General features: G+C 47.2%; 4 protein-coding genes, 1 long non-coding RNA gene and 2 other non-coding genes across 22 annotated transcripts in view; 4 read left to right on the top strand and 3 right to left on the bottom strand.

The window, feature by feature from the left end:
• Positions 1–610, top strand: part of PRR29 (proline rich 29) — a 2,529-nt gene extending 1,919 nt beyond the window's left edge. For 3 of the 5 annotated variants that reach the window (XM_073883290.1, XM_025890149.2, XM_073883288.1), the window contains 2 exons: positions 142–218; positions 402–610. In XM_073883290.1, the coding sequence (XP_073739391.1) occupies positions 142–218; positions 402–411 (87 nt within the window). In that variant the 3' untranslated portion in view covers positions 412–610. Of the gene's footprint in view, positions 1–141; positions 219–358 lie in introns of all 5 variants that reach the window. The other 2 variants (XM_073883289.1, XM_073883287.1) reach the window with 1 other exon arrangement.
• A 668-nt stretch (positions 611–1,278) lies between these two features.
• ICAM2 (intercellular adhesion molecule 2) lies at positions 1,279–16,539 on the bottom strand. 5 transcript variants are annotated; one of them, XM_073883286.1, is made up of 6 exons: positions 15,897–16,051; positions 6,042–6,146; positions 3,992–4,255; positions 2,301–2,621; positions 1,687–1,726; positions 1,624–1,642 (listed from the first exon to the last, which is right to left on the bottom strand). In XM_073883286.1, the coding sequence occupies exons 2-6, from the start codon at positions 6,112–6,114 to the stop codon at positions 1,639–1,641; spliced, it is 702 nt and encodes a 233-aa protein (XP_073739387.1). In that variant the 5' UTR covers positions 6,115–6,146; positions 15,897–16,051; the 3' UTR covers positions 1,624–1,638. The 5 variants fall into 5 exon arrangements, with proteins under 5 accessions (XP_025746024.1, XP_025746023.1, XP_073739386.1 ...); XM_025890239.2 differs by lacking the exons at positions 1,624–1,642; positions 1,687–1,726; positions 15,897–16,051 and adding exons at positions 1,279–1,615; positions 16,414–16,539; XM_025890238.2 differs by lacking the exons at positions 1,624–1,642; positions 1,687–1,726 and adding an exon at positions 1,279–1,615 and having other exon boundaries at positions 15,897–16,050.
• A 10,965-nt stretch (positions 16,540–27,504) lies between these two features.
• Positions 27,505–106,524, bottom strand: ERN1 (endoplasmic reticulum to nucleus signaling 1). 4 transcript variants are annotated; one of them, XM_025890136.2, is made up of 22 exons: positions 106,314–106,524; positions 80,140–80,260; positions 60,969–61,002; positions 59,893–59,965; positions 55,602–55,674; positions 52,985–53,107; positions 51,711–51,812; positions 50,610–50,871; positions 49,256–49,334; positions 48,281–48,446; positions 44,636–44,754; positions 41,939–42,130; positions 40,234–40,498; positions 39,384–39,474; positions 38,915–39,104; positions 38,020–38,119; positions 37,533–37,732; positions 36,931–37,078; positions 35,571–35,698; positions 33,141–33,264; positions 32,643–32,710; positions 27,505–32,101 (listed from the first exon to the last, which is right to left on the bottom strand). In XM_025890136.2, exons 1-22 carry the CDS (start codon positions 106,368–106,370, stop codon positions 31,889–31,891), a joined length of 2,928 nt encoding a protein of 975 aa, XP_025745921.1. In that variant the 5' UTR covers positions 106,371–106,524; the 3' UTR covers positions 27,505–31,888. The 4 variants fall into 4 exon arrangements, with proteins under 4 accessions (XP_025745921.1, XP_025745922.1, XP_073739385.1 ...); XM_025890137.2 differs by lacking the exons at positions 27,505–32,101; positions 32,643–32,710 and adding an exon at positions 33,563–33,651; XM_073883283.1 differs by lacking the exons at positions 27,505–32,101; positions 32,643–32,710; positions 33,141–33,264 and adding exons at positions 33,281–33,317; positions 33,563–33,651.
• A 12,967-nt stretch (positions 106,525–119,491) lies between these two features.
• On the top strand, positions 119,492–129,182 carry LOC141370921 (uncharacterized). Its single transcript, XR_012375417.1, has 3 exons — positions 119,492–120,154; positions 126,524–126,600; positions 128,987–129,182. It is a non-coding gene; the product is annotated as an uncharacterized lncRNA (long non-coding RNA).
• On the top strand, positions 119,590–119,659 carry LOC112837747 (small nucleolar RNA SNORD104). Its single transcript, XR_003211812.1, has one exon. It is a non-coding gene; the product is annotated as a small nucleolar RNA SNORD104 (small nucleolar RNA).
• On the top strand, positions 119,856–119,989 carry LOC112837748 (small nucleolar RNA SNORA76). Its single transcript, XR_003211813.1, has one exon. It is a non-coding gene; the product is annotated as a small nucleolar RNA SNORA76 (small nucleolar RNA).
• Positions 121,110–141,325, bottom strand: part of TEX2 (testis expressed 2) — a 102,282-nt gene continuing 82,066 nt past the window's right edge. For 2 of the 5 annotated variants that reach the window (XM_025890139.2, XM_025890140.2), the window contains exons 8-12: positions 134,306–134,438; positions 128,458–128,583; positions 126,669–126,878; positions 124,578–124,698; positions 121,110–122,796 (exon numbers count right to left, since the gene is read on the bottom strand). In XM_025890139.2, coding sequence (XP_025745924.2) covers positions 122,674–122,796; positions 124,578–124,698; positions 126,669–126,878; positions 128,458–128,583; positions 134,306–134,438 — 713 coding nt within the window. In that variant the 3' untranslated portion in view covers positions 121,110–122,673. Of the gene's footprint in view, positions 122,797–124,577; positions 124,699–126,668; positions 126,879–128,457; positions 128,626–134,305; positions 134,439–141,325 lie in introns of those variants that run through there. The other 3 variants (XM_073883257.1, XM_073883258.1, XM_025890143.2) reach the window with 3 other exon arrangements.

Genomic DNA, 141,325 nt, shown 5'->3' with positions numbered 1-141,325 from the left:
ATTGCCAGAGTCCTGCTCTGGGGTTGGGCTGGAAGAGCTCACCAGGAGCTGGGGGGCGGGGGGGGTTGGAGATACTTCTGGGTGAGACCCCAGAGACCACTTCTGATTGGGGGGGTCTTTCTTTTCTTTTCTCTATGTCAGAAGAACCATAACCGTGCCCCCACCCCCACCCCCCAGTGCCACAGGCACTGTGGGTGCAGATGTACCCCCGGCTTCAGGTAGGGGCAGGGTAGGGGGGCAGTGGGGCTCAGGGATGGGTCAGGAGGCGAGGAGGGCCATGTTGGGGGTGGGGGAGTGCCTATCATCACTGCTGCAGGCAACTGGCCTGTCCGTTTCCCTTTCACTCCTTGGGGTCTAGGGATGCAGGAGGGAGCCAAGATACGGGTACTGTCTCTCCCCAGACTACTATGATGCTGAGAGCCTACTGTGAGGACAGACACCAGCCCTGGGACCCTGCCAGCTTCACCGCAGAGCTGGAAAGAGCCCTGGAGCCCCTAGGTGCCCCTCTAGTGCCTACGACTCTGCACCCATGCCTGACAGCCCTCCCCCACTCCCTCAACCACAGCCAGGCCCTCTCCTGGGTGAATCAAAACCTTCTTCACCACATGGAGACCTTGAACTGGCCTCATCTCTGCCCTGGAGCACAGACCCCTCTAAGCATCATCCAGGGCTGGGAAGCCACCGGTGGGGGGGCCTAGGGGTCTAGAGCCCTCCCTTGCTCGACCTCCTCCACTCACCCCTGTGTGGGAGGGCCAGTGCGGTGGGGTCTTGGTGGCCTAATGACAGAGCAGGAGGTGAGGGGAGGACTGCTTTTGTTGTCCAAGGCTCTCTGAAGGCCTAAAGAGATGGGAGAGAGGCCTGGCTCAGAGGGTCCTGGAGCTGAGCCAGTTCCCTTGGGCCCCACCCTTGCCCAAGGAAGCTGGCTCTTTTGGCAGAAAGAAGTCAGAGCCATGTCCTGCTTGGGAGTGGCCTGAGGTCCCCGAGCGCCAAGTAGGAACAGAACGTCTCTCTGCTCTCCTGGGCCAGGGCGTGTCTCCCCCATGTCCCTGTCCCTTGGGAGAAATTAGTCACTCAGGGCTCCATGAGGAGGGGTGTCTGGTGCCTGGGCTGGTCAGCATGGGGGCACCCCAGGGCCTGGGCTGGCTGGGGCTCTGGAAGGCCCCTGTGAAGGCGAGGGGGGAGGGAGGCTTGGGAGACCTCTGGGGAGAAGTCCAGGCCCGGTGGGTGCCTTTCCTGGCCGTGGAGTTCTATCCCAGGAGAAGACATGGAGGCACAGGGTTGAGTCCAGGTGTTTATGTGCAGACTAGAAAAGGAAATGACCCCGATGTCCTCGGCTGCTCGTTATAGTCCTGCAGCCAGGGCCGGACCACAGTCCCGAGGAGTCACGCTGAGTTCCAGGGGCTGCGGTGGCGGTGGCCGTGCCACTCATGTTGGCTGTGCTCATTCGGCCCCAACTTTGGCCCTACTTAAGCATCCTGAACCCCGTAGGCGCCCATCCGCCTCTGGCGCCAGTGCTGGCCCAAGACGAAGCACAGGAGGACAGACGTCACGAACAAGAGCAGCAGCACCGACGCGACGGAGATGATGACGACCATCTGGTTGTCTGGCCTGGGCTCTGAGGGGGGAGGGGCAGCGGTCTCAGGCTGTCTGGCCTGGGCTCTGGGCAGGGAGGGGCAGCGGTCTCAGCGGGGGAGGGGCAGCGGTCTCAGGCTGTCTGGCCTGGGCTCTGGGGAGGAGGGGGCAGCGGTCTTAGGAGCCCGCCCGTGCTCCAGGCCAGGGCCCAAGGGGGAAGGGTCCGCGTGTCACCCACCCACGCCCCGTCCACCTTGCAGCCACCTGGGCTGCAGAGATGAAGGGCTAATGGTGTAGGATCTCAGGGAAAGGCAGGCCAGGGCCCAGGCCACCGGCCCTTGGCACCAGCGTAGGTATGCTGGCCACTGTGGCCCGCACCCTGGCGCGGTCCCAGCCCAGCCCCGCCTTGGGCAGAGCTGAGTGAGCTTCCACCAAACTCACTGAAGACAGGGAACACCTTGGCCATCAAGAGTCACAGAACAGCAGAGCTCCAGGGGACCTTTGGGCCCAACCTCTGAATGTAGAGAGGGGCCATGGCCAGGGGGGGGGGTGGCGGGTGACTCGGTTAAGGTCCGGAAGAGCAAGAGGGAAGCCCCGGGATTCAGCGTGGGGTCCCTGGGTGCCTGGCCCCTGGGCTGGCAGCGGGCGTGCTGAGGGCTTTTTCTTCCCCTAAGGAACTGAAAGTGAATGCCCTCCCCCACCCCTCCCATCCGGGGGGCGCCCCTCACCATAGACCTCGAGCATCTGGGGCTCAGAGACACGGTGAACGATGCCCCCGCCGAGAGACCGCAGATCCAGGCGGGCATGGCACGAGAAGTTGTGGTGGCCGTCTTCCCTGTGAGCCGTGCTGCTGTGCGTGGCCGTGGCCTCTCGGACGCTATCGTCCCCCCTGGCAAAGGTCTTGTTGCACAGGGCCTCCTGGCCGTGGAGCAGGGTGAGAGTGAGGCTCTCAAGGGGCTTCACAGCCGGCACGTGGCACTCGACGATGAAGGATCTCCCCACAGCCACCCACGCGGGCTGCAGCTTCAGCAGCACCTGCTGTGGAGGGTCTGCAGGGAAGGAGAAGGGGGGGCGGGTCAGATGGGGGTGCAGTCCCAGCGGTCCCCCCACCCCTGGCCTGGCCCACCCCCTGGCACCGCAGCGTTCTCAGGGCCTTGGCTGGACATGGGGCGGAAGCGGGCTGGGGCCTGGCCTGCTCTAGAGCGTAGGGAGAGGACAGAGGAGGCAGGTCAGGGTGAAGGATGGATTGGCCGCGAGTTTTATCAACATGACGTTTTCTGGAATCGACAAAATGGAGGTGGCCAGGGGTCTACAAAGCGGAGGTCTAGAAATTGTACAGCCAACCAGAAACAAACAAACAAAAATGGATCTGTCTCCGTCTCCAGAAATCAAACACAAATTTCCGCATTAAACAGCTGGATAACTGTATTGAGACCAAGAAGGGGGTGCTCACTGGAACTGGGCCAAGAGTTGTGGGGCCCCCACTTAAGGGGTGGGGGCTGGAGTCAGACCTGCCTTGCTTAGTTAGACCTGCCATCCCTTATCTATTAGACAGGGCCCTCAGTGGTACCATGGATTCCCTTTCGAACTAGAATACCTTGCCCCCATCATCCCAAGGTAGTATGTTGGATTTAGAACATCTTTCTGTTCACTTGATCCACTGTGCTGGTCATGGGGAGGACCCCAGCCATACCCTTGGTGCCGAGACGTTGAGAGAATCCTGCCCTATGGGAAGGTCTCCATGACCCGTGCACAGGTGTGTATGGGTGATGGTCACACATCTGCCAGGGGCCCTCAGGAATATAAAAGCAGGGGTGCCTGGCTGGCTCAGTCGGTTAAGCACCCAGCCCTCAGTTTCAGCTCAGGTTGTGATCTCAGGCCTGTGAGAGCAAGGCTTGTGTCCGGCTCCGTGTCTGCTCATGTTCTCTTTCCCTCTCCTTTCCTTCCCTCCCCAGCTCTCTCAAATAAATAAATCTTAAAAAAAAAAAAAAAAAAAGGAATATAAAAGCACCAGTCATGCCTTAACCTTCTCTCCATGAGGTGAAGGGGCGACCGGAGAGCCTGGCGGCCCTTCTGTTGGCGCCCCGCTATTTGTGGTGGGGTGGGGGCTGCCCGGTGGCGGGCTGCTACTGAGCGGGGAGGGGACTGTGAGCATTGCCGGGAAAATGACTTGTCAGTTGGTGCAAACCTTGCCTGGACTGTCCTCTGAGCAAGCCTCGGAGGTGGCGTGGCCAGCAGGCTCACGGAGTCCAATGAAGGGTGTGAGCAGACTCTGAGCCCATGGCCGGCGTCCCCCCCAGGAGCCCAGGGAGGTGGGGGCCAAAGCGAGTGCCCAGGAGCAGTACCAGAGCTGCTCTGCAAACAGTCAGTAGACACGGGCTCGGCCCTGGGGAGGAGGGCCCCGCAGGGCGGCACTCACAGACCACGCTGATGTTGAGACTCTTTAACTTCTGATTCCCGAAGCAGGTGAAGTAGCAGTGGATGACTGTGTCCCGGGAGATGTTGGAGATCAAGTACTGCTTCCACTGAGCTCCCGACTCCAGCAGGGTCTTGGTTAGGGCCGTCTCCAGGCCACCAGTCTGTGGCTGGGCACAGCTGGTGCTACAGTTGATCAACTTGGACCCTCCGGGCTCCACCACAAGCTGCTCCGGATACATGTGCACCTCAAACCCCTCACCAGACCCTGGAAGACCAGAAAGACTGGGCAGCAAACGTGTCTGCTGCCCTGCCCAGTGGGCCTGCCCACCGCCAGCAGTCTGATCACGGGGCAGGTGCCCAAGAAGATAGGCCAGAGATGGCCCGTCCGCTACTGTCCCGTTGGTCACGCCTTATGTATCGCCCCATGTCCAAACCACGGAGGCGACCCCACAGCTCTTCCTCCAGCCCACCACCTTCAGATGAGTCTCCTCCGTGCATGTCTTCCATCTCCATGCAGAGGGATCCTATGCGACCTTCAAAGCCCAGTCCAAATGTCCCCTCCTCCATGAAGGCCTCTCAGAGACGGAGGTGGACTGGGTGCTCTGGGCCCCCGTGGCCCTGGGTTCAACCTTTTCCTCCCTCCTTTCCTTTCTTCTGCAAACACTTTTTGAATACCTGTTGTGTGCCGGGCCCTGTTGTAGGCTCTGACGACACAGCAGTGACCAAAGCAGACCAAACCCTACCCTTGCAGAGCTCCCTTGATCATGAAGGGGACAGACAATAATCAACAAGTGAAATACCCAGCCCTGTCTGACGGTGATCAGTGCCTGGGGCAGGAAACAGGAATGGGGTGGAGTTGCCATTTTAATAGGGTGGTCAGCACGGGCCTCACCAAGGCATTGACATTTGAGCACAGGCACGAAAAGAGGTGGGTGTGAGCCCTGCAGATATCTGGCTAGCGGGGGTGTTCCCAGCCTTCAGACCCTGGGTCAAGGGCATGCTTGGTGTGCTTGAGGAACAGCAAGATCAGGGCAGCTAGAGCTCAGTGAGGAGGAAGGCAGGGGGAGAGGAGTTCAGGAAGATAATGGGACCACCTGGCAAATGATTGATATCCCTGCCAACTCTCCCTTAGATGTTTTAGAGCTTCTAGAAGGCAGGGCTGAGATTTTATAGGTTTCCCTCAGTGCTTAGCACAATGCCCTGTGTGTGACAGACATCCACAAGTATGTGATGCCTCAAGATTGAGTCCTCAGAGCCCAGCTCCCACTCGGAAGGTCCTTGATCTCAAACAGCGGATCCAATCCCGCGCTTCCCCCACACCCGCAAGTCCCCACTCAGCGCTCAGTGAGTGGCATATAATGAAGTGGCAAGAAAGGAGCCTTGCAGGTAGACAGAGCTGGATTTGAATCCTGAGTTTGCCATGTACCAGCTGGGTGACCCTGGGCGAGGTGCTTTCTCCCTCTGAGCCTCTTTCTTCACCTGTCAAACAGAGTAGTAATCCCTTTCCTGCAGGGTTGTGGTGAGCTAGCCCTTGAAAAGCACCTGGCAGGTTGTCCAAAACGGAGTGCTGAGCACATGGTAGCGTTTCCCTTCACAGTCCCCTGACTCCCTGGAGGTTTTCGCTTCCCTTTGACAGTAGTCAAAAGGCCATGTCCTCTGCTGCCCCCTGCTGTCCCTGGGCCACATCTGAAGAACAGCTGGGGCATTCCCTCACCTTCCCTGGAACCCCAGCATCCCCTCCTGCCTCAGGCCCCCACGCAGTCCACCATTCAGCCTCCACAACCTGCTACTTCTACAGGCCATGCAGCCGTGGGGCCTGTTCAACCTGCTGTCGAAAAGACCAGCTTCCCCACCCCCCACGCCCCCATCCAGGATCATGGGGGAGCCAGGCTGGTAGAGCATCCTGTGCCCAGGGTGGGCTGCCCCTGTGTTCAAAGCCTCGGTGACTTCAGGACCAGCCCCACCTCCCACGCCTGAAGCCAGGGGGACAGGCGGCCCCCCCCCCTCCAGGCTGGCACATGCCAGGTCAGGATCCCCAGGTACCAGCTTACCTGGGCAGCAGAACAGGACAAGAAGGGCGGTGGGCAGTCCCCAGCAGCCAAAAGGGGACATCTCGAGTGGCATCCACAGGCTCACTGGGAACAGCTGAGGGCCTCCTGGAGGGAGATGGTGGACCCAGGTCAGGGAGTGGTGGCCTGGAGCTGTAGCCCGGAACCCCAGTCTTCTATGAGCTGATGACCACATTTCCTCTCATTATCTGAGAGGTCTTCTGGAAGCCACGTGGAAGGCCAGCTCTCAGAGCTCCAGGCCTGCAGGAACGCAGGCAGAGGAAGCTGGGAGGTAGCTGATAAGCCGGAGTATGATCTGGCCTCCTGCCATGCCACTGTTCCAGGGGTCAGCGCAAGCGGCGGGTATGCATGTGTGATGTGCATGCACATGGGGTTCAGGGCAGTGTGTGTGCACAAAGGACCATGATGCCTACAAGCCCCAGACCTGAGAACCCCCAATCCCACAGGACACATTATCGAGTTCCCTTCTGGGGAGAGAATATCCAAAGTCAGGCCTGTCCAGGACATGCTGTCTCCTTCGCAAAGCGGGCCGGGAGCTGGGCTTCTCTAAGCAGACCCGGGCAGGCAGTGGAGGTGCTCCGGTGGACAGCCCCCCACCCTTGGCACGGCTACTGAAAGCTCAACCCCCACCCGCTTGCAACCTCATCCCGCCTGGACTCAGCTGATAGGGACAACTTGAGGGAAGAGCTCCCACGACAGTGCCCAGCAGCCCAGGCACAGAGTAATGGGGGTCAGTCTGGCTGTAGCCCAAACCCCCAGCCTCCACTTCCAGGGCGTAGCTTATGGTATCTCCCCCCAACCCTTCCAGGCAGGGAGCCCTCGTCTGGGGAGGGGGGCTCAGGGCCTGAGGCATTGCAGTGAGTTTCTAGAAAGGCTTTGTCACCTACTGAGGGAATCCCCAAAGGCAGGAGTCCCGGTGGCCAGCAGGGCCTGGGAGAGGCAGGAGAAGAGTGGGTCTCCTTGCTTTATCAAGGGGTGCCCCAGCATTTTCAAGGCTCAGGCCTAGCTCGGTTCCTGGGTTACGAGGGTGGAATAAAGTTGTCCCCTTCTCTTTGGCTACTGAGGCCAAAGGCTGTCACCACCGTGTGCTGTGGGCAAGGGCTGCTGGTCAGCCTGGGGCCAGGCACGTCCCTGGATGGCACTGCTTCGGAGTGATGTAGACGGAAGATGGAGGAAAGCACGAGCCGTAACCCCAGCCTGGGATCTGATCCGTGTGGCGCTGCAGGGAACACTCCTCCAGCCCACAGGGAGGCTGAGGTGCGGCCCCGGGGCTCCGACAGCAGACACTACTGTGCTGGAGACTCTGTGGTCTTCACTGGGTCAGAATAATAATGATGATAAGAGCGATAACAGCAAAAATCATAACAAAAATAATGCAATAGTAAACTGACCACAGCTCAGCACTGTCAGAAGCGCTCTACCTCTGTCAGGTAGGTATTCTCACTGTCCCTATCTTACCAATGGGGAAACTGAGGCACAGAGTGATTGACTTGCCAAGGTCACATCCCTAGGAGAGAGTGAAGTCTTTATGAGTGAGAGGAAGCCCACAGGGCAGGGGTAAGAGATGGATTCTTAGAAGCTACACGCCCAGGAGACCCTCGTGAGAGAAATGCAAGACAGCAGAAGGTCAAAGGAAATTGCTGGGGGTATAAGGGGCTTGCCATAAGGGGCTAGGCAGGGGTAGTGGTGGTGGTGGTGGTGGTGGTGGTGGTGGTGGTGGTGGTGTGTGTGTGTGTGTGTGTGTGTGTGGCTCATGCCCAGGGAGCTCTCCAAACATCTTCTGGAAGGGTCTGTGCCTGTGAATCCCAACTGCACACACAGCTGGGCCAGCCTGACTCCATCCCCACCAGTGTTCAAGTGAAGCTTCTGGGGCCCAAGGTCCTCCTGTAAGCCCTCAGCCCCAGTTCCCACCCACCACTTCCTCTTTGATCTCCAGGCATGGGAATGTGGCTGTGCATCTGATAGCTTACACATCAACTTGCCCTCCCTCCCCACTGGCCTGTCCAGCAGGGCAGAAGCTGATTCTAGATCTGCTTACTGTTCTACTGCGGGTATGGTAGGTACTACCCGGTGAACTTGTTGATGCTGAGTAGCTGTTCAGTAAGAGGATGGATGGAGGGATGGAGGGATGGTTGAGTAGATGAATAGAAGCAGTTTGTTTTGGTGTACAACCCAGATAAGATTGGATGGGGTCTTTCTTTTTGGGTCTGCCCGGTGTACCTTTCTCCTGCTGATGTCTCTGCTGATCCCCAGGCCTCGGAGCTTGGCTGAACACCTAACAAGGCCAACCAGGGCCCCTTACCCCACAAAGATGGGCCCTCAGAGTGAAGCCCGGGCAGTGGTTTTCCTGGGACTTTCTGAACCGGAACTGGTAGGAACAAGCCCTTCCCTTTCTGATCCTAACAGTGGGCACCCATGAGCCAGCAGCTGCCTGCACTTATGCCCCCGGCAAGTGAGGAAGCTGATAGAAAGGAACTTGACTCAGTGATGGAGGGAAGGTGACCCAGAATTGTCCCAGGTCACGTGCTGGCTACGGGGTGGCCTCTGGGTGGAGGGGCTGGTGATGACTCTGTGCTTTCCAGGGTGGAAGGTTCTGGCCCTTCAAACCTGCCCGTGGGAGTCAGGGTCCTTGTGAACCGGGAGTTACTTGGAGTAACTGCCTCACAGAACTTTTGGGGCAGAATGGGAAGGTAGTGTGGGGGGGCGGGGGTGCTGTCCTGGCATGAGGCTGCAAGGCCTTCCGGGAGAGGGAATGAGGTGGATTCAGGGGCCTGATGATCAGACCCTAGAAGGCCAGATGGATGCTTCCAAACGAAGAGGGAAGACCAACGCTTCCTGTCACCAAGAAGCTGCCTAGGGATGAGAGGAAACCGACCATCATGTAGATGAGAGAAGAAATTCGGGTGCTCCTTCTTGGAGTGCTGTTCTACCACCAAATACTCCCTGCCTTGTTCTTTAGGTCTCTGAGTTCTCCAGTGAAGGGGACAATAAAGCTGGACAATAAAGCTGTTAAGATGCTCTGCTCTGGAAGATACAAGAGGATTTGAGGGGAATGGAGATTGGTGTGTTGGTTTGGAGAGTGAACTCATGTCTTCACAGGGCTGGGGAAGGGTTTTGTCGTGACTGGGTCTTAACCCAGTGACTTCTTTCATGTTCCCAACAAAACCGTCTTTCAAGAACCAAAGTGAGAGAAAGACAGATAAACAGAGACTGAGAGAGTTTACCCCCAAGATACCTCCACTAAAGGAATTTTTAAAGATGTGCATCCAGAAGAAAAAATGATTATAGGAGAGTTTTCTATGCAAGAAGGAAGCATGAGAAAACAAAACAGCAAACAGATATGGAAGATAAATATGTAATATTTATCATATTTAATTTGAGAAGTCTTAAAAAGTTCAAAACTAAAATACTGGGCAATAATATTTAAGAGAGGATTATAGTTAAAAACTTTCTAAACTCGATTGGATTATTTGTTCTTTGGGTGTTGAGTTTGATAAGTTCTTTATAGATTTTGGATACTGGCCCTTTATCTGATATGTCATTTGCAAATATTTTCTCCCATTCTGTCGGTTGTCTTTTGGTTTTGTTGACTGTTTCTTTTGCTGTGCAAAAGCTTTTATCTTGATGAAATCCCAAAAGTTCATTTTTGCCCTTGCTTCCCTTGCCTTTGGCGATGTTTCTAGGGGAAGAATGAAGGGGGGTAAATCGGAGGGGGAGATGAACCATGAGAGACGATGGACTCTGAAAAACAAACTGAGGGTTCTAGAGGGGAGGGGTGTGGGGGGATGGGTTAGCCTGGTGATGGGTATTAAAGAGCGTACGTTCTGCGTAGAGCACTGGGTGTTATGCACAAACAATGAATCATGGAACACCACATCAAAAACTAATGATGTAATGTATAGTGATTAACATAACAAAAAATTTAAAGGGAAAAAAAACTTTCTAAACTCTGCGTTGTTCAGGAGGGAGGGTGTACTTTAAGTTATAATGAGCATGGTAAAATTTCAAGAAAAACCAGCAGAGAGAGAGTGTTTAAGTTCTAAACCACTAGAGAAGGTTAAAATGGCATGAAAACAAGCAACCTTCAATTAAAAGAATTAAAGGAGAAAAGCATGGAAGAAGAGGGACAAATGTAAATTTTTAAGAAGATGGTATTAGGAAGTCCAAATTTATAATAATCACAATAAAGCTGAAAAACTTAACTATGGTTAAAAGAAAGAGATTTTCAGATAGATTTTTTTTTTTTAAATCCTTTCCCTGAGGGGGCTGGCTCAGTCAGTGGAAGCATGCGACTCTTAATCTCAGGGTCATTAGTTCAAGCCCTATATTGGGTGTAGAGATTACTTATGAATAAAATCTTAAAAGAAAAATTAAAAAAAAAATCCTTGCCCTGTGTGAATCTATTCCTGCCTGGTGTCTGGATTTAATGCGAAGACAAAGCCTTGTACTCATAAATCAGTCACAAGAGAACAACCATGAAGAGGAATAGTGCATGGGCCTGCTACCTTTATAAATCCTCAAACTTTTAATGGGATTCAGGGTGATTCCCTTGGAAACGACAAGATCTCATGTGACTTGCATGACCTGGATCACGATTCCCCCTGGTGCCATGCTTTTCCTGCACACACAACTTGGTTCTGAGTCACTTTAGCTCCTGGACAGCTTAAAGACCGAGCACACCTGCACGTTTGTCAGATGTAGGTCAGGGGTGTTGGATGGAGAAGACAGATAACGTATGGATGGGAACCCTCCTGACAGGAAGCAGAAAGGGAGGGACTTTCCAAGTTGGAGAGAGAGGGTTTGGGAGGCAGTAACCTCTTGTGTCCTCCCCTGCTTAGATTTCTGGTGATACACCCTGTCACAAGGGAACATCCCTTTGCCTTTTCTCAGCAAAACTTGATTTCCGATTACTAAGAGAAGGGGCTGGGGGAAGGAATGGGAAACGAACATTTCATTGATGTGTATTCTCTGTTAGGGACTGAAGTGAGGTTTTAATACACTGTTTTATTTAATTTTCATACAAAAATAATGAACCACAAAAATAAGGAACCATTCTGCATTCTGATTATGCATTTGAGAAGTGGGGCTTAGGTGAATTACTCATGTACACAGGTCATGGAGCTATTAAGTGATAGAGCGAGATGAGAACTTAGGCAAGATCAGTGGTTGCCGGGGGTTGGGGCAGAGGGAAGGGTGAATAGGCAGAGAACAGAGGATTTTTAGGGCATAGAATGTACAACACCAAGAGTGAACGCTAATGTAACTGTGGACTTTGGGTGCTAAGGGTGTGCCCATGTAGCATCACTGAACGTAACAGGTGGACCACTCTGGTGGGAGGTGTTGACAACAGGGGAGGCTGTGCATGCATGGGGGCTGTTTTATGTTTTGTTATGAAGATAAAACTACTCTAAAAAAATAAAGTCTATTTCTATAAGTAGCTCAAACACACAACCTCAAAAGAGAAACTTCTGGATTAAGGTTCTTGTCAACTTGTTGAAAATGCAGGTTTTTAAACTCAATTCTTACTCAGTAGAGCGTAGTGGAAGTTGTGGACTCGGTCATTCCTAAATTCTCATCTCAGATTGGATTTTTAAAACATGAAAACACAAAACCCAGGGTGCCTGGGTGGCTCAGTCTGTTGAGCGTCTGTCTGCCTTTGGCTCAGGTCATGATCCCAGAGTCCTGGGATCGAGTCCTGCATTGGGCTCCCTGCTCAGCAGGGAGTCTACGTCTCCCTCTCCCTCTCCCCCTCCCCCTGCTCATGCTCTCTCTCTCTCTCTCAAACAAATAAATAAAATCTTAAACCCACAAGACCCAGTTCTCTGGTATTTATGAGACACACCTAAGGCATAAGAGTATGGAATGGTTGAAAGTCAAAGGATGGGAAAGAATATACCCGGCAAACACTAACCAAAAGAAAGCTGGGAAAGTTCTGTTCATATCAGAGAAAGAGAACTTCTAAGACAAAAATATTATGAGGGATAGCATGAATGCCTGGATTAAAGGGACAGATCACCAGAAAGTTATAATTCCTCTAAATTTGTAAGCATCTGCCTTGCAAGAACCACAAAGAGATAAAACCATCATTATAGCAAGGAATTATAATACATGTCTCTCAATTAGGAATAATGAAGCCACCAAACAAGAGTGTAAATGAATGGATGAGATGAAACACATAATTTAAGAAAGCTCGATCTGCACCTCTAAATTAGAAAACACAAACTCTTCAAAAAGATAGGCTTTAGGGAGCCTGGGTGGCACAGTAGGTTAAGCATCTGCCTTGGGCTCAGGTCATGATCCCAGGGTCCTAGGATCGAGTCCTGCCTGCATCGAGCTCCTCGCTCAGTGGGGAGGCTGCTTCTCCCTCTCCTCCCCACCCGTGCTCTCTCTCGCTATCTCTGTCTCTCTCAAATAAATAAATAAAATCTTAAAAAAAAAAAAAAGGCTTTACAGCCCCATATACTCGGTAATGTGAAAACGTCCTCTGACACATGGGTCAGAGAAGAAATTGTAATGGCATGTTTTAAAAATCTTCGCATTGGGCGCCTGGGTGGCTCAGTTGGTTAAGCAACTGCCTTCGGCTCAGGTCATGATCCTGGAGTCCCGGGATCGAGTCCTGAGTCGGGCTCCCTGCTCAGCGGGGAGTCTGCTTCTCCCTCTGACCCTCTTCCCTCTCGTGCTCTCTATCTCTCATTCTCTCCCTCTCAAATAAATAAATAAAATCTTTAAAAAAAATCTTCACATTGAGTGATATATTAAAATGCCTGGGATACATCAAAAATGGCACTTCAAAGGAAATGGATAGGCTTGAATGCTTATATTAGAAAAAAAGTCAGAAATAAGTATTCAATCTTAGTATGTAGCCAAGAAGTTAGAAAAAGAACAGCAAAGAAAACCTGAAAGTGACTCAAAAGGGAGTAAAGATCAGAGCAGAAATCAATGTAAACAGAACAACAAAGTAAATACAAAATGGAGTAATAAAGAGCAAAACCCAACAAAATAGAAAACAAAGATGTGGTAGACAGGATTAATAAAACCAAAAGTTCTTTGGAGAAACTAATAGTATAGGCAAATCTCTGGTGAAATCTACTTATAAACAAAAGAAGGTACAAGTCACCAGTATTAGGAATGAAAATGGGAACATAGCTACAGGATTACAATGAAGACAGTACAAATTTATAGAAACAGAAGGTCGGCGTGGTTGCCAGTGATTGGGGGAGGGGAAGTGAACTGCTTCATCGGCATAGTTTCAGTTTTGCAAGATGAAAACACTCTGGGGTTGGCTGCCAAACAATGTGAATACACTTAACACAACCAATTCTACACTGAAAAATGGTTAAGATGGTAAATTTTATGGTATGTGTATTTTACCACAATTAAAAATTTTAAAAGACTATAAATGACTTATGCCAAAAAAATGAAACAAAGCAGACCAAATCTTAGAAAAATATAACTTACCAAACTTGATTTGAGAAGAAATAAAATGTCCGAAATGGTTCTATAACTATTAAAGAAACTGAATCCATAATTTAAAATCTTCCCACAAAGAAAATACCTGGTCCAGATAGTGTTATGCAAGTTTAAGTAAAGATGGTTCTAATTTTATGAAAACTCTCCCTGAGAATGGAAAAAGCAGGAACACTAACTCTTTCTATGAGGCCAGGGTAACCTTAACCTTAACATCAAAATGAGACCAGTACAGGATGAGAAGGAAAGATTAGAGGCCAAACTCACTCATGAATATAGATGCAACAATTATACGAAAAATGCTAGCCAACCAAATCTAGCAGTGTGTAAATATATATATATCACATCCAAATTGAGCTTATCTTGGGTATGCAAAAGTTGTTTAACAATAGAAGGGGACCAGGCGCCTGGGTGGCTCAGATGGTTAAGTGTCTGCCTTCAGCTCAGGTCATGATCCCAGGGTCCTGGGATCGAGTCCCGCATGGGGCTCCCTGCTCCTTGGGAGCCTGCTTCTCCATCTGCCTCTCTCTCTCTCTCTCTCTCTCTGTCTCTCATGAATAAATAAATAAAATCTTTAAAAAAAAATAGAAGAGAACCTACAGATATCATTTATTATGTTGGTAATAGAAGACTTTGGTGCTCTATGTCACATCACTTCTGCCCTTCTCTGATATCAGCAGAAATTAATGCAGATAATTTCATGCAAGCTTAGACTTACCTTACCCTGCAGTGGCCCACCTCAACTTTATACCATGTTTCTTTTTGCTTCTTGCCTCAGGGTCTTCTTCAATGCTTTAGGAGCCACTTATCAGCCTGCTAAGTGTTTCCCAAAAGTGGGAGAGAAGTTCCCTAAGATGCAGCCCTCAATCAGTGAAGGACAGGAGCTGCGGGATGTGAGCTCCAGCCTCTTCCTTCCCCTTGGGCACCTATAGGAGGCATCTAGCAGGATTCTCCAAGGTTGCAGAGAGTCAAGCGCCCTTTGCCTGCATCCATGACCTCAGTCAAGCACCTTTAATAGGCTTTTCTTCCTTCCCCTCTCAGATCCCCCTGCTCTTTCACTGCCAGCTTTCTGGAATCACCTCTTAAATAACCTACCTGAACCCAAGTCCTTGTTCCAGGCTCTGCCTTTAGAGGAGCTCAAACTAAAAACTCATATTAACAGATTTAAGAAGAAAAACATAGGATCATCCAGAAAAAAAAAAGAGAACATTCAATATCGTTTCATGAAAAAGATCTTAGCAGATTGGAAGGAAACCCTGGAGATCAAGAGTCACATGCTCCATTGACTGAGCCCGCCAGGCACCCCTAGAAGGAAACTTCTTTATTTTTTTATTTTTCTTATGTTTAAAGATTTTTTTTTATTATTAATTCATTTGAGACACAGAGGTACAGAGAGAGAGAGAGCATGAGCAGGGGGAGAGGGAGAGGGAGAAGCAGGCTTCCCGCAGAGCCAGGAGCCCGACGCGGGGCTCGATCCCACGACCCCGGGATCATGAGCTGAGCCGAAGGCAGACGCTTAACCATCCAAGACACCCAGGCGCCCCAAGGAAACTTCTTTAAACTGGTAAAGAGAATTTACAAAAAGCCTATGCATATATTATATTTAATGAGTAAATCTTAGGAGCATTTTCTATAAAAGCAGGAACAAGATGGGGATGCCCACTATCTCTGCTATTTTTAACATTGCTCCAGAGGTCCTAGATAAACTATCAGTATTTCCATATGATACAACTGCCTGGGTAGAAAACCCAAAAGAATGACCAGACAAATGATTCAAAACAACAAGGGACTTTAGCAAGGCAACTAGCTATCAGATCAAGATCCAAAAAAATAAGTTGCTTTTATGTCTATCAGTAACATACAATAATGAAATTTTAAAAGCACACCATTTACAGTAGCAGTAAAAGAGGAATAAACTAGCAAAACCTGTGTGACCTATAGTAAGAAAGTTAGAAGAGAGATTCATCAGGAATCCCAGATGCAATCCTCAGAGGAAGGGGACCATCCCTTTCTCTCTGCATCTGCTCAGAGCACAGCGCAGATGGCTCAGGCCTTATCCACGTGGGCCCATGGGCCAGAAGGCAGCCCCTTGCTTCTAAATCTGTCACCTGATGACAGAACAGGAGAGGAAGCAGGACAAAAACAGGAAACAACCATAAAAGCAAGGTCAATAAACTCGTGAACTCAGAGATGACAGGGGGGAGCTTTACCCGGCAGGGAACAGCGGCCCAGAAGGAACTCTGGGGGTCTCTGCCCGCTTTAGCCAGGGAAACAGGCCAAGAAAGGGGAAGGAACTAGAAGTCGGGCCTTGACAGTCCGTGGGAAACCCCTTCCAGGCTGCCGAGAGGGAAGGGAGAGGCGTGACCTTACCCGTAGTCGCTGCGGATGGGAGGACCGTGCTGGGTGGGGCGGGGGGCGGGGACGCAGGGCAGCTGGGGTCCTGCGGCCGGGAGCGGCGAAGGGGACAAGGTGCTCCCACCTCTGTGGTCGTGTGGCTCTCTCTGCGTGTGTGAATTCAGACTCCTCCCTCCCTCCTCACGCCCAAGTCATGTGCTTTCCTGTGGCAGGCTCCCCACTCTAACGAACCTCACTTTCAGACCACTCCTGTTTGTATTTTTTTTAAACGGTGGCAAAATCCACACAAAAGAAAAGGTACCATGCTAACCACTTTTAGGGCACTGTGCTGTGGCCTTCGGGTACATTCGCACTGTGCTGCCACCATCACCGCCGCCCACCTCCAAAGCATTGTCATCTTCCCAAAGCGAAACTCTGTCCCATTAAACACTAACTCCTGGTTCCTGCCCCCTCCCAGCCCCTGGCAACCACTGTTCCCTCTGTACAAATCCCATTACACCAGGAACCACATAGCAATAGGAGCCTACAGTACCTGTCCTTTTGTGACTGGCTTGCTTCACTTCACCGGATGTCCTCGAGGACCATCCGGGTCAGAGTTGGTGTCAGAATCTGCTTCCTTTTTAAGGCTGAGTAACACTTGGCCGCCTGTGCAGTCGTTCTTTATCCACTCATTGGTTGATGGACACCTGCGTTCCTCCTGCCTTTTGGCTACTGTGCATCAGGCTGCTATGAGCGTGGGCACAGATACATCCTCGAGGCCCTGCTTTCAGCTCTGCAAGGTGTAGCCCCCATAAGCGGAATTACCGAGTCATAGGATAGTTCTAGGTGCAAGTTTCTGAGGAACTGCCATATGCTGTCCCCCTACTCTCTTTGGATATGCAGCGTCTACACTGCTGGGGGCCTTTGATGGACAGTTCCAGGAAGAATCCCCTATTGTCCCCCTGCAGGAGGCTAGTCACTGTCACAGAGCTGGGTTTTCCCCTAACTGACATGCCCTGCCATGAGAAACTTCTATTTGTGACTAAGAACCATTGCTTTCTCAGATCTTGCACATTTGCCACCTCGTCCAGCAATTAAAAAAAAAAAACAAAAAAAACAAAAAAACCCTACTCTAGCAGAGTGGTTTTGTACCAATAGGCAGAAAGTATCAAAGCCAGGTGCAGAGGTGGGTGCTGGGCAGCCAGCTCGGCTCACACACAGGCAGGGGATCTTGCTTCCACAAGCCAGCCCCACATACCATTTAAATTCCTGGCTTAGCAAAGTCACAAATTAGACCACGTGAGAGACCACAGGGCAGTCAAGGCCACGAACACTGAGGGTCTGCTGCTTCTGGAACAATCTCTCTTGGTATTTTTGTGCATCAGCATCTTCACAAAAGTTCTTTTTGGAATCTCTCTGTCATACTGCTGGCGGAAACAAAGCCAATGTGGGATGTTGGGTGGGAGGGCATCAAGGCCCAAAGCTTGGAGGAGCCCATGTGACTTGAAACTTTTGATGGCATCTGTCATAGACACAAATTAGGATGCATGTCCCATTTGCAATTTCCCCAGGAGTTATGCTGGACTTGGTCCTTTTTGAGGGGAACCCCTCCTTTCTCTACTTTGGAAGGTTTTCTAGGGAACTTCTGTCCTCCAACTCGACCACACTTTCCTGCCAAATGATTGGTCCAAGATTGGCATCATGGTACCCCACCTTCAGGTCTTACCTTGAGGGTTTGTCGTGGTGGTGGTGTTTAACAAGTTGGGGGAAGAGCCTTTTTTCTGCCTGGTTGCAGAAGTCGGAGGACAGATGCTACCTGAGGCTATCCCCCCAGTCAAAGGAGAAGGGGGATCTGCAGAAGGTGAAGAGGTCAAAATGCACAGAGAAGAGGTGAAAATGTTCTGATGGCGTTCCAGCCCCTGGTTCCAGCCATTCCTGAAGCCTATTCCTGAAGATTGGTTTCCATGAGCCTATCCTTTTGCCATTTTTGCTTAAGCCAGTTTCAGCTGGTTTCTGCCCTGTGCAACCAGAGTGCAGAATAAGAAACCATGAATCATGCCAGAGAAACTGATCAGTCAACCAAGAAATGTTCCAGAATAAAATTGCCCATTGCTTGGATTGGCTCTGGTACCAGTGGCTTAATTTGGTGCTGGGTTTCCACAAAAAGAGGGCGGGTGAAAAGACATCAATGTTTGAGAACATCTCCACATGCATTTTGGTTCGAGCTTTAGGAAGTAATACAGCATTTTGGTAATTGCTTTTCAAATTCTCAGTTGGTGAAAGTGAAATCGCATTGTACTGAGGAAAATACAAGCGTGTAAGCAGTTCACTATAGATTGCTGTGCCTCACATATGGTTCCTTCCTAATTCAGACTTGCTTTGTTTTGTCAGAGACAGCATCTTGCTGCGTTTGGGCATTCCCTGGGCCAGGGGAGTAAAGAGGGGGAAGGCATGGGTTGTCTGATATGTGGGGTCTGTGGCTCACGAGGCATCAGGCCCCAGAATCACTAATCAGAACCAGGACTGTAATAACTGTAATAACCTGGTCCTGGGGGGAGGGCGGGAGGCCGGCGAGACTTCCCTGATGGCTGAGTGCGACCTTGAGGACCCAAGCTTGCTTTCAGAGGGGGAGTTAATGAGAGAAAGGGTTTGGGAAGTAGGCTTGAGCCCCGGCATTTACAGGCTCTGATCAACCCATCCACTGTCCAGGGGGCATCTAGACCTGGTTGGTCCCCAGTCCTGCTTCTGACTCTCCTAAAATACAGTGGAAATGGAATTTCAGATACATTATTTTTAGTATGTCTCAAACATTGCACATTGTAACAGTTGCATCTGGTGTATGTATATACTCTGTTTTTTAAGCTCTCCAGGTAATTCCAAGGTGCACAATGCTGAGCCACCAGCACACGGGGTGGAAAAGCAGAAACGTGGGTGAAAAGTCCACAAGAAAGCAGGAGCAGAGGCATGAAGGCATGGTCCCGTTTGGTGCATTGGGAAGTGCAGGGGTCAGTTGGGGGCACAGAGCACAGAAGGTGCATGAAGAGGCAGCAAAGTGTTCTGCAAGTCCCCAAAAGTGAGCCGAGGAAGGGAAAGGCCAAGGCAGTCCCTCCAGAAGGGTGGGTGACATCTTTTGTACTGCAAACAGTATCAGACTCCACCTCGATGCCAAGCTTGACTGAAGCCTGGCTGTGAAGCCCCCAAAGCCATCTCAGATAAGGCAGCTTTTAGCAGTAGAGATGCTGAACCCACCTCAGAACTGTCTGATTATAACCCCGTGTGCCTGTGTTAAGAGCTGTGCAGACAGTTCTGATGCCTCATTTGGGTCCATCCCTGACCTGCAACCCCCCAACCCCTGTCTCTGCCCCCCACCATTTTGTAGCTTCTGGGGCAGGTCCCATTTCGTGTCTATTTCCTTCCCTTCACTGCTAGGTTTCTGGTGCCCTCTTCTCTGAGCCACCAAGAACATGCTCGGGAAATGCTTGTTGGACTTAATTAAGCTTAGGGACTTGGTTTTATGAGACAAGAGCGAGTGCCCTCAAATTTTAGCATGCATAAGCATGGAGGATCCCATGCCCAGAGTTGCTGAGTCAGCTGGTCTGGCATGAGGCCTGAGAATTTGTATTCCTAAAAGTTCCTGGGTGATGCTGATGCTGCTGGTGCCGAGACCACACTGTTTTAGCAAGAATGAGAAAATGCTCTCCATTTAAATAAAGTCAAGGGAGTTGCAACTATAGGTAGAAACAGATTCAGAGTAGAAATGCTGACCAGGTCCTTGGACGGCATTTCTTCATAGACTCAGCGGCCTACAGGCCGAAGGGTGGAGACTGTGGGGTCATTCTGGCGGAGTACATTTACAAGGACCTGTGTTTTATTCTCTGCACAGCTCCCTGCCGGCTGTGTGACATTGGGCAAGTTGCCTAACTTCTCCGAGCTTCATTTTGCCTATCTGTAACATGCAGAAAATACTGACAGCCAACATTTCTGCTGTGCTTACTCTATATGGATGTTGAGCTGAGTAGTCGGTGGGTGGTCCTTTGAGCTTACATACAGTGGTAACAAGAGGCCACACAAAGATTATTCCAGGCAATTGGGATGCCACATCTAAGCTCTAAGGTCCTCTTGCCCACCTTAGAGCCCCCTCGAAGGGCTTCTGGGTGGAATAAATTTGATGATTTGTAAAACACTGACTCAGAGCCTGGGACATGATAAGCACTGGACCATGTTTATGGTAGTTGTTACCACTGGTGCCTGGACATGCACCTATCCGTGTCCCTGTAGTTGAGCTCAAGGACACCCTAGTACCTGTCTTGACTACTGCGTGGATCCAGAGAATGTCAGACCCCAAGATCATCCCCAGAGAAGGAAGGGCCGGTCCATAGTATGTTGCATGTTAATGCTCGAGTGAGAAGAACTTGTGAATATGCATTACTTTCATGAAGGACTTGAGTTGTTTACAACACCAGGTCCTTTGGCATTCTTTTTGGATCCCAGTCGTATCTCATGGGGGGCGGCCCCGTAGACTTGGGAGGAGGAATAGGAGCCACACCCAGGACAGGGGACAACGCCAGACGCTGCTGGCCCAGCCGGAAACAAGGCTGCACACGGGCGCCACCTAGTGGTCAAAGTGACGGGGTCCTGCCGCTCGGTCTGAAAGGCACGATTAAGTTCTCCTGATGGCGTGGCAGTGGGGGATCACATTTCTTTGCAATCACAAGGAGGTTGGAAATGGGCTGGGATCCTGAGAGGCTGTTTTTAAGGAAGGTGATCTATATAGATGCAGCAAATTTACCCAGGACCACCCAACAGCCAAAGAGCTGACGGAGGACGAGCTGAGAGGGTCTCTCACAGAAGGAAGACGGCCTTTTCTCTGGAAAACATGGATGTCAGCACTTGCTGTCCTTTTCTTCCTTTCACCTTTACTGCAAGGGAGAGAATAACTGAGATGCTCGACTAGGAACCCAGATGGGGAAACGAACTGCGTCCTTAGGAAAGACACCAAAGGCAGCTCCTCGGCTTGTTGGAAAAGCAAAGGCAAAATTCAAGCGTGTAAGAGGTTAGTTTTCGGTTTTACTGTGCGACTGTTCTCTTTTGAGGCCTGAATGTTAGATTAAAAGATATTTGAATGTGGATAAAGATTATTTTTTAAAAATTAGATACTACCAGGTGTTTGTGTTTTTTCAGTGGTTCTGATTGCATATTCTTTAATGTACGTGGGACCCACTACAGGGTCCGGGCCCAGCAGCAGGGATAGGACCCCAGGGGGCTGGTGCTGGGGCTTGGATCTGGCTTCCCTGCTCCCCTCACGGCTGCATGGGCTCTCCAGCCACAACAAGGCCACCCAGCCAGTCAGGTTCTGTTGTAACAGCAGAGAACTGCCTCAGTTCCTCTGCTGGTGTAGAAGACAGCCTCAGCAGCTGATAAAGTCAAGGCCCCACAACCTCCTGGGGGCCCCATGTCCCTTCTGGCTGCTGAACAACTTTCTGTCCATTCAGATCACAACCTGAAGGCGTGTTAACCCACCCGCGTGAATGGTCCTGGGCCTTGTCAGTCTGAAGGACTGTGCTCGGCCCCCACCAGCTCCTGAGGTTTCACCCATATTCAGGCTACTGCTTCTCCTAGCTCAAACCTCCCATTTGCTCTCTGAAACCTGTTTCATGGGAGAGAAATTTGCCCACACCCCTCACTGCTTCATAGACCCTCCATTTCATCGCCCTGGCTGGAGCCTGGCCCTCCTCTGAGGATGCCTCATTTCCGCCCATTCTTCCTGAGTGGGGGCTTCCCGTACCTCTGAGCTGGGTGGGCTTTGAGCACTGGCTGGCTCCTCATGGCTTCAGCGTTTTGGAAGCAAGCCCACCCATGCCAACTCCCCGTCTCAAGGCCATTGCCCAACCTGGGATTCTTGGAGGACTTCGGCTCTGTCTTCCAGTCTACCTCTACCTCCCCTGCCCCCTGACTCTTGCTGCCACCATGGTCAACCCCCGTGTCTACCAGAAGACCCAGCTACACCTAAGCCTCAACATCTGCTCGCTTCCTCAAGCTGTAAGAGTCTTCTTCACCTTCACTCCACCACCCACTCCTGCAGCCAAATCTTACTTTGTCACCATGCGATACTGCTCCACCTCCATATCTCCAGAACCTCTCCTGACCACATTCCTGTCTCCCTCCATCAGCCTGGACCCCAGGGTCAACCACTTTCCCATCCACTCCCTCAATGTCCCTTCTTTGCACTTGCTGTGCCCACTCAGTACCCCCACCCCCAATAGGCTAGGTCTCCTCTACAGGCTGCAGCCTAGCCAAGGGCAGTTGCCTCAGCCTACACATGAATGAGATGGAGCTGAGGAGGGGCAGATCTGACCAACAGAACCAGAGAGAGGCTTCCCCTTGGAGATTCAGGGGAAGGGTGGTGGAGGCTGGGAGTGACATGTTAGAACTGGAATGAACTAAGAAGTTGGTTCACAAAACATTTGATGCCTGATGCAGGACAGATAGTAGCAGTTAATCCCCAGGCCAACAATCAGAAGACTCTTCTCCAAAGACATTTAAGACCCCAGAGCAGAGACCTCTGCCTTCTGGCATTTAAGGATTCCCCATATAATAATTTAAAAAACAAGGCTTACCAGCTGACAAGCTCTACTCACCAACACAGGGCCTCAATCAGCTTTTTGTTGCCTCATTTTTTGGTATGTATAACCCATCAAGCATCACCAACACTTAGGAAAATCTGCAACTTGGAAAAGAGAGATCAAGATAAGCAAAAACTACCCAAAAGGATACAGAGATGATACAGGGAACCGAAGAAAGCCTTAAAAAAAAAAAAAAAAAAGTCTAATTAGTATCCTTAAATACTAATTTCCCCATAAGAAAGGGACAAGGATCAAGAGCTCTTGGAAATGAAAAATGATTGCCGAAACTAAGAAAAGTGTCATGGCAAATTTGGGAAATAAAGCCAGGATATTTTCCAGAAGGAACAAAGTCAACAAATGCAATATAAGAAATAAACTGTAAGTGTCACGGAGGATCAAACCCAGAGTTCTAACATTCTACTGTTGAAAGTTCCAGAAAATAAAAACAGAGAAAATGGAGGGGATACAATGATTTAAAAGTTAGACAAGCCAATTTCTCCCGGTGGAAAGACACAAGCCTTTGGGTTGAAAGGACTCGCCAGTGTCCAGCACAAGGAGATAAGACCCACATGCAGACATGTCTTCGGGAACAAGCAATAACGAGATTCCTCCCCAAAGTTTCCATGGAACGCACTCTCCTGGGGGCCAGGGGTGGGTGCTGGGGGTCTCTGACTGAGGGCTTGACCCCATTCCTTCAGGAAGCCAGTACCTGAGGAAACCAGATGATGAGCTCTTGCTCTCACCCACCCTCCCAAGGAATGAGATGACCAGCTATTTCTCAGCCCTGGGGACTGGCTTGTGGAAACCAGGACTTTTTAGAAGTATGTACAATATCATTGGATTTAAAAACTGGTATACATTTGTTTGTAATAGGTGAGACACACCAAAGTGTTAATGGTACTTATCTTGTGAACTTCCTTTCTCTGATAAGCACTACGGCCTAGATCGATGGTTCTCACACTTTGGGTTGTGCCAGAATCACCTGGGAATCAAAGAATGCAGAGACCCAGGCTTGCTGAAGCAGGATAGGACCGGGGCCTGGGCAAGTTTCCTGTTTCCCACACCATGATGCTGATACAATCAAAGTTCGAAAGCCCCTGACCTAGCTAAAAATTCTAATACCTACAAACAATGACACTGGGTTTTGTCATCCTGGTTACAGCAAATCCTATCTAAGAGGGCTTCCTTTTCAACCAACAAGTTCTCCACTCTCTGTCTGCCCCCCACTCCCTATGACAGCCACCCAGCCGCTGAGGGTGTCAAAAGGGAAAGCAATATTTGCTCAGCGATAGCTGTGGTTGACTGTCCTATCTCTGTCTCCTTCCTCTGCAGCACAAGAGCAAGAAGGGGGGCTTCTGAGCTGCCCAGAATGGAGGTCAGACCCTCAGCTCCATGCTTCATGGGGCCTAATGTAAATTATCCACCTTCTGCCCCTTAGTCCCCATTTTGTTTCTCCCCTAAAATTGTTCTGGGGAGAGTGGGTGCCAACGAGAGGAACTCTCCTTCCCATCTTCACCTCCTCTGGTCCCCACCAACTGGATGTCCCAAGCCCTGGGAGAGACCACCGTGAGCCCAGCAGGTCGTGTGGGGCCAAGGGAAGGCAGTGTGTGTGTGTGTGTGTGTGTGTGTGTGTGTGTGTGTGTGTGTGTGTCGGGGGGAGGTGTTATTGCCCTGCCCCTCCCCCTTCCCCTGCTGGTTTCAGCCACTTCTCATCAGGGTTCACCATGAGCACAGCTAACCACCAAACCATCAGGTGACCCCAGGTAACCATAGAAGCCAAGTGGGGCATTCAGTGATGAGGGGAGGTGGGTGGACAAAAGACAGAGCAGCAGGCAGAGAATCCATCTCCTTTGCCCCCTCAGATTGTTGACAGCACAAACTTTCTAGCCGGCTAAAGTCACCAGTGACCCAGCACTGTCCTTCACCTTCCAGGGCACGTGTAGCAGTCTTTTTCTGGGATATTTTCTACCTAAACGGTTAGTCAAGATGGGCTCAGCTGGGCTGCAGTGTTTAACCCAGACGCCTCAGTGGCTTAACACAAGGGTTGGTTTGTTTCTTTATTTTACTGATGAGAAGTCTGTTCTGAATCAGGTGACTTTTCAGGGCAGCTTGCCTTCTGTGTGGTGCCTGCATGATTCAGGTGGCTTCCATTTTGTGTCATCTCCATCTGTGGCCTCCACGATGGCCGGTCCCCACGTCAGAGGAAGAGAGAGCTGGAGGTACCGATTACCTCCCCTCCCGCCTGTTGGCCAGAGTTAGTCACGTGCCTCAACCTAACTTCCGGCAAGGCTGGGAATGCTGTCTACCTAGGAATCCAGAAAGAGGAAAATAAGATTTGATGAAAACATTATCTCTGCCACTCCAAACATCCTTTAAAAAAAAAAGAAGAATTAAAGGCAATAATTCAAGATATCCTATTAGTATATGGTGGTTTTTTTTTTTTTTTTTTTTTTAAGTAGGCTCCACACCCAATGTGGGGCTTGAACTCATGACCCTGAGATTAAGAGTCACACACTCCACCGACTTAGCCAGCCAGGCGCCCTTCCTACTGGTATATAAAAAGCCTCTGAATGGTGTTGCCATCAATAGGAAATGTCTTTAATCCACCATTTCCCAAGTTTATTTGGTCATCAAGTGCTTTTTCCTAAGTGCAGTATTCCTTGGAACTGGCATTCTGAGGTGAACACTTGTCCCAAATGAGTCAACTTCGGCTTATATAACCACTTAGAGCACCTGTGTCTGGAACAGCGGACACCCCCGGCAGAACCTCAGAGAACACCAGCCCAGCCCCCTCCAATCATCAATAGCGCCTTCGAGGTGGCCCTCCCCCTCCCAGCTTCCTGTGATTCACACCCAGCCAGGCAGCCTTTTCCAGGAACTCACTGAGGCGAGGAGCAGGCCTCAGCCACAGATGCTTATTTGGAAGGGCCCTGAGTGCAACCTCTGACCCAAGGAAGAATTTCTTCCTGATCTGCTGGGGATATAGGATGAGACCTGTCCCCTCTGCTGGATTCCTCCAGAGACCCAGCTCTCCCTCCCTTGCCCAGCCTCCTCTGGCACTGTTGGGCAGCTCAGGCTCCCGCCTGGACCCTACTCCCCACTAGGCTAGCTGAAACCCTCCGGCACAAGGGGCAAAGCCAGCCCCTCGTCACATGACAGATGGCTGAGGCCCCAACAGCTCTGCTTTCAAGTGTCTGTGGCAGTTCCCAAGCCCCTCACGACCCTGCCCTCCGCCCCCAACCCCATTGTAATGTCAAAGGGCTTCCGATCATCCTTTGGGTTTGGGCTCCGCATTCCAGCTTCTTGATAACCTTCTGGAATTTTGACTGGGTCATGAATCACATTCGTGATTAGTAACCCTTTCCAGGTTTGTGTTGCCAGCAGCCAAACCCAATGAGCACACTTCTGTGGCTTCATCCAAGTTGCTGAGCAGGCCTGGCTGAACCGGGGGAGGCAAAGGTTGGGGAGGGCAGGGAAGAACACCTACTGGGCTCACCTGCCAACCCTCTCAGAGGCCAAGTTCACTCAGCTACTGTCCGCCAGCCCAGCCCCTCCTGTTTCTGGAAACTGCTCCCTCTACCCCCTGCCATCTTTTATTATGGTTTCCCAGGGGCTGCCACATCCTTACCAGCCCTGCTTCCTCTGCCCCCAGCTAAGTGGCCCAGATGCGAGATCATCTCCCGATCTTTGGCCTTGGCGAAGGGTCCAGTCAGTGTCTCGCTAAAATGAGATGTTGTATGTTTTTGATCTGAAGGGAAATGCTGGTCTGCAGGGGGAGAGGAATAAGGTCAGGCACAGTGCCTGGCCCAGTGGGAAGGGCAGACAGGTGGGGCTGTCAGTTGGCTCTTTTCATGAGCTCTTGTAGCTCAGGCATGCACCCAGCACAAATGACAGATGGGACAAATAATAGAAAGAGTACAAGTCGGTGCCTTTGCTGATGAAACGCTGTTGTGTAAATATACACATTTACCTAATGAAATGTATCCAACATTCAGAAAAAAAGCACCCTCTTTGCAGCCCAACACCGATTCAGCATGCCAAACAGCAAACCCTGCCTCAGTGGCCCAGAACTGTCGCCCTGGCCATGCCAGTGTCTCGACCACCTGCTGGCCTCCCTCTTGAGGACCTGCGCCTGTCTCTGTTCTCAGAGGCAGCTAAGGGTGCTACCAGAGGCCCCCCTCCCTGGCCTGGGCCAGTTCCAAATGTGGCCCCTGCTCCGGCCTCGCAGCCCTCTGGGGACTCCAAGAGCTATTTCTGCTGCTCCATCGAGTGGCAGGAGGCAGTGAGTGGGCATCAACAGCATCCTGCAGCTCCCTTGGGTTTGGGTGTGTCCGTGATCCAGAGCTTCAGAGGCTGTGTCCATGGTTGTCAGGCACGCCCCCAGGGCCTTGCCGAGCCAGAGGGATGGGACGTTGGCGGGCGGAGCAGAAGGAGCCAGTCCTGGGGCTTTGTGAGCTGTCCCTTCCTGTGATCCAAGAGAGAGGAACCTCCTCTGCTTTTTCACCAGATGGAAAGGAAGAAGCGCACTGGCAGGATTCTAAATTCCAGACTGGCCGCTGGCTCATTCCTTGGCATGTGGGTAGATGGAGTATGTGCCCCTGACACACTCAGGTCACTGCTTTCCCGGCACGGCTCCGGCCGAGTTACTGAAGTGGTTCTAACCCCTTCACGGGCTTCTTGGTCCCGGTTCCTCCTCACTGTACACCCCCCACCCCCAAACTCTGCTGGAGTCTCGTTCTCACCATGGGGCATTTTGGTCCCAACCTGGCCAGCTTCCTGGAATTCAGCCCAAACCGATACTTTTGCGGACTCCCTGCAGGGTTTCAAAGAACCTTTCCCTGTAGTCACCAAGGAGGACGTTGCAGCCCCCGGGACTGTGCCTCGGACACTGGTGGGCAACTGCACCCCTCTTACCCCCCAAGTCAGCTGCTCACCCTCACCATCCCTACAGCCGGGAAAACAGCCAGGAATCACCCCAGGCCTGAGAGTAGGGGTCAAGTTTTTAAGAAGATGAAGCCGACTTCCAGGTCTAAAACTACCTTTATTTGTGGTTGGCGCTGCGTAAGACGCCTTTATCAATCAGCAGAATTATAAAACTGTACAGGAGGTACAAAAATAGGCTGTTTAACTTAGATAATTACCCTCACATCAAGCTTTAAAAATACACATAAAAATTGTACAATCTGGCAGTTTATAAAATATAAAGCTAAAAAGAGGATTGTAGGTTCACAGAGAGGATTCTATCACACAATTAACACATACCCATTAAACAACTGTCCGCAGAGAAGACACAATGGCACAGAATTTTTTTTTAAAAATCACTCAAAAAATAAAATTTTTACCCTGACCAAATTTCTCACCCTTTAATGATAAAACTACTGTGAGGCGTCCATCCCATGGAAGGACACAGTATAACTTTTCTTTTTCCAGTTTTAAAATGGTCAGGGGTGTGTTGTCCAAAACAAATCAGATATGCTTTAAAAGCAAGTGCAATTATAGCTGGATATACGTCAGAGTAAAAATTAAATAAATATAAATAGGTTAAATAAATAGGTCCTGGCAAAAAGAACACTACGTAAGGTTTGCATTTGAGAATGCCGCATGGTTGACTGGTAATGCTCTCTAGGTAAGTGGGGATGCCCCCGTCACAGCTTTTGGGATACTGAAAAGGAACACTGTACCCGCCAAACACATACAGAGCACAGCGTGAGGCGAGTGGGGTGGGGACTTTGGCCGGAAGTGGAGGTTAAGGCTGCCCCAGGGGGAGGCTCATTGCAGATGCGCTCTTTGTGGTTTCCCAATGAATACAGAAAGGATTTACGCGCAGATACAAAAAACTGGAACCAGGGTTACTTGTGGGGGAAATCACTGTTTCATCAAGAAAACAAAGTACAGGATGAGGAGACACTTTGGTTTAAAAGATCATAGTCCAACCTGGGAAGGTGGCATTTTGGCTCATCTGTATGGGACACCCAGTGACTTTCTTCCAGGAAAGGCCAATGCCAGGCCACACTCAGCTGCAAGGACAACTCCAGGATGGTGAAGGAATCAGCAAGGAAGAGACACTGCGATATATGAAGAAAAAGGAGTTCAGACGCTACAAGAGCAGAGAATGTAGAGAGGCTCTGTCCAGGTGTGCTGTGCTGGCTCTTCCAGGGCTCGCAGCACAGAAGGCAGCAGAAGGCGAACCAGCCTACCTTCTGCGAGGACCTCCAGGCTGAGGACCCAATACACAGAGCGGGAGAGCGAAAGCACTCAGGAAACCCAAACCCAGCCGGAGCCCAACTTCTGAAGAGACAGCGGCCAAGAAGAGAAAGGCCTACAACCCAGAGGCCCCTCACATCTGCGAGAGGCCGATCAGCAGCCACTGCATCTTTCACCGTGGTGTGAAAGAAGTGCAATGGTCAACAAATCACATTCACACAAAACCTTGCCCAAAGTTGATTCTGAGCAAGGCCTTTTCTTCTAGAGTTGGTAGAAAGAAAATACTTTGCGGGGCCCACTAACCTGTGGATCTTCTAATCCGTGTAATGGGTCAGAGTGAGGTCTCACTGGGAAGAGCCTAGGACGGCTACGGCACGGAGGGGGAGGGTTGAGGGAGAGCCCCTCTGCACCCAGGGTTTTAGAGACTTACCACGGACACCAATGATCCCCCAAAGTGCAAGTGCTCTGATGCCTAGTGACATGGGAGCTCTCGATAAACTGCAGTTAAAAGACTCAAGAAGCAACCGGAGAAATTCCGGCAGGCGTGCCAAAGACAGATTCAACACAGGATTTAATGAGAGTGTCCCTGGGATTCCCAACATATATGACTAAATTCTGTCATGACAATGAAGATAGTATACTTCTAAAAAGTTAAACAGCCTTCCAGGAATCGTGCTAAAGATCAAATAGCTCCGCTGTGACAGGATGCACAAGGCTGCAGAGCCCTGTTCTAGCAAAGGACAGACACGTTCTCATTGTGCAGAGCACAACAGGAAACCAGGATTCTAGAGACGAGAGAGATGTGGCGGAGGATGCCCGGGCAGTTTGCACGACCGGGGTCCACATGAGACCTCTTCAAGCCACCTGAGGGGCTGAGGAGTGACCAGGTTCCTAAAAGTGACAGAGAGAAGGCTGATGGAGGACAGCTTTTCCTGGAGCCCTGATCTTTACTGTTTGTTGTCTCTCTCCCTCTACGCTCTCACAAAAGCAGAGGTTTTGCCTATCTTGTTCACCTCTGCATCCCCAGCCCCTGGGATCCAGCCTGGCTCACCCCGCAAGTACCCAGAATCCAACACATCGAATACATGAATTTGAGAAGGTGGGTGGCTAGAAATGAAGAGAAGCAGAAAAGGCATGTGAAAAACAGTTGTCCTGGAGACAAGCTGGGCCCGAACAGCGAGACGACACAAACCCTGGGCAGCCAGAAGTGACTGGCTACTCCCCCAACGACACCGTTCGGCCACAAGACAGAAGCAGCACAGAGAGCCGACAGCCTGCCCGTCACTTGTGGCACCTTCTCCACCTGATTGCCTGGTGGGGGGGGTGGGGCATCGCCACTCAGGCCTGGCCGCAAAGTGACCACAGGGCCACAGGGACAATGGCATGGATGCAGCAGAGCAGGAAGGGGGCAGGCATCTGGCCGGGTTCCTGAAAAACGGGCGGTATGGCAGAAGACTCACCACAATGCCAGTCCAGAACACTGGGGTTCCCAGGTCTAGATGAGGTAACCGGTGAGGGTGGAGGATAACGCAGATGGAGGATAATGTGAATTTAAGGAAAAAAGTGACTCCGGGCATTATGAAAGGAAGGGAACTGAATTCTACGAAGACAGAAGGAGAGCTTTTGAGGAGTGGCCCTCAGTCCAATCTACCATCAGGAAGCATTTCACAGAAGAAACAGTGAGTTCTCAGTCCGTCAGTAACATCCTCACTCCCGAGTGGAGTCTCTTCGAGCTCCCCAGCCCTGAATGAAGCACGGGGACCCACTCCCCTGGCTGGACAAAGGACACGGGGAACACCTCCACACTGTAGCCTGCTCACATTTAACTGCTAAGGCTCTCGGTAGAGGAAAAGACAGGAATTTCTGACCGAAACTAAAGTTAAAAACTACACTAATTTTAGCAAAAAAAGATATTGACATAATTTAGGGAACATTACTTTGAAGTTGTTTAATGGATGTATATAACCCTGCTATACTGTTTTACTCCTGCAGCAGAGCATGTTCTGAACGTGAACGCTCTCTCTGGAGGGGGTGGAGACTTTTGGTACCCACAAAATAAAAACTGAATTATGTATCTTGCATTTATCTTCTTCACAAGGAAGCTTCAAGTTCAGCTTACTTATGCTAACATAGCATTCTACAGTATGATCAAAATATAAAGTTATTAAAATCTGCCAAGAGAAACATTAAAGTCTGCCCATGGAGCCCGGGGTGACCCTGGCCTCTTCTCCCGACCCCCTGGGCCGTCCTGCTGGCTCCAGGGACGGAGGAGCATCATTGCCCACCTGCTGGCCGAGGACTCCCCCAGGGTGGCCGTGAGTGTCCCATTTGGCCTGCTCCCTTCTGGTCCCAAAGGCCTGTTCCTGCCTGGGTGCTGCTCTTCTTGATGGGGAACTTATCACCTCTTGCCCCCAAATGCTCCTAAACATCCCCCAAATCCACCAAAGGTCACCGATGTGCTGGGCTACCGTGGACTCAGGACAGAGCGTCCTCTTCGTTTCTAAGAGGTCTGCAGACACGGCCTCGTGTTCCAGTGTGTGGTGCTCACCTGTCCCAACGCTGCGCCTCACACTCAAGACTCTTGCTGCCCCCAAGGAACACTGGTCAGAGTGAACTGGGAAACTCTGGGCGCGTTCGTGATGAGTGAGGCATCTCCGGTCCCCAGGAACAACACGCTGTGAACGACTTCCTCCTCCATAACACCCCTCACCTCTGGAGCCCCACTTCAAGCAGAAGCTGCGCTTAGTGCTTCTTAGGCTCGCTGGCCAGGGAGAGAGATGCTCCTGGTCCTGGACACAGGCAAAACGTGGGATTCCCTCCTCTCTCTTCCTTATAGGCCCACAGGCTGACATCAAACAGGAAGTTGGAAAAAAAAAAGTGTAGGTCTGAAGCAAGTGCATCCAGGAGAAGGCGGAGGATGCTTCTGTTGCTGCCTCTGGAATGGGCCCTCCTTGGCAGAGGACCCCCGACTGCTGAACTTTCGTGGTCAACATCTTCCCAGCTCCCTACAGGTCAGAACGGGTCATGGTTCCTGCTTCCTGGGGTCGGCATCATCCCCTGCTGGCTGCACTGTGGACAGCTCAAGGCACTTGGTTTGGGGAGCCTGGTCTCCTTGCCAAGCTGGGAGGCGTCAGGCTCGGGCTTGTAGAGACCAGGCCCACAGTCACAGCTGGGGCCACCAGAACGGAGGACCACCCTGGCTCAAAGGGTGTCTGGAGTCACTGGAGGCCGGGGCTCTGGGGGCTCGTGGAAGTAGTAGGGCTGGAAGAGCCGCTCGTGGCCACACGGCTCCATGGCCCGGTAGGTGTGGGAGAGGAGGTAGGGGAAGCGGGACGTGAAGTAGCGCACGAAGTCGTCAGGGAGGGAACCCAGCGTCTCCCGCACCTCCGTGGGGAGCTCCCGGTAGTGGTGCTTCTGCAAACAGGCGGACACACAGACACAGGGGTTAGCAGCTGGAAAGCCCAGGAAGCATGGGTAAAAGATTCTCTCGCTAGTCAAGGAAGATAGAACGTCAGTTGGTTCTCTGTCAAAGAGAAAAGACTCAGATACTCAATGGTCCATCCGCCTACCTTCCCTGCTTCCCCTCATTCAGGAGGGCGCCTCAGAGCTGAGTCAGGCCCAGGGCTGGGGAGGCAGGAAGGAGCTGCCCTACCGGAGTGGCCCACTGGCCAGATCCGTGTGGAAAGGTCCCCATCAAGGGAGTTTATGCCGTGCTGTCTCAGACAGGAACAGGGCACACACAAGTCAGCAGAGACCACAGATGACACCAGACAGCCCGCTTCCCAGAGCGAAACTCCTCACCTCAACATCCCGGAAGAGAAAACCCGTCTAAGGGAACAAGTTGGCCCTGCGAGGTCAGAATTCTAGTACGAATAGAAGGACCCACAGAGAACAGAAAGGAGAAAGATGGCTGTAACCCCTGTCACCGGGACCACCGGGGGTTCACGCCCCTTACCTTGTTTCTCATGGCTCGGAGGAGGTCTCGAACGGAGCCACCTTTATAGGTTCTGAATTTCCGCAGATCTAAGGGAAAAAACAAGGAATGCAATGTAACAAACCCATTTCTAAAGAAAAAAAATTCCCAGGGCTCCTGGGGACGAGCGATCAGACTGAAACACAATAGAACTACGCCACGCTCGGGGTTAAAGGAGTGTGTCCCCCAGAGTCAGCCTGACCGAGGGCAGCGCTATGAATGCCACCTCTGGGTCGCACCCACAAGTACAAATAACCATTAAGAGCACGGCACCCATCACTAACCTGTCATTCAAAGAGACGAAAATGAAACCCACATCAGCGTAACAAACCCCAGAGGACACACCCACAAAAGCCTCAACCCTGAGAGGAGGATCTGGAGCCCAGACTGCCTGGAACTACCAGCAGAGCTTCTTAGAAACGGCTACTACTCTTGAAATGTTTCCGCCAACATGCATGGCTGGGGCGTCGGCATGGTCACCTGTTTGCAGGGGGACGGTGATGTTCTCCCTCCAGTCCATCTTCACCACAGCTCTCCCGCCTCGCTCCAGCTGCTTCACTATCGGGCCATCCAGGGACTCCTTTTCTATTCGGTCACTCACGTCCTGTGAGGGTGACAAGGGCAGCAGATGATGGTCAGGGTGTGGAGGACCGGAAGCTGGAGGAGCGACACACACACACAAGTCACAGATTGGTCTCTGCCACATGAGCCTCGGGCCTCAGGACTGACAGGAAGTGTTGTGCCTCGGTCCCTCCCAATCCGTCACCCTCTCTCCCACGAGTAGCCCCGTCTGTGGCTCACTGGGGAGAGACCCACACAGACCACCCCGTGACAGGGGGAGGGGTCACACCTCTCCACGAACCCTAATGCCGCACCCACGTCTCACCCCTGTGCACACACACCGCATCTCACACGGAGCCGTAGTGCAATCAACGTTCATCAATGAACAACAACAACAGCAGCTCAATTTTGATTTGCATCTTGGGCTTTTCTGTCAATGCAGGGAAACAGGACATGCTCAGATCCACAGCCGGTCAGCACTCCTCATACAAACAGTTAGAAAAGACGGATGAAGGCCTCTTTGAGAGGAAGAAAGTTGCTGACAAGCATGTGGGCTCCGGAGGCCCTGCCCTAGCCTCACACCCTGCCCTGTGTCTGAGGGCCACAGCCCAAGCCGAGCTCGAGGTCCAGCAGCTGAGGAAACGGAGCGAGGAGCCCCACAGGTTTTGATGCAGCACAGACTCACTGGCCATAGTCTTCTTTCTTTGATGAAGATGAAGCCAGACTGGCTGACTCTCAAATTTACAGTGCCTAGAGGAAAGCCCTGGACGCCCTGTAGACACACATTTCTGCCGCAGAGCCGGGGTGGCTAGTTGAGACAACTCGAGACATGTGTGTTCACATGAGAGAAGGCTTGGAAAAATGAAGAGTTTAAATCTTAACCCACGGTAGGCTGGAGGTCCCTTTGTGTGAGCTTTATTCTTGTTCTACATCTTGTCATCATCAAAGGAACCTGGCTACTTTCCAGAAGTCCCTTGAGGACACCTGATCTCAGAACTGTAATGTTATGACCCGTGGAACACAGTGAACAATCCTAATGTTGTCCCTGGAAAATGGCACGAAACCCTCACTTTCCCAATCCATCCAAATACTTAGTAAGCACCTGCCACATGCCAGGCAGTGCAGACACAGCAATGAACCGGAAGTCAACCACTGCTGCCCTCAAGGAGCTTCAATACTGGGGGCTAAGTCTCTAGTCAGATTCCAGGACAGGGCGATGGTCACTCCTAAACCCAAGCTTCACTCTGACCCAGCCCCGGGAAGAAAAGCATTGAGCCCGTGTGCTTGCTTTCCAGAGCTGGTGTGCTGGGTATGATGTGTTCTGACGAGCTATGCTGAACTGACACCGGGGAAGACTCTGAGAAACACGTTCCCTTTCTACAATAGCCACTGGGCGGGCAATACCACAAAGCCTTAAAACAGCCAAACCACCAACAGAGCTCATCTCTACTGATCATATTAATTTCACGTCTCAGAATCCAACGTAAGCAAAAAGAGATCTGGACAAAGATTAGGTAAAAGAGGATAGAAAGAATCCAATGTAAGTAAATGTTTAGATTTAGGAGACTCAAATGAAATTATATAATGCCTAAGATTTGCTTCACAGTAATCTGAGGTGGAGATTCGAGGAGGGAGTAGAGGTTCAGTTATTAATTGCTGGAGCGGGAGAATGGATAAAGGGGAGTTCATGATAGTATTCCCTCTACTTTTGTGTATATTTGAAAGTTCCCATAACCTAAGGTTTTTAAATTATCGCACATCCATAGGATGAAGTACCAGAGTCATTAAAAATTTAGAACTTTAACACGGAAAAAGAGTATGTTAAAACACTACATTTACAGGGGCGCCTGGGTGGCTCAGTTGGTTAAGCGACTGCCTTCGGCTCAGGTCATGATCCTGGAGTCCCGGGATCGAGTCCCACATCGGGCTCCCTGCTCAGCAGGGAGTCTGCTTCTCCCTCTGACCCTCTTCCCTCTAGTGCTTTCTATCTCTCATTCTCTCTCTCTCAAATAAATAAATAAAATCTTTTAAAAAACAAAAACAAAAAAAACTACATTTACTACTGCAAATACTACTAATGCTATTAATACTGTAATGAAATACTGTATCAAAATATTAGGTACTGAAAAAAGAAAAGGATACAAAATTGTATATACAGTTTGACCCTAATCACACTTTTAGCTATATGAAGAAAATATGTTAAAACGCCAACCATGGTTATCTCTTGGTTATGGGATTAGGAGTCATTTGTTTCATTGTCTTTTGCTCTGTTTTTTAAAATCTGGGAGAAGTTAAATGAAGGCTTTTGATTAAAAAAATACCCCAAAACCAAAAACCCAAGAGACTGACCTGAAAGAACTGCAGCTGCTTTTCCAGGCTCCAGAAGAACGGATGTTTCAGCACGTGCTTCGCGGACGGGCGTTTCTGAGGATCCATTGCGATCATCTTCTCTATTAATTCCCGGGCAATGACATCTTCTACAAAGGAGGAAAACAAGCAAGGAACTCATTATCACTGGCCCACAGTCGCCGTGAAATACCTGAACCTTAACAGCACGTGTGCCTTTTGACTCAAGATTCTACCGACTGGAGCTCACTGCAATAATGGAATTAAGAACAAACGTCAGCTGATGCGGGGGTCGGGTCTGGGAAAACGAGTAATTGGAGATACCCACTAGTGGAGGCTCTGGTAATGCTGCCTCCAGGTCCTGGGCTGTGCTCTTAAAATGATGATGCCCTGTGGAGCACCTGTGGAGCACCGATCAACAGGGAGAGGGGTTCGATGGCATGTACGATTTACCTCCATGTTTTACAAAAGGACGCACCCCTGTCTAATTAGAAGACTGGAATAAGATACACAAAGGTATTAATAGCAGGAATTCATCATGGTGTAAAGGAGTTGTGGGTCTTTATGCTAACCTTTTGTTTCTACAGGGAATAAGGAAAATTAATCCATGAGCAAAACAGTAAGTTTTAATTTTTTTTTTAAGATTTTGACTGAGAGAGTGCACACACATGCGCGCAGGGGAGGGTCAGAGGGAGATGGAGAGAGAGTCCCAAGCAGACTCCATGCTGAGTGCAGAGCCTGATGTGGGGCTCGATCTCATGATCCTGAGATCATGACCTGAACCGAAATCAAGAGTCAGACGGTTAACCGACTGAACCACCCAGGTGCCCCAGTTTTAATTTTTGAAAAAGGTGGCACTGGGTGTCATGGGTCAATCATAACACAGGAAACCCTGAAGTCAGGAAGAAAGACTTGTTGCCCCTGCACCCAGACAGCAAGACCCAGCCTGTCTGTCCCCAGCCCAGACCACACCCACTGACCACTGGCCTGCACACAAGAGTTTACAGAGCATGGACTGTTTTCCTGAATGTCGGTGCAGGAAGGGACCTCAGGTTACTTAACCCCTCACAAGTCACAAGCAGGAAAATAGAGGTCCCCAAAGGGGGCCTTGCCCAGGTCACACAGGTCATTGGGTGACCTGAAGGAACCTCAGAGCTGCCGGGCTTTAGGAGGAGGTGCTCCAAAGACAACCTACCCAACCTTCTACCAGCTTTGGAATGAGTCATCAATTCACGGAGGCCCACAGGGCAAGCAGTTGGAAAGAAGGGCCTCGGGGGGCACAGAGCCGGCACCCTTCCAGGCCAAGGGTCCACCTGGGCAGCTGGGGTGGCTCCCGACCCCTCCCACCCTGCGGCCCGCTCACCGTGCTTCTCGGGGTGCAAGCAGTCGAGGCTGTAGGCACCCAGGAGGATGTTGGCCTGCCGCTGCAGGGACTTGCCAAAAGGGTGGCTGCCTTCCGAGATCACATAGTAAAAGACACAGCCTGCAGAGAAGATGTCCACTGTGTAGGTCTGAAAAGAGAGGCAGGGTGTGAGAGGCCTTCTGGAGAATTCTCATCCTCAGCCTCAGCAGCAGTGAGGACCGGAGTGTTGCTGCCGCTTCTCCCACCTTGAAGGGGTCCCAGGAGACTCGTCTAGCATGTTGGCAGTGCCCAAAGCTGCGCCGGCCCCCGGCAAGGGCTGAGGGCATGTTGGCGTTCACAGCGGGGAACGTGGGCTCTAGAGCTGATGGGCTGGGGCTGGAAGTGACTGGAAAAGTTGGCGGGGGGGAGAGTAATTGCCCATATATGTCCCTTTCATTCGTCTGAATGGCAGACCATATGGAAAGTGCCAGCAGCATGCTGTTCACACAGAAGCTCTTTGACAAAGAAATGTCATTCTTCATGTGCCACAGCCCCCAAGTCTTAAATTCAGAGGCTGTCACTCCTGAAGAGGCAAGAGGCTGAGAGTTGTGTCCAGTGCTCACCGGGTTGTCCTTGCAGTCTTCGCTCAACATCTCTGGAGCGATCCAGCCTTCCGTGCCCGGCACTCCTGAGCGGCGGCTGAAACTGTGCCGGCCTACCGCCAGCTTCTTGCAGAGGCCGAAGTCCGAGATCATGGCCTTGGTCCTGCCATGCGCGTTGGGCATGGAGAGGAGAATGTTGTGGGGCTTCAGGTCTCTATGAACTAATAGAACGCTCCAGATCAGTCCCATATTTACCATGAGTAGTGTCAGGGAGTGCACTTTCTCTGACTCCCAGCAGGCCTGCTGCCACCTCTAAGGGTTCTGGTCTGCGACTATGAAAGGTTCCTCCTCAAATTCTTATTGTCAAAAGGCCACCTAAAAACCCCACGTGCATGCCAGCGATGAAGCATAGATTCTCAGCAGAGGGATGCACCACGCCAGCAGTTGGCCACCCTCCCCAACCTCCCCCCTCAGCTGGGATGCGGCCTGGGAAAGGGAAGCTTCTCACCAATGTTGAGGGAGTGCAGATGGGCCAGGCCTGAGGTGGTCTGCTGCAGCAAGGTGATGGGCTCCAGGCCGAGGTGGGCAAAGTCCTTCTGCTCCACGTACTGCAAGAGACACCATGGCCAGGTCATGTACAAAGCCCCTCTGCAGAGAGGGGCCCCTCTGCACAGCATGCTCTTTCTTTCTTTCAAGTGATTCAATTTTATTTAGAAAAGTCCCGCCTGCAGCTTTTTGCTTTAACATTTGGGATTAGGTCAGCTCATTTTCTTTGCTCCTATTTTAAGAAAGAAATGGGAAGTTTTACTGACAACATTCTCTGCCCAAATCCACATTTGCCAACAGACTTTCTCCTGAAGCTATAGGCTCACTTAAACAACCAGAAGTTCTGGCGGACTAGTATACAGTGATAAAGGTAAGAGAGCAAGGAATTCAAGTTCATGGCCTCATAGAGGTAAACCTGCACGTGCAGCCAGCTAACACCAAGAGAGGTTCACAGTCAGCCTGGTGACGGAGCAAAAGGAGATCACTGGAGGATCTCAAAGACCTGACTCCTCAACCAGCATCCTCCAAGCCCACACCAGCCCTGACCAGTGGTGAGAACAACTGCCGGGTTTCCTGGAGGCACAGGGAGACAGACACCAACTGCACCCAAAGATTGCCCCACCCAACTGAAGCTGAGGTGCTGAAAACGCTCTCCGTTTGGATTGTTTGTGGTTAAATGGGCGTGTGCCCCTGTCAAACGCACCAAACTGGTCACTAAAATGAGTAGGCTATGTTATAACTTCAATAAAGTAAATATAGAGAAATAAAAGAAAAAGAAATTTCAGTCCCTCGAGCCACCGCCGCCGGGAGGAGGAAGGCTGCAGTGGCCCTGGCAAGGCCGCCCCCAGGGCCCCCACCTCCTGCAGGGTGGCCGCACACAACTCGATGGCAATGTACTGGAACTGCCGGTCCCTCTCTGTGCAGAAGTAACGGATCACGTTGGGGTGCTCATCCGATTCTCGAAGTAGCTGGACTTCGCGGTCCGCGAAACTGAAACACTCAGGGAGGATCCTCTTGACAGCCACGTCACGGTTGTCAAACATGCCCCTGAGGACAAGGATCAGGGGCTGGGTTGGGGGGGCAAGCCAGACTGTGGAGACGAGAGACCCACGGACCTACCGTGCTCCTTGTCCCGTGAGCCAGCAGCCGCCTTGTGAGCCTCACAGCCCTGACCAACCATCGCTTCCTCCCCAGAGGTGAACTCCTGCGTCTTGGCACCACACCACCGCTGTGACCCCACTGCACCCCTGGAGCCTGGCCTGCCACCCGCAAGCTGACAGGTACTGGGACAGGCGGTGAAGTCACAGAGCTCCCGGGGCCACTCACCGGTACACAATCGTACCCTCAGCTCCGTGACCCAGCACGTCCTTGGGACAGAATGAAATCTTCCCAACTATCACCATGCTGGTTTCCTCATCTGGGACAAAAACAGGAAGAAGTGGTTTTAAACAAACACAATCTAAAACACCTTGAGGCCGGAATGGTGCAAGCTTCCTGAGCTCAGATTCAGAGACGGGACCTCTCAGGCTGTATGTTCCCAGCCCGCGGTAGGCAAGAACCCGCGGGGTCCACTCCCCGACTGACGCCCAGGACCTCGGCCTCCCCTGCCTCCTGCCCTCCATTCCTGCCTCTGCATTACTCTCAGGAGACGGGTTCGCCACAGATGCACCTATGATTAGCGCCTGAACCCTTCAGGGAGCAGCAGTGGATGTGCAAATGAAGAGGCCAGGAGTGGCCTCCAGCTTGAGACTGGGGCTCAGGTCTCTTGCACGAGCTCTGCATCCATCCCCTCAGAATATTGCCCAGACGGCCAGTCTGAGCCAACCCCCCAGAGGAATGTGGGTCAACAATGGCACTGTCACACAGGGCCCCTGGCTGGCATCAGGAACGCTCTCAAGCCAGACACCCAATGGACCTCTGGCCAGCAGCAACTGCCAGCCCTCATGGAGCAAGATGGAGGGAGGGCAAGGTGGTCCCCCAAAGGGCCCCTGAGGGGGAAAGGCCCTGGGATGGCATGGAAGCCCGGGGCCGCCAGAGTGACAGGGAATGAGGTGAGAACACCGTGAACCCTTAGAAATGGCACTCCATAATCCCATGCAGACTCCCCGGGAGGACCTGGTACTTTATGGTTCTCAGACTGTGTTCAAAGGAAAGAGAAGACAGCAACTTGCTTTACCCTCATCGTCCTGCTCCAGGAAGGGGCTGGTGCCAGCCTTGGAGGCCGAGCCAGTGGAGTGCAGCGAGTGGTTGGAGGCTCTAGGGGACGTGCTGGGGCTGCTGGTACCCGAGCTCTCGGAGTATAGGCCGGACGAGTCCAAGAGCTCAGCATCCTGAGCCATGTCTCCAGGTGGATGGAAGGGCAGCTGCTGTTGCAGGAGCTGGATTTTCTCTAGTTCCTTCTGGAACTGCTGGTGCTGGAGCTGCTGCTGCTGATGCATGCTCTGGGAAGAGAGAGACACGTCCAGACAAGTGCAGCCTGCTCCCCCAGGGACACAGGCAGGCCAGCAGGGAGGGCTCCCTGTGGCAGAAGAAGCAGGTACCCTTTACGGAACCCCACAGGGCAGGCCGAGACCAGTGAGAAGGCACAGGAGGCAGGATGGGTTCTTGCCAGTTAGTATTTCCCAGGAAAGCCCAGTTCCCCTGCTGGAGGGGCCCAGCAGGGGCAAGAGGGAGGACTCTGCTGTAGGTGGAGGCTAAGCCAGATGAAGGGTGGGGGGGGGGGTCCATTTAATTCTAAAATTCTGGGACTTCTATGAAAGTCTGGGAGTTGTTACAAACAAGGAACCAAACAGAGCATGGTGGATACAGGAAGACCTGGGCTTGCTGTCTACCACGGTTGTGTACTCCATAGAGGTTGGCACACAGATGGTCACCAATCCAGACAGGCAGAGGAAGCAGCTGGGGCTCACAGCCTCACAGCCTGGATGTGGCTGAAACACGTGGCCTGGCCAAGTCCCAATCCCCCCATTTCACCATGCTGCCTTCCCCACCTCCCCTACTCTCATCTATTCTGGAAAATTCGTTGTCATAATTTGAAGTAGCAGTGATCCGTGATTATCACTGCCTGTGTGTGGGAAGGTCACTGAAGGGACGGCTGTGTAGCCAATCCCCCCTGGGAGTTTTCTGGCTCTCATGTACACCCCCCCACTCTCTTTCTCTGAACTTGGGTTCAAATCCTGGAAATGCCCCCTACCAGCTGAGTAACCTTGGGAAAGTTATTTAACTTCCCCAGAGCTTAGCTTCTTCATTTGTGGGTAGGGCACAGCAATAATGACTTCATAGAACTGTGTGAGGTAAAATATAAAACTATGCAAGTGAACCCATTTGCACAAATGGAAGAGTTAGTCATTCCCATTCCTGTAGGGGACATGAGCTTCCCGGACACTAGTATTCTAAGGTGATGACACTTCAGTGCTCTGAGCAACCTGATGAAGGAATATTCTAGAATGTTTTATCCAACTGACAACCTATTCAACTATGTAATCTTAGCTGACTCATTTCCAATAGAAAGTGGAAGGAATGCCGCCTTTTTCACTCTAGCTGGTAAGTGGATTTTCATCTATCATGCCTATTCTTAAAAAGGAAAATACAGTTGACTATTTGAAATGACCTGCAAAAGCAAGGTTTACAAATCAGCTTTTACAATCAGTTAACTCTAAGACATAGGTTAAAAAAAAAACAACTGTCCTTTCCTGAGAAACTAGTGTCTTTTTAACTACAATGTTTCTGAAGATAAGCAAATACTAACTTTGATATGTGAAAGGAAACGTATCTGCTTGTCTGCCATGTGCGTTGCTGTGCATGGAGCTCACGGACACCAGATGACCAGTAAGGAAGTTCAGAAACACCCGGGAGGGCAAAGTGAAGGGGCACAGCTTTACCAAGGGGTAGGTGATGATGAAGGCCACCCAGCCGATGAGCAGGAAGGTGCTCAGGATGATGGTGGCAATGTCCTTGAGCATGGAGTCCACGGGGGCCTCGGGCTTGGCAGGTGCATGCTCGTATTTCTCTTCCACATCCTGTGAAACGGTGGTAGGCGCGTTTTCTGAAGTCTGGTCAACCAGGTTGATAACCTTGTATGGGACAGAGTGATGTAGTCACTGAACAATTTCTGGCCAGATATAAATGAACCAAATGGTCAAGAGTAGCCATGACTACTGGGAAGGATCATACTGTAGAATGTGCTGGGTTTTTTGTTTTTTTTTTAAGCTCACCAGAGATCACATGGCCAAATAATCACTGCCTTTATCAAAGTGACTATCTTGAGAGGCCAGGCTTTATTGCCGTGAGGTTATCAGTACTCAAAAACAGTTCTAAGAGCAGTACTTTTGGAAGGGCCTTCAGATCCTATATTCTTTTGAAAAGCCTCGCTAAAGGCAAAGACATCCTCCTTTGAGGATAGATTTGATATTTGGGAAAACTCTGATGTCATCGGTGACAAAGTCTGGTGAAAAGGTTGATAGTCACTTTAATAAAACCATTTCACATTAAAAAGGAAAACCCTGCGTGTGCACACATGTGGCTGAAGAACAATAAAGCAGCTTGCTTCTGTTGCTTGTAAACTTTCAGGGCAACTCCAAAAGCAAAATCATTTTTCTCACATATCCCACTATTTTTCAACGTTTCTGAAAAGCATCAGAATCTTTTGTTAAAGACAATTTTACTTGGAAGCCTAAAATTAAACCAGATAAAAGCGGACCTCCCATCTCAGCTTCCGGGAGTCTCTAGGACTCCAAGAACAGTTTCGAAAAATGCATCGATGTGTTCTCAAACATCCAGTGTCCCAGGAGTGCCGTCACCGTTTGCCCAGTGAGGCGAACACACAGCCTCCTGGCAAGCCCAGACCTTGGCGTCACCCGCCCTGCACACACCTCCCCCCTGCCCCCCGCCCCCAGACTTCTGCCTGTGCTTCTCTCCCCTCTGGCTGCCTCACTCCCATGGTGTATGGGGTGGGGGCAGCACAGCTGGTGGGGAGCAGACAGCTGAGGAATGTCTGCTGAGCATGTGACCAGGAACACTTGGTTATATTCGGTCAAGTGTTTGTTAAAAAGGTTGTCTTGTTGCCATATAAATGCACCTCAGAGTATTATAGTGGAGTTTTTAAAAGCTCTGTTCAAGTTTGGATGATTATTAAAATCTTAACTGTGGCTATCTCTGGGCATTAGATTAAGGGTCTGTCTTATTTTCTTCTCTATACTTTTATTTTCTATGTGTTTAGTGGTAGATACGAGTGACTTTAATAAGATCAACATCAGATCAAGACCTTATGGCACCAAAGTTTTCCAAAATACCTGTCTTAGGACTCAGTGTGCTTCTCTAACTGGCTACCTCCAAAGACGACAGGCAACTCGAAATGTTTCGCTCTAGAGTCTTAAACAGCTACATAATTTTCCTTCCCTTTCTCTCTGGATAAAATCTGAGCCCTACAGTGAACTTGCAGTGATCTCGGTCCCCATATCAGCCAGCCCCCCTCGTCTTTCTCAGACCTTGCCCATAGTCCAGGCCCCTCTCAGGCTCGAGTCCCCCGTTGCAGGGTTGCAGGAGTTGCCAAGTCTAAATGGCTTCTCTGGACCCCCTCCCCACCCCACTGGCCATGCTGGAATCCCCCCCTGCAGAACCACCCTCCCACCTTCTCCAACTGCTCTGTGCCACAGAAGGCGGCCACCTATGGGCACAGCAGAGTCTCCCTGCCCTCTGGTTCCTGATTGGGACACCAGCAGATGGGGCAGGGGGAGGGAAAGGAGGTCCAATTCTTTGGGGTTGCTGAGTATGTCAACTGAATCTCCATGCTTTCCACTGCCACCTCCCAACTTCAGGCTAAAGGATGCTAAAAGAACCCCTAGGGCTATCCACACCTGTGCGAATAATCCCTTTCTTAACTCCCCTCTGACCATCCTAATCTGGGTGGCCATCTGCGTCCAGCTGAGACCCTGCCTGGCACTCTGTCTCTCCAGAGCTGCAGGAGGGCAGCCCAGGTCAGAGGCTCACGGCAGCTACCACCTGGGTGGGCCTCCCTGCTGCCCAAATCTCCATTCTGTGGGTACGCTGGGTCCCTGCCAGACCAAGCCTCTACCAGACCAAGCAGCCAAGCCGGCCACTTCCAAAGGGCCACTCGTGGCTTCATGAAGCTTCAGTCTCCCGCCTCCTCTTCTCATCAACCGTTGGCTCCACTGCCAGGCGCAAGCAAAGCTCAGTAACATGGTTCCTCTGCAGCACGTGGTCCCACTTCCCACTGCCCCCCACCTGGTGGCCTCAGCTCTGGTCTTGGCCCCAGAGCTGCACACGTAGGGTTCGTCCTACCTCTAGGCCTTCAACTCTGCTGTTCTCTGTCCTCCAGTGCCCTCTACCTCTGTCCCACCAGGCCAACTCCCTCCCCTGTCCCTCTGCCTTTCCCACGGCCCTCACTAAGCACTCTGTCTTCCTACCCACCAGGCCTTCACTGGGTGATGTCTGCTATGGGTTCCCCAGCATTCCTCTCCCTTCCTGAGTCCACTGCAAGCTCCAAAGGCAAGGACAAATGCCTTCCCACAACACCTGACACGAGGAGCCAGAAACTAACTGTTCACATCCCCACTCACTTCCTCAAAGCTCTTCTTCTCTGAATCGGCAGGAATCACGTTTTCCCGATGTTTGGGCAGGTTGTTGGGGAATCTCTCCAGCATCTTGGTAGACGCAGACAGGGGGGTTTCATGGTGTCCTATGAGAGGAAACAAATTTCCATGAGACCAGTTCCCCACAGTGGGAGCCCTCCATGCTAAGCTTAGGCAACAGTCGCTCCCCACTGAGTCAGGGCCCAGAGTGCAAACACCCACATTTGTAAAGCAAGAGAAAAGGAGAGGCAGTTACCAGAAAAATCTCATCAAGACAGAAATTTTATTGCCACTACCCAGTGGCAGATATACAGTGTTCTGGATCTCACAATGAGGGGCAAAGAAGTGTCCTTGTCAGGAGAGATGATTCAGGATCTTTGGGATATGTTCAGAGCAAGACTTCTGTGGGTAATTCCTAATTTACCTTGTGGGCTGCTGAAGCATCTTGAAGCTTCATTAAAAATTCAAGCAGTTCTCCCTTGAAGGCCTACCTTATAAATATCACTATACTAAGGCTATCACATTCCCACCTTGGTATTTAAATTGCTCAGGTGGAGTTCTATTCCTGTTATCTAAATGGGAGCTTCCATCCTGGGAAGTGGTGAATTATTCACAAGGAAGAAACAGGATGCATTTGCTACGGGAGCAGGGGGTCATGGTTCTCTCAGCGCTCACTCACTGTTCTCTACGCTATTTGAAGACTACCTAGTATATGTTACACATTTATTGAGCATCTACTGTGTGCATATTACTGTAAGAGAGACAAAGTTGAATAAAATAGGCAACTGGGATTTGATAATGGCTTGAAAATCTATTTAGCTCTAACATTAAATGACTCCTATACTGCCCAGAAGAGCCAGTTAACTCTCTCTCATTGGGCTGTTGGCCCCAGGACGCACTTTCCTTTTTGTTCTCTCCCTGTGATTCGGATCTCACCCTGTGATCTTTCTACTGCTGTCCCAAACCTATCAGAGATTCTATGGTCTATATTTCCAAGACAAAAATAAACAAGAACTAGTCCACACTATGTACATTTCTTGATCTGGAAAAAATCTTTATCTTCAGGTCAGTTCTCTATAAAATCGTTCTTTTTTTTAAAAAAAAGATTTTATTTATTTATTTGAGAGAGAGAGAGAGAACAGAGGAAGAAGCAGACTCCCCACTGAGCAGGGAACCTGACACGGGGCTTGACCCTAGGACCCTGGGTTCATGACCTGAGCTGAAGGCAAACGCTTAACCGACTGAACCACCCAGGTGCCCCTCTACAAGATCGTTTTTTAAGGGAAACCTCATCTTGTTTTGAACCACCACCAGTTTCCCCTTGTCTGTGAGAACTGTGAGACATGCTTTGTTGGGAAGCATGATGTCCTCATGTGGGGTCTACCTGCTTCAGACCCTGGAATCGGCCTTGCTGATGGGGCCCGGGGATCTGAATGTGAGTTTCTCTGGGTACCTCTGAAGCTCACTAACAAGAAACCTTCCCCTCTCCCCCGCCCAGGAGAAAACGGGTTGCTCTCCCATGTGTCAACCTGTGCTACAGAGCCCTGCCTGCCCCACCCGCACCCCCAGGGCCTGCTCCCGGTGTTTCAGGTCCTGCCTCCCTGCTAGTGACCTAGCCACAGACCACTACAGACAGGATTGGCCCGGATCCTCGCTTCCTGCTGTACTTCTGCTCATAGACAGGCGTCTCCCACAGCTGGGCCTTTGGTGCTATCATGCTACACACGCTGAACCAACTGTTCCACAAGCATCATCAGGAGATCCCAACACATTTTTGTACAAACAGTACCTGGACTTCGTGATTTATTTATCATCATCATCATGTCTGGATCTACTGAATCAGGATCTCCAGGGGTCATACATGCTTGTCTGACAAAGCTCCCAGGGGAAGCCAAGAGCACCCCAGGTTAGCGCCACTGCTCTGGGAAAACCCAGAGACCACACGGCTCAAGCTAAGTGGACTCATTTTATTTTCAAGACCAACGTGGAAGTGGGGATATCCTTAATGTCTTCCCCAAAAACCAAATCAAAGGACACAGTTGGACATAAAAGGGCATGTCATTTTACCTGTGGCCCCGAGTCTCTGCAAAGATTGTCAAGTAGTTCCTTATATAAAATTGACTAAAAAATGACTAGCTCTGGAGTCCCTCCAGGGGACTTCAGAAGTGTGGGGTGATTCCCTAATTACTTCTTCATACTTTGTTGAGTTTCTCTCGTTTTCTTACTTGGACAACCTTTCCACTTTAAAAGGGTATCATTTTGCGACCTAGCCATGAAGACTTTTCCCCCATAGTTTTTATAGTCTTACATACACACTTCCTTAGTTTCCAATAATTTTTTCACTTCTTAGCCACTGGTGAGCAGTTTATGTATCCCTTAACTGGTACAGAAAACTATGTGACCTTGTAATTTTAATGGCCTCCGCTCACAGCTATTTTCCCCCCTCACATGGCCCACTCACGCAAGCTCTTGAAACTACTGTTCAAAAAAGAAAAACAAAAGGCAGAATTACTGTTGTCTCCTTTGCCCATTATTTGGTAGAAATAAGAAGCAGAGAAAAAGTGGCTACAGGGAGTCAGGAAGAACAAGACCCGGACAACCATAAAGGGACTGATCAGGACTCCAGGAGGCTCAGGCTCCTGTCTGCAACACCCAGTTACCACCCCCCCACCAGCCCGGGTGCTGCCTCGGGGCCGATCCTGAGGCCTCCTGGGCCCACACTCTTCTGAGCTGCTCCACATCCCCTCCCCTCGCGGTGCCTCCAGCGCTGCCCTCTCTCTGCCCCCTTCCACTCAGCAGCCAGCCCCCACTTGCCTCCTGGCCCCCCTCACGAGGCCGCATCCCTGCCTCTCACCACCTCTGGGGCCGGGAGGCAGCGGAACTGGGGGAGACGGGGCACACAAAGGCAAATCAAACTCGAGAAAACTCTGCCCCGCTCTAATTACATGGGACACTTGCCAGAGACATAGCTCCTCTCACGTGACCCTGCCTTCATTTGTCACACTCACTGCCTTCGAGTGTCATCTCAACTTATCTCTGTGGCTGACGGGACCCCCCAATTCCCCCTGAGGGCCATTAGCAAGGACAGCAACAACAGAAGCGAAAGGAAAAGGGGGGACCCCCCCACACACACACACACACATCAGGGACTTCTGCCATGGCTCCTTGACCCAAGTCCAGCCTCGATCTAGTCACGGCTTCCAACCCTCCTGGGTCTCCAACCCTCCCCTCCCCCCAGCCCCTGCCCCAGCCCCACCCCCAGGGAACTCTTCCATAGGAATCGCCCTGGTTTCCCCTAAGTGGAATAATAAGGGTGTCTACTGGCAGAAATGAGGAGGTGGGTTCTCAAGTGCTTAGTACCAGCGCCTGGCACGTAACAGACGGTCAGTGTGCCAGAGAACTGCGCAAGTCAGTACTTGGGTTTTGGAACATTAAACGGCTTTTGAGAATTGACTTGGTAACACAGTTACCCTGTTTCTTTTCCTTGGGGGTAAAAACGGCCCCAGGTCTGAAAAACTATCTCAGACCCGAACTGAGCCCAGTGCCAAGTTGGCCACGGTCACTAGCAAGGCCACCTTTGCCCATCAGAGGGCAGCACGCAGCGGCCGGAACGGATGCAAAACCTGCTCTTACCAATTAGAAGCCAGTAGTTCCTCAGGTAATTGAGCTTGTTCTTCCCTTTGAGCCCAGGGTCAAACTTGAGGTCTGTGCTGGGCGTGATCACACACTCCCCTTTGTCCCCAATGGTGACCCCGTCGGTCTGGGGGCCTTCCAGCAAAGGAAGAGTGCTGCCTCGGGGCTGTGAATAAAGCACAGGAGCGAGGTCTGGGGCAGCTCTTGTAGACGCGCACCCAAGGGGAGGGATTTCTAGTATGGGGCTGCTCCAGGACAGTCAGAGCAAGACACAAAGGCCCTCAGATGGCAGCAGCTCCTCCCTCAACACGTGACACTGTTGCGCTGACACCTTTATCAGGGACATCTAAGTTCTTCAGTCTGGGACGTCGGAAGAATGCATGTGGAATTCCCGGAGGCTACTGTGAGAAGCAGCGGCAAGTGAGGGGTGGAAGAAGCTCCGTCCAGGAGCCCAGTGCTGGCTCCGCACTTGGAAGAGGCTGGTAAGGTCTGAGGAGGCCTCGAGAAGTCACCAAAGGATGGAAAGGATTTGAGCAGGAAAAAGGAAGGGAGGGCATTTGATGCGTGAGGCACGGCCTGAACAAAGGTGGAGAAAGGCAAACAGGAACCTTCTGGAACTGGGGAGAAGATGGGCTGTACAACTCCCACAGAGCCCCCAGCAGTGCGGCAGAAGGGCCCTGAGGGCCCGGATGGAGATGGAGGAGGGCATGAACAGCAGCCTGGGCAGTTTAGACTTGAACAGGAAAGCAAAGTGGAATGACCAAGCTCCCTTGCCTTAGGAAGCTGCTCTTGTCATGCATCTTCCCTCAAGAAGTAGAATGTGGTATGGGCAGAAACTGTTTCTGAGGATCTAAGACCAGTGTTTGCATTCTTTACCCACAGGATGTTCAAATATAATTGAGTCATTCTTTGCCAAAATGGAAGAGGAGTGCTTGGGAGGAGGCTGCACCTGTGAGCCGCCCAGAGGAGACTTACCACAACGGCGACCCCCTCGTGAACCATGGAGGGGGAGGCATACAGGCTGGTAGAGTATTTCCCAACATACAGGGTGGGCCTAGGAGACAAGCAGAAATACGCATTCCAGCCATTTAATTTCTGTGTCCCACAAAAGGGGCCTTTCTGGAGAGAAGTATCCCAGTCCCAAATGCCACGTTAAGAATAACCAGATTAACCCCTGGCAGTCGGGCAGTGGGGACGTGAAGGCAGGGCTACTGTCCTGGGAACCTGGACTGCAGGCCCCGACTGTCACTGCCTCCAGAGGCACGTACAAGTCACCTAACTGCAAGCCTTGCTTTCCTCATCTGCCAAGGGCAGGGCTGCGCTGGACCATCCCCACGCCTGCCTGCAGAAACAACGACAGATAGTGCTCCCCCAGGAAGGACTGAATGCTCGTGGCCACTGCAGAGCCACTAAGATGGCCCTGGCCATAGCCCGCTCTGACAGCCGAGCTGCCATTCTGAATTGTGACTCTTCGGGAGTCTAGAGGTTCTACAGAAGCCCTAAGAAATAGTTAGCTGCTCTCAGGTGGATGACTACAGCAAAGGGATACACAAAAAGCTCCAAACTGGGTGAGGCTTCTGCTCCCCCGCTGGTGGGCTGTCCTTGCCTAGGGCATCGAGGGGTGAGGTGGGGGGAGGGTCCGGCTTTGTCTGTGGGGGTCAACATGAAAAGGCAGGGGCTGCACCTCCAGACCCCTTGCGGTTACCATCCATTGCCAGTTTGGGGTTGGTCGTCCACTAAACTCAAACCTCTCTCAGCAGATACCTCTCATGTGAAAGGTGCTGTACAACTTCTAGAGCACTCTCCCAGTCTCATCCACTCTCTCTGCAGCTCTGCAGAGCGGGAAATGGGGATTCGGCAAGGCCAAGGGACTGAGGTACAGGTTGCTAACAGGTGGGGATGGCGAACACAAGCCTGCTGAGGCTCAGGCACACACACGGTAATACTCTTTTCCTGGTTTTGGAAACAAATATAACTTACAGTAAAAAATTTAGAAAATTTAGAAAGTTAAAAGGTAAAGATAGCTCTTGTCCTCCCATCAGCTGAGATAGATCCAAATTGTACTGTGGTTCTGAATCAGCAGTCTCTTATCCCTGTCCATATTTCTGATTTATTTAATACTTGAGAACTCTGACGCGTCAAGGGATGTCCCGGTTCTTTTTGCATTACAAGCTTTCTGACTGAGCCAGTCCTGGCTCTTTATCCACCTCGTGGCTTCCAAGAGGCGTGCCCTGCACCGTGGCATCCTGTGTATGGTCCGCCACGCTGCAGCAGGACCGGGACGTCTGGGTCACGGCTGCCCTATTTTGCCCAGGGTCCCCTGACTCACGTCAGCTTGCTCTTGGCCTCTGTCTCCTTGGGGAACGGGTACTTCCACTTGGTGATGCGGCCCACCTCCCCAGACATGAAGGTCAGGTAGCGCAGGGTCTCCACGGCAACGTTGATGTGCATCACCTTCTTCAGACCCTCCCTCTGCCAGACATAAAAGGCCACCACGGGGGAAGCGTAGTTTTGGATCCACAGGACGTCGCCGGATTCACTGTCCACGGTCACCACCAGCCCGTCGCCGTTGGACACAAAGTGGGACATCTCTGTACAGATCAAATAAACAAAGCATGCCGTCTCACCCCATCTTGTGACCACATCCTTCTCTGTCCTGGCAAGTGGCAGTCACTCAGCTAGAGGAAACAAGGCTTCTGGAGTATTCTCAGATATCCTCCTGACAATTTCACTTGTTTCCAATGAACCCGCGCAGAATCTACAACATCAGGACAGTGAGAGCTGCCTGCTTTATAAACATAAGATAGGACCACTCTGTGGAAGGCAATTTACTTGGTGAGATTCTTTAGCATTCTATGCAATTAGTGCGAGTCAACAGTGAGGAAGAAAGAGCCAGTGGAGAGGCCTAGGATTTGGATATTTTGTAGCAATCATTTTGAACCAATTGATGGAGTGGAAAGTCAAAGCTGACCACTGACACAGCCCACATCTGCCCCACAGAGGAGATTTCTGTCAAACTTCCAGGTATCAGTGTTCAGATGGCAAAACTGGCTTTCAGTTTTCATTTGAGTTGGGGGAACGTTTACGAGAGAAATAAACTAGGGGATGAGTCACATTTAGGGGGTGGGTTGTTCACATCACAGCAGGTACTTAGTTCTGCTTCCCATGGGTTTGTGGTACGTTCCTTCTGGGACACAGAGAGACTCAACAAGGCACATCCTCCCTCCTCTCAGGCTAAATGGCCCACCCGTTCTACTAAGGTTCCCCTCCACACTTCTCACCCAGGCCCCTGCCTTCAATACTGACTGTCGAAGCCTTAGAAAGTCCAGAAGCTGGTGGCCAAGAGTGCCTTAAAAGAAAACCCAGCGTCTGGCTTCCTCAGCGTTCACGCGTACCCAGCCAGCCGTGCAGAGCCACCGGGAGCACTTACTATAGTCCCCGTCGTCCTCGGGCAGAGAGGCTGCATAGTCAAAGTAGGTGGCGTTCCACCGGAGCTCACGGGTTTTGGTGTCGTACATGGTGATGGTGTACTCTGGAGAACACACACCAGCCGGTTACCTGCAGGGGCCACAGCCCCTGCTGAGGTGCCGACCTTACCTACATTGCAACAGACAGACCCTCTCTACACTGTGTGTAAAGTGTCCAGGCCATCCATGGGGCAAGAGAAAGGCCATGTGGACGGGAACCGAAGTCCCAGACACATGAGTGAACCTGGCCGACAGCATGTGGAGCAGGGACAAGCCACTTGTGCTGTGCCCTTGAACTCATGACTCACAGAATCAATATCACCGTGTTTATTTACTTTTTTTTTTTATTGCACATCACTATTTTATTTATCACGGTGTCGTTTAAAACCACCTAAGTGACCGGGTGGTTTAGTATACAGCAACAGTTAGCTGATGTTAGAAACCGGCACCCAGATGTGGGCTAGGGCCACGACAACACGTGGAGACGCGTGGCACTGGCCGGGACAAGGTGGCAGGGGGAGGGTGGCAGGCCAACGTGGAGACTGAAGGAGCGGTAAGGAAACTGCTCCTGGAAGCTGCAAAGGGGTGGCCCAGGTTACACCACAGTGACACTACTAGTAGGACTATGGCTTGCAGTAACTTGGAAGAGCACAAGAAAGCACCTAAGGATCTTGCAGGTCTGGCTGAGGAGATCTCCAGGCAGAACGCAGGAAGTGCCAAGCAGTTTCTCTTAACTGCATGTGATATAATGTGAGACAGAGGGGCTGAAGAAGAAACCATTCAGTTTTCAAGCTGAATACAGAGAAAATATAGAGGGGTCAGGACTGACACTCCAGCTGGAAGAGTCTCACTGTAAAAAAGGCTTCAGGGTCAAGATCAAATCAAGCCAAACAGGTGCATACCTGGTGGAGAGGGACCTACTGCGGAACGTCTTATTCTGGGAACTGATTGGAAAATGTTTAAGTCTGGGAAATAACAGCCAGGGAGGAGCTAAAAAAGGCCGCAGCTGCATCATGGAGGCTTTGCAGGCTACGGTGCTGTGGGTTCATCGCTCAGGCCATGGGGAGCCATCAGGGGGGCTTTTAAAGGGGAACAACGTGGTAAAATCTGTGTTTGGAGAAGACAGCTCTGGCCACCTTCTAGAGAATGAAGCCCAGAGCAGAGACCCAGGGAGAGGCTACGTCACGTCCTTTTCTGGAAACAGGCAGTTTGTACACAACAGAAGGTCCCTTCTTACCCGTTCGCCCGAGATAAAGCAGAGAGGTAGATGGGCAGAGGCTGTCTGCAAAGGCCGATGACAGAGTCTGCTGCTTCTCCCCGGTCAGAAGGTCGATAACGTACCAAATGTCCTGCTTTTTACCTGAAAGGTCACAAGTCCTTGTGACCCACCATACCCACCATACCCACCCCATATGGAAAAAAAAGTATCCCTGCCAAAGTAGCAGGCCAAGATGTTTTCTGTGCTGAGAGGCCCAGAGTTCTCCTGGTGTTGAAGACATTTCTGTGATGCTCCGAGGGTGACAAGGTGAATGCTACTGCAGAGATAATAAAACTTCTTGGCCCACTGGGTCTTATAATAACTTAATAGCCTAATGATGGTTTAAAATGTCTTCAAGGGGTGCCTGGGTGGCTCAGTCATTAAGCGTCTGCCTTCGGCTCAGGTCATGATCCCAGGCTCCTGGGATCGAGCCCTGCATCGGGCTCCCTGCTCAGCGGGAAGCCTGCTTCTCCCTCTCCCACTCCCCCTGCTTGTGTTCCCTCTCTCGCTGTGTCTCTCTCTGTCAATAAATAAATAAATAAAATCTTTAAAAATGTCTTCAAATCTAATAAAACTCAGATTTCATTGCTTTGATGAGTGGCCTTAAATATGAAAAGCCTGGCCTCTGAAGGACAACCCTTTTCCCACAGACTAGGATCTATATAAATAGAGAAATGCACCTAGGGTTTACTTCCCTGGTAACCATCATTCATAGATCTCCACACCCCTCCTAAGGAGCCCCCATGTAAAGAGGATCTACAGTTACTATTTATAACTCTAATTAGCTGGTGCCTGGGACTAGGCCGTAGACTTGGTTGCAACCTGGTGGTAATGAGGCCAAACTTATCTCAGCCCCAGACTCCAGCCAGTAAGTTATTCCCCAGGCACACACACTCCACCCCTACACCTTGGTCTGCTGATTAAAAGGTATGAACATGCCTCTATGGTACATACACCAGAGCAACCCGCTAATGTTGGGTCAGTAGCATGGGCCTCCCATCTAAAAGTCAACACATTCCCCATAAGGTATGCATTTCTGTTTTGTAAGGCATGGCCTCTGGTCACTGGGATCTTCCTAACTTATTGGCCAAGGGTCCTATTTCAAGGGACTCTTGGAAGCAGAGTACAGAGATGTCAGGAAGATCACATGTCTGTGATCACAGATCACAGAACAGGGCATCAGAATTTGCTGGAGCTACATTTAGTTCAACAGATGTAACATACATGCCTAGTCTACATATGTGAAACTTGTCCATGGATGATAACTTTCTGTTCTCAACGAGAAAATCTTAATGTGAAAAAGATCTGCAGAGAGAGTGAAAACATCACCAAACAGCCCATGATCCCTTTCCATCTGGCATGACACCCTTCTGGTGACTTCGAGGACCATTACAGTCTGCGTAACTCAGCTACCTCTTAAAGGATGGATTGGGCAATTGCCACAGTTTTAAAATGCTTAATGAACTCACTTAAAAGGGCACCACACAAAGATGATAGAAAACACACTATCCTAAATGCAACATAAGTGATGAACCGCTGGTAAAAGCTAGAAGCCCAGACAGACAACACTGACACAGAGAGTCAGAAGATGGTCAGGATGGGGCGCCTGGGTGGCTCTGGTTAAGCATCTGCCTTCAGCTCATGTCATGATCCTGGGGTCCTGGGATCAAGCCCCACGTCTGGCTCCCTGCTCAACGGGGAGCCTGCTTCTCCCTCTGTCCCTCCCCCTGCTTGTGCTTGCTCTCTCTCTCAAATAAATAAATAAAATCTTAAAAAAGAAGATGGCCCAGGAGAGAGAGGGAAAGCCTATGTTGATCACTTCCTCTGAATCTCGAGGCTTGGGGCTTCCTCATCCTGAAGGTGTGGAAGAAAGCAACAGCCCCTGTGTCCAGGCAAAAAATTAAAATCCAGCCTGCACTTGAGGCCCAGAAATACACATAAAGCTCCCGAGGCGTGAATAGGCAATAAGCACTTTCAGTTCCTCAGAAGGAAAGCTGCTATGTAAATACAGGATATTATTACTACTATGATTTCAAGATAAACACAGCTCTCCTTTGTATTACAAATGCATTTTTGTTGACACTTTGGCAGCAACATGGTAAAAGAAAAGCAGGGGATCTGATGCTTTCAAAGAGGTGACCCCATAGGTATGAAGCAGCTTATCTAGCCAAGCTGTTAAGTGCTGGTTTATCCAATATTCTGATAGCAGGAAATACTAAGAAAGTCCTATAATTAATAGGCAGAACCTGGCTTCCCTTTCTTGGCTCAGACTATTGTGTTCACTTTAAATTTCTCCAATTGCTTCTGGGTATGTTGCAATCTTTAAATCACAGGGTAAGTCAACACAGCAGCTAAAAGCTTGTTAAATGAATAACCATATTAATGGTGTCAAGTCTGCTCCCAAGTGGGGGGAACCTTTCTTAATTGGTCAGCTGATCCTGGCGTGAACAAGCACAACCGAGGCAAGGAAGACCTTTCCCAGAAGGGCTGGTGGGGAGTCAACGCACACCTCTCTCTCTGACGCGCCACTTTCCCAGATTCTGGGACTCATTTCCAAAGAGATCAAAGTCTCAGTGTTGAAAACAAGAACTCTTACCCATGTAGAGAATTCCGTCTGAACTTCGGCATGGGGATGCCTGTACCAACTCTGGGATGGTAAAAGGAAGTTTCTGTAAAAAAGGAGGCAAAGGAAAAAATAACCAAGTCTTGTGCAATTATTATAATTTTACTGCACAGTCTGTTTCTATTACCCAATTCTGCTAAAAAGACAGAAGCAGTGTGGATGGCTGATGGGAGTTTTCCTAACTGGAAACCAAGGAGAAGGGCCGCCCCAGGCTTCCATAACCACTTTGAACAAGCCTCCAGCTCCCTGATCCTCCCCCCGACAGAAGCCCCTTAAAGTGTCTTGTCCAGAGCACTTCTAGGGGAAACACAAACCTTTTCTGAGAAGACTGATACAAATATGGAGAAGTTATACAATCTTTGAAATTTGGAGGGGGTGCAGAAAGAATTCTCTTGTCTTTGAAAATTGACCCGCAGCCAGCTAGGCTGGGTGGAATGACATGCTTTTCAGAGTGTGGATGAGCCATGAGATTAATTCTGAAGAAAAGCAACCTCAGTACCCAGCTGAAGCTTTAAGGGAAAGGAGAAGTAGTCATTATGTGGGTGACCCAGGAGTTTGAGGTGGAAAAAGTCACTTTGATGTTTTCATTGAATAATGCTCTACTGAAAAAACAAGAGAATTAAGCCTTTTGGTATTAAAAATAAGTTATGGTAGGTACCAGAAAAAGAAACTCAAACTCAGAAGAATTCACATGTTTCAACTGCATTTCATCATAAAACTGAGTCTTCTGAGTCTACAGTTGACATGTGACGAGTTCCTTTGGTTAATGTTCGTTTCGGTATACTTTATTTTTGGAACATTCTGTGTTCTTGAAACTATTCTGTAGATACCTGCTTCTACTACACTGTCATCTTTTTCTCCAAAAAAGAAAAGATTTCTCTCTAGCTTTAATAAACAGAACTTGAGGGCGCCTGAGTGGCTCAGTTGGTTAAACGACTGCCTTCGGCTCAGGTCATGATCCTGGAGTCCTGGGATCGAGTCCCACATCGGGCTCCCTGCTTAGCAGGGAGTCTGCTTCTCCCTCTGACCCTCTTCCCTCTTGTGCTCTCTATCTCTCATTCTCTCTCTCTCAAATAAATAAATAAATCTCTCAAATAATCTCAAATAATAATATCTCTCAAATAAATAAAAGCTTTAAAAAAATAAACAGAACTTGAAATAATCAATCATTTGGATTTTCCCATTATCCCCACATTTAAAAGGAGAAATGCCACAGGAGGCTGTCATGGCTGACTGGGTTTTTGCCAGATGTTTTGGAGAATCAGAAGGTCGTTGCAAGGCTTCCAGTCTGGAGCCCTATAGTCTGCTGAGCATTTCTACAGGCCTCCTGTTCAAGGCCCAAGCTGGGAAACACATGGCTCACAGAACTGTTAACCCACAACACAGGAAGACGTGAGGGGTGGTGGTCAGAGCATCCTTTGGAAGTTCGAGCTCAAGTCCCAAGTTCCAACACTTGACACTTTGGCCTTGGGCACATTCCTTCACCTCTATGGGTGAAGTTTCCACGCCTCTTATGTAGGATAACATCTCTATCCCAGAGGGCTGCTGAAACATGAGACAACTTCCACAAATCGCTGCACACAGTGTCTAGCAAACAGAGCACTCAGAAACAGGCTCTGGGGATATGAAGGGAAATGCTGACAGTGGGGCAAGCACACCTGCACGAAAGGCTTGCCTTCCTCCCATCGGTTCCAGTCATGGGTATTCAGAAGATAAGGTTAAAATATCCCGATTAGGGGCATCTGGGTGGCTCAGTCCTTAAGGGTGTGCCTTCGGCTCAGGTCATGATCCCAGGACCCTGGGATTGAGCCCCACATCGGGCTCCCTGCTCGGCCGGAAGCCTGCTTCTCCCTCTCCCACTCCCCCTGCTTGTGTTCCCTCTCTTGCTGTGTCTCTCTCTCTCTGTCAAATAAATCAATAAAATATTTTAAAAAAAAGAATCCCAATTAGAGCTCACAGCCACTTACATTCTAGACCACTGGTTCTCAACCTTGGCTGCACATTAGAATCACTTGGAGGCTTTAAAAAAAAAAAAAAAGACTTTCTATTGAAGCAGAACATACAAATGGCACACGGCAGTGTACAGTTCAGCTCAGTGAGGCTGAGCAAAGTGAACCAGCCCACATAGCCAGCATCCACATGAAGCAGCAGGACACCTCCAGCACTCTGGAAGCCCTCTTCTTGCCTTCCCTTCCAGTCGTAACCCTCCACAGTAATCATTATCCTAACTTCAAAACAGCATAGACTAGTTTTTCCTGTCTTGGAGCTTTATATAAATGAATCATTCAGTGTGCAGCCTTTCTAGTTTGTCATCTTTTGTCCAACCTCTGGTTGGTGAGGTTCATCCATGTTACCATGTGGAGTTGCAGACTGTTGCTTCTCACAGGTATAGACTATTAAATTGTATCACTGTTCCATAATTTCTTTATTCTGTCTACTATTGATGCTGTCTGGGCAATTTTCACCTCTCGGTTATTCTCAGTAACGCTGCAGTACATTTGGGTACCTGTCTTTGGTGAACACACAGAGGCATTTCTGTTGGGTACATAATAACCTGGGAAGGCTTACTGGGTCATAAAGCTTTACAGATTCTGCCAAACGGTTTCCAAACTGGATATGCCAAGTTGCCCTTGCTCCAGCAGTGTCCAAGAGCTCTGGTTGCTCCACTCCCCACCCCAACACCTGTTTTGTCTATTTTCCTCATCTTAGCCACTCTAGTGGGTGTGTAGTAGGAGGACATTGTGATTTTTATGTGCATTTCCCTAATAACTAATGAAGCTGAGTATCTTTTTGTATGTTTAATGACCATTTGGATATCCTCTTCTGCTATTTCTCTGTTGGGTTCTCTTTTTAATAATCCATAGTTCTTCACATATTCTGAATACGAATCCTTTGCTGGGGTCATATGTGTATTGCCAGTGCAGTGTGGCCTGCCTCTCTTAATGAAGAAAAACTCTTAATTTTAATATAAACCAATATATTGTTTTTTTTCCTTTATGGTTAGTGTGGGGTGTTTCTGTTTTGTTTATCTCATTCTACTTAAGAAATCTTTTCTGGGGCACCTGGGTGGCTCAGCTGGTTAAGTGTCCAACTCTGGGTCTGGGCTCAGGTCTTGATCTCACGGTTTTGTTTTCAAACCTTGCATTGGGCTCCATGCCCAGCGTGGAGTCGAGTCAAAAAAAAAAAAAAAAGAAAAGAAAAGAAAAGAAAGAAAGAAAGAAAGAAATCCTTTTCTACTCTAAAGTTGTGAAGATGTTCTGCTACTTTTTTTTCTTAAAGTTTTATTTCACATTTCACACTTAGGTATGCCATCTCTCTGAAACTAAGTTTCGTGTGTCTGGTGTGAGGCAGGAGTTAAGATACTTTTTCATGGACATCCCAGCTGACTCATGCCATTTATTGAAAGACCACCCTTCCCCACTGCACTGCAGCATCACCCTTGTCATAAATCAGGTGACCATATGTGTGGACCTGTTTCTAAATTCTCTTATCTGGAGAGCTTTTAAAAATTGCTGATGATCTAGATCAATTAAGTGGAAATTTTTGGGATTGGGATCTAGACTTTTTTTTTTTAGAGTTCTCCAGGTATTACAATGTGTAGCTAAGGCTGAGAACCACTGGTCTAGATTCTCAAATGACGATGGGATGGGAATGGAATATCACTAGTTCCTCATGCCAGAAGGGGACATTTGCTGGGGTGGGTGGGGGTAGGCAATGCTTCAAACTACCCTCCACCCCCAATTTGAGAATCTCTAGTTAGAGGAAGTCCTGCTGTTAAAGGGAGTATTCTACCCCTCCAGTGTGCTGGCTAGACCATGGGAACCTGCTGGTCCAGATCAGCGTTTCTGAATTCTGGCTGCCATTTAAAAGCTCATTTAGATGGGTGCCTGGGTGGCCCAGTCGGTTAAGCGTCTGCCTTCGGCTCAGGTCATGATCCCAGGTCCAGGGATTGAGCCCCACATCGAGCTCCCTGTTCAGCGGGAAGCCTGCTTCTCCCTCTCCCTCTGCCCCTCCCCACCACTCGTGATCTCTCTCTCTCAAAGAAATAGATAAAATTTTTAAAAATAAAAAAAATTAAAGCTCATTTGGGAAGCTTTAAAAAAAAAAAAAGATATTGATGCCCAGATCTCACTCCAGACCACCTGAATCACAATCTCCAGGAATTTTTTTTTTTTTTTAAGCTCTTAGGTGATCTCAGTGTGCAATAGTTGAGGACCACTGGTCTGGAACCTCTGAAGTACATAAAGAATCTAAATACACTCACCGTCAGGCCTTCATTATTCTTGCCCCCAAGCGTATACAGGCTGCCATCATTGGGATCTGGGAGGAAGGCAGGCCTAGAGGTTGAGCAGTAAGTATTAGTAATAAATTATAGAACAGGGCACAGAACAAAATATCAAAGCCATGCAAAGTCATGATTGGGGGGAGGGGGGCATGTGTGTGTATAAGACAATTCCACCCACCGCTCTTTCACTTTTAGCCACAAATAAAATATCCCTATGGTGATAGGCTATATTTGAGCAGAAAAAAGCAACCTGCAAGAAAAAAAAAAGTAAAAAACCATAGAAGAGTAAATCATCATTTGGTCAAAGCACTCTGGATGATGATAAATAAGTGAAAAAGGACCCAGTAAGTCTGCTTTTCAGTTTCTAAGTCAATTGTGTATAGAACTTCAACAATTAATATTTAATAGCATGGAACAGTACATAAACAGGTAGGACAAATCTACCTTTAGTGTTCAACAAACATTTATTTTTAAACTGGAAGCAATAAAAGTGACTCTGAAAGCTTGACATCAGAGAAAACATGCCAAGGAGATGGATGATGGTCTCCAGTCCGTGGCTTCCTGTGAAGTAGATACGAGGTGGTCTCTGGTAAGGTTAACCTGGTGAAGTCTGAACTAGGGCTAGGAACTCAAAAACCCCTTGCTGAATCTTTTCTGTGCTTAGGATGTCCCATCATTTGAGCTCTTACAGGGGCCATAACATACTCTCTAGTAGCAGGTCACATTCATGTTTCCTTTCCATGGTACGACACAGTGAAGAGGGAGAGATCTAAACCCTCTGGCAGGACTTTGGCAGCTTAAGCTCAAAACTCAACTTGAGTTTCATCTCAAGGAAGCCTTTTTAATATCACTGCCTCCCTCCCCCCAAGAACTGACCACCTAACACAGGTCACAGCACCTGTAAGACTTCCTGTCTCCATCATTCTCATTATACCTTAAGTGTATAAAAGTGTATGCATATATGCACTCCCAGCAGCTAGCTTCCTAAATATTGATTGAATAATTAAGAAAATGAATTTTTTAAAAAAGGAAAATGAATTAAAGGGAACACTTACTCTTCCACATGTGTTGGAACCTGCAGAACCGGATCTGTGCAAAAGAACAACAAAGGCATCACCAGACAGACTATAAAATATCAGGATTCCAAGAAGGTCCCCAGGACAGATTCACAGGTGATATCAAAATCTTAAATTTACCAGATAATGTATATGAAGGCACTTTGCAAAACACACCCAGGGATGCCTGGGTGACTCAGTCAGTTAAGCCTCTGCCTTCTGCTCAGGTCATGATCCCAGGATCCTGGGATTGAGTCCTACATCGGGTTCCCTGCTCAGGGGGAGTTGGCCTCTCTCTCTCTCCCTCTGCTTCTACCCCCCTCTCGTACTTGCTCTATCTCTCAAAAATCTTAAAAAAAAAAAAAAAAAAAAGACAACACACACCCAAAGACACAGATTGTCACCGAGACTGGCTAGAGAACATAGCAGAATGTAACTGATGTCAAGAAATGTGCACACAGGGGTGCCTGGGTGGCTCAGTAGGTTGAGCACCTGACTTCTGATTTCAGCTCAGGTCATGATCTCAGTATCATGAGATCAAGCCCCATGTCAGACTCCGTGCTCAGCGCAGAGTCTGCTTGAGGATTCTCTCTCTCCCTCTCCCCCACCACTCTAAAATAGATAAATCAATCTTAAAAAAAAAAAAAAAAAAGAAACATGCACATAACTTGGGGGATGGACATCGAAGGAAGAACCAGTCACAACCCACAGTGGACAATGAGTCATAGTGTCTCTGACACATCAAGGACTTTTAAAACCGAAGCCATCACCTTGTCACAGATTCCTGGAGTGATACTAGGAACTCCCATTGGGAAAAACAAAACTGTGGCTTAAGAATAAATTTTCCTGTTGATGAGAAATTGGTTGGTGGTAAATGGATACACCCCACTGGGGCAGCAATATGGCGATCTGAGAGCCTCCAAGGGCTTGTTTTCCTTGATTCCCTTTGATCCATAAATTATTCCCTTTCTATAAAAATCTAGATTAAAAGTAATATGAAACAGGGTGCCTGGGTGGCTCAGTTGGTTAAGCGACTGCCTTCGGCTCAGGTCATGATCCCGGAGTCCTGGGATCGAATCCCACATCGGGCTCCCGGCTCAGCGGGGAGCCTGCTTCTCCCTCTGACCTTCTCCCCTCTCATGCTGTTTCTCTCTCTTTCTCTCTCAAATAAATAAATAAAATCTTTAAAATAAAATAAAAGTAATATGAAACATAGAAAATGCTTTGTGTACAAAGATGCTCACAGTAGCATTACAACAGACTATTCAATAATTACAATTAACTATTCAATAATATGGTTAAATTAGGGAATGTCCACTTGGCAGAAAATTAAGGCTTCTAAAAGGGCTTATACAATTTTAAAAACACGTACAAATCTTTACATTGTGATGTTCAGGAGAAAAGATAACAATATACAGAGTATTAATGCAGCTGAGGAGAAAAATCTTCAATGCACATAAAAAAAAAATGATGGAAAGGCAAAAAAAATGCCAAGTTATTTTTATTGGAAGTAACTCCCCCACCTTTTGTGTAGTTCCCAAAATCTAAACAGGCATTCCTTTTCAAACTGGGGGGGAAGCGTTTTCTCAAAGTCAATTTTATATTTTCAGTAGTCAAAACCGGGAGAATTTCTCCCTCCCCAGATTCTCCCAGGCACGAAGCAAGAGGATGCTCCTGTTCCTGGAGGTGGCATGAGGGCGCACCGACAGGACACAGCGTGAAAATCCACAGGCATAGGACCACGCAGTCCTGAGGGATTCCCAGCAACCAAAGCCCCACAAGCCGCACAGCCACGGCGTCCACAACTTCAAAGCCAGGGCTGAGGATGGCAAATAGTGTCACAGGGTTTTGGATGCAGCGTGCCAGGCTCCAGGGGCTGTGCCGGTCGTGACAGACGGCTGCCTGATTCTCCCAGTCGCCTGGGGTCCTCAGATGAAGAGAACTCTTTCAAGACTTATCATCTGTTGACTGTTCTACAAGCCCAGCTCCTACGCAAAAGCATACACGGTGTTCATGGGGACAGGAGCGCACACAGCACATGTGGTCTGTGGGCAGCAAACAAACAATTCATTAAGCCAAAAACACTTTAGGAAACAGGAGGAACTTTCAGTTAGGAAGCCTCTGTTTAGCGTCCCCATTAGTCACCTCTCAGTACACTCTCACAAACAGACTGATGCAAGAGACAGGAAACAAGAGCGCGTGGTGTTCACCCGCTGAAAGGGGCCACGGTGCCATCACAGCCAAGCTCCCGCGACCCAGCCCGGATGGCGTGCAAGCCCGGAGGAGCGAGAATGCCACATGCGGTGTGAACAAAGCACGGCAGTCAGAAGGCCTCTTTTTTTGTTCATCTCAGCTGCTTTGAGGTACCGCAGATAAACACAGCTGAAGAGGACGCTGCCGGATTCCCGCCCTTCCCCGGCAACAAGACACGGAGACCGACAGGATTTCCAGTCCTGGTCAGAGGCTCATGTTTGCCGGACGGCGCTTGTGCCCGCTCAGGCACCTGTCTTCAGGCGCAGGTTTTCCTGGTTTTCTAGAGCTCATCCGCTGGTCACCTGACACCGAGGCCTGAAGTCCCAACTTGTGTCCTGCACCCAAGAGGTTCCCGCGAAGACACAGGCCACTGGCAGGAGCCAGGAAACAACCCGTGGGACAGATATACGGGTGTGTAAGAACTGTGCTTCTAGAATTCTAGGCTTAGGAAGACAGGAACTCCAGCAGGAGGAGCTTCTGGTTATCTTAGCATTCCCATCCACTCAGTAAGATACGGTCCCTGGAATGAACATGTGCAGAGTTGGAAGCCATGTAACAGCACCACCATTAAGTCAGCTCCCACGGGTGAGCAAAGTGCTGCACGGGTGAGCAAAGTGCTGCTTGGCTTATGAGGGGGAGCGGTGACCTATACCCTAGATTTTTGTTTTCTTAAACAATCATTTGCATCTGTGATCTACTTTAAAATACTTTAGAAAAAAGGGGCGCCTGGGTGGCTCAGTGGGTGAAAACATGTCCAAGTCTTGATTTCAAGACCCGGTCTTGATCTCAGGGTGGTGAGATTGAGCCCTGTGCTCAGCGCAGAATCTGCTTGTCCCTCTCCCTCTGCCTCTCCCCCTACCTGCATGCACGTGCGCTCTCTCTCAAATAAACAAAATCTTTAAAATACTACAAAAAGGGCAGATAAAATGAAAAATGGCAACCAACCGATAACTGTGAAAGATGAAAGTGGTAACACTGGGGAGTTATTTTGCTATTCCTTCTGCATATGCTTGAAATTCTCCATAACATAAAAGGTTAGAGATAAAAAAATATTTGGAAAGCCAGCAAAATAAAAGCAAACTGCATCATCTGAAAATGTGCAATGAAAGCCCAACGTGGAAAAGTGGTTGTTTTTATTTAATAATGAAAACTGGTATCAGGCAAGATTCTTGCTTAAAAAAAAAAAAAAATTCAACCATGTGAAAAGAAACCTGGCCTAAATATAAGGCTATAAACAAACACTGCTACAAAATAAGCCACTCTATCTGTATGGAGACTGATAAAAGCCATCTCACAAAGCTGTTTTACTTTCAGAAGGGAAAAAAGGGGTGGGGGCAGAGGGGGGCTTGCTTTGCAAGTATGAAAACGGGTTAATCAAGGTAAAGGTAAGGCTACCAGAGGAGGAACTGACAGGGGCAGACACAAACCTGCTCACTGCTTCCCAGAGAGCAGCCACCAGACTGGACCCGATTCCCCTAATGGGTCCAGCTCAGGCTTGAAATGGCATAATCTTTACATCCAGAGAGACCCAGGTGAGGTTGTGTGACCTCACTGCCACTGTTGTGCTCATCGAAGCCTCTTTTTTAACCAGGGACAGAAATCCCTTAAACAGATGGTCACATTCTTCCTTTGCCCAAGTTCACAAGGGTGAAAACCTAAACATTTTTATTTCCACAAGACATGAATTTTCATCTTTCCACGAATACCTGTCCCACCTTCATTCTCCATCCCATCCTCTCTGGAACCTCATGCCCTCTCCCTCTGTGCTGGGCCACACGTGGACTCTTGACTTTGCTCCATCCTGAGCTATGGGTCTTTGTGGCTCCATCCAGCAGCACCAACAGCCCTACCCTTTTGGCTGCTCTTCCAGCCACTCTGGCGAGCCCATGTACCTGCAGCTCTGACCACCCACTAGGAGCCGGCCACTTCCTGTTCCATGGCTCTCCCTGCCCCTTGAGTCGCTCACCTCTTAGGCTCTGTGGCCCTTCACGGCCTGATTTCTGCCCCCTCCTTGGCTCCCTCCCTCCCTATTCCCACAGGAAGGGACATTTCCAGGTCCTCCCTTGAGTGCTCTCAGAGAGCACACCCATCCCTGAAGCTTCAACCACAACCACGATGGGAGATTCCAGGTCCCCATCATCTTCTGAGCTCTTCTTTCTGGATCAACCAGACATTTCCACTATTTCCTACCAGCACCTCAGCCACCACCCGCCAAAGTCATGCCCTCCATCTTTTAGCTCAAACCTACTTCTACTATTGACACCCTATTTTATTAACAGTACCACTATTCTCTTAGAAGACGGGCAGGCTCCAAATGACACTGTTGACACTCATTTCTCCCCAACACATCCTGTCAGCTGCCAAACTCTAGGGTTTGTTTCTTACACCCAGTATCCCTCCATCATCAGAACCCCTTCCCTTTTAAGGGCTCCTTTTTCTCTGGTCTTTGTGGCCTTTGGAATCAGATGAGTCTATGCTTCAGTCCTAACTGCCAAATTACCTAATCTCTCTGGGCCTGAATTTCCTCATCAATAAAGAAAGAAAAAAAAAATAGATAATAACACCAACCTCATAAGGCATCTCTATGTGGATTAAATAAGGACTAAATGTTTGTCAAGACTTGAAGTCTGTGCCTTGACACAGAGAATGGTGATCCTTTTAAGGGCAGAAGTCAGATTATTCTTCTCTACCACTCAAAATCTTTTGGTGGTTCCCATCTCAATCATAAAGGCCAGTGGTCACATAGTGGCCTACAAATCCCATACAATCCCACCTTCCCACCCTCTAATGCTCTCCCACTATTTCCTCCTTGCTTATTCTAGCCAAGCTGGCCTCTTTGTATTCCTCAAATACGGTCTAGCTTGCCCCTGACTCAGGGCCTTTGCATCTGCTGCCGCCCCACCCCCCCCGCCCATACCTTTGATCAAATATCACTATCTCAGAGAGGTCTTCCATGACCAACTCCTACCGCCCAGAGATTCCCTACCCCTCTTCATTATTTGATTTTTCTCCACGACACTTACCACCTCTGAAGTACCGTATATTTTACTTATTAAAAAAAAAAAAAAAAAGACAACTCTAGCCACTGTTAACTACATAAGGCTGGGATTTATCTTTTGTTGTCTGCCATATCCCAAACACCTAAAACAGTGCCTGGCACAGAGGAGTGCTCAATACATTGATTGAATGGAGCAATCAATTCACGTTAGTCTCTTTCCTACATCTATTCCTGCCCAGTCCAGACACCCATCATTAATTACCTTTAATAATCCAGCAACTATGCTCTATCACCCCTCAACCCAAAATCTACCTAGCAATCCCCTTTCCTCCACCCAGGCTCTGAGTGCTGCTGAAGAAAACACTAAATCACTCTTGAAGAAACCATTCTCCAGCTGGGCCCCAAGTCATAGGAGGTACGCTTATCTACTTCCTGGTTGGTGTCTGTTCCCTATTCCTCACAGCTGGTATTTCAAACCTTCTGTGGCACAGGGGGAGGAAAAGGGCGCAGAGTGAGCGCTCCCAAACTTCCTACCCTTCTCCTCAGGTTTGCCCAATTCTACCCTTCCCTTCTCTATAAAAGGACAATGTGTTCACCTTAATATTCATAGGTACTGCATAGCCCCCAGGTGGTACCATGTCTCCAGGGATCTTCCAGTCCTCTGGCTGGCTAACTGCTTCCCCTCAGCCCACAAACACACCCAAGAAAGAGAAAGGGCTCTCCTTTCTCTCCTAATGCAGCCCCTTTTAAGTGCACAATTCGAGGAATCTTGAGAAACCTACACACCCGTGTAACCACCCTCACGCCCTAAAATGTTTCCGTCACCCCAAAGCATTTTCTCGCATCCCTTTGGATTCAATATCCCCAACTCCCACCCCATATAACCACCCATGGATTCGTTGTGTTTGTTCCAAAACTGCACAAATACAGTTCACCCATCAGCTTCTCTTGTGTGTCTGGCTTCCTTCTCTCTGCATCAGGTTTCTGAAATTCAGCTACATTGTTGCACCTACCACCAGCTCCCCTTTTATATTGCTAAGTAGTGTTCCACTGTATGGATATGCCACAATTTGTTTATGGATCTGCTGAGGGACACTGGGTCATTCCAGTTTGGGGCTGGAAAAACATGACTAAACAATCAGAGAAAGACATGTATCATATGACCTCACTGATAGGAGGAATTCTTAATCTCAGGAAACAAACTGAGGGTTGCTGGAGTGGTGGGGGGTGGGAGGGATGGGGTGGCTCGGTGATAGACACTGGGGAGGGTATGTGCTATGGTGAGCACTGTGAATTGTACAAGACTGATGAATCACGGATCTGTACTTCTGAAACAAATAATGCAATATATGTTAAGGAAAAAAAAAGAAGAAGATAGCAGGAGGGGAAGAATGAAGGGGAGTAAGTCGGAGGGGGAGACGGACCATTAGAGACGATGGACTCTGAAAAACAAACAGGGTTCTAGAGGGGAGGGGGTGGGGGGATGGGTTAGCCTGGTGATGGGTATTAAAGAGGGCACATTCTGCGTGGAGCACTGGGTGTTATGCACAAACAATGAATCATGGAACACTACATCAAAAGCTAATGATGTAATGTATGGTGATTAACATAACAATAAAAAATTATTTTAAAAAAACATGACTAAAGCAGTTATGAACATCTGTGTGCAAGTTTTGTTGGATCCTAGCTTTTCCTTTCTGTTGGGAAAATACCTGGAATGTGGAGCCAGGCTTGTTTACATTTGACTCGACAAGGAGCTGCCAAACAGCTCTTCAAAGTGGTTGTGCTATTTTAGGTTCCCACCAACGACGTGTAAGTGTCTTTTTAAAATGCTGGGTACCAGGTCCTTCCCCCCAAGAAGCAGATTCTGTCGGTAAGGCCAGGGAATTAGTGCTTTTAACTAGTAAACCATTGCTCTGGACCCTGTTTCACCTTCTCGCCTTCTGTGCCCTTCTCAACTCCCTGCGCTCCAGCCCCTACCCTCAGAATAAGACCAGAACTGCCACTGTCAAGTTCTAGTGACCAAATCTAACAAACACTTGCAAATCCTTCCTATTAGGTTTCCACATGGCAGCTTATGACGTTCTCCAGTGGAGTCCATGATTCAGCCCCACCTCCAGCTGCTTATAGGGTATCTCAACCCCTGATGTCATACCCCCCAGAACCTGTTCCTCTTCGACATTCCCAGATTGGCTGGCCTCACTTCCACCTCGTTGTACAATCCGGAAACTCAGAGTTGTCCTTGATTCTCCCCTTAATTCTAACCCGCTCCCATTCAATTAGATCCTGAGTTGTGTAAGATTCAATCCAGTAAACATTTCTCAAAATCTGTGTCCTCCTTTACCATGGCCAAATTAGGCAGTCACCATTTCTCACTGGGTCTGCCCAGCAGTCTCCTAACCAGCTCCCTGTCTGGGATCTCTGCCCTTCAGTTGGGCATTCTACCTACTGTCTGCAAGGGCTTGGCAAAGGCAAATCTGTTCACGTCTTTCCTCCACAAAAAACCCTACGATGGCTCCCCCCCTGCCTACTGAATACCTTCCATCTCTGTGGCTCAAGTCAGAGGATCCCAAACTTTCTTGGTTCACAGCACCCTTTGTGTCTCAGTAATTTCTTCATAGCACCCTAGGCCAAAAGAAATACTTAACAGTTCCATTTATTAAACAGTTAGTTCTATACGACCTAAGTATTTAGGGACTAGCAACTTAGAAGCCACATGAAAAAAAGGAAAACACATAAACGGAAAGAAAACCATTTATTTCATTCTTAACCATACTTACTTACTAATGGGATGTGTGCCTGCTGGGTGCCACACATATTCCAGAACTTACAATCCGATTAGACACTGCCACCCTCGTTACCATTCCACATTGATTATCACACGGTATTTGAATTTTATTACAGCAACCACCAAAAATTCAGCTTTGCAAAGATATACTGTTGAAAGGAAAAGAGCACAACCTAATGCTGAAACCAGAAACTACCTCGAGCATGGTGTTTGCCACTTGTTGCGTACTGCTACGCTTCTCTCAAAAATTTAAAACAAGATGCAGTGCCTTTGTGAATTTACTGTGGCACCCGGGGCCCCTCAGCACAGTTTGGGAACCAGAGGCCTAGGCATTCAAGGTTCTGCAAAACCTGGGCCCAACTCTTCCCCAGGATTCTCTTTCAATCACGTCTCTTCCCTGAACACCCCCATGCTTTCGTGTTGGTCTCTGTGCTACAGGAAATCAGAAAATGACCGTCCACTGCGCTTGGTATGTTCTTAGGAGGCACTGATCATGCTCCCCCAGGGGCAAGTGGCCCTTCTGGGTCTCAAATATCTGGAGGCTGGATTGAATTTGAAGCAGGTTGAAGGACAGAGACCATCTATGTTGTACACTGTGAAATATACATGGAAAAGTGCATAAAGCTTAAGTACAGTTTTTTTTTTTTTTAAAGATTTTTTTCTTTATTTATTTGAGAGAGCGAGAATGAGAGAGAGAGAGCAAGCACATGAGAGGGGGGAGGGTCAGAGGGAGAAGCAGACTCCCTGCGGAGCAGGGAGATGGATGCGGGACTCAATCCTGGGACTCCAGGATCATGACCTGAGCAGAAGGCAGTCGCCTAACCAACTGAGCCACCCAGGCGCCCAAGCTTAAGTACAGTTTAATGAGTAATCAGAGAGTGACGTCCGGGGTAGCTGCCCAGGGGGCCTCTGCTCCCCTCGTACTTAGTAGACAATGCTGTCTGCAGAATGAAAGGAAGTCAGGAATTTAAGATAGTCAATACTGTATGCGGGATATAGTCATTCCAATAAGTTTTTTCTAAGGAAAAGGACTTTTCCACACAGAAACCTATACAATAAAAGCCAAAGAGAGCTGGCCCACACCACTTCAGTTTGTTCACACATTTAGGATCTTATTTGACACAGAGAGAGCACAAGCAGGGGGAGAGGGAGAAGCAGGCTTCCTGCTGAGCAAGGAGCCCGATGCAGAGCCCAGCATGGGGATCGATCCCAGGATCCTGGGATCATGACCTGAGCCAAAGGCAGATGCTTAACTGACTGAGCCACCCAGGGGCCCCATGTTCACTCACATTTAAAAATAACTTAAATGTATGGGGAAAAAATGATCTGACTCTTGCTATAAAATAAAGGAGTTGAGGAAGGGGGACTGCCATGTGCTTATCACCACTGAAGCTGGGCGTTGGGTGCATGAGGGTCTCATGATACTATTCCACACTTTTGTGTGTGTTGAAGTTTTTATAAAATGAAAAAATTTTTAAAAAGAGAGGAACTTAAAAAAAGAAGCCATTTAAGAAAAGCCTTTCCGATATGTACAGAAGAAAAGCCTGTTTTTTCCTGCATTCACCTGCAATATAAACCTTCACTTTAAAAAAAAAAAAAAGTAATGCCTATACTCAACATGGAATTCAAACTCACGATCCTGAGATCTCTACTGACTGAGCCAGCCATGGCCTAAACCTTCCCTTTCTGAAGTGAAGCCTGAAGGGTTTGAAGGCACTGCAGGGAAACCGGCTCAAAGAGCAAGGACCTTGTCAGCACCATGGCAGGCTTCCTTAACACATGCCTAGCAGAATTGGTGAGGGTGTGGGAAAACATGGGGGTGATAAGTCAGCAAAACCAAAAAATGTCCCTGATGAAGTCAACCAAAATTTAAATAAGTGTTTCAAAACAGACCTTAGGTCTGATGGCCTCTCCCTGGAGGTAGCTCTGGGCAGACTTTCTTCCATGGAGGAAGGAATAGATTCCTTTGATTACAGAAGCCACAAGAACAGGTTGCCCATTTGACTGGAGCTTAAGGAGCGTTACAAGATCATTCTTTTCTCTTTCTCAGATGAGCACTGATATTTCTGGAACACACTGCTTCTCTGGCGGGATCTAGATGAGCACAGGTTTTTCCACTCTGCCTCACCTCATTCTTCTTTCCAAAGCACGACCACCTAGCTGACCCCTACCACCTGGCATTTAACACCAGCTTCCTGGGGCGCCTGGGTGGCTCAGATGGTTAAGTGTCTCACTTTGGCTCAGGTCCTGATCTCGGGGTCCTGGGATCAAGCCCCACGTGAGGCTCCCTGCTCAGCAGGCAGCCCGCTTCTCCCTCTCCATCTGCCGCACCCCCTGCTTGTGCTCTCTCTCAGTCTTTCACATAAATAAAATCTTTAAATAAATAAATACATAAATAAATAAAAATAAAACCATCTTCCTCTCGGACTAGACGACTTCTCTGGGTACAACTAAGATGTCACAGAACATTTGAAATTCTCCAAGCCAGCCCCTTCTAAGTATATTTCTAGCAATGATATGAACTCTTCTGGGTTGGCCCTTCTGAAAGGTATTTATGGACCAAAAAACCCAGAAATGAAGCCTCCTCATATACCAAACATTCAAGAGCCTTCCTTGGCCTTTCCTCCCTCCCTTCCTCTCTGAGAAAGAGTATGACAACCCAACTACTAGTAATTATCTGTTGAGATTTACCACATACATCTCAAAAGCAAATGTCGGGAATCTGCCATCAGCTTGGTTCTCTGCTCCATGCTGTGTGGGATAAAGAAAGGAGTTTATAAAGCTGATATACATGAAGAGTGAATGATCAACTGCCGAAACCTGTGGTACATACCCCAGGATTTCCCAGGTGAGGGAAGCCACTGAGGGCTAGTATACTCGGGGAAGACAGATTTCATAAAGAAGGATGACTCAGAGGGCGGGGATGACCAGACAGCATGAGTGAAGAACCATCACCCCACTCGTGGGAATGAGGACACAGGCTTGGCAAGTGCCAAGTGTTCCTTCTGAGGAACAATGCAAGTAAGGCTGGACAGGAGGCAGAGAGGCCGTGGAGCAGAAAGTTGTTGAAACTCTGTGATGTGGTACATGGTGGGCACTAACCAGGGGCTGACTGGAGGCTTCTGAGCAAAAGAGGGACGTGATCCGCGGCCAGTGAGAAGGAAGGTTAGGCAGGCATCAGGGCACAAAGTGAACGAGAAAGGGAAGGAGGCACAAAAGACAGTGAGGAAGGCGGCCCAGTAACCCCAGTCCGATGGCCTGTGCCAGTGTGGGGGCAGGAGGAAGGATGGCAGGAAGGGCGGCAGGAGGGCTGGTCAGGAACCAAACAAAAGGGGGAAATGTAGCAATAAAGCCTCCTGATCAGAAAAATGCAGTGGAAAAAGGACCTAAAGAGGACGTGGAGATTTAATCCTAGCAGATAGTGAAGCTAGATTGGCTGGTCTGAATGCAATAAACCCACTGGCATCTCCTCAAGAAAATGCTTAAGGTTCTAATACTATTTTCTTATAAAAATTATTAGTAGAAACAAGGTCATTCACCCTCACTAAGTCAAAAGGTAAGTTTCCCAAATATGTTCAATGCACTCAAGTGAACCAATTAGGGAATATTTCTCCCCAGTGGCAGCTCATTTCCTCCCTCAAAGGAAAGGTACTTCTGTAATCTAAACCTTAGGTTCCCAGGGCGCCTGGGTGGCTCAGTGGTTAAGCGTCTGCCTTCGGCTTATGTCATGATCCCAGGGTCCTGGGATCGAGTCCCACATCGGGCTCCCTGCTCAGAGGGAAACCTGCTTCTCCCTCTCCCACTCCCCCCTGCTTGTGTTCCTGCTCTCACTCTCTCTCTCTCTCTCTCTCTCTCTCTCTCTCTCTCTCTCTCTCTCTCTCTCTCGCTGTCAAATAAATAAATAAAATCTTAAAAAAAAAACATTAAACCTTAAGTTCCCATTAAAGTTGTAAGGTCCAATGTGTAAGAGAGCAAATCTCAAATGTTCTTCAAAGTTCAGCTTTCATAGGGAGAGCATTTTATTTTTTTCAAGATTTTATTTATTTGAGAGAGAGCATGCGTGTACAAGTGGGGGTAGGAGCAGAGGGAGAGGCAGAAGCGGACTCCCCTCTGAACAGGGAGCCCAATGTGGGGCTCGATCCCAGGACTCCAGGATCATAACCTGAGCTGAGGGTAAACGCTTAACCGACTGATCCACCCAGGGGCCCCAGGGGAGAGCATTTTAAAGCATCTAATCAAAAGCTGATCCTCAAATTCCAAATCTCACCAGAACTGCAAGAGGACATAACAAGGTTTCTTGCAGGTGAACCCCTAAAAGTCACCAAATGTCATGTTTGACAAAGACAATCATGTGGAGGGACCAAAGTAATCTGAAAAACCTCCCTTTCTAAAGGCAGTCAGATTCTACCATGTTCTTACTCACCTTCCCCCTGACAGAAGTAACTCAGACGTAAAAGTGCACACTGATCACTACAATCAACAGTGAAAGAACGGAAGGAGAAGAGAAGACAACTCAATGCTACGGCCTGCGCCCAAACGCCTCTCAAGATGTCAGAACTTCACAGAATTCATTCGTGAGCGGTGGGAGTGCCATCAAACCTGGCAATACTCCAAAGTAGAAACAGGCCTCTCTCTTATCCCCCTCTCACGACTTGATTTTCAGTCCTCCAAAACAATGGAGGGCAATAAACACTTTTTTTGTGCTTAAGCAAGGAGGTACAAAGGCAGTAATGCATATCTTAAACTCAGAAAATTCCAAAGAGAGAAGACAGATTAGAACTATTAACAGAATGCTGTCCTTCCTTACAATTCCTTTCTTCTGTTTCTGTCACACCTCTGAAGGCAGATCTCAGACTCTTTCAGAGGAACATGCATGCTGCTTAGGGACAGGAGAGAAAACCAACCGCAAAAAATCACAGAAAGCCACATGCAACTCAAGATCAGGAACCGGAACTGGAACCTGCTGTGACAATGGTCCAAGTGACAGATAACACATCCCAAGGGGGCAGAGTGCAGTCTCATCTGTTTCTCAGGGATTCCAAAAGACATCTTAGTGGGAAGGGATCTGGGACCCGAGTCAGCGTTAGGTGGCTGAGACATTTACGGAGCATCCATGGTCGTCTATAGAGCCCAGCCTCAAGAAGTTAGAATTTAGGGGGCACCTGGGAGGCTCAGTCAGTTAAGTGTCCGACTCCTGATTTCAGCTCAGGTCATGATCTCAGGGTCATGACATCAAGCCCTGTGTGAGGCTCTGCGCCAAGCTTGGGGGCCTGCTTAAGACTGTCTCTCTCCCTCTACCTCTCCCCCACCCCTGTGCTCTCGCTCTCTCAAAAATAAAATTAAAAAAGTTAGAATTCATTGGGAAGACAAATGCAAACAAAAATTCTCAACACAAGCACAAAGTACCCCAGAATCCAGATGAGGAAGGAGCTCACCCTAACGGTGGCCTCTGAAGGGGATCTTGACAGATGACTAGGAGCCTGTCCAACACTGCACGGTGCTGGTGGGGAGGGAACACAAGCAAAGGTCCCATGTCTCTGAGGCCTAGAGGGGTGGATAAGGGCCGGATGGCGAAGGACCTTGCATGTATACCAAGAAGCTTAAACTCGACCCTGTAAACCAGTGCTTCTCTAACTGTGGCAAAGGACCAGCTATTGAAAATTCCAACCCATCATGGATGACGCTTAGGATCCCTCCTGTGCTTCTGGCAGACCGGTGGGCAGACCACACCTGGAGCACTGCTTTAGATGGCACCAAAGCCATCTCAGCAGGGGTGCAGCATGGTCCGTGGTCTCATTAGGGGGCATGTCTGACAGCAGCGTGACGGCTGAAGGACAGCCAGGATGCTGCTATACTGATCTAGGAAAGGGATGTGGAGAGCCTGGCTACAGCACTAGCAAGGAGGGCAGGGAGAAGGAGTCAGATTTGAGAGACACTACTTCAGTCTACATGACAGAACTCAGTGACCAAGCAGCAAAGCATCACTCTGCTTTCCAGACTGGGTGGGCCGTGGCTGTCAGCACCAGCAGGAACCATGAGAAGAGGCACATGGTAAGAAAGGCAAATGCACGTGAAATCTGAAGAAAATCTTCCTCTATAACTCTAGTTTTTCTTTTATTCTATTCTGTCTAGTTTAGTCTTTCAAATAATCCTAGTTATCTAGTGAATTTTAATAACCAGTATTTCAAGGTGAACGCAAGAAGCCTTAAGCCAGCCCTGGAGACACCAAAGAAAATCCTTTTGCCCTCACCAAGCCAAAGCAAGCTTTAGAAAACCAATCTAACACCAAACAGGGCAGCAATGTTTTCTGTTTGCATTTGGGCTGAAAGTGCAGAAAGGAAACACACTCAACTGTCTTCACTGGTGAAATTTCAGACAAAGACAGACAGTTTCTGGTGTTGCTACAATCACAAAATCACAGCCTAGAAAGATCACACCTCACTTGGTATGTCACAACTCAAATTAGCTTCTGAAAACAAAACTCCGTTTTCTGCACTAGGTGCAGTTTGCTGCTGTGGTGTAAGAAGTCTCCATTTCTTCTGTTCTGGGAACAGCAACACGTGTTTGGGCGAAGAACAAAAGCACCTGCCAAAACCAATCTGTGGAAAGAAAAGACCAGAACTCTCCCAGTTTGTTGGCCCCTGAAACGAGTAAACAGTCAGGAAACTATGAAATGGAATAACAGGTATATATTCTGCATAACCCCAGACTGAGGAGTTACAGGGCTCTGTTTGCATTAGCAAGTTTCTTCCATTTGACTCTGATTCCCCACTGCCACTCAGGCCCAAAACCGTGGCCTCCCTTGCCTGGACTGGTGCAGTAGCCCCCACCTGGTCCAGCTTCCTCCTGGCCTCATCAGTTCAGTCTCAACAGCACCTGCTGACCCTGTGAAGTGGAAGCCAGGTGTCTTAGTCAGCGTGGGCTGCCACAACAACATACCACAGCCGTCGTGGCTTCAACAACAGACATTTATTTCTCACAGTCCTGGAGGCTGTTAAGTCCAAGTTCAAGGTGTCAGCATGGTTGGGTTCTGGTGAGAGTCCTGTTCCTGGCTTGCTTATGGCAGCCTTCTCGCCGTGTTCTCATACGGTGGGAGAGAGAAAGAGCTCTGGGCTTTTCCTTTTCTCATAAGGTCACTAATCCCATCATGGGGGGCCCCGACCTCGTGACCTCATCTAAGCTAAATCCCCCAAGCTCCACCTCCAAATACTATCACATGGTGGGGTAAGGCTTCACCATGTAAATTTTGGAGGGGCACAAACATCAGTCTGTAGTACCAGGACATGTCACTCCTCTGCTCAGCTATCTCCAATGGTGGCTTCAAAAAGGCCAACATCCTCATACCAGCCACCAGGCCCTAGAGCTCTATCAGGAGGGCACAGCTTGCTGGTACTCAGGAAATCTGTGAGGGCATTTCTTAGTGGTTGCAGGGACTGGGGGTGGGGGGGATGGGGCAGATAGCACTGCAGAGCCAAGGATCATCCCAAATCTATACACTGCCCTGATGTCTGTCAGGCTCTCCCATAGACCAAAAACCCTTAATAACTCCCTGAGCCTATAACCTCACTTGTATAAAAGCACAAAAGCACTTTTTGCATAATTTTATACAACTAATCTTCTCAGAATGTAACTACTGTATAAATTAGGTTACGGTCACACTGCTTTGGTTTGGAGCATTACCAAGAACAGTCCACCATCTTGGAAATCCAGTCACTGTAAGTATCCTGGTGTTTTGATCAGTCTGCATTAGCAGGCACCACATTCACTCAGAAGTGGAGTGTCACCATGTGAGAGCATTTACGTGTTAAATCACATATATGTGAGTAAAAATTACTTTTCTATTATCCCAGTGTTAGATTACTAGCTGGGTAATACATACATTTCTTTTTGAAGTTGTGTGTGTAGGTTACTGTCTTATACATTTCATTCCAGGACAGTAGCGGGGGCATTTTTATAATAAACAGTATGTGAAGACAGCACTGTGTCTTTGCGTGACTGGTGCTCTGAGCTCATCTCCCACTACTCTTCCTCTCCTTTGCTCCTGACTCCCCTCCAGCCACGCCAAGGTGCTTCCTCCACCATACCAAGGACTCTCCCACCTCACCCCTATGTTCTGCCTAAAGACTCCCCTGCCACCTTGAGTTCTTGCTCAAATGATGCCTTCTCAGTGGGGCCATCCCTGCTTAAAACTGCAGCTCCCCACCCCAACACCTGGTGCTCCCTAATTCCACTTCCCTGCTTTATTTTTCTTCAATAAAATCCGCTCTTATCACCACCACATAATTTATTTCCTTGTCTGTTTTCCACTAGAATGAAAGCTCTAGGAGGGCAGGATTTTGTCTGTTTTGTTCACTTGCCATATCCTCAGGGCCTAGAACAGCATGGGGTTACGTTTATAGGGGATTTACAGATTAATGGCTTAGAAATACCAATTCTGAAATCTTTAGTCACAACTGCAAGATTAAAACCAAATTAAAAATTCAGGGTCTCTATACATTACCACTTTTAATCTTTGTGTAGAAATACATACATATATACTGTAATAGACACAGTACACAGATGTGTGGAAATATATATTATATATTTTATACAGCTACTGGTATCCAGGACTGAATTGAACTAAAAAAGCCAGTCCATTCTCAGAAAAACAATGAGACTTAGAACATATTAAGTATTACTTGAAATTACTAGACCTTACTGAGATTTCTCAAGTTCTCCCTCTAAGTGTCTTTTAACATCTCCCTGCTCTGCCTCCCTAATCTGTTGCTGGATTCTACTGATTATATTTCTGTCCCACCTCTTCCTCTTCCCTTCCCCCTGCCCCCCTTTTCAGGTCTGCCCTACAGCCCTGGCCTCCCTGTCGCCAGCCCACACTCCCACACTCTGCTGCAGGATTAAAGGTTTAAACCTGTTGAGTCACTCATCTGCTCAGTCACATTAATGGTCCCAGCTTCCTGTTCACTCAAATACAAAAGCCTTGATGCTACCCATAGGGCTCAACATCCCCTCCAGCTTCTCTCCCACCACCTCTATCCTTAAGCTCCTCCTTAACAGGACCTGTCCCCACACCCCAGACCTGCTGCCTCCCTCGCTCCTTTTGCAGGCCTTGTAGCCCCTACCACCTCCCTTACAAACCCTGGCTCCGTGTTCAAGTTGTGGTACTTGTCATTTCCCCCTATCAGGCTGCAGGCTCCTTGAGGGCAAGGATGGGCTTTTTCTTCTCTGTGCCCTATAAAGTATCCTTCACAGACCAGATTCTCTAAACACACGTTAATTAAGTAAAAGAGAGAACAATTCTTTAAGTTCTAAAGTATGGGAGAGAAGAGGGGCGCCCGGGTGGCTCAGTCGGTTAAGCGGCTGCCTTCGGCTCAGGTTATGATCCTGGGAGTCCTGGGATCGAGCCCCACATCGGGCTCCCTGCTGCTCCCCCGCTTGTGCTCTCTGTCAAATAAATAAATAAAATCTTAAAAAAAATAAAAAATAAAGTATGGGCGAGAAGAGACAGATTTTTATGTTTGACTAAGTAACAAACGAGGTGAGACACAGTTTTGCCAGATACAGTCAAGGCTACCTGTAGAAATTAAGACTTCGACAAGATCAATTTAAAACAATACATGCAGGGAAAAACAAAGCAGAAGAATGAAGTAGCTTGGGCCAAAAATGCCCTGCCTGGGAATGCTGAGACTGAGGGCCCAGCCCTAACATTGAACAGTAAAAATGTTTATCTCAGTCCTTGTGTTGAGGATTTGATGATTTCACCTTTGGACAAAATCAGAAATTGTGAAAATTTAAAGAACTGTGCTTTTGTTTTAAAAACGCTAAAAGGCGGGTTGCCTGGGTGCCTTAGTCGGTTAAGCACTTAAGGTTTAGGCTCAGGTCATGATCCTGGGGTCCTGGGATCAAGCCCCATGTTGGGCTCCCTGCTCAGCAGGGAGTCTGCTTCTCTCTCTTCCTCTGACCCTCCCCACTGCTTGTGCTCTCGCGCATGCTCTCTCTCTCAAATGAATATATTTTTTAAAAAATTTTTAAATAAAAAATGTTAAAAGGCTGAAATATGAAGGAGAGACAGTACGGATAACATTCTGGGAGCTTGTAATGCAATGCCAAATGCCGGTTCTATAGTGTTCTTGTGGCCACTCACTCCCGAGAGAGCTGGTCCTGTCAGCTGCCTATGGTTCTTGCTGATCCAAGCAGGACCCAGACAGGTGAGGCAGGTGGTCTGTGGTACCCCAGCTGCCATTATCTCTGGTTGGTAACTAGGTTTGCTGTCAAACTAATAAAATGATGTGTGCCCTTCTGACATATGCCAATATTTTTCCATCTAAAACAGTGTTTTGGAACATTTTATTATCAAAGGAAAAACATTTGCTGTGCTCATGAAAATAATGAGTCACAGATCAGTGACGAAAGAGAACATGTTGGTCACACCCTATCTAAAGCCAAATCAGAATTATTACTGGACAGAATAACAGAGACTCTGAAAGCCCCAAATCCTTGGATTTGCATGGCTTTATCCACGAAGATTACTTTGGAAATCAAATACAATTTCCTAGCTGTCGGACTCCACTCTGCTAACTATCACCAGGAAGACCTGATCATAAAAAAGGAGGTATGGCAGATTAAATGAGAAAACAAGCTCAGTCTTTCACTTCCTTCAATGTAAAGACCCAATAAAGTGGCTAACTTGGATGAATATCAAATTTTATAGCCCTCAAGTATTTCAGCCTCTATAAAAACAAATGAGTAATTTGAGGTTACAGAAGATAGTTCTTATAATTATTATAAGATTCTAATCATTAGGTAGAACTTAAAAAAATTTAATGGAGTATGTCTTTGTGAAAGACCTACCAGCCAGAACTATTAATAGAAAAGCCTAGAGCCACTTAAACATGAAATCTGGAAAGAAAAAAAAAAAAAAGATAAAGCTTGCCTCTTCGGTTGATGTATCTGGTGAACGATCCCTTCAAGCTGTAAACGCGCCTCTGAGTGTAATTCTCTCTCCTCTCCTTGACTCCACTATCCTTTTTTATTTTATTAAAAATGTGTAACTGTTTTTCTCTTTTTCTGGCATATGCTTTCTCGGAAGCAGCTGAGCAAATGCCCTTGTCACCCAAGGACCAAATCCAAATTACCTTCTTTTAAAGTCCATTTGATCGAGCCTGTCCTCTTGCTAACAGCATGCAAACTTCCATCCAGAGTTGACACAAACAACAAGGTTTCAGGAAGTGTCACTGTGCTGGGACTTCCAAAAATCTGCAATGAGATGTAGAAGAATCTTCATGTTCAATAGGATTCTTCATCTTGGGCATGTACAACCACACACAGACCCCACCCCCACCCCCAGGACATGCTAAAAGTTATCCTTCTAAAATCCACTACCTCACAGACAAAGACGTCGAGGTTACAGAGCCTACGTCCAAGGGCCCATGTCTAGACAACAGCCGAGTCAGGACTAGACCCACGTCTCTTTATACTATCTAAGAAGCAATCCTTCCTGCAGACAGAAAGGCTTATAACCTGATATGACAAAGATGGGGATTCTGAAATAATCCATGGGTAGCCTCCACTGAAACAGGAAGAAAGTATGCTCAGCTTTCTAATGGACTTCCTTCTCTTGGTTACACTTCACTTTCTAAAACCTGGTCATCTTGCAAGGCTCCATGGTAAAGAAGAATGCCAACACACCCGCATATACCCACGTGCACTTACAGAATTTTAAAAAGGCAAAGAATTAGGGGAAAGCATTTAAAGCAAAATAGGAAAAAACAGCTCTCATTATATAAAAAATTTATATAATAATAAAACACCAAGATTTCAAAAAAGACAGGTTATAAAATATATGAAAAACATAACCCAAATTGTTCTTCATTATCATCAAAATATAATTGAAATAAAAATGTATCTTTTATGCTTAATGAGTTAAAACATGCACTCTCTTTACAGAAAATAGCCAAAGGTGGTGAAATTTATTTTCTCATCCATTGTTGGTGGCAATGAAAATTATAAGTTGGTGCACTCTTTCTAGAAAGCATAAAAGTGCTCAGATTTTTGATCCTATAATTCCACTTCTATATCCTAAACAGTTCCAGATATGGAAAAAGTCGTGTGCACAATGATGCTCATTGTATCCCATTTACAAACACAAAAACTGGAAAGATCTGAATTTCCAATATCTTAAAGACTGAAATAAATTATGACACATACATTCAGTGGAATATTATGTAATCATTAAAAATAGCACTTCGGAAAATTTACAGCAAGGTACAAAAATGCTTCTACCGGTCTTCACGTGAAAAATATCGAATCCAAAATTCAATGTACACTGTGATGATGATTCTACTGGGCAGATTTTTTTGGTTTGCTTATCCTCCAGCTTTGCTAAGAACTGTACCCTCACCCACGTGGTTTCCATGGAAGCAGCTGTGTGCGCACATGCATGTACACCCGTGCAAGGCACACATGTGCAGGTGACAGCTGGTAAGGTTTCCCCTTTGAGTCTGGGCCCATTCAGCAATGCCACCTTGTAGTAAGATTTTCTCCTTGTCACCATATAGTCCCACAAATTATCTGGTTCCTGTGGGTCTTAAATTAAAAACAGGCCAACACAACTTGCTTATACTGTGAGAGTTTGGATTTTGGCACAAAATTTTTAAAATACAGGAATATGCTGGCTTTTAGCACTAAACAAGACTGGGGGGTTACTTGTGCATGGCAGCCTGACCCCAAAATAGCTGCCCACTCTTGGTAAGAACCAGGATGGCATCTAGTTAATCCCTTAAGAAGGAAAACGCAATGGCTCCCTTCAAAGCAGCCCGAGATAGCAGGACAAACACCTGGTCCCTGTATTCCTCCTCCACTGTGGAGACCCACTGGCAGAGGGGACAAAGCAGCTGCTAGAACCTCACTCTCTCCTCCCTCGCCTGCTCCTGGCCTAGAGGCGAGGAGGTTGCACCCTTTCCTTTGCCCAGAGCCAGGGCCCGCTCACCTGGAATGGGAGAACCAAAAGCAAGCTTCCTCACTGCCTGCTGAGTCTATTCTCAGTGTAAAGCCTCAAGTCTGAGGAAGAAGAGTCTGCTTTTTACCTGGCTGGGAAAACAGAAGCCTCAAGGGTGGTGCCTGCCCTAGCAGGGAATCCAGAGGTCCTGCATACCCAGTGTTTTGGGGATGAAATTCTCTTAGCCTATAGGGTATAGATGGTGACATGCTTCATCTGAACCTGCTCACACCTGAACCAGAGAAACACTCACTGCGTAGAGCACATGGGCCCGCAGAACAGTGGCCCAAGGACAAGACCACTGAGGGCTGTAGCTCAGTGAGCCTGAGGGCTATCTCCCACTGAGAAGGTCAAATGGCTCTGCAGCTGATGGGGGACAGTGGGACCACGTCAGGTGGGGGCTGTCTAAAGACTGAATAAATAAAAAGGGAAGAGTATGCACACCTGGGGACCAAGAGGTGGAAAGGCCTGCTGAACCCCCCTCCACCTGTCAAATGGCTCCCCAAGGAACAGGCATTTTGTACAATAGGTCTTAGGATGACACAAGAATTGCTTTGAACTCTCTGGGTCACTGAACTGGTAAGCAATTAAACTTGGGAGATTTCCGTGAATGTTTGCTGGATGGGGGAGAGACAAAGACTGAAATGGAGAAAGACGCGTGAGAAGAAACACAGCTGACAGAGGGAGAGCGTGTGCCCTGGCTTCTACTCTTCCTCAGGCCAACTTCCCGTCCTTGGGCTCAGAAAGCCTTACAAGAAATTGCCCCTTTGCTTATGTTTCTTGGAACTAGATTTCTGTCCCTCACAACCCAAAACTGTCCCAAAAGAAACACAAACACCCCTATTAAAAAATAATAAGTAAATATATATATATAGAAAAAAGATGAAGGAAATACTGCAAAATCATAGCAACAGGTTTTTTTTTCCTCCTGTATTTTCTAAATTTTCTAAAATATCGTGTAATCAGCAATGAATTTTTCATAAAATACAATGGAGATGGACAAGTTAGCAGGTAGGAGGGAAGCTCAAATTTAAAGGAGCTTCAGCAAGCCCTTAAGTTCCAGATGAAGCACTTTCCATATTAGGATTCTCAGACAATTCAACCCCCTTTGATCATTAATACCCACCACACAGAAGCAAAAGTTTAGAAACAAAGAGGTTCCTCGGTAAGACAGTGTGTATCCAAAAATAGATGAGTTTTGTCATTGTTATTAAAGCCTAGAGTATAATTTTAATGAACTGAATGCCCCCAAATACATCTTATCACAGTATTAATATTAAAATGGGTCAATATTTACTAAAACATATCAGTGCTGCTTCATTACTAGTGTGGAAACAAAAGCCACCTGCCTTGTCTGAGCATCTTGGAAACCACAGAAGAGCAATTGTCTATGGTTGGTTGGTGAATCGAAATAAAACACTAATCACATAACTAACATAGTCTTCTGAAAATCTCAAAAATACCAGGTTTGGCTAGAAGGTGAATTTAGCAACTGAGAGCACCGACGGTTAATCACAGTGTCCACACTGACGTCACAAACCCTGTCACAACAGGCTTCTCGCTTCTTTGGAGGCTGCTGACGGCTCCCAATGAGAATGTCCGGGGAACCACTCTGAACAGTGTTATGCTTTCACATGGCAAATTAACAGGACAACATTTCTGGCTTTTCTCTGCCAGCATTTTTGAAAGCATGAAAATGCCTGCCTTCAGATACAGTTGCTATTACTAAGGTGAATTAAATAAGCTTCTAGAAGCCTTCTGGGATACTGAGCATGGCTGAGAACCATTTGTACCTGAACATCTAAAAATGCTGCTTCACAATAATGACCTTGCACGTTACCTCACCCAGCCATTTTAGTGGCCGGGGCTCCCTTCTCTCTACGATGGATGAAATGGCCGGAAGCCCTACCATCACACACGCTCATTTCTGGAGATCCTGAAAATGGAAATGAAATGCTGATTCTGTAGATCTGCTTCAGGTTGACTACCTGGCATCTGACTCATTTTTCCAGCGAGTGGGATATGTACTCCTGGCGGCTTTGATGGAGATTTTTTTTTTTAATTTTTTAAAGATTTTTATTTATTTGAGAGAGAGAGAGCATGAGCCCAGTGAGGGGCAGAGGGAGAAGCAAAATCTCTGTCTCTGCAGAGCAGAGAGCCTGATATGGGACTCGATCCCAGGATCCTGGGATCATGATTCGGGCCAGAAGGCAGACACTTAACTGACTGAGCCACCCAGGTGCCCTGATGGCGACTCCTAAGAAGTTATCACAATGACACTGTGGAGGGGGAGAATGCTAGTGGCCGGTAACCTAGTCTAACCTAACACTAAACATCCATCAACCAGCTGGTCCTCATGGAAGCCTGACCACACACGCTCTCTCCCAGGAGGTAACAGTGCTGCAAACACCCAGCCGGAGAACTATGTATGAAGCCTGGCAATTCAGGGCAGATGATGCTGGGCAAAGGGCTGCTAGTACCACCAACTTATTTCATGTAGGTTCATTCAGTGGTGGTAGAACGGCCCTCACTGCAGCCCTGCTCAGCCAGGACTCCAACAAGAGCCTTCCTCCCATGAAAACAAAGGCAGTACTGGTACTGCATCCTCATGTTCAAGGTTCTGATGGTAAAGCAAAGCCCAGCATCTACACCATTTCATAAAGCGCACCACTCACTTTGCCTTTACTTACCAAGATGTGGAAGCAACTACCAAAACTTATATAGAGATGATTAAAATTAGAATTTCATTCTAATATTCTAAACTCAGCTACTTGTTAGTTGTTCTTGCATTAATTAACTCAACCCCTTATATTTCAGGTAGGAAAAAAATCTTTCCTAAAATGAGTTCTGAAATAACTTTGTTTAGAAAATGTCTCCAGGGAAAAAAAAAGAAAGAAAATGTCTCCAGGGGCGTCTCGGTGGCTCAGTTGGTTAAGCGTCCGCCTTCGACTCAGGTCATGATCCCAGAGTCCAGGGATTGAGTCCACATCGGGCTCCCTGCTCAGCAGGGAATCTGCTTCTCCCTCTTCCTCTGCCCCTCCTCCCCCCACCCCCGTCCGCTCATGCGCACTCTCTCAAATAAATAAAATCTTTTTTTTTTTAAGATTTTTTTTATTTCCTTGAGAGAGAGACAGTGAGCAAGCACAAGCAGTGGGGGAGCAGCAGAGGGAGAGAGAGAAGCAAGCTTCTCCCTGAGCAGGGAGCCTGATGTGGGACTCGATCCCAGGACCCTGGGATCATGACCTGAGCCGAAGGCAGATGCTTAACAACAGAGCCACCCAGGCACCCCTCAAATAAATAAAATCTTAAAAAAAAAGTCTTTAAAGAGAATCAGACACAAGGGATTGGGATGTGATGAAACAGCACAAAAACAAATGAAACCGCCCTTCCCAAAAACCCACCCATTCTTTTTTTTTAATTTTTATTGTTATGTTAATCACCATGCATTACAAACCCACCCATTCTTGAACTAGGACTTGGGACTGGTTAGGCAAGGAGGCAGCTCACCAGTGCCCGGAAAGCAACCAGCAAAGCCCAGGGCTTGGTTTCAGGGGCCACGTCTACCACTGAGGTGGTTGCTCATTTCTACTCACCCTCTGCCCCCCGAGGAAGAACAGCAAGGAAGCATACCGCAAGCTCCTCCAAGACTCGGAACATAGGAGAACCCACTGGTCCCCATCAGGGTTTTCAGAAATGCTGCATTTTCCAAAGAAACACAATGCTTAAGTTTCAGACACACATTTCAAGAAACAGTCCACACACACACACTGACTACCTAATAACAAGGGTTGGAATAAGTTAATAAAAATAGCACAGACTTTTCATCTTGCAGTCAGTGGGAAGAAGCGGTGCCATGCACATGTGTGTCTCATACTGCTTTCCAAAGTCATCCGTACATGATAAGTGTTGTAGTGCTGGTTCTGTTTACAACACTGGTGATGACCCACCCCCACAAAAGGGGTGTACACACACATCTCGAAGACCCACCACTGTGAACAAGAGAGCCACATACTTCTCAGGTGGGTGCAAATCCATCAAGTCAAACGCACCGAACATCTCCAAAAGCTAAATCTATATAGCAACACTGTAGCACTAGCTTAGGTAAGCAGAAACAGTAAAAATCATTACAATCTTTTCTCTGAATCTTCTCTACTTCCTACTTGCACTCTACCAGACCACAGTCTTCATAATAATATTAGAATACAATAATCTGGCTAATAACATGATTTTTTTTTCTTTTAGGAGTACCACACCAATTTCCAGGATATGTTCAGAGGCTATTTTTTTGTTTTGTTGGGGTTTTTTTTAATTAATTGTTCCTCTGTGTTCATTGGATTACTCTTATATTGCATAACCCAAACTTTAGTTTCTTTAAGGCTAAGAAAACCATTCCTCCAAACTAAAAGTACAATACTTGTATTACTCCAGCAAGGATACTGGCATGCTTCCAATAAAATATTATTACACAAGATAGCGTGTATCTAAATTCCTGGAACCTACAACCTGCCATCAACAACCAGTCTGCCTTATGCAGTGCAGTGGCTCTGCCTTGCCAGGGCTCAAATCCACTGGGCGCTGGCAACAGAGGTAAAGTGAAGGTAAAGTGACTTACGAGTTCATTTTGGCTGGTTAATATATACACATTACAGTTTTATGGGTACGATGTAAAACAAGTCCCCAAGTGAGGAAAGGATTAGATAAGAAAGATTTCCATGGTGTTTTGTCTTACTACTTAAGGATACATGCAATCTTGAGAATAGATAAAGCTGCATGTCACCAAATGCAAAATAAGGGATTTCGAATGGATTAGAATGTGCTAAGGAATCAGAGCTTATAATTATTAATCTTAGCAATAATGCTCAGAGGTGAGAAGGGCATTCTCTGTGGGGGATGTACAATGCCAAAGGAGGGAAGAGAGACTGCGTGTGTGTGTGTGCGGATGTGGTAGGGGAGGTGGTGTCTGATGGGTAAGAAGGCAGAGGGGAGGGGTAATGGCTAACAGACTGGATTATTCTGCTGGCCATAATTAGCTGAAAGCTACAGGATGAATGAGCTGATTTTAAGAGAGATCAGTAAGACACTTTCTGGCATGTCATAATGGGATATCAACCCTCTAGGGCTTCACTCGCACACACGCGTGTGCACACATGTCAGCCTGTGCAGTAATAGGTCAGTTCAGCACAAAGTACCTTAAAATAGTATTCTGTGACACAGTTCCCTGGCAGGCACTGAACAATATTCAAGAAAAGGGCATCTGTATCTATAATTCTTTTTGCAGCAATATCATCTACTTCAGACTATAAACTTCAACAAAGTCTGGCTATTTGCAATTCTGGTTGCTTTACAAAAGTACCCAATAGAGTACTGTTATTCTAACACCATTGATCCCATTGTAGAAGACCATGCAGGATGATGGCCAAAAAACTATCAAGAATTCACCAAAGCAGCAGAAGACTGACATCAGTGCCGAGTAAATGTCAGCGCACACCCATTACATAAAGATCTCTTGTTGACCAAAAAAAAGCCACATGAATTTAAGCCTCCTATTAATCAGAAAGAGGAGGGCTAAACTAGCAGATCCTAAAGGCCTACATGTGAAGGTATCATATGTGAAAGTCTGATTAGAGAGACAAAGATTTTTATTCTAATCATACTCTGCTCCCCAACCCCCATCTATTTATATGTCTGATCCAACAATAAAGTACTCATTCCAATCGTGGAGGCTTCTATATAGCCAAGTGTACAAAGTGACACAAAACTCATTGTATTTAGTCTCCTGTCTGCAGACTATCCCTGCTGACTTGGGATAAAGATTAAGAACAGAATTAAGACATTAGTGATATTAAGAGACTTTCTGGTTTAATTGTGTCTGTTTTAGTGATCTCAGTCTACTACAAAATCATCCCTAACTCTATTATATTTTGTTTAGCTGCAGGTAGGTCAGCAATATCCATCAACTATATAGTTCCTTCTAACCAGACTACAGGCTGTTATGTTTCCTGATATTAAGTCAATAAAGGTAACCATGACATTTGCTTTGGATGGGAGTCAAGTGTCTGGCTGGGATGCAGAAAAGGGCAAGGCCTAACTGAACAGCCAGCCCTGTGTGGTTTCCAAACCAAGGAACTAAGAGAGTTAAACCTGCATTTGTGGCAATTCTTGTGTGTGGTGTAATTAACCACCACCCAAGACAGTTACAATTCTTCAGTTTAGGCTACTCTTCTAATGGTTCTCATAAAAGGTTCCTCATAAGTCCTTATTCCTGAGCCCAAAGATAGGTTACTTTCACAATAGGTGAATATATTTCCCCCAAACTGGTTCTGGGGCCCCAGGCTAACTGCCTGGGCTCAAGCAGGTGGCAGTTCTGTTGGTCTTCATGGTCCCTCTGCCGCCAGCTTATACTGACACCATGGGAGGGGGAGATATATTTGGGCATGAAAGGTGCTACGGGAAACCCTGTAGCACACCATGGCCGAGGGAACAAGCTCTTATTGTTTCGGGTGCTATCAAAGCCCCAAGGCCCCCAAAGCATTTTATGGACATGAAAACTAAAACCCAAGGTTTCACAATCATTCAGTGGCTGAGATTCAGAATGCAGGCATTGCCACTATTACTTTGTTGCCTTCACTAAAGGGAAATAGCAGCAGTTTGGATCCTGTAAAAACTGAGAGCCCTGTGAGGCTCACTTACCTTAAAGGAGCAGCATGGTAAACTAAACTAAGAAAGGTCTGACTTCAACCATCAACGCATTGGGGGACTACCAGCCTCACAGGAAGCCCGATTTCATCTACTTGAGTTTGCATACTCATCTGCAGTTAAATATATCATGAGGAAGCCCCCCTATGAAAACTCCAAGGCGGGGGGGGGGAGAGGGACTCCATTAGATACCAAATTTTTCAGTCCTGATAATTGCAACTAGTTTCAAACTGTCAATTTTACTCTTTACACTGGCTAGAGATTTCTTTTGCAGGGAGGGGAACTGGGGTCAAGTAGAAAGTGGGTAAATGCTCTAGTGAAATAAAAATGATCTACAAACAACTGTATTTATGACCTAACTGCCACCTAAGCTTGCCAGATGTTACCAAGCTTTATAATAGAAGTTAAACACTATGAAACGCACCTCTAGTTGAGATAGATACCTGGCCAGTCTGTCCTCCCCTAGACAGAATCCCCACTGTTTCAAGTACATTTGAGGATTATCTACTTCCCTACTGGCCCAGTGCACCACACCCCGTTCTCCTCTCTGATTAGCCGGATAGTCATTGAAGCCCATATGGTTCCATACAACACAGATCAAACAGCGGGGACTGCTTCCGGCTTCTGGGATAGGCCATTTTAGAGATGAAAAAGAGAGAGGAAGTCAAGGCCCAGAGAGGTGAAGTGACTTGCCCAAGGCACCAGAGACAGTTAACCGTAGACATAGGACTGGAACCAAGGCATCCGCCTCTCCGTCTGGTCCTTTGCTCACTATACCACACTATAATTTCACTACTTTAAATCATGGTTCTCTGACAACCATAAGCTTAAATTACTTTAGGCCTGGAGCTCCCCTTTGAATTTTGCTGGGGCAGATGAAGATCAGCAAGCATCCTGCTCTGATATGGGGGCTGGAGCTTTTGGATGAGACCAAAATGTAATTTGTGGATTCTACATAGACACCCAATATACCAAAAGGCACTACAAATTATGTAGGGTGGGGTCTTTAAAAAATGTTCTGGATAAAAATTCCTGATCCCACTGTAGATCTAAGTGGGTGGGAATAACACCAGAAAAAGTTAAAGGTCACAGCCTTGGCCACCATAAAAAAATTCCTGCAATACACATTTATCCAGGCCAGTTCCAGTGGTTTAAAAAAAATGCTCTTTGATGATGATGATGATGATACAGTAGCCACTGCCAAATCCTTTGATGAAGCGAGTAATTGTTTTAATGCCAGTGCCAAGGAAACACACATTACTGATGAGCACAGGACAACTCCTTTGAACAGTGAGAACCGTTTTAATGACCAAACATACGCTGACGAGCCTCACGTAGGAAGCCGTGACTACTGCACTTAGCAGGAATAAGAGGCTCACAAAAAAGGGAAGGAAACGCAGATCTGAAATACTGAGTTTTTCGTGTGGGGAAAAAAAAAATCTGACGTCACCAGATATCCATAATTTCAGCGCAGGTTTCTATGTTCTAGGCTTCTCTGAGAGGCAAATGTACACAACCCCATGCAATTCTCACACATGTGGATGGAGCTAGGAACGCAAAAGAGACTGTTTAGAAGACTGTGTTGACACAACCAAGTCTACAGAGTTGTGGTGTGAAAACTGAGGGCTGAGAAACCAGAGCAAAGCAAGAGGACTGGCCCGGATGGAACAAGGCTGCTTTCTCCAGCTTACTGAGCAGTGGGCAGAGAACAGAAGCAGCAAAGCATTACCGACAGGGAGTTACCAAGCCTTTGGGGTCAAGGAAGAAGCCCTTCCAGACACCAAGAACACAACTCCCTGCTGACAAAGGAAAAATGACCATCCGGCCCAGGGATGGGAGGAGAAAGCCACTCTGCTGCCAACAGGCTCCGTTTTCCCAGAGGCCTCTTCCTAAAGTCATCATGCTGGTCAGGCTTCTGCCTCGTCTGGAGGTCATCCAATCTTACTGCCAATTTCTCCAGGTCAGAAAAGTGGCTTAGGAGGGCATCCACATTGTGGGGCAAGGTGGCAAAGCTCCCAAATCCGTTTTTTCTTTTGAAAACTGAGGAACAGCAACATCTCTTTAAATGCTAAGAAAGCAAAATAAATGTTAAGAATGTCAAAGACAAGAGTTATGTAAATACTAGGGAAGATCGTTTTATTAAAGAAATTGGTGGGGGCACCTGGGTGGCTCAGTCGTTAAGCGTCTGCCTTCAGCTCAGGTCATGGTCCCAGGGTCCTGGGATCGAGCCCCGCATCAGGCTCCTTGCTCAGTGCGAAGCCTGCTTCTCCCTCCCCTGCTCCCCCTGCTTGTATTCCTGCTCTCCGCTCTCGCTGTGTCTCTCTCTGTCAAATAAATAAATTAAATCTTAAAAAAAAAAAAAAAGATTTAAAGAAATTGGTGGTAGCCAAAGATGCCATCAGAGAGTAAATACACTCAAAAACCTGATTATCTACTCTGTCTCAGAGTAGCTCAACTGCTCCCTATTTACCCTCGTGGGCAGACAGTGAGTAGACAGGAGCTGGTGCTGACAATCTGAATAATTAAGGAAAGGTTAAAATATGTTTGGTTGGTGGTGTTTAAGCAGGAAGGAGAATATAAGTGCTGAAGAGATTTTCACCAAACGGTACATTTCAAGTTCAGGGACTGTATTTGAATTATCTGGAAACTCACTCATGTCCTAGCCCCCGTTCTCTGATGATGCTTGATAATTCAACTTCCATTTGTTATGCTTCAACATAGTGCTTGGCAGTGTGGCTGCTAGAAGGGCAGACTCCGGAGCCAGACCATCCCCGGGCAGCTCTCCGGTTTCCTCACCCGGAAATGGGGACAGTCATAATACCTACTTCATAGAGCTGTTGGGAGGTTTAAATGAGTCAGTACATGTAAAGTTCTTAGAACCGTGCCTGGTATACAGTGAGCACTGTGTGGGTGCCAGTTCTTATTACAACAACTAATCAAGAACTATGTAAGGCAACAGGATCTAATCATAACAGATCTATTCCTGCCCTGGTGGCGTTTATAGTCCAATAACGGACCACAGTAAATAAATCACACAAACAGAATGACAAATTGCAGTGGGTGCTGTGAAAGACACAGGGAACCAAGAGAGCCTAGAAGAAGTTGCTGTGGTCTCATGATGGGGGTGCCCGGGAGCATAGTGCCAAAGGTTTTCCTAAAGGAGTGACATTTGAATTAAGATCTATGGGGGGGGCGGGGTAAGGAAGGGCAGAACAGCCTGGGGAGTGGAAGCAGCCTATGCAAAGGTCCTGAGACTAAAGATAATTTACTGTGTGTGAAGACCTCTGGGGGGAATGGGCTAAGGTGGGGCCGGGGAAGCAGACAGAAGCCCAAGTGCACATTCATGCAGAGTGAGCCACAAAATCAGAACCTTCTTCATGTGTTTGTTACCCTTGCTGCTCACAGAAAGAATAGGAAGGTATACTATTCTGATTGGTGTAAAGCACATCTAGAGGGGAAAACAACCCTCCCCTAAGGTGAAATATTTGATATACCAAACACAGACTATCTGTGTTCACACCCCAGGTGAGTCTTCTCTGGTGTTTTAACTTATCCTAATCTTAGACTAATGTTTCCTAACTGGTTTATCGCTGAGTATGAGCAAAACACACCAAAACTTCATGGGCAGGTTCAGTAAATCACTGTTGTGGTGAAATATGGCTATAGAGCGAATCCCAGTATAAGGACTCTTGCTTTCCAAGACCCCGCACCTGAGGGACTTCTCTGTCTAGCTCCCCACACGTGGGATCAGAAAGCTCCCTCTGAAGTTCTCTTAAACTTCTGGGGTGCTCCATCTCCCCAGTACCTGTCAGTGCCAGGGCCATTTCTGTCCTGCAGGCAGAAATCTCGGGGGTACTAACCTTATAAAATGAGGTAAGTCACCAGATCACAGTCCCACATTACTCAAGAAGGTTGGCAAGGATATGAAGTATTTATCAATCTCTTCCAGGCACTCCCTGTTTCACACTTCTTCCTGTTGGCTGACTCTTCCATGCCCAATTTACTTGCTAGTAAAGCAAGTAAAGCAAGAGAGCTAGGCTCTCTTTTAGCCTACAGATATACAGGAAGAGGGGTCCTGTCATACATAAGGCACTGGAGTCCCAAGGCCTATAAAGCTCCTGCCTTCAAGGAGTTTACCATCTGGCAGAGAAGTAGTAAAAAGGAAACGATGGTAGGTCCACATCCATGCCTCTGGACAGCAGACCGGTGCCTGGAGCAATTCCCTAAGATTCTGAACCCATACTTCCCAGCTCAGGCCTTCTTCTTGACTCTGTGGCCTAGCCTGCATTCTTGTAAACTCCAAAGCCCGTTAATCATGCCCTCAAAACTCCAAGTTAAAAAACCTCAAAGTTCCTCAGGTATCCCCATGAGCCTGGAACATGCTCAACATATGCTTCTGGGTGAACGAAGCTGAAAGGAAAGGAGATGGGGCATGGGAGTATGAAGTGGGGTTTGGGCTCTCGGCAAGTCATTAAATCTCTCTGGGTATCAGTTTCTGATTCTACAAAGTAAGACGACTGGGTTGAATCTGCCTGTTAGCTCAGAAATGTGATGATCCATGATTTACCAGGCCTTCATCCCTCCTCAGGCTTTACTGCAGATTCTTCTAGCCCCAACCAATCAAAACATCCCCCAAAATGTTCCAGAGACACCAGAAAGACATCATCTACAATAAATTATTATGACTTCCTTAAAAAAAAAAAAAAAAAAAGCCCAAAACCCACATAAGAATTTGAAAGAGTTTTAAAGTCTTGATGCCTTTAAGCAGAGTCATTCCCAATCCTGGTCTTTCAACATCCCACTGTCTCCACTTATCTTGAAATATTTCAACATTGGAAATTAGTAATAATCTGATTCACTTAAGGTTCAGGGTGGGGAAAAGAAATACCATAGAAATAAACTAATGTTATGTAGGAGGAAATCGGTGACTCCCATGCGCACATTCTTGCTATAGATACTAAAACCAACTACCTCCTAAACTGAAAGGGTGATCTTGGTCTTCTCCAAACCACAAATCAGATAAGTGATTGAACTTTACCCTGGCACCAAAAGCCCTAAAGATTTCCTAGTACTGAACTAACAGATCAAGAGGACCTGGGATTGGTTTTCGAAGCAACTGTGGTTTGGTTCCCAGTCAGCTGAGTGCCAGAACTTCAGATAAACTTGTTCTTAATCTCTATGCATAAAGGAAACCGTTTTCTGCTTTGCAAAACCAGACCACAGCAAGTGGAAAATGAACCCTAACACAACTATAGGATAAGGTCACTCGATTGTTCAGAGAGAGGTGGTGCCTTTGAAGTCAGAGATTCCCCGAACCTGGCTTTACATCTTTGTTGCAGTATTTGAATTTAGCTAGAGAGCTTATAGATACTTCTACAATAGAAAAAAACTATTTAATTTTGTTTGTAAAAAATATATACATACCACATGTATATTTGGGAGCAGAGCCATCACAAAAACCAAAGAATTGCTGGCTCTGTTCCCTGAATTGTGGGGGTTTCTAAGATTTCCTTGATAGAATTTTAAACTTTCTCTTGTTATGTTGTCATTAAAAATTGGCAACAGTTACACTCAATACCTCATATTTGCTCAGTATTTTCAAACATACATGAGTTGTCAATACCAGTCCTTCAGGAGATTAGAAACAAACTAGGGTACAAACCCATACATTAATGCCAACACTGTGTGATGTGATGTCACTCAGAGTAGGGGAAGGGCTCTTGTCTAAGGGAGGACAAGTGGTCAGGGAAGGCCCCACGCTTGTGCTGCACCTTACAGGACAGGTGAGCGACACTGGATGAAACCACGGCCCACTGTTGTGGCAACTCCCAGGCCCTCATCTCCCTTGCTCTGCTCTAGGTTTTCTTTCTTTCCATAAAACTGTTACCAATTTTTCACAATAGGTTTATGTATTTATCATGCTATTGTGGCTTGACTCTCTACCAAGTAGAGGTTTTCGTGAGGGCATGTCTTGTTGTGTTCATTAATGTGCCCCAAGCACCTCAAATAGTGCTTACATATAATATATACCCAATAAAATGGGTGAATAAATAAATGAACAGATGGAATCCACCACATTCGGGAGCTAGGGAAGCTGGGAGGCCCAAAGCAGCCTTCCCAACTTCGACCACCCAGGTAAGGGTGGATGTAAAGCTGTAAAGCTGTACGGGGGCGGGGGGGGGGGGCGCTAGTCACTTTAACCTAAATGGTGTTCCTAATTTGGGAAGACATTTAGGAATAGGCTGGCCTAGATTTTCTAGTTTCATGCCTTATTTTATGGATGAGGAAAGGGAAAGGAAATAACTCATTTGTCCAAAGTCTCCTTGCTGGCTAGCACCCAACCCCTCCCCTCCCATCTCCCGCTCACTGAAAAAATACATGTGTATCATAGGGGTCAAAATACACATGAAAACAGGAGAGTGTGCCTATAAAACTACGTTTCAGAACAGCTAAAATGACAAACTACACCTATCTGTCTACTTGAGGAGTACAGAACTGGGATTTGCTTTCAGCATGAAGTTCGGTCAGGAAAACATGGCCCCTGTCCTGAAGTTCACCCAACTCTGTCAGGTCAGATGCCCGGCCCCATGCCCGGCCCCATGCAGAAGCTGTCATCAAAGAGTGACCTCCCAATCCAGGGCGTTAGAGTTGGTCAAGCCCAGTCAACGTAAAACTTAGAAGCAAGTTCCCCTTGCTTCTAAACCACCCATTTGGATTCCTAGGGTAACAACCAAGGCTAGTCCAGTCGCTTGAGACAACGAGCTGGCCAGCTCCCACGTGCGTTCTACTGTCAGTCCCTTCAACTGTGCACCTGCTGCAAAATCCCCAAGGGCTGATGAATAATCTGGATATCCAGCCCTCCCAGGAGAAGGGAAGTATCACAAACCGTACCCTCCCACGATTGGCTTCCAACCCACATTCTCACCCTGATAAGATAGTTCCTTTTTGTTTATATGCTTCATTCTTGTACTTTATCAAACCTACTCCTTTCACACATTTCTTCCACACCCACTCCCCTTAGCTGCTTCACTCTGGCTCCAGCAGGCTCTTTTAACTCAGAGAGGGAGGCGCCTGGATGGCTCAGTCCCGTGAAGCGTCTGCCTTCAGCTCAGGTCACAATCCTAGGGCCCTGGGATCGAGCCCCCGTGGGGATCCCTGCTCAATGGGGAGTCTGCTTCTCCCTCTGCCCCTTCCCCAACTTGTGCACGCACACACGTGCTCTCTCACTCATTCTCTCACAAAAATAAATAAAATCTTTAAAAGAAAAACAACTCAGAGAGGGTACTGTAAAGGAACCCGGAAGCCAGAATTATTCTGATTCCTTAGGCCTCTTAACATATGGAGAAGGCAAAAATACCAAGTAAGAATGAAGTAGAACTTTAAATAATTCTAAACATCTTATAATTCAATGATTAAGTGTATTCAATACAAAGCCAGTTTTGGGGCGCCTGGGTGGCTCAGATGACTGAGTGTCTGCCTTCGGCTCAGGTCATGATCTCCAGGTCCTGGAATCCAGTCCCAGTGTCAGGCTCCCAACTAAGCGGGGAGTTGGCCTCTCCCTCTCCCCCTGCTTGTGCTCTCTCTTTCTCATGAATAAATAAAATCTTAAAAAAAAATACAAAGCCAGTTTATAAGCTAAAGCTGATTTCTTAAAAAGCAATTTTTTAAAAGATTTTATTTATTTATTTGTCGGAGAGATAGAGAGGGAGAGAGAAAGAGAGCACAAGCAGGCAGGGTGGCAGGAAGAGGGAGAGGGAGAAGCAGGCTTCCCGCTGAGCAGGGAGCCCGATGCAGGGCTCGATCCCAGGATCCTGGGATCATGACCTGAGCCGAAGGCAGACGCTTAACCGACTGAGCCACCCAGGCGTCCCTAAAAAGGAATTTCAGTAGTCAGTACTTGCAGCCTGGAATTACTTGTTGATTAAAAGTTGGGCACTACAATATATTAGAAAAAGCAATGCGAACTGGTCCATTACTAGTTCTGCCACTAACTAGCAGAATGTATCAATCTCAGTTTCTCTACAGAATGAGCCAAACCTGTCTCCAGTCTGGTCTAGCGCTCTGTGATGTGACAGGGCACAGGGAGATGCATTTGCTCTGTCCACGATTAACTACAAGAATTACCTGACAGCACATTAGAATCATCTGGGGCTTAGGGGGAAAAAAAAATTTTTTTTAAAGGGTGCTGGGCTCCATTCCTAGAGATTCCAATTTCAGTCACCTTGGGTGGTGCCTGAACAGAGGGTTTTTAAAGAGCACCCCAGGTGACTCTAGGTGACTAATTCAGCCAGGTCTGAGAGGCACTGCCTCAAGTAACACATTCCTAGTTGCAGCTGTGGCCCTCTAGGCAGGTGTTTCTCTCACTCCCAAAGGCCCCCTCAGGAGTGACAGGTTGTTAAGAGAAAAGAGATCTGGTTCAGTTTGGTCAACAAACTCCTATGACCCAACTGTAGATCAATGACAATATCCAGGGATTCTGACAGCACCGTTTGTTCACAAAACGTATGAAAAAACCTGGTTTCCCTGGCAAACACTTCTGCAGCCTAGACAAACAATTATTCCCTCATCTGAAATGGGGGGTGAGGAAATAATCCACTGGAGAAAGCGCTGGTTTTGAATTATAATTATAGTCTACTAACTACGGAAATCATGTTTAATACATAAGAGGACAACCCTATACCAAGGTTCATTTTTTAACAATGAAACACCATGCTGAGTGAAAAATGAAACTGACTCGGAATAATCACAGACCATTTATCTCGCAGGGTTTGGCAATGGAAAAATTAATCTCATTACTGATGTGAGGAGCCCATCAAGAGGGTCCCACATACTACGGTTGATGCCCACCCAACCAAGTATCCTGGAAGGCCCTCTCACGCTGTAGAAACACTACTGATGAGATCCCATTAAAGGGTACAGCAACATCTTCCTCCCCCCCCAACTCCCCCCTAAGAAATCCACAACCCACATGCCTGACGATAAAACAGCTCCTTGTTTTATTGGTCTTAAAGAGCTTCAAAAAGGAATATTTAATCATTATCTGCTGAGTGCTCCCTGCAATGGGTATGGCCAACTCACCATGCTAAATGCCACAGAGGATACAGATAAGCAAGACAAGGTCCCTTCCTTCTAGGGCAAACCAGCAAGAGAAGCAACAGCCCTCCCCCTGCCCCACCAGGGCACCTTCTTGGGGGTCTCCTCTCTCCCTCATTACACTCTCCCGAGACCCACCAAAGCTAACCTTCGTCCCTCCACTATGGTCCAAGGGCCAAGGCCGCTCTCTCTCCTGTCACCACAGACCCACGTCCTGGTGCCAGAACCGCTTGGGAGGTAAGGGCCTCTGCAAAGGTCAACACCCCAGGCCCAGCCTGATGATTAGAGGGTTCTAGCTTTTCAGGATTCTGTACCAAAAACTGCACCATGGAAGAGCAACTCTGGTTAAAGGCTTTTAAGACATGAACTTTCAGTTTTGCTATTTCAGAAACATTTCTGGGCAAGATCTTACTGAAAAACATGCACCTGCTTGGTTATTATTAGACCTAAGCGAAGAAATGAGCTTCAACTATGACCTGGTTTTAAGGGCCTCTGAATCTCCACTCTATCCACCATCACTGTACTTGGCTCCAGAGTTGAAAATGCTCTTTCTCGCTGATGGAGAGTCTCAGGTGAAGGCAATGTTTCCACCTCAAAGCTGCATCTTTCTACTACTGGAACAAAGGGTAAGAGGCCATGACTTTCATGGGAGGAACAAGACCATTTTCTGAGCATGTTCCTGAAGCTTCCAAGGAAGTCTACTTTCTTCTCTGCCCAGTCCTTCTCTAGAGCCAATCTCTCCTTGTAACATGGTCGGTCACCTGCTCAGGGTGTGACTGGAGTAAACTGATGTTCTAACAAACCCACCGGACATAAGCACTGTAGGAGCTGCTCTTCAAAGGGAAGCAGGAGGATTAGATTCAAAGTTCAGTTCCACCACTGAAGCATGATCTTGGACAGGTCACCAGCCCTCTCTGGCGTCAGCTTCCTCACCTGTCCACTCTGGGGAGCACAGCAGAGCAGCTATTGTTCAACTTGGGAGGGGAGGACATGGTATATGCCCCAAATATCACCCTCCAAGGTTCTAATGTGCTCCCACTGTTACTGATGGATGTGTACTGTCCTGTTCCTTACTTGGGGTGGGGAAAATACGGAGAGCCACTGGGCTAGATCAACAAGACTCCTTCTACCCTGACTCTAGTTATCTTGGGAGGGTATCCATTTATTTGTATATGCTCCCACTGCTCACAATATTTCTGGAGTTTTTTGGAAATCCCCTTAAAGAATATACTTTTGAATCCCCTAAGTGATAGAAAGTGTTCAGTTGGTTTTTAAAAACAACCAAAAATCAAATACAAGTGTCCTCAATAAATTATACATGTCCTCAATAAATTATACAATCAAGTTGAGTAACAGTTTTGATCAAAATTTCAGTGTGAACCATGTAGAAGTTATATTCAAGCAAGTACCAGAAGGAATTGGGAAAGGTTTTAAATTGTGTATCATTGGCTTAAGAGTAAATATTTTTTAGGGTTCCTGAATTATTAAATGGGTTAAAAAATTCCTAAATGAAATATTGAAAAGTAAAAAAAAAAAAAAAATTTTTTTTCCAACTGATTTGTATGACATGAACCCTGACCCTTGAAGGGGTGATTATTTGGAAAGACACAACATTCTTTTGGATGAGTTAGTTTAGGTATGTTTGTGGAAAAGACAAAACACCACCAAAGGCATCACTCCATTGTCAAGTGGTACCTGAATCTTCCCAGGAAAAACACCTGTCCGGACAAGCTATATGTTTTAAGAACTATGGTCTCTACAAGGGACAGTCAATGCACCAACTCTTGATTTATTAACAGCCTTGAGGCAAAAACTTAAATGGCCTCATGACAAACTACAGAAAGAATCTTGTCTGCAGAAGGTCGGCTACCCTCAAAACCAAACTTGCAGAATTATCCCGAGGTATTTCAGGGTGTTTATGGGAGCCACATCTGCTAGAAAGCTGATCTGAAACCACTGCAGACCAAAGGACTCTGCAAACAAGTCACTTAACAAATCAGAATAAAACATTTCTCAGCAGCTTTTAGGTATAGAAGGGGTCATCAAGACACTGCTGAGGTTATTTACATCTTCAAAATATAAACAAAACAAGATCTAAACATTCCATTTTCACTTGACCTAAAATCCACACTACTAAAAGAAAACAGGTTACTTTAAAACGGTTGCTATAAAACCAATTTAAAGGTTAGTTTTGTGCTTTTTTAAAACATCAAGTATTCCCTGGAGGCTGGGGAAGAAGGCAAGAGTAAATAAGATTAGAAAATTCTGGTTCTGAGAATTTATTCCAAGGAAATAATTAGGCAGTTAAGATATGCTCAGCAACAGGGGCGCCTGGGTGGCTCAGTCAATTAAGGCTCAGGCAGTTCATTCAGCTCAGGTCATGATCTCAGGGTCCTTGGATGGAGCCCCCCATCAGGCTCCCTGCTCAGCGCAAAGTCTGCTTCTCCCTCTCCCTCTGCCTGTCTCTCTGCCTACTTTGCTCTCTCTCTCTGTCAAATAAATAAATAAAATCTTAAAAAAAAAAAAGGGAAAAAAAAGATATACTTAGCAACAAGAGGTTTATCACATTGTTGTTTTTTCTTTTTAAAAAAGATTGTATTTAGGGCGCCTGGGTGGCTCAGTTGGTTAAGCGACTGCCTTCGGCTCAGGTCATGATCCTGGAGTCCTGGGATCGAGTCCCACATCGGGCTCCCTGCTCAGCAGGGAGTCTGCTTCTCCCTCTGACCCTCTTCCCTCTCGTGCTATCTCTTATTCTCTCTCTCAAATAAATAAATACAATCTTTAAAAAAAAAGATTGTATTTATTTGAGTGAGAGAGAGAGAATGAGCAGGGGAAGGAGCAGAGTAGAGGGAGAAGCAGACTCCCCGCTGAGCTGGGAGCTGATGCGGGGCTTGATCCTAGGACCCTGAGATTATGACCTGAGCCAAAGGCACTTAACCGACTGAGCCACCCAGGCACCCCATCACATTGCTTATAGTAATGAAAATCAAAAACAGCCTCAATATCTAAATGGCTGAATGGCCAAATTATGGTATATCCAAAAAAACAAAACAAAACCAAAAAATCACGGTATATCCATTCAGAGAAGTAGTATGCCACTGTGAGAATAATGTTGCAGAATTAAATTTATTGACACAGAAAGATCTAGGATATGTTCCAGTTTGGGGAAGAAAAATATCTATGCAAATATGTGCACAGAAGAAAATGTCTGGAAGGATATATATCAAGACATTAGATCAGCCATCAGGGAAATGCAAATCAAAACCATAATGAATTAGCACTTCATACCCACTAGGCTGACTACAGTCAAAAAGAGAATATCAAGTGTTGGTGAGGATGTGAAGTTAGAACCCTCCTACATTGCAAGTAGGAATGTCAATTAGTACAGGTGCTTTGGAAAATTGTTTGCCAGTTCCTTAAAAGATTAAACATACTTACCACATGACCCAGAAATCTCACGCCTAGGTATATACTCGAGAAAAATGAAAATACATGGCCATTCAAAAATCTGTAAACAAATGTTCATGGCAGCATTATTCATAACAGCCAAAAAGGGGAAAAAACCCAAATGTCCATCAACTTATGAATGGATAAACAAAATGTGGTATATCCACATAATGGACTATTATTCAGCAATAAAAAAAGAACAAAACATCAATACAACATGAATGAACCTTGAAAACATTATGCTAATGAAAGAAGCCAGTTACAAAAGATCATATGCAGCATGATTCTATTTCTATGAAATGTCCAGGGCAAATCTATAGATAGAGAAAGATTTCTGGCTGCCAGAGGCTGGGAGGTAAGTGGGAAATGGGGAGTGACAGCTAATAGGTATGGAGTTTCTTTTGGGGATGATGAAAATATTACAAAATTGTGATGTTTGCACAGTTCTGTGAATATACTAAAAACCATTGAATTATATACTTTAAATGGGTGAACTGTAGGATATGTGAATTATGTCAATAAAGCTCTTAAAAATGTTAACAGAGATAATGTTTGGATAGTACAGGTTTACTGTTTTAATTTACTTATCTAAGCTTTTTCACATTTCTATAAAAATAGGATTACTTTGAGGGATTTTTGAAAATCTTCCCATGTTACACAGAAAGCACCAAACAGAGAAGATTTGAAGAAAGGGAAATATACCTTTCCTTATAATAGTAAGAAGACTAGAAACAACCCATATGATCCCAGTAGGGTGGCCACTAGGCAAAGCATGGTTTATTACCATACCGATCCTGGTCAGTAAGACCCGTCTCCAACCTCAGGCTGGGCACAGAAGGCTCAAATGCTTTTGGCATGGATGATGGTTTACCAAGGTGCTAGTCAAAGTGACAAATTCAATAACATACTCAGAAAATATCCTAACAGTTACAGAAAACTTCTGTGAAACTAAACATAAATACAGAACACATTATTTTTATGCTGCTGTATTTGCTGTGTCTGTACATGAACAAAGATCATATGATAATCAGAAGTGATGCAGAGGGCTGCCTGGCTGGTTCAGTCGAGCATGTGACTCTTGATCTCAGGGTTGTGAGTTCAAGCCCCATATTGGGCATAGAGCTTACATTAAAAAAAAAAAAGAAAGAAAGAAAGAAATTACGTAGAAACTAAAAATAACTTTAAAAAAAAGAATGCAAGCAGGGAGCTTATGATTACTTTTAAAAGTTCTACTTTTCCTAGCCCATATCTTGTCTGTGGCATTCACTTAAATATCACTAAGAATGTGTTGCTCTGAGGCAAGGAAGTCTGAAACCAAACAGGGGATATAGGTGAAGATAAAGATAGAAAAAAAAAAAAAATCCCCAACCCCTGGGAAATATAGCCAACCAGCATGTTTATTATTCACAAACTATGATTCACTGTCCCTATTTTTTAAGCCAGCATCACACTCTAATCATATTGCTAGGTTACAGGCCCCTAGTTATTTGTGCATAATAAAAACTGAATCCATTAAAATAATACATTACATTTTTCTCGCCTATATCATCTCTTTAGAGAGAACATTTGATCATTATAAAACATAGACACTATTGAACCTAAAGATTACTTTGGATCCCCAAACCAGAGAGGTTTCCAGTGAAAATGAAATCTTTATCCAAAGATTCCTCAACCTGAAAAATGGAGTCAAAATCTGATGCAGGCAAAGAACTCTCTCCCCCGCAGGACCATGCAAGTGGCACTATTCTGTCCAGACAAGAAGAAACCTTTACGTAGCTCACTGGTTTTATGTTCAGGAATATGATCTATTGTTGAACACTCTCAAGAGGAACTCTCATACACATTTTCTCTTGTGCTCTGAGAAGCTAAACTACTGTGGAAAGCCCAATGGGCAGGCAGGTTAATGAACCTAAACACACACACACGTGAACAACTACAGTCCAATTTCATGATCAGCAGCCCTGATATGAGCTTAATGAAACATTCTCCTCACGGCCGCAGTATAAATACTTGATATTGCCTTGTAGGATCATTCCTGCGCATGATAACTATCAGAGCAAATGATAAGCAAGGACATTTTTAGTTAAGACTCATGTCTCAGATGGTATCCTCAGTGTGTTTTCGTACACACATGGTCCTCAGTTCTAAGTGACGTTGTTTATTCTCCTCTAAAACCAAAACACTGGCTGAATAAAAGAAATCGTATATATTATAGTTGAAGAAAGCATTTTGCCTCACATGCTACAAATCTGTTTGGTACTTGACAGAAATGGTACATAAACACCATTAAATGAGAACTACAGGACAGCGATGATGTAACACAAACCAACACTGGGTACAAGATCCAGGCCCAGGAAGGAGGGAAAACACTCACTAAATAAGCACAATTTGGATTAACAGGAGACAGCCTGAAGTAGGTAACACCGATGTTACTGCATTTTGGATATGATAGCCTCGAATTTCAGCCTAGGATGAGTCAATGTCTGGCTCAATCAGACACACACTCTTGAAAGAAACTCACAGTACTGCTCCCAACGCCCTAGTTATTTCATCAATCAAAAAGAAACAGCACTGGGGCACCTGGCTGGCTCAGTCAGTAGAGCACGTGACTCTTGATCTCAGGGTCATGAGTTCGAGCTCCACACTGGGTGTAGAGATTACTTAAAATAAATTTAAAACTTAAAAAAAGAGCATTGAAAAATATTCTTTGCAGAGGCATAGTATAACGTTAAAAAAAATGACAGTAAAAACATGGGGGGGTTACATTTATTACCTATGATATGCAAGGTGCCCTCACATGTGCTAGTTCTCCCTGCTTCATGTATCAGGAAAGACTCTCTAAAAAGTAATTCGTCTGAGGGCACAGCTAACCAGTGTCCAGTTTGAACTCAGGTTTGTCCAATTTTACACCCAATATGTTTTGCGGGACATCACTGTTGCCTAGTTTAACTGCAAACTCTGCAATGGGTTCCATTTAGAATTTAAAATAATAATTCTATGTGTGGGGATCAAAATTTTTACTGGTAGATAATTCTGGGAGTGAAATTGACATTTTACTTACAAAGCAGTTACACTAAAATGTAACTTTTTGATAAGGGTCTGGAATATTTTACCATGAACTTTGAGAAGTTTGGATTTCTAAATACAATTTGGAAATATTTACACAAACTGAAACTATAGTCCCAACTAAAGCTAAATAGTTATTTTTGGCTCTAAGTTACTCAATAACTAAAATACTAGAATCCTGTGAAATAACAGCCCATGGAAAGATGTGGCAAAGAAAACCATATATATCTAAGCCCTGATATGAAATGATCGATTTCCATATCATTTGTTTGGTCATTCTATTTAATACTCTTATTTATGAATAGATGCCGAGGAAGAGTTAACCAACGTGAAGTGTTCAAGTTCAAAATGTGACCCTAGTTGTGAAAGTGGATTATCTTTTTTAATTAGAAGAAAAACCTGGAACACCTGGGTGGCTCAGTCTGTTAAGCATCTGCCTTGGGCTCAGGGTCCTGGGATCAAACCCCATGGGGCTCCCTGGTCAGCCCAGAGTCAGCTTCTTCCTCTCCCTCTGCTCCCTCCCCCTTCCCCCGCTTGTGTTCTAAAATAAATAAAATCTCAAAAAAAAAAAAAAACTTACATGAGTTCTACTGCGAAGTGTGTACAAATTTTCCCCTTAGAAAAACCCCAAATTTGAAAAGGGTGATCTTATATTTTACTTCATCTATTTCCAAATTCTTGTCACTCCAAGAGCACAGACTATTATTTACCAAGTGCATAACCTCCGAAGACTTCACACTGTGGTACTCAGGTACACACATGTCAATTCTCCACCTGGACACCTGGTACATGATATACCATATTAAAAGGTACATAGTGGAAGTCATTAAACAAGAACCTGAACCAATGTACCATACCCACAACCTGAACAAGTTTTTTTTTTTTTTTAAGATTTTTTTATTTATTTGAGAGAGAGAATGAGAGATAGAGAGCACGAGAGGGAAGACGGTCAGAGGGAGAAACAGTCTCCCCGCCGAGCAGGGAGCCCGATGTGGGACTCGATCCCAGGACTCCAGGATCATGACCTGAGCCGAAGGCAGTCGCTTAACCAACTGAGCCACCCAGGCGCCCTGAACAAGGAGTTTTAAAAAAAAAAAAAAAAAAAAAAACCACTAATTTAGGTTTTTTTCAACTAGAAGGAAAAAAGCCAAGTCTGTCCACAAAATGTCCTCCCCAGCCACGGGGCCCAAATCCACAGCCTGAGTAAAGGCCTTAAATAGTTAAATAAATGTAATCCAGGCGCTTCTCTCCAGGAAAAGATGAAAAGACGTTTCATACGGCTCCACAGTGCTCTTACGTGAGGAGACAAGTCTTTCATTTAAAGTTCTGAAGCGGCTTCACCGCTGTCCCACATGGGATCTTTTAAAAAGAGTGTAAATCCCACAGCTTAACTTGCTTCACGAAGTCTTGGTGCACAAAAGGAAGCCTCCTGCCTCTGAATACTTAGAAACCTGCAAGGCAGGTAAGCAGAATCACACTCGCAGGGAAAAATGCTTGCCCGCACCCCGTGGCATTCGTTTCCCAAAGTTCTCGCATTTTTAAAAGTTCAAACAAGGATTATAAACGCAAGACATTCCTTCCCCTCGACTGTAGGGCCCCTTCCATCCTTGCCCCGAGGCCACCGCCAGGCAGAGCGGGCGCCCACCTGTGGGAAGGGTCCGGCAGGTGGGGCGGCCTCCCAAGCGCCCGGGGCCTTCGAGAGGCCCCAAGGTGCCGCCGGGACGCCGCAAAGTTGTGCGGGAGCGCACGGGGCCCCGGGAGACGCTGCCCGTGACAGCCGCGCTGGCCGGCGAGGCCCCTCGGGTGGCGGGCGCCTCGGCCCGGCCGACGGCGGCCGCCACTCAGACCGGCCCGGAGGTGCTCGCTCCCTGCCGGGCGCCGTCTCCTACGCCCTGCCCGAGCCTCCGCTGGGGCGCGCGGGGCCTTGGGCCGCCACCGCCGCCGCGCTCCCGGCTCGGACCCCAGTCCGCCCCGCGCCGTCCCTCACCCCACGCTCCCCCGGTCACTCACCCCGGGGCCAGGCAGCAGCAGCAGCGCCAGCAGCGCCAGCAGTAGCCGGGCCGGCATGGCGAGGACTCGGGCCTGGCTCCCGGCCCAGCCGGCCGGCTCCGGGGGGGCGGTGCGGGCGAGCGGGCGGGCTGAGGACGGGGCGGGGGCGCCGCGACGACAGCGCCGCGGCGGCCGGACTTCAGCGGACGCAGAGCTGACTAGGCGGTGGCAGCACCCCCATGCCCAGCCCTATAAAGCGCCGGGTGTCGGGGCTTCTTCCGGTCGGGGCGGGGCCGGGGGCGGGGCCGACCTAGGGGCGGCCCCGAAACTGGGCGGGGGCCGGGCCCGGAGGCGGGGTCTGGGCGGGGCCGTGCCGGAGGGGCGGGGCCGGGGCGGGCCGGAGCGGGGCCGGGGCGGTGCTGGCTTCCCGCTGGCCGGGCGTCAGGCGGCCGCCGCTCCTGGGGGAGAAGGACCAGGCCTGGGTGTCCGGCGTGTAGGGGCGCTGAGCGATTGAGGCAGGGAGCTTTGCCGAGGGCTGAGGGAGGTCGGCAATCCCGCCCTGCGGGTGCACCCCTTCCCCAGGCGGTCCCGCCAACCCCGCGGAGAGACCCGCTGCGTTAAGACTCGGAAGACTCGATCACGGGAAAGGCCAGGAGACTGGCGGTGCCAGTTGTCCAGAGCCCCCGATTCGTCTTTCCGTCGTGGTGGAATCATGGGCGACCTCCGGAGCCAGGGTCAGCAGCTGGCAGGGATTCCAGCAAACACAACAGTTCTGCCATGCGCGCAAGTCCACAGCTCTAGGGTCCTCCTGCTGTTTCTCAGCTAGCCCCAAGGCCCTTTTCTTCCCTTTGCCCTCAGGAATTCCCCTCAAATCTCGTCCAACAGCTATCTCTTCCCTTTGTAATAAACTACAGCCAAGTCATTCTCCAAAAATTATAAGCAAAGAAGGAAACCATTTCAGCGGCTTGCGTTGTGTGTTTATGAGGCATTTAGTAGATGTGACTTGGTGGAGCTAGAGATGACGTGTGTCACAACTCATTGGAGGGAGTGGGTGTGTTGAGGACTCATACAAGACCTATTTGAGGATTATGGACTATTAACCTGAATTTAAAATCTGGCACCTATATGGTCACTGGGTCCCATGCTGCTCTCCACTTGGGTGGAAGTGGAGAGAGAAGACATTGTTTGTAACAAGATAAACTAAGATTCAAAGCATAGCATTTACATATCCTTGGAGAAAAAGAAAAAGGGGATAGCAACTTCTCTAATTTTTCCTGACTTCCTCACCTGACAGCCTAAGATTTTTCAGGGTTTGGGGAAAAAGGAGTAGGCAATGCTAGAGAAAACAGCAAAGAAGTAGCAGACTACTGACCAAATGTCTGGTCTGTGTGCACTGTGGATCAACCCTATTCCAGTATAAGACAGATAGATGCTCATTGGTAGCCCAAATCCCATAAACAGAGTCCCCTATTCCCAGCCACCAATGCCTGGATTGAAGTCAAGGGACCAATCTCTACCACTGCTAGAGAATCTAACACCAATTTTTAAGAGTGGGATGAATCTTGGCAACTGTGAAAGTGGTAGACACATTTTGAAAAGTGTTATCTGCACGTTTCAATGTAGAGAGGTTTGGGATTGACAGATGTGTGGAAGCAGAGGCTCCATCACTCCTAGGCTGTGTAGCCAGGTGTCCAGGGAGGAGCCTACAACACAGAAACTGGGAGGAGCTTTTTTAATAATTACCTGTCCAGCTTGCAAGCTGACGACAGGATCTGCAAGACCACGTTTGAGTTAAAAGTGGAGCTTGACTAGAAAATGCTGCTTTCACATCCCTTCTCTGGTGCTTCTTCTCAAACAGAGTAAGTCTAGGAGGGGAACTTTCTGTGCGGGAACTCTGGCAGCCCTTTGACAATTCAAAATGTCATTGTGACCTTGTAAGAACAGTAGATGAAACACAAAGGGGAATCTGACTCATCTGACTCATAAGTCAGCTTTAAAGATCTAATGAAGAAAAAAAAATCTGTCCCAAGGAGTAGGTATATTTTGCATCTTGTACTCAGTTGGACCAAATCCCCAGGCTTTAACTGCACTATTATAGGTTCTCTGAATTTCTTATGCACCAATTAGATTGTTCTTAGACTTAATCAGTTCCCACGTTTTATGCACTTCTCCACTTGATCGGCAAGTCCTATGGTAAACTCTGGTTTTATTTATGGTAGCATTGCCCATTAGGTTGCTCCAAAGTTAAGTACTATTTTAAAAGCTTTTTGCTTAATGATAAAGCTAAAGCTGGCATCACTGATAAATAAAAACAGAAACGGAAATACTTTTGTAGGGTGCCTTTGAAGTGGACCTGCCCCTATAAAAGACCTGAAAACGGGCAGTAAGTGACCTTTCTGGAAGTCGCTTTAAATAGCATGCACTAGACAAGGCAAAGGTCATGGTCGTGGTGTGAAGATAAGACCTCTTTTTTCACCAAGGCAAGAAAAATATGTGTATCGGATTCAACAAGGACTGCAGCAGGACCGGAATACGTCTGAGGAGCTGGGGGTTGGGAGAAAGTGAGTTCACAAAATCTTATTTTCACTTTTCTCTAAACCAGTGGTTCCCAAACTTGGAGAATGTTTAAAAATCAGATTTCCAACACCTTTTCGTGCCCTCGTCCCCCACTGATTCAGCATCTCCAGGGGTGGACCCCAGAGCCTGTGTTTTCCAGTTTTCACAGGTGACTGAGGGCAGCCAAGATCCTGGGCCCCAGCTGTCTCATAATGTCCGGTGTTAATTCCTGTGGCCTCTAATCCCTTTTGTTTATTTTAGCAAATGTCGCCCTCTGGTGGGATAAATTATGACTCAGTCTTTAAAGAGTTGGTGCCTCTTCATTTGTTTAAAACCCTTCAAAATTTCATTTAAAAAAATGATCATGAGGTTGGTTTGCAGATAGCTATTTAGTGAGAGGGTAGCTGCCTTTGAAGGAGTCTTTCAATTTAAAATCAGTTTGATTAACATATAGTGTATTATTGGTGTCAGAGGTAGAATTCAGTGATTCATCAGTTGCATATAGCACCCAATGCTCATTACATCAGGTGCTCTCCTTAATGCCCGTCACCTGGTTACCCCATCCCCCCACCCACCTTCTCTCCAGCAAGAGTACCTTATGGTTCATCTCCCTCTCTGATTTTGTCTTATTTTTTTTTCCCTCCCTTCCCCTATGTTCATTTGTTTTGTTTCTTAAATTCCACATATGAGTGAGATCATATGGGTATTTATCTTTCTCTTGAAGGAATCTTGAAAGGAAAAGAAGCTGATAAAACCAAAAAGAGAGGCCATGGTTGACAGTTCCAGGAACATCTCAAAGGAACAGCATCTTTATCAGAATAAGGTGACTGACTTTTTTGTGTTGCTGCTGCAGCTTCCAAACAGACTTGACCTTCCAGCACATGTAGGGTAGTTACAGGATAAGTAAAACAATGAGGCGAGAGTCTCTGGTAGCAAGTGAAATCTTTATCTCCTTCACGTCCTACCGTTTGAAGGGAAATTTAAGAAAAGCCACTGTCGCTGTGAGCAGTGTGTTTAGACAAACAGAACTTTGGCTCGTCCTGTTCCAGGATGACCAGATTTGAAAAGACTATGATGCTCTGAAGAATTCTTTCCCACAGAATCCAACCCAATGCACACTTTCTTGTGCCGCAAAGGGGAGTGTTCCTCACTATCGCAGTTAAGAGTTATTGGCAGTTTGCTATTGTTTGAGAATGTGCAAGTACACGCTTTATGGGATCAGCTCACGTTACCTGCACAGCAGTTCCAGAGGTAGGTGTTATTTGCCCCGTTTTACAAATGACACATTGAAATGTTAAAAGGTTTACAGTCTGGTGGGGGTAACACACAGCGAGCAAGAGGCACGACCTGGATTAGGACCCAGCTACGTACAAGATGTCAGAGTTCATCTGGTCAACCCCAGGGGCTATGACACGCTGCTTGTTATTCTTGCTTCTCCCACAGCATGATGAAAAGGTACTATTATCTGACCTGTAAACATAGTTAGGTGCCCAGCTTGGTGTTTCCCTGAAGTACTGAGAGCAACCAGAAATTCGTACAAATGTGTGGTGATGAGGGGCATTGCCTCAAACAACATGTAAGCCTCCTGGTCTCATCTGGGGGTTGTGCAAAAGAATGTGAGTGATAGAGCAGCCACGTGGGAGAGAAGAGTGAGCTTCCTCCTGGGAGTTCTGCCCTGTGAGATAATTCAGTCTAATCCTGACTGATTATTTGTTCACTTGCCTGTGAGCTGCCATATTTCACACCCAGTCATTCCAAGTCTGTATGCCACCATGGGAAAGTGTCCACAGTGTCACCGTTTATCAGATATGAATATTCTCCAAGAGCCAAAGCAGCACCAGTATGAAAATAGCTGTACTCTCAAAATGCCTCCACTTCCTCCCTGGCCAGTCCCTCCTACTGCCCCGGGGTCTGGCTTATTTCCACAGAACTCTCTGGAAACTTCCTTCAGGCAGCTCATAAACATTCCTCCTCTTATGAAATCCCAGTGGCCATGCTTCATCTAGTTTTTCCTGGGCCTCTCTTCAGATGTGTTAACAGTTCTTCTTTCAGAACTTTCCCTCTCTGGGTATTACCATTTCTGGCTCTTTTTCCTCCTTCTGGACTGTGCTTCTCATAGCTTAATAGTAGACCTTACCGACTCTCTCTCCTTTCTCCTTAGAACTCATTCACAGACATAACATAAAGCAGGAGGCAGACTTAGTTATAATCTAGTCAGCTTCCTTTTGCAGATGACTTCATCTCTGACTTCTCCACGGATGATGACTACTCATTCATTCATTCATTCTTTTAACAAATATTGCCGAGGGCTTCTGAGTACAAAGGATGGGTGCCATGAGGGAATATGACAGAGTTTGCAGGTTGGCAAAAGTGTTAGGACATGCACTGAAATAAGGACCATGCAAGGCTGACTGTGAAAAGTTCGAGAAAGCAGGAGTAAACTCAGAAACATAACTGCGGTGTTCAAGAGAGAGACGGATCAGGTAGAAGGAAGGGAGTGGGATGGATAGAGCAGGAGCGGGGAGCGGGGTGCTTCATGGAAGAAGTGGTTTCTGCACTGGGTCCTTTCAGATTTGGCAGGGGAAGAGGAGGGGCATGAGGAAGGGATGACCTTGTGTGGCTTCATGGAAGTCCGAGCTGACTCCTCGGTGAGCTCACGCTTGGTTTCCACACCAGGGAGCCGTGGGAGATGAGGTGGGGAAGGCAGCCAGGACGGGTCGGTGGGGAGTAAATAAATAAAAATTTAAAATTAAATAAGTAAATAAATAAAAATTAAAAATAAAAAGATAGAGCTGCTTTTCCTCCTTTGAATCTAGACTGGCTCCATGATTGGTCTTGACCAGAAGTGACATCCAGGAACTTACCAGCCCGGGTTTAAGAGGACTGGCAGCTTCCATTTCCTTCCTCTTAGAATTCTCACTTTGGGGATACTACTTCTTGGAACCTGGTTGCTATGTTGGGAGAGGCCCAAGCCACACACAGGCCACCTGGAGGAGAATGAGGTTGCTCTAATTAACAGCTCCCGCTGAGCCCGCCGTGGCCAGCCAGCCCCAGCTGTCAGCCATCTGGGTGAGCCACCTTGGATGTTCCAGCCCGTTCAAGCCCCTAGGTGTCCTCAGTGGACACCACATGGAGTGGCAGAACCTCTCAGCTGAGCCTAGTTAACTCACACACTTGTAAGAGATAATAAAACAGCTGACTCCATAAAACTTATGGAGTAGTTTGGGTATGCAGTATTAGATAAGCAAAACAGCCACCCATCTGGCCACCTTCACTTGACCCTACTCCAACTAGAGTCATGAAAAGAAACTCATTTCCTTTCTAGTGGCCAAGCCAGGAGGTAGGAGGCCCAGGAACTGCCTCCATCCAGTAGAAAGCCAATAGAAAAGAAAGAAGTTGACAAGAAATGCACAGATGCAGTCAAGGTGCCCTGGACAAGCTTACGTTCCAATTCGAGTTGGCTTGAGATTGGCCTGCCCAGCCCTGCCCCCGCTATTGAACCAGACCTTCCCCCATTTACCTCAGCTAGTTCAAGTTGGGTTCATCACTCAAAAGCAAGCAACCCTGATCAAAATGCTGACTCGGCATTTCTAGGAGGACTAAATCAACAATGTGGATGACCACACCTGGCCTAGGGCCAACCTTCAGTGAAGCAGAGTTTTCTTTCTCCTTTTCTCTTCCCCACCTACACCTGCACTCTGAAGAAGACTCTGGTTGAAGGACGTTGAAAGAGGGACACGAAGTGCATAAAATGTAGGGCTTTTCTTTTTACCCTCAACTACACTGTGGGCTACTTGAAGATAGGGACTCTTTGCTTCACATTCATATTTCCCATGCCCAGAACAGGATCAAGCATGGAAGGGAGACTTTTAAAGTGTTTCTTGAAAGAGAAAGTGAAAGAGAGCTCACATCTTCCGAGACCAGAGAGAGGGGTCTCAAGGGTTGTGTTATGTTGAGGTAGAGAAGAGGAAAGTTGAGAGAAATCACAATGGGATGATTTGGGTCCCTTTCAGCTTCCACATATCACCTCCCTCCACATATACACACCTATGGCAGCCATAGGAGCAAGTCACAATGCTGGCTGGCTGATAGTTCTAGACAGTGTTCTCTGTCTTCTCCATCTTTTATCCCCACATGCTCGTGTCCCTCTCGCTTCCCAGGAGCCCTGCTCCACACTCACCTCAGACCCCTCCAGACTCAGTGCCCTTCTTGACTCTCTTCCCAGGGCCTTGGGTCTTAGCTCTTCTGTATAACTTCTGGGTCCGTCTACTGTTCTGAGTTAGGACTCCCCACCACCACTCCTGCTCCTGGTCCCTTGCAAGGGTTCACTGGGTAGTTCATGGGGTGGGAGGTTAGTAAGCCTCCCTCAGAAGTGAGGTGTGTAGGTATGTATGTTGGTTGAGCTCAACCTTCTCAAATAACAAGGAATAGTTTTGACTAAAACCAAGTGTGGCCCTTAGGAGGTTGCATGGTATAGTGACCAAAGAGCATAAGCTTTTTTTTTTTTTTAAGTTTTTTTTTTTAATTTATTTATTTGACAGAGGGAGGGCGAGAGACAGCGAGAGAGGGAACACAAGCAGGGGGAGTGGGAGAGAGAGAAGCAGGCTCCCCGCAGAGCAAGGAGCCGGATATGGGGCTCAATCCCAGGATCCTGGGACCATGACCTGAGCCGAAGGCAGACACTTAACGACTGAGCCACCCAGGTGCCCCCAAAGAGCATAGGCTTTAAAATCAGATTGTTGTGAATTCAAATCCCAGCTTTGCCTGGCCATCTATTAATCGTGCAAATGTAAACAAATTACTTAATCTTTACTGAGCCCTGGTTCTGATTGTTCTGGGACTTAGAGCTAAAAACTAGAAATAGCATTCCCTACCTTTCAGGACTATCCCAAGAATTAGAGCTAAAATATGTCAAGTGCCTTGCCTGTGGTAGGCACTCCCTTATTAGTAGCTCATGTTATTCTCAAGGGAGGAGATAAATCTGGGCTGTGGAATGTCACAAGGAGCTTGAACTCCACCAGACTGTCACTCTCTTGCTTAAAACCCATCAATGATAAATTGGATTTCATCAAAGTTAAAAATGCCACCTCTTCTTTGAAAGACGGTCGGAAAATAAAAAGGCAAATATTCACAATATATAGATGTGAAAAAGGATCTAAAGAATTCATATAACTCATTAGTAAGAAAACAATTTTAAAAGTGGGCAAAAGATCTGAACACTTTACAAAAAGCGATATGGTAATGGTCATATGAAAAGAGGGTCACCATCTTTGGTTATCAGAAAAATGCAAATTAAAACCACCATGAGCTGGGGCACCTGGGTGGCTCAGTTGTTAAGCGTCTGCCTTCGGCTCAGGTCATGGTCCCAGGGTCCTGGGATCGAGCCCCGAATCGGGCTCCCTGCCCAGTGGGAAGCCTGCTTCTCCCTCTCCCATTCCCCCTGCTTGTGTTCCCTCTCTCACTATATCTCTCTCTGTCAAATAAATAAATAAAACTTAAAAAAATTAAATAAAACCACCATGAGCTATCCCATTAGAATGAGTGACAATACCAAGTGCTGACTAGGATTTGAAATAACCAGAACTCTCATACATTGCTGGTGAGAGTGTAAAATGGTATAATCACTTTGGAAAATAGATTGGCAGTTTCTTATAAGGTTAAAGACATATGCTTATCACATGATCTAGTAATTCCACTCCTAAAAGGAATGCAAATAAATGTCCATAAGAAGACTTCTACGCTGATGTTCATAACAGCTTTATTCATCATAGCCCCAAACTGAAAACAACCCAAATTCTGTAAACATGTGGATGGAAAAACAAACGATGGCATATTCATACGATGAAATCCTACTCAGCAACACAAAGGCATGTATTCCTGAATGATAATATGGATGAATCTCAAAAACATTCATTTAAGTGACAGAAGCCAGACACGAAAGAGTACAAACTGCATGAATCCATTTACAAGAAAATCTAAAACAGGCAAAGCCATTCTGTAATAACAGAACATGGATCAGTGGTTGCCTGAGTTAGGGGGGCACTGAAGGGGGCGGGCACTGACTACAAAGAGGCAAGAGAGAAGAATTTTGGAGTAATGAGAATTTTCTGTAACTTGATTGTGGGGGAGGTCACACAAATGTACCTATTTGTTTTTTGGGGTTTTTTTTAAAGACATTTATTTTAAAGATTTTATTTATTTGACAGAGAGAGAGAGAGCACAAGCAGGGGGAGCGGCAGGCAGAGGGAGAAGCAGGCTCCCCACTGAGCAGGACCCTGGGATCACCACCGGAGCCAAAAGCAGCCTCTTAACCAACTGAGCCACCCAGGCGCCCCCAAATGTACCTATTTGTAAAAACAAACAAACAAACAAAAACCAGGAATATGGACACCTAATATGGGTGCCTTTTATTGTGTGTAAAGTTGAATTTTGTTTTATTTTTTTATAAAGTTGGATTTTAAAAGAGCAACTGCAGAAGAGAAAACCTGATTGTCAGCTGATTGGTCAATGGTTGTATGAAAATAAATGCTTTAAAATTTTAACTACACCGAGATACCATTTTATACTCACGTATGAAGAGTCTGACAATATCAAGAATTGGTGAAGGTGGAGGCCAATGTGGGAGTGCAAAGTATCCACTTTTGGAAAGTTATTTGCTATTATCTAGGAAGTTGGGGAAATGTGCCTACCCTATGACCCAGCAATTGTGCTTCAATCTACATACCCCAAAGGAACTTTTTTGCACACACACAAGAATATTTGGAGTGGCTTTGTTTGCAATAACGAAAACTGTAGGTATTGTAAACATCCAACATAAAGAGAACAGATGTGTAAAGAGTGATGTAATTGTGCACTGGGATGCTACACAGAAGTGAATCTGGTTGCATTAGTACAATTACTAGCTGCAAACATACAACGTGAATGTCACCAATATTATGCAATAAAAAGAGTAAGTCATAGAAGATACATACATATATTCTATTTCTATAAAGCTCAAAATCACACAAAACTAAATAACATATAAATGTATGAAGCAAAACTTTAAAAAAAAAAAGTGAAACAAGACAAACTCTAAACTCAGAATGCTGGTTTCCTCTGAGAGTGTGGGAAGGAGATGGAATCAGAAGGGGCAAAAAGTGAGCTTTAAAATTATCGATGATGTGATTTTTCTAAAAGTGGTTGAGCATATGAATGTTCAATTTATTAATAATCTCCAAACCACACATATACTTTATATGTACTCTTTTGTATGCAGAGACATTTCATACTAAAAATTTGAAAAGGCAAATATTGTCACATTGGGCTAAACACGATAAGCCAACCATGTGCCTCATACAAAGGACACACTAAAAACAAAATAACATTGGTTAAAAATAAAGCGATGGGCAAAGTTATACCAGCAAAAACAAACAAAAAAAGACACAAGTAGCAATGTTAATGTAAGACAAATTAGAACTCAAGGCAAAAAACATGAGTGCTATTTTATACATAGATACATGTAATCCGTGACGGAATATTATCAGCTACAAAGTGTAATGAGATAAATAGCATAGCCTCAAAATATACCAAGCAAATAACAATAGAAATAATCAAGGAAAGTGAAGCATAATTTTTTTATTTTTAAATGTCCTACAGTAATATGAAACCGTGTGGGGGTATAGTTCTATGAATTTTGACAAATACCTGAAGTCATGTAACCATCACGATCAAGATACAGAACAGTTCTATCACCCTCAAAAATGCACTCATGCCGCACCTTTGTAGTCAAACGCTCCTGCACCTCCATTTCCTGGAAAATCTTTCATCTGTTTTTGGTTCCTATAGTTTTCTCTTTTCTAGAATATCATATAAATGGAATCATACCATCTTTTGAGTCTGGTTTCTTTCACTCAGCATAATGCCTCTGAGATTCTTCCAAGTGTTGCATATATCAGTAGTTCATTCTATTTTATTGCCAAGTATCATTCAATGGTATGGATGTACCACAGCTGCTTAAGATCCACCCATTGAAGGGCTTTTAGGTAGTTCCACTTTGGAAGCATTATGAATAATATTATAAACATTTGTGTACAGGATTTTGTGTGAACATAAAACTTCATTTCTCTTGGGTAAGTTAACTTTATAAGAAACTGTCTAAATTCTTTTCCAAAATGTATATACTATTTTGCTTTCCCAAATAGTAATGGAGCAAAGTTCTTGTTGCTTTGCATCCTCCCCAGTATTTCATACTTGAAGCATAATCTTAACACATCACAGTCAGCGACAGTACATATACTCCCAATCAAGTATAAAATAGACATTTGGACAATATGATTACAACACAATTAAGGTTGAATTAATAAATATTTCACGTCAGTGTACATGATAGTGAAAACATCGTCGTTGCAAGAATCCATGGAACGTTTATTTAAGATTTTATTTATTTATTTGAGAGAGGGAGTGTGCATGTGTGTGTGTGTGAGAGAGTGAGAGAGAGAGAGAGAGAGTAATAGAGGAAACATGGGGAGGGAGAGGCAGATGGGGAGGGAGAGGGAAAGGGAGACAGAACCTCAAGCCCTCTCCCAGCTGAGCACAGAGAACTGAGCACAGAACCCACTTGGGGCTGGATCTCACAATCATGACCTGAGCTGAAACCAAGAGTCATATGCTTAACTGACTGAGCCACCCAGGTGCCCTGAGAATCTGTGGAACATTTGTAAAAATAGATATTCTAGGCCACAAAGAAAACTTGTATTCATTTCCTAATGTAGAAACTGTACCACAATGTGATAAGTGTAGAAAATAATAAAAATTTAAACAGCAATAAAAATAACTGCATAGATGTCACAAGACATTTGACAAAATAATCATTACTTTGGGTCATAGAGGAATTTTTAAATTTAACTAAAGACTGTGTAGAAAATAATGAAAATAAGAGTACAATTTTACTACAAGGTCAGGTTGAAATGCTTTTCTTACTACATTTTCCTTATTAAATTAGGAGGAAAAAAGGAAAAGATTTCCCAAAGAGAACATTAAGGAAATAAAGAAAACCAGATATTGTGACTGGTTGCTGTTCTCTCTCCTGGTAAATCAAGCTCTCACAGAGCAGTGCCATATTATTCTCCATTACAATTCACTCTTGAACAACATGGGTTTGAACTGCATGGGTCCACTTTTTTTTTTTCAACAAATACCATACAGCACTGCAAATGTATTTTCTCTTCCTTTATGTGTTGTTTTTTTGCTTTTTTAAGAGAGAGAGAAAGAGGGAGAGAGTGTGCAGGATCAGGGGGAGGGGCAGAGGGAAAAGAGAGAATCTCAAGCAGGATCCACGCTCAGCAAGAGCCCCATGTGAGGCACATCTCACCACCCTGAGATCATGACCTGAGGTGAAATCAAGAGTCAGATGCTTAACCTGCTGAGCCACCCAGGCGCCCCTCCTTTATGATTTTCTTTCTAGCTTACTTTATTGTAAGAATATCGCATATAATACATATAACACAAAATATGAGTTCATTGACTGTTTATGTTATCCATAAGCCTTCTGGTCAACAGTAGGTCACTAGTAGTTAAGCTCTGGGGGAGTCATAACTGAGGCAGGAATTTTCCACCGCTGGGTGGTGGGTGCCCCAACCCCTCCCTCACCCCCTTCCTTGTTCAAGGGTCAACTGTAGTGAAGAGTGTGTCTGGCTTACTCTTAGTAAGAGTTCGGTACTTAGAAGTACTTTTAACTTTCCCAAAGTTAGGCATTCTCTCCTTGGGGCTTCCACAGTAGGTTGTTCATAGCTCTATTTTAGCATTTATTAAAGCTCTGCACTCACGTAAGTTTTCCATCCCACAGCAGTCCTTTAAAAAAATTTATTTGTTGGGCGCCTGGGTGGCTCAGCCGTTAAGCGTCTGCCTTCAGCTCAGGTCATGATCCCAGCATCGGGGGATCAAGCCCCACATCGGGCTCCCTGCTCCGCGGGAAGCCTGCTTCTCCCTCTCCCACTCTCCCTGCTTGTGTTGCCTCTCTCGCTGTCTCTCCGTTAAAAAATAAATGAAATCTTTAAAAAAAAAAAAACAAAACACAATTATTTGTTTACTACTCAGAATGTGCCAAGGCAACCGACATGATTTATTTTTTCTTCACAACTTTTTTGGATATTCCTATTTTTCTCAAATTGAGGGTCATACAACGAATTCGTCACAAAGTCAGGATCTGGTTGCCCAGCCTCTACTTTTTTTTTTTTTTTGCACATCCTCTACTTTCAAAGACAGGCTCTTTTTGCCCAAACAGGTTACTTTCAATTCAGGAACAAGGTTAGATTGTCAACTTTATATGCTCAGCTCCTAGCCTACCTCCTGGCACAGAACATTTCAAAGTGACTCAGTTGCGTCCTGTTCGTAAACTTTCCTTTGGTGTACTGTACAGACATGCGCTTACTTACAAGCCACCAACCTAGACTCGGCAAGAAATCCAGACTCACAGTCTTTCCTTGACGCCCATCTCTATGGTCGGCACGTGACCACTCTATACTCTGGAGGACTCAGCGAGCGCAGCCGCTCTTTAGGCTACTTTATAGGCACGTGACCGGAAGTGTCCCTTGCTATTGGTTACTGCCAGTAAGGCCCGCCCAACCGCCTCCTGTCAGCTCCTTAAGTAGAAGCCGGAGGAAGCTGCTCAGTCTTTCGGGGACCGTGACGCTGGGAAGGTGAGATGTGTTTGTGCTGGGCTCCGGTGGGTCGGCCCGGGAGCCGCGTGGGTCGCGGGGGGCCTGAAGTGATGACACTCCCAAAAAAGCACGTGTTAGACTGCTGATGCGGGTGATGCGAACTACAATCTGAGCCGGGCCTCCAGGATTGGGGCGGGCAGGGAACGGGCTTGCGGGCGCACACCCGCTAACGCACCGCTCTCATTCTTGCAGGTTCCGGCCGGGCCGAGGACGTCGCATCTCCCTGTCCTCCTCCCCTTGGACCATTCCCTGAAGCCCCTCAATAAAATGGTTTGATCCCAGCGCTGGTGTTGGTGTTCCTTGTCGCGACGCGCTGCCTTTGAGCCTCTGCTGCGCCTGCGCGTGGCGCCGGGGGTCAGGCTGCAGCGCCAGAGTACGCGCTTGCGCATAACTGGGGCCGCCTGGTTACCCCGCCGGCTGCCTTTTTAACCGCGAGCTACACGGCAGCACCCGGGTGCAGGGGGCGGGAGGTTTTCCGCGGGGCGGGGGGCGGGGGTTGCGACGACTCTAGCCTCAGTCCTTGTAGCCGAGGTTGAAGCGCCCTGGAGAGACGTCGGGGATCCCGTAGGCCCTGCTACTCAGCGCCCCGCACGTTTCTGTACCTCTCCTGTAAGTCCTATCCGTGATCTCGAGACCTGCAGGTTAACCGCGGCGTGGATGGCCTCTGGGGGGGGGGCAGCTAAGTGAGCAGTTTAAGGGCCCCTATATACTTAACAGGAACTGGTTTCAGTCTTGATGCTGCATGAATTTAAAAGGTGTAGCAGCGACCCAGTTAGAGAAACTACCATTTAGGGCCAGCTGCTTATTTGTACACTGGCGAGCATGGGGATAAAGGCTTTGGACAAATTAGCCCAGTTAGCCTAAAGAAGGTCGTTGTAAAGATGAATTAAATTTTATGCATTACTGCCATTCCTGATCACATCAGGCACCTAAGTAAATGCACCCTCCTTCCCAGTCCATATGATTGGTGGTGATTAGCCATCTCTCACCCGGGTTGAGGTGAAAGGCGTATCAGTTCTGAGTACAAGGCAGCACTGTTGAAGGGCAAGGATGCACGAGGGCAGTGTTTAAACTGCCTTGGTGTGTAGTAACTGCAGGGCGCTTCTAGTTCACAGGATTAACGAGGCTACTGAGGGTATAAGATCCAGCACAGAAACCAGACTGTCCCTCGGGTGTTTTAAAATCGGCTGAGGTGAGGACCACCTTGCAGTATTAGAAAGCTCATCTGAGGGCGCCTGGGTGGCTCAGTTGGTTAAGCGACTGCCTTCGGCTCAGGTCATGATCCTGGAGTCCCGGGATCGAGTCCCGCATCGGGCTCCCTGCTCAGCAGGGAGTCTGCTCCTCCCTCTGACCCTCTTCCCTCTCGTGCTCTCTCTCATTCTCTCTCTCTCAAATAAATAAATAAAATCTTAAAAAAAAAAAAAAAAAGAAAGCTCATCTGATGATCACCCAGGAAATGTGAGCTGCTTTGGCAGCTGAGTGCCCAAGTGATCTCTGCACACCGTTTACTCTCTCCCTATTATCCAAAAAGGATTCAGTAGAAATAACTTGGATGCTTATCTAGTATTTGACATTAAGATATTTATTTTGTGAAACAACGCAAGCGATTGTAAATCCCCACATACCATTCGATTAAGTGCAATAGGGTAAGTCGTGTAATCTCTTTACACAGTAGTGCATCTAGTCCCTTGCCTTTAGTTATTGCACAAAAATTATAGACCAGTGAACAAAACATGCGGACTGACAGGCAAATCGGCCTACACACTGAGAAATTAGAACAGTACACCAACTGGAATGACCAAATAATTTAAGTCAAATGTTTTAATGGTGCATTTAAAGTAATCAAGGGTTCAAATATATTTTTTCAATATATTAATTTCTTTAAAGTCATGTTCAGGCAAGGTGCTGTTTAAAAAACCACTATTAGCTTTGTCCGCAGATGTAAGTTATCAAAAGTTACCCACGGTAGTTTTGATGTTGAATGCAGCTTTAAACAATAAAAAATTGTTTTAAGAGTACTTCTCAAAGCAAATTATACAACTAGAGAGCCCCCAAACTTGTAAACTAAAGATTCTGACACAAATGCACAAAATAAGGTTGGCAACATTAAAGGTCACATGGATTTTTAGATAATGTAATTAGTGTTTAATGTTGAGCAAACTTGGTCTCGACTCTCAGAGGTGTTAAGAGAGTTCTCCGTTTTGGCTGTCAGAAGAGGAAACTGCCCACAACCTCAGAATATCCAAAACCAGTTAGATGAACAAAGCATTTAAGATGCCTATATGAAGCACAGAGCACATAGAAAGTGCCGGATAGAAAGCTGTGGCTCTGGCTTTCTCCACACCCCAATCCACTCATTATGTGCAGTATTTGACACTTTCACACATGCTCATGCCTCAGGAAAACATTTGGGATCAGTTAGAAATCAGGTGATTGTATCTCACTGACAGAAGGCTTGGGATGGTTTGATCTCATGGCTTTGCCTAATGTTCACATAAATCCCACTGTCCCCACCCCAGCTGATCGTATGTGCGTGCGTGCGTGCGTGCGTGTGTGTGTTCTATGGCTACTTGCTTCCAGAATGCACGATATGAAAAAAAGTTGCTATGCGTATCTCTTTATCAATGAAATGGTTCACAAAATTCCACTCCCTACCCTCCACGTGTTCCTGAACTGATATTCTCTGGCAGTGTAGAGGGCTGCATCCCCCACAAAGTGTAGAAGTGAGAAAACATCCCATTGTGCACTGGCTGCCTGAGGAAAAGCTTTGGAGGAGTCGAGGCAAGGGGAAAGACTTCCAGTTGTACAGCTTTGCTCTTACTGTGTTCTTTTGCTGCCACAAAAACTGGTAGACTCAAAAAAGCCATGGTGTGAGTCATCTGTAGCCTCTGGATCCGCTGTGGTGATTCTTCCACAGTCTCCTTTGCTGAGTCAAAGCTTTGCAGCCGGCAACCCAGACACCAGTTCCTGGATGCGTGGAATGACACCTCGCGGTGGAATGGGCGCCAGGAGGCGGAGGGCAGAAGCTGTGGCACGAGGAGATGCCAGTGCTACAGCACAGAAGGCAGCCGAGAACCCCATACCTTGAGCTAGGTCTCATAATACTGGGAAGGTCAGATCTTCACCCATCACAGCTGATCAGCAGCCTCCACAAGTGGGTCTTTGTGGAGGCAGGAAGCGGAGCGAGGGTCCATGGCTGAGTGCATTATGGGGATATAGACATCATCCATGTTTGGCATGACAAAAACTTTCTGTAGAAAGAAATAGCCATGTGGAAGAATGTTCTTTTCTCAGGCTGTCCCCCTACTCTGTTCTGATCATTTTAGGCTTTGGAGAAGTTTTAAAAGTACATGGGAAACAACTTCTTGTGCACATTCTAAACTAGTTCCTCTGAGAATCACATCAGCACATGAACAGAAGAACCCGGTTAAGTCAGCTCTGGGGTAGAAGCAGCCTTTGATTTCATGTACATACGATAAAACTACTCATGAATTCATAAATACTCAATACCATTTCTTAAAGAGAACTGGCTTCACGGGCTCATAGTATTTCCAAATTGCTATGTCCAGAACACAAATTCCAAGTGAATTTATCCAGTTAAATAAATCTTAGCAACAAAATGTAAGCTAATTTTTTTCACCCAGAACCAGACAAAGCTATGTATGAAAGAAATCTTACTATAATGAATGCACAAAGAATAATCAGTGATTGATAGTAATGGTGCTTTGCCTATCCTGTTTATAAACTAATTTTACGCACGTGAGTTTTGGCAATGCATTCAGTCTCCAGTAATGCCCTCTTACAAAAGCATACACAAAAGCAAAAAAAGGTGGCTATGGGAGGTTGTAGCAATTACCCATCAACTTCCCAACTTGCCTCAAAAATACCAGGTGCCAGGGTGCGTGGGTGGCTCAGTCAACTGAGTGTCCAACTCTTGATTTCGACTCCAGTCATGATCTCAGGACTGTGAGACCGAGCCGAGTTGGACTTTGCGACGGGCTTCACACTCTGGAGGGAGTCTGCTTGAGATTCTCTCCCTCTCCCTCTGCCCCTCCCCACACTCTCTAAATACATCCTAAAAAACAAAACAAAACCAGGTGCCAACCTCTGCCCCCTCGTCCTTTGTGTTCCTTGTACCCCAAAATCCCTGAAGGAGATGACCCACTCTAATGCCTATTGTAGGATCTAGGGAAAAGTAAAAAACTAAAGGTTGTCTTTCTCCTCGCTAGGTTCAAAGTACTTTTTCACTTGGTGCTATTACTAAGCTTTCCAGCAATTGGTTTTCAGTTAATGTTAATCCATAGCTTTTATTTTATTTATTTATTTATTTTAAGATTTTCTTTATTTACTTATTTATTTGAGAGAGAGAATGAGAGACAGAGAGAGAGCGCATGAGAGGGGGGAGGGTCAGAGGGAGAAGCAGACTCCCCGCCGAGCAGGGAGCCCGATGCAGGACTCGATCCCGGGACTCCAGGATCATGACCTGAGCCAAAGGCAGTCGCTTAACCAACTGAGCCACCCAGGCGCCAATCCATAGTTTTTAAATACAAATATAAAATTTTAAAGACAAGAGCTCAAAATATACCACTGCAAAAATAGGGGGTCTCCTTCAAAAGGTGAAACTCATTTACAAAGTAAACTGTTTGCCAACCCATAACACCTAGAAAGACATCTGTGCCTCGAATATCTGCTGGTTCATCCCAGGGCCTCTGCTACACTGCTATTAGCTTTGGTGGCAGAAAGCAGAAGGACAGGCTTGGAGAATGAGCTCTGGCCTAGTGAACCCACCTTTGGGGCTTCCTCTGAACTACTTACTTTACAGGGTTCTGTGGATGACGTTCAGGGTTTCTGAAACTGTACCTAAAGCGTTAGGCCCGCTTGATCATGATGGGTACACTCCTGGGATGAGGGCCCATTGCTTTCATTAGATTCTCAAAAGAGCATCCTGACCCAGATGCACTTCAGAACCTCCGTTCTGCCCTGAGCTCTGAGACTCAGGTGAAACGCACACCAGGTGACACCACACGTTTACCTGAAACTCTTGTTCCAGTTTCTTCTCTATCCAGTCTGTCACATGAACTAAAGTCACTTCTCTCTCTCCAAGTTTTGGCCGAGCTTTCAGCTCTACATATGGTGGCTTCCGGAAACCATACCTTTTTGAAGAAGACAAGTAGTAAACAACTACATTTAGATGCAAAGAGAGGAAGCAGACAAGTACCAACAGCAAACACTGTTCATCTACTAAGGGCTTCATCCCTATGTAAATGTTCTCTTACTCTGAAAATCCCCTCTAAAAATGATTCAAGGCAGCAAACAGGAATTGTGAGCTCCTACATCCCTGGACCATGTGTAGGGCTGTGATGATCTGAGAACAGTTCTGACAAGCTGGGAATTTTAGAAAGCACCACTGGAAAAGTCTGACCTGGGCATTGTTTTCTGTTTTGTTTTTTTTTTCCTGAAATGGCAAGGATCTTCCTTGTTTCTATTTTAATAAAGGTAGCATATGTACATTACAAACCCCCCAAAATACATGTGTACAAAGCAGAATGTGAAAGATACTGCCTCCCTCTGAATCTTACTCCCAAGAAAGGACTACTGAGAGAAGCAGGGTCAATTTTCCCCACACTCCTAATATGTATATGTAAATAGAGAACGTTCTATAACCTGCTTTTTCATTCCATCCCGCACAGCATGCTTATTAAGGCTTCCCAGTGGAGCAGACTGGCATTCAAAACTGTTGGTAAAGGATCCAGACAACAGACTGTGTGCTATCAAATTACCTAAAAACTTCCATTTGTCATGGATCAATGTTTTAAAAATTACAACGAAAATGTCAAATTGCTATAAGCATTTCTAAACACTCTCAAGATCTATACTTAACTTTATGGATTCATAACAAATGCACCGGGTAGTACTACCCCAGAAGCCTTGCATCACCTGTAACTGATACATCTTAAAGCATGAAAGTGAAGAAATGTATCAACTCTTACTATTAAAAAACTTTTTCTTGTTAGGTTTGGAAGACTGTACAGTAAGGTATGGACAGTGGTTATTTGTGGGCGGTAAGATTAGAGGCTTTTTTCCCCCTCCACTTTTTTCATTTGTTCCCATTTTTATTTTTTACAATGAAAATATTACTCTCTAAAAATAAAATCTAAAAATGTATTTTAAAGTTTTTACTGGGAAACACTGGTATCATCATCAAATGGTTATTCAATTCAAAAACTGTCTTCTGATCATTCTCATAAGCCCTTCTAAACGCCAGGGGTATGCACCAGCATGATAGTTTCACTCTGGGATAGAACAGAGCTATCTTTTTCATGCCAATGTAGTTTCTGGTACAATGAAGTTTCCTGCAATCACTATACACACTTATATATGTTTTAAATGATCTGGAATGACAATTTTAAACTGCAGTTCACAGACTGTGATTTTCTTCTGCTGGACCCATGAATAATAGGTTATTCCAGTGGTTCTCAATCTTGGCTTAGTCCCCCATGCCCTAGATCCTGGGGGCTGGGTACATCTTTGTTTTTAACAAGTCCCCAGGTGACTGTGATATGCAGATAGGGTTGAGAACCACTGATTCATTCGATGACAACTCCTTGGGTAGACCTTCTACCACAATTACCAAGTGCACAGGCTCTGCCTCCTAAAACATTTAGGTCCAACCCGGGGAGTCTTCCCTAAGTATCTCGGGCTCTGCTGGATGCATGATCCCCCTCCGTAAGGGCTCTGCTGGATGCATGATCCCCCTCCGTAAAGTGGGTTAACAGTGGTACCTATCTCCTCAGGATGCTGTGAGGACTGGCCAGGGGAAGCAGCTACACCCCAGGCCAGGCAGAGAATAAGAGCTCTACAGATGGTGGCTCTTCTGACTGGGGGAAAGAGTTGGCTTTGAAGGGGAGGAAGACCAAGAAGAGATACATGTGAAGATGAAGCTTGCAATGTGAATTAACCATTCTTAACCATTCACAGAAAAAAGCAGAATTGGATTTGCAACGGACATGAAGGTTCCCTGAAGAACATGTGAAAGTGCTTCTGCCCAGGAGAAGGTACTTTTCCATAATGGCGGGGGTAGGCAGGCTGGGCTATGGATGGTCCCACGAGAGGTTATACGCACCATATTCGGTCAGTCGGGGGGGGTGGAATGTTGACCGCCAGGGTTCCTCGGCATTCTTGTACTTCTACGGTTAGCAGCAGGGGTGTATTGGAGACTTCTTCAATCTTCTTTTTAATGAACTCTGTCTCTGTTGCTTTTTGGAAGTATTTTGACTTGGTAATTTTATCGACAAACCTCATAATCTTACTTGTCCGATGACCTCCAACATACCTTTAAATGAGGGATACAGGTGTTTGTATAAACTTTGCTCCTCCACACACAAAAACTTTGTGGCTCGGCGTTCACCTTACTTTAGACCAGAGTTTCTCAACTGAAGCACCAACGACATTTTGGATGGGATAATTCTTTGTTGTCGGGGCTGCCCTGTGTAATACTGTAGGTGGTTTAGGAGCATTCCTGGCCTCAATCGTCTAGACGTCAATAGCATGCTTCCCCCAGTCATGATAATAAAAAATGTCTCCAGACATTGCTAAGTGTCCACTGGGGGAGGGGGGGCAAAATCACCTCCAACTGAGAAACTACTACTTTGGAGAAGGTGTAGAGATCAGACAGAGCCCAGGTCTTGACCAGTGGAGAGACAAAGTTCTCACAGTGCAGAGAAGGCATCTCACCTGTCCTTAATACACCTCAACTACTGCTTATAAATCCTGCGTCCTCTTAGAGAAACCTCCCCATCTCTACACATCAAATAAGAAATCATGCTGCATCGACAGGGACATAAAATACAGTAGTTAACGGACTGCCTTTTAGGTGATGTCATATCAATTTTAAGTGGCAACTACTTTTCAAAGGTGTTAGAGCTTCTTTCTAAAGAAAACTGCTAATCAAGCTGGCAGGCTAGCAGGCCAAGAAAGCAAGCTTTTCTATCAGGTCCTATCTACCATAAGACTGCCCTAGGAAGAGAGGATATTTGCTTTTTAAAATCCTCCAGTTTCAGACTGTCAGGGATAGTATGTATATGTATGTAGGGAAAAGCAGTCATTCCTAAGAAGGTCAAGAGGGTAGATTTCAAATAACGCCCACAAACTTCAGTATCAACTCCTCAAATGTCTGGATTCTCTCCACCTTCTGTCGGATTTCAAAAGTGAACAGGCTGATATTTTCTTACCAGTGCTTCTGAATCTCTGGTTTCTTTATAATCTTCGTTTCTTCAACTCACTTTAAATAACTAAAAGATCCTTACAGAGAAGCTGTGTAAGTACTCTGATTATGCCATAGTCTAAGTAACAGGCAAAGGGAGCCCCAAAAATGAAATTCATGATCCAAAAGATCAGCTAAGTGACCCACATCTTCAAAACACACCAAAGAAATGCCCGGAGTGTTCCAGCCTTGCAGGCAGCTCAACATAAGTGCGACCGGACCGAGCGGGTGCAGTGCCCTCTGCCGACAGCAGGAGGAGGTGTTGCGTAAGCTGTGCCACAAGTGCGCCCCTCAATTCTCTATTCAGAATTTTCTTACAAGCAAGTGATGAATCACTAAATTCCACCCCTGAAACTAATGATACAATATATGCCAACTAATTTGAATTTAAATAAAATCTTTAGAAAATAATACTTTTCTTAAGTGGCCTGAGAAAAGCCATTCTGATGGGGGACATTGTTAGCTAAGGAAAGCTATGCAGGTCTTTCTTGCTCTGGGGCCTGGAAGTTTAAGCCACTTTGGGTTCTTAATGCAAAAACCATTCACTCAATGTGAAGGAGGAAGAAAGATTACCAGGAAGGGCGGGGGGAAGCTCATTCCCAACCTGGTACCCTGACCCCTGGAGCCTCTGGAAACCGGATCCACTTACCCTTCGGCCCCCGGGAGAGGTGGTTTGTCTCCGGCGCTGGGCTCTGGAGCATCATCCTCCTCGGAGGAGCCAGCACTGGAGGACTCCTCATCGCTGTCCGCCAGACAGTACGTCCTGGGCCTGCAACTGATCAGGGCAGAGTCACCACCGTAGCCTGCCCTTCAGGCTCTGCTTAGAAAGAGAACACACATGCTCCACCAGCACCACCACTAACATGTCCTCACTCTGCCCACCCCGCCCAGGAAAGAAGGGGCCCAATCCAAGAGTCCTCGGATTGGCCAGGCTGCCCGGGACACTCTTCAGTGCCAAGGCCCCTGGGAGCAGCACAGAGGACTTGGGCCTCAAGAGTTCCATTTTGTGCATGCGTCAGGACAGGTGGCGGGAGTGTGATGCCGTCCACACAAAATGCAGTGATCTCATCAACATGGCAGCTACTTAGCCAAGTGGGAGGGTGAATGGGAAGAATGATGGCTACAGGGGTGAGGTGACAGCTTATGTTGGTGACATAACCTCCTCTCACCCATGACAGGGATGTTCAGGCAAGCCCTTGACTGGCTGAGCTCAACAACTATGATGCTTCCTTGGTCATCTCCAGGTTCACTTCGACTCAAGACTCCTTCCTAGTGAAACTACGTATCCTATCCCATACTGCCTTAGCTCCGGAAGGCCAGAGAAAAAGCCAACGATCACAAGTGACAAATCTCGAGGGGCTCTGGGAAGCAACTGACGGGAGAACCCAGGAAGTTTCCTGGAGAAATACAAATTTAAAAACCATTTTAAAAATAAAGTAGTATGGGGCGCCTGGGTGGCTCAGTCGTTAAGCGTCTGCCTTCGGCGCACGTCATGATCCCAGGGTCCTGGGATTGAGCCCCGCATCGGGCTCCCTGCTCGGCGGGAAGCCTGCTTCTCCCTCTCCCGCTCCCCCTGCTTGTGTTCCCTCTCTCGCTGTGTCTCTCTCTGTCAAATAAATAAATAAAATCTTTAAAAAATAAATAAATAATTACAAAGCCTCATCAATGAGCAAAGTCCCTCATTAATCCTTCCAGGTTGGATACTCAGTTTCCAGAGTCAGGGGGGTTACTAGATCACCAGCAGTGGCAAGTGTCCCTCTCTGGCCCAGGGCGGGGTGGGGCGGGGTTCTTGGCTGAGCTTTGGCCCCCCAAAAGGCAGTTCCCTCCCTGGGTGGTGGTTTTGTTTCAGAGAAGCAGAGAGGCAGGGTCCATTTCTGAGGCTCAGAGACTTCATTGGGATGAAGTGACCAAGGGACAGAGTAGTCTCTGAACACTACTAAGCAACCAAATGGTCACAAAGCAGAGGTGAAGCCTTGTATTTCTGATAAGGACAAAACTATCAGGACCGGGAAAGGCAGCGGGACTTAGGTCCTGTCCCTACAGGTGCAGTCCCTTTGGGGCCTTCTCTGATGCTCACAGGGGCAGCCATCTCTTAGCCCATGGGGGCCAAGGGCACCCAAGGGCAGAGTACACACATGAGTGCAGACCCGAAGGCCCAGCAGAGGCCCCAGCCCTAGAAGGGTGGGGCTGAAATCTCCACCCCTGAAACAGGAGCCCGACTGTAAGCAGACCTTGCAAGTGTCCTCCCTGGCGGGGCACGGGGATCCTCCTCCACCCCAGCTCTGAAACATGAGAGCCAGCCGCTTCAGCCAACAGGCTTGAGTGTACAGTTAAAGGGAAACTCCCCCTGCAGAGACAAAAGCCTCTTGTCCCTGGCCATGGGGACAGTACCTAACTGACTCTTCCTCCTTCCATTAGAGTCCTGGCTAGTCCAGGAATGCTTATGGATGCTCCTTGGTCGCAAAGCCATGTCAGAACTTTCCGTGGTTAGGCAGCCCTCACAGAGGTCTTTTATGTAAAATGTGCCAGCAAAATATTATTCCCAAGAAAGCCCAAACTGGAGCTTGAGATAAGGAGAGTCAGGGAGGCAAATCCCCAAAGATAACACAGCCATCTGAGACATCTATTTTCCCTGTCCATCAGCATGGTGCCTGGGCTCCCTGGCTCTCAGACCGGGTGCTCTCCGACGACGAGTCTGTGTCCTCACCGCACAGGTAGCCCGCTCCCCGTCCACGCAGCACAGCAAGCTGCCTCAAGACTGGGGCTGCAGTGAAACCAACTGAGCCACCATCCCGTCCTGTCCCCACTGGTATTTGTCATCTGGCAGCCTCCAGAGAGCTCTCAGGTTCCCGAATTAATCCTCCGCAGGACAGAGAACAGGATAAATTGTGTGGCTTGAAGTTAATAATTTAGACAATGCCATATCAGTTAAAGTAGACCAGGTGACATGAAATTCTGATTTTGACCAAACGGTACCTCTATATGGCACCCAACAGTTACCTAATTAAATGTGTCACTCAATGTTTGGCTGATACTCAGCTTTATAACTGAACATGCATTTAATGATCTCATGATGTCAGCATGAACTTGAGAGAAAGATACACTGCACATTCTTATATAAGGTGTGCTAGAACGTGATAAGCCTACTTTTTTAAAACGCATCTTAGAATCCAGATGAGGATGATATCCTTTCAAAGAGCTACCTTAAAGAGCTAATTCTAGTTTTGCCGTCCCTGCTAAAAATCTTTTTGAACATGTGCTTAGAGTCAGACACATAAGAAAAAGTGAATTATTTTATCACTGATGCTCTATCTTGGACCAACTGTTTTATTTCTTGGTCTCATAATCTCCATTGCCTCTGAACAACTTCTAACACCTTCTCCAAGATCCAATCCATTTACAAAGCAGGATGACTTACTGATGCTCAGAATAGTTAAAAGAATGTCACAGACTCTGGAGGCAGTTCTAAAAGGGAGCTCCAAAAAATGCTTTACGTGAAGGATGCATAATTAGATGAAACAGCCCAGTGAGGTGGCCACACACGAGAATGCATGCATTTTCTCTGAGTGAAATCGGCACCACAGACACACACGTGCGTACACCCGCAGAGCTAGCCCAGGCCATAGCGTGGGCTGTGGGCACTTGGCTCCCCAGACTCAGGAGCTTCAGGGTGGTGGTGGTTTGGGGTATACTGTGGAGCCGTGACCCAGTACAGAGGTTGCAGGGGCCCCCCTGTGGGGACTGGCACACTGGACCTAGGGGGCAGTGGTCGAGCATGAACAGGCCAAGTGCCTTACAGGAAATGCCCTCCTCCGAGGCCACGGTTCCTTTAGAGAGCAGACAGCGTGTGCAACATTTCCCTTACTGCCCCACTCTGGTCCTCTTCGGGTCAATTCCTGAAGTTACGACTGCTCAGCTCGCTACCTGAATTCCACTCTGAGCACCTTATCACCCCAAAGTGATGTCAACTACAACATATAACAGGGCGGCTATTTGGGAAATAAAGATTAAAGGAAAAATGTCTACAAATAAAACGTATACACACATTGCAAAGAGAAGGGACTTCACTAGACTAAAGCAACAGAGATTGCCACGTCTCACTATCATTCTCAGGGTAATAACGTGAGGACATGAACAAACTTTCTACAAGTGGGGCTTCCCACAGGTTGAGCAGCATCTTCTAGAGGCTCCCCCAGGGCACGATCATTTGCACACTTTAAGGGGGACTGAAAAAAAGCCGTGAGACAAAGCAGAGGCCCTGCCACAGCCTACTCTCTGGAGAGATTCACTGTTAAGGAAAACGTGGGTTGCTCTCTCCCTGGTATTCAGACTCAGGGTATTCCTATATGCTCATCACTGAGCGAGCGAAGAAGTGTATTCAAGAATCACTTCTGGGATTAGGTTCTTAGTTATGGATGGGCTTTCAGAGGCTCTCAATACTCCCAGAAATTGTGAGACAAAACGGTACATGTGCAGGCATTTTCAGGGAGAAGGACCCAGAGCTCTTGGATTCCCAAAGGGGTCCTTTATGTTAAAAAAAAAAAAAAAAGTTAAAGGTCCATTTTTCCAGGCCTTTTTCTCCCAAACGAAGTACTTTTGGAACGGCTTTTTTTCCTTCCTTTTAAAATTAAATGACAGCCAATTACCCATCAACATATAAGGTAACACCCTCACAGGAAGAAGCAAAACACTTCATACCAGATTCTACTAGGGGAAAAATGGTACTTCAGAAGTATATGACAAAATAATACCATCATATTCCCAAAGCAGAGGATTTTTTTTTCATGCAGTCTAGAGAAGCACTGCTTTCTCAGAAACATGTCTATCCTCTGCCGAGCCAGGGTTCACGAACTTGGAATTGTGCCAAGAGAGCCACGCAAGTAAGGGTGAATGTGGAACGCCTACAAGGCCAGGATCTCAGGGGCCTGTGTCGGGGCCCCACCTGCTGCCCAAGACACCCCTTTCCAATGGAGTCCCAGCAGCTCAGTGCTGGCACAGGGCTGTTTCCAGAATGGAGTCCTTCTGACTGAAGTTTGCTCTGTCCTTCTCCTGGGTATTTAGACCTCATTTTCAAGGCCGCTTCCGCCCACCGTGCTTTGTCTTACAGGCCGAGCAGCTGACGCGCAGCTGTGCCTGGCAGTGGGGTGGGGGCGTCCAGGCACAGGAAACAGAGTCTGATTACAGAACTAGACCAACACCTGGGCAACTCACATCGGGGAAGTTGGCAAGACTTTCCCTCCCAAGAAAGCCTCTTAAATACTCTGACCTCAATCCTCTTAGGTCTACACACTGAGCCTTTATGTCCAGGAACATGATGGAAGGACAAGCTTCCTAGTGGCATCACATGGGACCAAACAAGACTCAGCACCTACAGGGTATGAAATGCTACACGGAGAGTTGATAAACACCACTCACCAGAAAATACAATCCACAGATTGCCGAATCCAAACACATTTTAACAAATAGCAGAAAAACGAAAGGAAAATAGCAGATACAGGTTAGATTTCATACACGCGGGGAAATTTTCCAATTATTTCATTAAATCAGAATAATCTAAGTAAAAGCACATTCTCAAATGTACAACCGCCCCCATTTGCTGTGACCGCATGTATGAATATAAGCATTAGGTCGGCATCACAACTAAGCAAAAAGCTGAGTCTGTGTGTCTTATATTTAGACCCTGAGAAGGTGGCTCCTTGTGGGGTTTTTCTGTCAACATACTGTTCATTCCATGCCAGAGGGATAAAGATGTGAGAAACAGACTCTACTCAGCATTTTTAGTTTGGTAAAAACAGTTAATATAATTTAAATTTGTGGTCAGAAGCAGTCTTTTTTAAGGTGTATGGGAATGTAAAGTTCCAGCTTACCCAATCTAGGCATCTAAGGGGGAAAAAAATTAACCTTCATTAACTATCTCACAAATGTGAAGTAGTTACTAAATCGGACAAACTCTGGGCAGCAGATGCAATATCTTCTACAAAGAGAGGAATTTACTACTGAGCAAATCAATACTGTATTATTTAGGGAAAATACATCTCAAAACGCTTTAGGAGCACCCTCTTGGCTAAAAATCAATTGTCTTATTAGAAATAATTCAGACTCTGTGATTAAAGCAGAGAGACCCCCTAGGGACCTTAGCCTTGCCCACACAATGCTGTTTGTGGCTGCAAGCTGAAGGAGGAAGTTTCTGGATGATGATTCTCTACACAGAGCATTTTACTGTGCAGATGAGCCTGCCCTACCAGTCCGAGTCAGTGATGCTTTCTGGGTAATTGATGCTGTGTGCGCCCCACTGGGAGCACTGAGGCCACAGGCGCTGAGCAGAGGTGGGGACTCACAGTCTTTGGGGGCCGAGAGTAGGGAACCATTCCCTGAAATCCTCTGTGGTCTGGAAGCACATGCATGGAAGCTCACTACACATCAAAGCTGCTTCTCAAAGACTAGAGGGAGAGCTTGGTTCCCCAGGGTTGGATTAGTAAATTCATATGGCCCCTTACCCTTCTTTGCCAATTTCTCCAACCTTCAGGGCTTCAACAAGAGGCTCTTTACCTAGTTTGGTCAAATTCATTTTGGTCTCGAGAGTCATCAGAAAGGACCCATTGTAGGACATTTCCAAATCGATCCAGAGTCCTGGAGAAATGGTGAAAAAAACAGAAGTTTTTTTTTCCCCCCAGAAAAACATGACTATAGGTAACAGTATAAAAATTTGTATTTATCACATTGAAAGTCTGTAGATTTATATCGCCTGTACTACCAGTGCAGGCAAGAGGAGGTCGTGAAAAGAAAAGCCCCTGGAAATGGTTCAAGTGTCTGTCAACTTGCCAACATGTGAATATCCATTAAAACGGTGAGCTCAGTGCACCTGTCCGCGCTGGAGGGGTCCTGTTCTCTGGATTCATTCTCACATTTAGTAAGAAAATACACTCCCAACAGGAGGATGGCTTGACCCAGGGCAAAGCCAGGACAAAGTCTGCTGATTCCCAGCCAGTTATGAGGCAGAAGAGAGGTGCAGAGCCCTCACTGAATGCTGGGCTATTCTTTAAAGATGCACGTGAGAACCACTGCCTTCAGATGATCTCATGTTGGTGGGGGAGTGGAAATGCTTCAGACTGAGCTTGGTATGATAAAGAGCAGGACAAACATTTTTAGCATCCTTTTCTTTCTGGAAATTGCTTAGTAATGGACAGAAGAATTAATGTTCAAGCCCCAGAATTATCCAGATAAAGTGGGGTAACCACTTGGTACCTTAGTTTAAAACCCCGTTCCTTAGAAAAGACACCAGTGTCAGTAAGATCATACATACGTAAGAGGCTTTCAGCTTTGTGGAATTTCACTGGGATGGGCCACCAACAGAAGCAGCCACTGACCAGAAGTCTAAAATGCCATCAGGGATCATCGCCCGACCTTCCACACCAGGATTCTGGGATTTGGGGGTAGAACATGCTATGCTGTGAGTTTTCAGACTCAGGGTTCCATAACACTTCATGGACTTTCAATCAAAATGGGATCCTTCAAGTGGGTGTTTAAACGCTAATCAACTTTATAGATCCTCATAAGATGCATGACAACATCTAAAAGGAAGCAGGAAACTAATCTAAAAGCATCGATGAAACACAGCAGCATTTTCAAGCAATTACAGTAAATAACCTAGCCCGTATTTGGCCACCATTTCAGATAAAAGCACTAATGGTGTAATTCTTCACTAAAGGCGGAATGGTTCCCGTTTTGTTTTCAACAAATTCTTTTTCTCATAATTGAAGGTAACTGTTTTCCACGAATCACATTAAGTGATGGTCAACTGTGATTGTCTTGTTTGTAGCAACTCACAAAACTGCTTTATTTCTTGCTTATATCAAGCAGTTAAAAATCATCAATTAGCTTGCTCTTCAAAGGTACTGTTACTGGAAACAAAGGGGACATCTACTTGATGAAGACAGTCATTAATCACTTCTAGTGGAAAGGGAATAGGGCAAAGGCTAGATATGAATAGGCTTTAAACTCAATATAGAACATCAATAAAGAAGATATTTATTGCTGTAGAATATTGCCACCTTTTTTTTTTTAAAGATTTTATTTATTTATTTGACAGAGAGAGACACAGCAAGAGAGGGAACACAAGTAGAGGGAGTGGGAGAGGGAGAAGCAGGCTTCCTGCGGAGCAGGGAGCCCGATGTGGGGCTCGATCCCAGGACCCCGAGATCATGACCTGAGCCGAAGGCAGACACCTAACGAATGAGCCACCCAGGCGCCCCATCTCCACCTTTTTTGAAACTAGAGAATCAATAGGCTCCAACTACCTGGCTCCTAAATGTACTCAGAAATAACTTCTTTTGGGAAAATCCTGGTCAGGTTTCTAATAAATATTAATAGTATGTAGTGCCTTTGAGGATTGTTCTAAAAAAGGCATCAGAATTTTACTTCTTATAAAGTAGAAGGTTTTGTCTGTTTTTTAAATGAGGGGATGTGGCTATAGCTTAGTGCACAGCTGGCTTACACCCCGGGAACTGGGACATCCCACCCAGGGACGTGTGGGCCAGTGCTCCCTCTTCTGCCAGGAGCTCAGGGGAGGCAGGCAGAGGGAAGATGCATGTGGAGTGCTGTCACCTGGACCAGGGCTTGAGCTCCACTGGAAGTTTCTAGACCTCTGTTCACCAGCCTCCTCATTTGCATAAGGGGGACCGCGATGCCTCTTCAGGGGAGGGCTGGGTCCCTCCCAGCCAGGGCTCTTCCCTCTCTCTGCTGTCACCAGCCCACTTCCTTACTTCCAGGACTCTCTGCTCCTGCCGTGCTTCCTGCTGTTGCCATGGCAGATGGGGATCAGACCAGAGGAGGTCACTGGGCCAAGGGGGCACCGGGCAGGCAGAGAGCCCTGTCTGGCCTGGGGAGGGCACAAAACATGCACCTCCGACCAAGCCTCTGCATGAGAAATGGGGTCTGTTTTTTTATATCATTGTTTATACCCCAACAGGCCCCCCCCCCCAGCCCCGCCACCACCTTGTTCAGCCCTGGTTCTCAGGGAGAATATGAAGGAGTCAAGAAAGGCTTGAGAACTTTTAAAAACAGATACAAATTGCAACCATTCCGACAAATTACTTTACTATGACATGCTTGCATTTAGATGAGGGTAAGGAGACTATTTTAACATTAGGTGCAAAGAAAAACTTGCCTCGGTGACAATGATTCAGCGAGCCCAAGAGCACCCTGAAAACCCTGGAGCACACACAACCTGGAGCTGAGACCGAGCGGTTATGTAATGGGTGAGTCAGGAGACTTCTGTGACTGAAAGATGAAATTCACAGTTCCTCGGGAGCCTGTCTTCCCGTTGTGGGGACAAATGCGTCAACAATGTAAGGATAGGGACACACACTGTTCCACGAGGGGTGTCTTAACTCTAACTAAGCTGAATGCTACTCGTCTAGATGAATGTGGTTGCAGAGCTTTTTCTTTTGTGCTCCTAACAAATGCTAAGACTCTTTTGTGAGGCATTTCATTTAAAATGCTGCTTTCTACAACCATCTGCCCTTGGTAGCGCTCAGGGACAAAACCCAGAAGTTGAGCAGGATAATTTTTTAAGCCCTTAAATAGGAGTAAGACTGTCAGTGCTCGTAGACATTCTCCAGAAAGGCCACGGAAACGAAGGGTGTTGTGTTAGTCTGCTTGGGCTGCTATAACAAAATACCACAGACGGGGTGGCTTCAACAACAGACATTTTTTCTCACAGCTCTGGAGGCTGGAAGTCCAAGATTGAGGTGCTGGCCAGTTTAGTTCCTCCTGAGAGCTCTCTCCCTGGCTTGCACAAGGTCGCCGGCTCACTGTGTTGTCCTCACGTGGCAGACAGAGCAAGCTAGCTCGCTGGTCTCTACTCCTAAGGGCATTAATCCCATCATGACGACCCCTCCCTCATGAACTCATCTAAGCTTAGTTGCTTCCCCAAATATCATCACATTGTAAGTTAGGGCTTCAACATTTGAATTTGGGGGTGGGGGGACAGGGGAGACACAAACGTTCAGCCCATAACAGATCCCCCCCACACAAGGGGTCCTCAATTGACGAGGATGTCCAGTGGTGAAGACTGGCCGCTGATTACCAACAGGTCCCTATAAAACCAGCCCATCGCCTGGCAACATGGGGGAACAAACTGACAACGGCAACTTCAGTCAGTTTTCATGCCAGGACCTGCGAGAAGCTCAGATGGCGGTTTTTCCACTCTTCAGCTGAGGGCAGCATCAGTTACCATCACCACCACTCAGAGGGGAGACTGCAGCAAAAGTTACAGCCTGCTCCACCCAAAATGTTCCTCGAGTTCTCAGTGCAAGACATCAGGGCTAACAACACTGAGACGAATCCCCGCCCTCAGGCACCTGATGCTCGAAGATGAACAAAGATGGCCAGGGCCACCTGGGCCAGACTGACCGTGGCGCCACGGGAGGTGAGCACGCCTTAGTGCATGTCGCCAGGGACAGCTAGACTAGAGGTCCATCAGCCTTCCCTGGTGTTCTGTTTGATAGATGCCACGGCCTCAGGAACAGTCCAACTGTGGCCCCGTAGATCTAGTAATTTCCTCGGCAGCTGTTTTATTACTATTAAAGTAGGCTTAACGGGGTACCTGCCGCTTAGAAGGGGTAAAAGAACCCAAAGCCTTCCTCATCTGAGCTTGGCCCTCATGTTATCTGCTCTTCCATTTCTCTCTAACTGTAACTATTACTGGCTGACTTTCACTTCGAGAGGCAACATTGGCATCCAAAGAACAAACTTCTTAAAATGGAACATTTAATAATATATTACCAAGAACAGATGTTGGAGTTATAGGTTCTTAGAAAAGTATACCAGTGATTGTTTTGTTCCTGGTGCCATATGGCTCACTCATATACCACAGAAAACTAGCATTCCGTGTATGTGAATGTGTCTTTTAGGACAGATGCCATTCTGTCTACCTGTAACTGTTCTCAGAAACGGCTCCGCCTCTCAAGGTTGATCTAGTCACAAATCAGAGTCTCCTCTCTTGCACCCCAACCAAGTTGCACAAAACGGTATTTTTCTCCCTTTCCACAAAAAAAGTAATTTTCCTTTCTGCCACATGATCTGGTCAGAGTGTGTGGGGCCACGCCTGTCAGTGCTCAGCCCCTCTCCTCTATGCTCGTAACAAGGGCGCAGTGGAAGGAATGGGCAGGTCACAGATGGACTCTGGTTCCAGTTTTCTGCAATACTTGGTGGCAAAGTAATTTCAGTCTCAGCACTGGATAAAGACACCAGGCACTAAATGTTAAGGGCCAGAAGACAAGTCGCTGATGGTGGACACCACCGGTCGTGACCAAGCGCCTCTCTGAAAGCAGACAAGGTTCCTGTTCCTGTGGGACATGGTACTCCTGCCACAGAATCCAATACCTTCTGTCAAAACTCGGGCTGTTACTTGGGTATCCTGAAACAGGGTGTAAGCAGTACGGCACTCTATGGGGGACACTCAGTGCCTATCTGCAGAGTTACACACGTGCGCCAAATGTCCTGAAGCCTAAATGAATGCATCTGAACCGGAGGGGTCACAGCCCACATCCGTGGTTCATGCTGACATGGCTGCAGGCACTGCTCTGCCTCCCCTGGGCGTCTGGGCCCGCTGTGCCCCCCCACACAGCCCCCGGTCAGAGGTGCGTATGGAGTGGGCCGGGCTCGGAGAGGAGGCGGGAGGGGCGTGGCCAGCTTCCAAGGGACAGCTCTCTCTCCAGCCACCTGCTGCTGGTGGGGAGTGAAGACACGCCTGGGAAAGGCGGTCATTCCACCTGAGAAACTGGCTGGCTGTCCTGGAACTTGGGGACAGGCCCATGGTGGCCAAAAGGTGATTTCAGAACTACAGACATCGCTCCTTTTAGTGGCAAAGTCACAACATCTGAGAATGGCCTCTTTCTTTCCGTTTATTCCTGTAAAATGGGTCAGCTGGGCACCACAGCCGCCCACATTCTAGACTCTCCAGGAGCAGCATTGAAGGCACCAATCCTGATGTAAGTAAGTAAGAACAGCCAGCACGTACCGCACTCGCCTTCCAGGCGCCTCTCACGCACTGACTCACTCGATCCTCAGACCAGCCTCGCGTACCGACTCATAGTCTTCCCACTGGAGAGAGTGGTTAGCGGGGTATATGGACCGCACCCCGCCCCGGCCGCAGAGTTGTGAATCCCGAAGCCCTGGCCCCAGAGCTGCACTCGGAACCACGGCTCATCCCTCATCCCATGGATGGAGTGATCCAACCAGCTCTGGCCCGAATATCCACCCTCCTCCACGCCCCAGCCCTGTGCCTCCAACAAACAAGCACAAATTAAACGTTTAAGAAAGGAAAAAAAAAAAAAGGTGTGTGGGAGGGGGGTGGATTCCCCCAGGAGGTGCCCCCTCCTTAGAGCTGTGGGAGCCTTGTTCACCTGGCCTGCATTTCCCTGGAAGGTGAGCTCTGCTTCCCAGAGTCAGTTTTAGCCCGTCACCCTTGATTTTCATTTCCTTCAAAGAAAAGTTTACCTTAGAGCAATGGAATCCAAAACAGCACATTTCCTTTAAGTTTATTTGTTTTAACTATCGCATGCATCCTTTGCCGACTTGGAAAAACCTAATGTGGGGGCGCCTGGGTGGCTCAGTTGGTTAAGCGACTGCCTTCGGCTCAGGTCATGATCCTGGAGTCCCAGGATCAAGTCCCACATCGGGCTCCCTGCTCAGCAGGGAGTCTGCTTCTCCCTCTGACCCTCTTCCCTCTCGTGCTCTCTATCTCTCATTCTCTCTCTCAAATAAATACATAAAATCTTTAAAAAAAAAAAAAGGAAAAACGTAATATGATCAAACTTTTAAAACCCACAGGCTTTATGTCTTTTATCATTCCTTTCTTTTGTAACATTTCTTCCCTTGTTACATAAGCAGGCAGATGTCTAAAACTTGCCCTGAAACAAGTGAAATAAGCCTCAAATGGATTAAAAACCAGCAAAGCTTTGATCTGTGTAGTGAAATGTCTTGCTCCAGAGAAGAGGAAAGAGACTTAGGCATTTGGTGAATTTCCCTCAAAGCCTGACAAGACTGCCCTGGGAGGCCGCAGAGTTCAAAAGCTACAGGGACACTCCTGAGATGTGGCAAAGCCCAGCTGTGGCCCTGCTTCTTTCTTGCTGGAAATTTCTACTAATTCAACAAAGGACAGAGATAAGAAACTGCTAACACGTTAGGAAATAGGGCATGTCCACATATTATTTGCTTTCCTTAAGCCTGACTCTGTGGAGGTGTATGTTAGCTGATCATTTACCAGCTCGTTACAAGTCAATCTCCAAAGAGGCAAAGAGCAAAGGGGAGCCCAGAGCCCGCCAGAGCCAGAAGAAAGGCAGGCAACCCCTCATACACAGATGAGGTGGAGATCCTAGCTAGGTACTCAAGACATAATGTATCTTTTAAAAATATCACATGCGGTTAAAAGAACTCTAGCTAAACCATTTGCAAATTATCTTTTCTAGTTTTACCCTCAGTGTACCAGAAATTAGCCAAATCCAGGAGCACAA

The sequence above is a fragment of the Callorhinus ursinus genome, unplaced genomic scaffold (genome assembly GCF_003265705.2).
Source record: "Callorhinus ursinus isolate GAN/ISIS: 27379988/994484 unplaced genomic scaffold, GSC_fseal_2.0 scaffold50, whole genome shotgun sequence".
NCBI lineage: Eukaryota > Metazoa > Chordata > Mammalia > Carnivora > Otariidae > Callorhinus > Callorhinus ursinus.
This window is presented reverse-complemented; position numbering and strand designations above follow the sequence as displayed.

What these genes read in the sequence shown, in the direction of transcription:
- ERN1 (XM_025890136.2), bottom strand. Translation starts at nt 106,370, where the DNA reads ATGCCGGCCCGGCTACTGCTGGCGCTGCTGGCGCTGCTGCTGCTGCCT. An exon ending in AGAATAATGAAGGCCTGACG is followed by an intron (nt 55,675 to 59,892) that starts GTGAGTGTATTT and finishes CCTTTTTTACAG; the next exon opens with AAACTTCCTTTTACCATCCC. An exon ending in CACCGTCCCCCTGCAAACAG is followed by an intron (nt 32,711 to 33,140) that starts GTGACCATGCCG and finishes TTTTTCCCTTAG; the next exon opens with ATCTGCGGAAATTCAGAACC.
- ICAM2 (XM_025890239.2), bottom strand. Translation starts at nt 6,114, where the DNA reads ATGCCACTCGAGATGTCCCCTTTTGGCTGCTGGGGACTGCCCACCGCC. An exon ending in TGTCCTGTTCTGCTGCCCAG is followed by an intron (nt 4,256 to 6,041) that starts GTAAGCTGGTAC and finishes CTGGTCTTCCAG; the next exon opens with GGTCTGGTGAGGGGTTTGAG. An exon ending in CCAGATGCTCGAGGTCTATG is followed by an intron (nt 1,616 to 2,300) that starts GTGAGGGGCGCC and finishes CTCCCCCCTCAG; the next exon opens with AGCCCAGGCCAGACAACCAG.